The sequence below is a fragment of the Cibotium barometz genome, chromosome 36, assembly GCF_041138505.1.
Source record: "Cibotium barometz isolate CiBa-2024 chromosome 36, ASM4113850v1, whole genome shotgun sequence".
Classification (NCBI taxonomy): domain Eukaryota; kingdom Viridiplantae; phylum Streptophyta; class Polypodiopsida; order Cyatheales; family Cibotiaceae; genus Cibotium; species Cibotium barometz.
Window position 1 is genome coordinate 39,141,182 of NC_141081.1, and position 144,179 is coordinate 39,285,360.

The 144,179-nt window shown below is 44.0% G+C and overlaps 1 protein-coding gene across 9 annotated transcripts; it reads left to right on the plus strand.

The window, feature by feature from the left end:
* The first annotated feature begins 20,327 nt into the window (after positions 1-20,327).
* On the plus strand, positions 20,328-121,447 carry LOC147617880 (intermediate cleaving peptidase 55, mitochondrial-like). Of its 9 annotated transcripts, none has more exons than XM_086776139.1 (16): positions 20,328-20,565; positions 52,535-52,639; positions 52,743-52,926; positions 53,026-53,746; positions 53,852-53,944; positions 54,321-54,530; positions 54,695-54,798; positions 76,149-76,215; positions 77,328-77,435; positions 84,750-84,842; positions 85,240-85,324; positions 85,571-85,641; positions 113,093-113,148; positions 115,790-115,850; positions 120,694-120,751; positions 120,894-121,447. In XM_086776139.1, coding segments are annotated over exons 4-16 (1,290 nt in total). In that variant the 5' UTR covers positions 20,328-20,565; positions 52,535-52,639; positions 52,743-52,926; positions 53,026-53,464; the 3' UTR covers positions 120,896-121,447. The 9 variants fall into 9 exon arrangements, 5 of the variants coding, with proteins under 5 accessions (XP_086632265.1, XP_086632267.1, XP_086632263.1 ...); XM_086776141.1 differs by having other exon boundaries at positions 20,351-20,565; positions 52,734-52,926; XR_015262269.1 differs by lacking the exon at positions 52,743-52,926 and having other exon boundaries at positions 20,356-20,565; positions 53,483-53,746; positions 120,894-120,973; positions 121,058-121,447.
* The last annotated feature ends 22,732 nt before the right edge of the window (positions 121,448-144,179 follow it).

Consider the following 144,179-nt stretch of genomic DNA (forward strand, 5'->3'; position numbering starts at 1 on the left):
ATAGTAAGAGAGCTCCACTAATCAGAGGTTAATTGGGCCTAATCTTTGCATCTCTCTGCAATTGAATGTTCATTCATGCTATTGGGAAGGTGTTACAAAGCTCAATCAACTCACGTTGTGGTTGCCTAATTAGTTTTGGAAGCTCATTGATCATTAGAAGTTTATTACTCATTAGTAGTGGAAGCTACTTTGTGATGATTCTCTCTCACAAAAGGTGGGGGAAGAAGAGAAAGCAAATACAAGCAAAAAACCTACAAGCAATTTTATCTAGCAAAACACGTAAAATTTTAGCGCAAAAGCAAGTAAGTGTAGAGGAGGGGAGCTCACACGTATTCTATTATAAGGGAATGATTGTGTATTTCTTGGTGTCAAAAAATGACTTATATTCAAGTGACTAGTTTTCACACTAGGCTCACCAAACTTAAATATGGTTTGGCCTCTATTACTAGTCTTAAGCATGTTAGGTATTTCGGAGACTCTGTGTGTGTACCATGTTTGTGTACCTGCTTATGTTTGTGTGTGAACACTCACTTATGTGAGTGAGTGAGTTAGCACATGTGAACCACCTCTTAAGTGTTTGTGTGTATAAGTAGTGATGTCATTAGGTATAGCCAAGTGTCACTGACCTAGTGAGTAAAGTATTGAGACAGATATGGCCTTTCACATATAAAAGCTTTGTACCTTGTGAACTTCACATCAATCAAGATAAGCATTACATTATACGTGCAAATACAGTCTCTCAAGCTTTGTTCTCTTATCTCTCTCTACCCTTCTCTCTTTACTACATACATTACCATGTATTAGTTTGAACCTCAATTGCCTCTGCTTGTCTGATATCCCTAATATTTCCTTCAGTGCTAGAATTTCCAGCCTAGTTAGGGTTCATTTTTCTTCTGCTGGCTCTCAATTCTGATGTAATTCATCACCCAGTTGGACACCATCTTTGCTACGCTGCTGTCTGCCCGCCTCCACCATCACACTTGTAGCCAACCCCACTGAACTACAATAACTTGGCATGGCCTATAGTAGAATTGTTGTCTTCAATTGCTGTAAATTATTGCTACTTGTCAAACCTATCATAGCAGCAACTACTACTGCACATTTGCTCTATTACCTTCAATTGTCATCCACATTGTCAACTTGAAGCAGCAGCAACTCACCCACCTACCACATGTAAAGTTGCTTCTTCGTGCATGTTGTGATTACTTGTTTGCACCCCCACCTTACTCCTATCTAGCCTCACATGATGCTGTGAGATAGGAGGCCACCAGCTGCCACTTCTATAGCACACTACCTTCTAGCCACCTCTCCGTGCCCATTAGCGCCTTCATATGCTTTGCGAGAGCTATCATCTCCATACCCATTGAAGCTCATGCCACATGAATCAGCATCAAAAGTGGTGAATATCATTTAATTCAAGTATATTTACTCCAATTAAATTTAGGATTTTTTTATAAATGTGTTGAAAATCAATAAATTAAACCTCAATACTTTACAAAATTTGGGGATTTCTAAAAAATTAGAGAAATTGACCCAAATTGAAGCTCTTCCATCAATTAAAATTGGGGTTTTTTTAAAAAATTTGGGAAAATCTTCATAGTAAAGCCTATGTATGTGAAATTGGGGATTTCTTAAAAAATTTGAGAAATTGACCCAAATTGAAGCTCTTCTGATGGCACTTCTACAACAGTACCTTCTAGCCACCTCTCTGCCCAACCATCAGCACCTTCATATGCTTTGCTAGAGCTATCATCTCCATACCCATTCAAGCTCAAGCCACTTGAATTAGCATCAAAAGTGGTGAATATCATTTAAATCAAGCATATATACTCAATTAAATTTAGGACTTTTTCATAAATGTGTTGAAAATCAATAAATTAAATCTCAATACTTTTCTAAAATTGGGGATTAAACCTCAATACTTTACAAAAATTGTGTTAAAAATCAATAAATTAAACCTCAATACTTTACAAAAATTGGGGATTTCTAAAAAATCACAGAAATTGACCCAAATTGAAGCTCTTCCATCAATTAAAATTGGGGTTTTTTTTTAAATTTTGGTAAAATCTTCATAAGTAAAGCCTATGTATGTGAAATTGGGGATTTTCTTGTCACTTCCAAACCCAAATCCTGTGCAGCTTCTTCTCTCATAACACAAACTTGAGCTCCACCATCTATATAGACCTTGCTTACTTTCCTACCCTGAATCCAGACATCTACAATGGGTAGAATGTCAGGTACTCTATTCAGTTGAACTAGATTAGCTTGAGGTGTTTTAACCCTGACTCTTCTAAAACTGGCCAGCTTATGCCATTGCATCTATATTATGCTTATGCCATTGCATCTATATTATGCTAGAGTTTAGTTGCAAAAGTTGACCATATGTAATGTCTACCTTCTTATGCTTCACATCTGACAAAAGTCTGTAAGGGGATTCTCCTTCTCCCAGCTGAAAGTCCTCCATACCAAGTTTCCTTCTCCTACCTCTAGCTCTTTTTTTCTTGCTCGACTCTGGCTTCTCCATGGTGGCTGACTTTCCTCTTTCTCTTCTCTTCTTGTTCGTTGTTTCTTTATCAGCTCCTTTCGACTCTGATCTCTGCATTCTGGTCCTTTGTTGGCCAACATGTCAACTTCATCCTTCTCTTATTCAATAGTTTCCAATACATGTACATTCCCCGAAGGTCCTTGAGGTTGTACCTACCCTTGCACTGATGCCTAGTTTCCATTGACCACCTCTCTATTCTCGACACCTCGGTTGCCTTCTGGTCTTGGCATAATCGGGTACATGCCTCTTGGCCCCCTTCTTGGTTGAGGACACTGCAGAGCTAAATGCCCTCTCTCCCCATAGTTATAGCACTGAAAATTCTCCATCTGGTTCCTCTGTTGTCTTTCCCCCTATGGTCTTCGGACCTGGTTTTGGATCACCTACACATAGCAAGATTTAAATTCCCAATCTACTTAGTCAACCTTTGAATCTCCTGCTGCAAACCATCCTAACCTCTTTCTACCTCAACAGGCCTTGGCATCTCAACGCGACAGTCCCTCTCTACATGAGCATCAATGGACAAAGGGTCATCCACATGTCCATAGATACCATGGTCAGATCTTGTTCACAAACCCATCTCCCTCTCTCTCCGGGCCAGCTATTGCTTCCACACCTTTTTCTTCCACTGCTCCGATACCAATCCTGACTGCCTTAACATAGGTATCAAGGTCTTTGAGTTCCACTTTCTCCTTAATAATCATATGTAATAACCCTATGAACCTATCTTTCTTCAAGAAATGTGGTGGTGTTTGATTTTCCCCTAATGCCCTCATGATTCTTCTCTAGACTCCTTCAAACCTATTTACCAAAACCATGACCTCTTCTTCTTTCCCCTGGTATAATCTACTTAGTTCCTTCTGAAGATCCTCTCGACTATCATTCCCTCCATACTTTCTTCTTAATGCATCTCTCAAGTGATCCCAATTACCCATCTGCTCCTCTGTCAACATGTCTTCATACCCTTCCCTGGCCGCTCCCTCCAGAAGTAACCCTATTATCCAAGCTTTATATGCATCATCATCTCTATTGTTCTTCAAAGATGCTAGCTCAACTCTCCTCAAGAACTAGGTGACATATTCTCCTTTCACCTATGAAAACATCATATGCAAAATCAGCCACCATTGGTCCTGAGTTGATCTACAAGTGGGTTCCAACTTGCCAAATCAAAGCCCGAAACACGAACCTTCTGATCCTCAGTGGGGGTACCAAAGCATGTGAGGTAGCTGGGTGATGGCCTCTATAACACCACCAGCAAAGACACAAAATGAAAATGTAAAAGAATCAGAATCAAGGGATACATAAACCCTAGCTCTAAGGGCATCAATCAGACTTGTTGTTGTCCCCAATCCTCTAGTTGACCCAATCCCCGACACCAAAACACTCTCAAATCCGACACCAAAACACTCTCAAATCTCTCAAATCTAATCCAGTTGATAACTCCAACTATCCTCCCAAATCAGCACCACCCTTTGACACTTCGGAACATCCTCCTATATGGCCCAACTGACCTCCTCTAACTACCAATTGACCAGTGACACTCTCAGCTAACACAAACAAATCAAATGTTAACTATATACCTACTTCCAAATGATGATGCCCACTTTCTTCCAAAAAAGTGTCATGCAGAATCCTCTACTATCCTCTAGCATCAGCTAGCCTAAAATCCACAATCCCAACACCTTCCTAACCATCTTGTCGACCCTCTGCTGACATTCAGTTTGACTGTATTGGCTGAGATGGACCCAGCTGTCTGAAACTGACCTGTCTAACCCAACTGTCTCAACTAAAACATAATTCTTCACTCAGGGGTCCTCTCACCTCCCTTGACTCTCAATCCGCTCCAATCTCGAAGAGATACCACATCAAAGACTCCACGCTGTGAGTACAAATGTCTATTCTGACCAAACTAATCCTATTGACCCAACTGGATCAAAATTCCACTCCTTTGTGTCCATTGATCGTCTTAAGCTCCCAAAACACTCAAACCCCACCAAGAATTAACCCCCCCTACTCATAGGTGACAACCTGTTGATGACAATCTTCTGACTCAGGAATACATCTCCCTTCAATACCATCTTACTAACAACTCACTATTAAACCTGACTCAAAACTTTCCTCTTCAATACAAAGGGACTAAGAACTCTCCTAAACACCTACGGTTGACTCCTATTGGGCCTCAACTGATCCAGTCCAACTCCCTTCTAACTTGTTACAGTCCTTAGCTCAACATTAGACTATTAACAATGCCAGACCTATCAGTCTGTGGTTCTAATTTTCAACCCAAACCTCACAACCATTCAACAAAATACAATCTACATTCCCTCAGCATCAACTGACCTACTCTGACTCATGTGGCTGACCTAGCTATTTCTATCAAAACTTGCTCTAATGCCTACACAAGCTAGTTGACACAGATGTAATTCAACACATGCCCGCTTTCCAATCACAGCTGGTTCTCTTCAGCAAACACTTTCCAAACAACACAGATAAAACCACATCCTAGGAACTCATAAACGCCACCAAATCAAATCATCTATGGATAGATAAAATTGAGCCAATTTCAACACCTCCAAAGATTTGTGGTTCTAATATAAAAGAAAGCAAGAACACCAAAAACCCCAAAAAAAAATCTCCACTTATATCCCAGCAATTCTTCAAGGACATCCAACTCAAATCAATCACCACTTATTACGAAAAGTTGAAAACTTCAACACAAAGAGGAATGATCAGGTAAAGCTTCAGAGATATCCAAGTTCTTATAGAGTCACAATCCATAGATCTTAGGACTCCATCTTCCTACAAGACTCTCTGTCACACCCTTGCTCTCTCTCCTCTTGCTTACCCAAGCTTTTCCAAATCAATCATGCGTCATCTCTCAAGCAAAACAAATCCCTAGCTAGCTTTCTTAGAATTGCTATACCACAATCAAAAGCCTACTGCTCTCCCAATGCTTTCTCCCTTTCCCTACTACCCCTATGCACCTCGTGCATCCCCGTTACCCTCCTATTCATGCCACAGTTCACTACTTACTTAACTAGCTGACAATAGTTGGTTCCCAAGTTAGGTGGCCATGCAATGATGTGCTCTTCCTTGAGGTTCCAATCTTATTCATCAAGTTTATTTAGTTCCAATCTTATTCATCAAGTTTATTTAGTTCCTTTTTATCAAATTTTGATAGGATTTTTGATTTCTCTCACAATGGCATTGCTACAAACTCATGGGTGGTTACACAATGCTAAGTGGTATAGCAAGGATTGAAAAAAGTGAATGCTTAGAAAAAAACCTTCTCTCAAATAAAATTTAATTTGATGCTTTTCTTGATCATCCTTACTCTTAAAGACTAAGAGATAATATGAAATTTATCGTCATGGAAACCTAAAATTATACATCATGTTTACATCCTCCTTTTTATTCCTCTTTAGCATTAAACACAAGGTGACATTTTAATTTTTTATTTGGCAATGAATTTGGCAAAATGGAGAGTTTTCTTAATGTGTAATCATCCAATCCAAAAGACATATTTGGTGGGTCGATAAACTTTTATGACTTCAAAAAAATATCCTAGGACACTTTTATGTCCCGTTTATCAAACTAGCACTAAACAAATCAAAATGTTTGCTTTTGGTGACATTTGAGATTAAATGTATGTTTTATTTGTGTGTGTGTGTGTATGCATTTATGTGTGTGTGTGTGTGTGTGTGTGTGTGTGTGTGTGTGTGTGTGTGTGTGTGTGTGTGTGTGTGTCAAATGCTAGATCCTAGTTATGTTTACATCTAGTTTAGGATATGGGGATGCACATCACCACGTTAGCATAATAGGCATAGTCGTACATGGATATGACACGCACCAAGAATACCGCACGTGTTACCATGCCTTCACACAAAACACAGTGCAAGGCACCCAACGACCACATACTGGCGACACCACAGAAGAGAGTGATCCCTTGGATTCTAGGACACGCCCAATGGGATCACCAGAGTAACCCTCCTCCCACAGCAACACCAATGCACACACATGCAGGCCCTTCTAGTGGGAGTAAGCGTGTGAAGAGAAGACCCTACAATGCAACCACCCCAGAGATAGAGACAGAGAGGCCGATAATGAGCAGTTCGACTGGGTTGGTGAAAACATTCCTACATTGCGCAGCACCACAGGTGGCAAGACCCTACTACCAGGATATGGTCCCCTACCTACCCGGGGAGGAACTTGAAACACAGGTACCACAACAGTAGTAGTAGCAGGAGGATTTAGACTATGACAGAGACCAAGGGGAGGTTCTTGCAAGTGCATGTAACCGTAGAAAGGTCAAGCTCTTCAAGCCAAGGAAGTCCCAACCTCGCCAATGCACCAACACAACACAGAGAGCTCCAAGGAGAAGGATGCGCCAAGGGCATAGGGCTCTACAAGAAATCAAGTTTTATCACAAGAACACTGAGTTGCTGATAAGAAGAGCCCCTCTCTCTCGCCACAGTGAAGGAGATTCTCCAACGATATAGAATAGAGCTCCGTGTGCAGGGGATTGCCCTTGAAGCATTGCAAGAAGCCGCCGAGGCTTACCTTATTGGGCTTTTTGAATACACACACCTCCTTGCAATACATGCAAAGAGGATTACCATTTTTGACAAGGATATGCAACTAGCTTGGCGTATTTGAGGCGCCGAGACATGATCTAGAGGTCTTAGATGTTAACTTGCTTTTTGAAGCAACTCTTTTGTTTCAAACCCCCCTTTGTAGCCTATTTGGCTTTTATTTGTAACCTTTTAATAATTTAAATTTTAAGTTTCTCTTACAATGTCTCGGTGTCATTATGTTTGTTTAACATGGAGTGTCTATCATGTGGTGCGAGTTTGTCACCTAAGGCATTAGAAATGCTCGTGGTGGGAGGACTGAGGAAGCTGTGCTAGAACAGTGCGAATTTGGCCTCTGCAACGGCGATGTAGGCTAAAAATTCACATTGTTCTGGCACTTCTCCCCTAGCCACTCAAGATCATTTCTAATGCATTTATAATGAAGTTGAGTACATTGATGCATTTATAATGAAGTTAAGTACACTAATTGTGTGAAATAGTAGTTTACAAGATAAAAACACCTTTAATCATGTGTAAAAATACATTGTCTGTCATCCAATGCATCAGAATTACTCCTGGAGGAGCTGGGAAGCTATGCCAAAACAGTGCGAATTTAGGCTCTGCAACGGCGGTACAGGCTCAAAATTCGCACTGTTCTGGCACTGCTCCCCCAGCCACTCAGGATTATTTCTGATTTATAATGAAGTTGAGTACATTGATTATGAAAAAACAGTAATTTACAAGATAAAAACACCTTTAATCATGTGTAAAAATACATTATTTGTCATCCAATGCATTAGAATTGCTCCTGAAGAGCTGGGGAAGCTGTGCCAAAACAATGCAAATTTGGGCTCTACAGCAGCGGTGCAGGCTCAAAATTCGCACTGTTCTCTAGCAGTGCTCCCCCCCAGGCCCCTAGGGTCATTTTTGATGCATTTACAAAAAAATTGATGGTTCAAACTAGAAAAAACAACGATATACTTGATGAAAATAAGTTTGCAAAAACTATATTTTTATATTCATAATAAGAAGTGATACATCATCTTTACAAAAGCTTTCTTACAATATTGAGCTTCCTTCTCTTGTTATTGGGCATAGTGTGCTCAAGGAGTGATTGGGCTATTTCTTGAGGATCCTCTGTGCCTATGCTTTTTGTTATACCTATACGAGCAAGAAGCTTACCCCTATATCCAAAACCAAAAACATCCAAAGGCAAGGGATTTTTTAATCAGAACTATACATTTGGTTCTCTGCGCCATAGAGGCTACACAGAGCACCTTAGAGAGGGCTTTCAAAAAGAAGAGAGTGAAGGCAGGGTGTAGTCCCTGTGGATAATGGTGATGCCATCCACAGGAAGCCAACCAAGATAGTGCGCCAACGCAACATCATGTCCATGGACCTTGGCCTGGTCTTTGCTGTCGCCGCCTCTCCCAGAGCAGATGCGTCAATTTCAACCACCCTCTGCAATCAAAGGAAAAATCAAGATATTTTCCTATACATAATTATAAATGTTTCTAAGTTTTAAAAGGTTGATTATTACCTCTTGCTCATGTCTTCTTTTGCCAAAGTACTGGTGGTGGGGACGAAGAGGTCAATCCAGGAATTAGCCTCATCCTTTTTAGGTGCTTTGGTCTCCTCCATCACTCTCCAGCAGCAAGGCTATCCTTTTCAGCCTCTAACTTGTCTTGTAAGGTTGTGAATTCCTTCTCTGGAACCAGGGCTTGCTCTGCGGTCTCAACCACAGTTTCCATGACCAAAGCAACTGTCTCTATGTGATAGATTCTCCAAGGGGTAATATGACACTATCTAGGTGAGGATGGACCGAGGTTGGACGTATCAAGGTCCACCTTACATCGCATGCATATAATGCCCAAGCATTCATCCATTCTCAAGCCAGCTGCCTTTTCAAGGTCATGAAGAAATAAGTATTCTTCACCTTTCACCACAATGCTGCTCAAGAGATTGATCTCAAGCTCTGGCAGCACCTTGCTCTCCTCGTGTGGGGAAGATGGCCCTGCATCTTCTACTACAGCGATCTGTTCAGCTGCAGATTGTGCATTCTCTGGAAAGTGCTCTGATGCAACCTGCTCTTCCACACCAGCACTCGTAACCTAGTGCCTTCACTTCCTTGTCATCTCTCAAATACCCTGCCAAAACTGCAATGCAGGCATCTCTACCTCCTCATCCGAATCCTCATCTCGCTGATGAAGAACGCAAAAGTGGCGAGCCACGAGAGAAACCTAGTTCCTAAATTACCCTTCCCCAACCTCTACCTCCTGCTTATTGAAGGTACAGTAAGCTCCTGTGTGGGGGATGCAGATGTCGATGAAGCATTCAAGGCGTTGGATGTAGGGGCGGGCATATTGTTGAATGTACTTAAGCAGCTCAACAAGCACCCATCGGTCATTGGGGCAATGGGGAAAGGAGATGGAGTGGGGAGCTAAGTATTGCTCCATGTATGCAATCTGCGTCTCATAATGTTAGGACGCAAGGGCGAGCGACTTTTCAAAGTCGACTTCACGAGCGAACATGGCAAAGAGCTCGCTCTTGCCCGCCCCCACCATGGGGTGGTGGTGGAGAGGAACTCATAGAAAATGTCAAAGTGGGTAGCCATGTGAATGCAAAGAGATAGTGTGAGCTCGTGCTTGGTTTCTATCGCGTGAAAATGAGAAAGAAGGCACCTTTGGCTATCTATAGTTAAAATTTCAAGTTTGGCCTTTTCACACTAGACTGTTAGACAAAAAAATCACAGTTTGCAAAAATATTAAGATTTCAATTAATTAAAGATTAGTTAAAAAAGAGCCTGCTACAAAACTACAAGCATGTCATCTAATCTAAAATTGTTATAATGTCTTCATTTTTTGCCTCTCTTGTGACATTTACTTCATGTTGATCTCCATCTCCTAGTTGACTTGAAAGCTCTTCATTACCTTCACCTCGATCCTTAAACTCTTGCCCCTCATGTGCATAAGAATAGAGGCTATTTTCCCATATACCCAGTTCATCTTCAAGCTCTTCCACATGCCTACTAAGTGTTGGTAGGGCTATGCACCTTGCTGCTGAAAATTCAAGGTCCCCCATTTGCCATGATTCTAAGACCATGGTTGTCCCCTCCTTATGCTTCCCAATCTGTAAAAATATAGAAAGTGGCACAATAACCAGAAAGTGTAAGGGTTAATTCTAGATATGTAGTGGAATCAAATATACCTTTCTTTTTTCAACTTGAAACTTGACTCTTCCACATTATCAAAGTCCATGATGCTAAAGTGTTGACGCAGGTCTGCTAGGCTCCAATGCTTGCTTGTTGCCACTCGCTCAATCCATCCATTTTGCATCATCACAGCTACCTCAATAGGCACAATTTCTTCTCCTGAGGCTTGAAGTGGGATCCATGTCCCGTGCTTTTGCATCCATCTTTGGTAGTGGAGATGCATGTACAAAATAGAGCATGCCTTCAAGAACCTGAAAGACACTGTAGAATCTACTACATTGCACTTGTACACATCACCTTGATGTGACCCCTCATTAACCTCCCAACCTCTCCTAGTAATCCTTGAATGAGGTCAGACCATACCTCCTTACAGATATACATGTTTTTGTTTCGTGCATTGGCATGGAATTGAACATGTGCACAAAAACATGCAAAACCAATTCAGCCCTACTGACCTAGATGCCTTTGAAAACTTGAGTGATGTCTTGATATCACTTACCATCTTAAACTTTAAGCATAAGATGGTCCAAGTATTAGGTTTGGGCCATTCAGGATTGTTAAGAGGGGGGTTGGGGATCTCTTCTAGCTTGCCAAATAAACCTGATTTTTTATCTACAAAATATGAGTGAGAAAAGAAAAAGATATTGTTCTGTACAAGATCACTTGGGCTTTAAGATACAAACATTGCCTCTCCAATGGATGCATGCATAGCATAGAAAACTCCAGTGAGGCTTTGGAGTGGTTGTTCCTCAACATAATTAGAGGGGAAAATATCTACAGATAGAGACATAAGAAAATGGAGAATCATAAGAAAATTTGAAACAAAAAATCCAATATTAGCATGTTAATAAAGCTGTGTTTATATTACACTGACGATTTGAAGGAAACCTTGGTCGTTGGCCTTGAATGTACAGGTCTCCAAGGGTATACACATGTTGCACTATGGAAACCAGTCCTTCCTTCTTAGTATGCTTGAAGCCTTATAGCCGTCCCTTCCAATAATGTAGCATATTCCCCAGTTGACGCACTCGATGTGGTCCCTTAGAGCTTGGCTGCATGTAGACCCAAGCCCCAACCCTAAATCTTGTTGGAGCCCAAACTCCATTCTCATCTCTTGTGTTATACAGCACAAGCTCTTCCACCTTCTCCCTAGTTTTTCTCACATTACTGGAAGAGGCCATGGTGGTAAGAAAAGAGAAGAAGGGAAAAGAAAAGCTTGTTTTACAACAAAGGAGTGGAGAGGAGAGAAAGTTCAAGGTTTTCAGTGCAGTAATGGAAAGCTTAAAAGAGGGTTAGAGTTCGAGAATAGGCTTCATGAACCTAGAGTAGACTAAAGAGGGATAGAGTTTCTACAGCAATGGAGAGGGAGGGAGCTTGAGAGAGAGAGAGGGAGGGAGATTGAGAGGGAGGGAGCTTGAGAAGGAGGGCGAGCTTGAGAGAGATGGAGTTACTGCAGCAATGGAGAGCTTAGAAAAGGAAGAAAGAGGTAGAGGGAGCTTGAGAGGTATGGAGTTTTTGCAGCAATTAAGAGCTTCGAAGAGGAAGAAAGAGGTTTAAAATGAGCTTTCTAAACCTAGAGTATGTTGGGGGGAAGTTTGAGAGAGAAAACACACTTTTGGGGGAAAAAAATAAAATTTTCAATTTTTAGGGTTTTTAATCTACGCGATTCTAGGTGGGGGGACCTCTAAGTTTGGGCCCAGGAGGTGGGGGGACAAGAGTAGTAATTAGGCCCCATTAGCAAACCAAAGCCTAGGCCCCTAGGGTCATAGAAATAAAAAATGTGCACCTAGCTCTCGTCCCATTGGTCCATTCCTAATCAAAAGTTAATCCAAGAGGCCCTCTTTGGGTCCAAAAAATTCCTAATGATGAGGCGGTATGTCCTTAGGAGTGTTCAAGGCAGTAATAATTGAACAATACAATATTAGGTATACCTACCTCCAGAATTACATCTGTAGGCTCACATCTCGTCCATACTCACATCTTTTCTTACGAGATTGTGGGCTTACATCCCCAACCCAAAGAGTTGATTTGGCTTGGTTTTTGAAGTTTTTAATATTTTTTGGACTTAATAGGAGAGGTGATTAAGGGTCCTACATCTAGCTAATAGTGGTAGTGTTTTTGTTGGAATCACATGCTTCTAAGTCACCGGATTCAAACAATGCATGAACACAATAAGCTATCCAACTCTAATCCACACCGAAGCTATTTCTTGGCTCAATGCAATGAAATCTAAGCCTTTCTGGGCTCCAAAATCATGCAAAACCATGGTTTCCCCAATCAAGATATGAAAATAGAATGCCCTTAATGCAAAAGCTTAAAATCAAAATAAAGAACAATAACCTAATCAAAAGCCCTAATGCAAAAGTTTCAAATCAAAATACAAAACAACAACATAATCACATCCAAGACGCTAAAACTATATGGTTTTCCAAATGTGATCTCCTAATCAACACTAATAATATTAGGTAATCCCAATAGCTTGAAGTGGATGAATGAACAAAGCTAAGCCCTAGGCTAGTCCCTAAGATAGCAGCGCCACAAACATGTTGAAGTTAAGAGCTTATCTTAGCCTTACCGAAGCATGTGTTATTGGGCCTTGCCTTAGAGCCATGATTATAACTTCCCAATGTGGGTATGCCAGCTCATCATCCGTTGCATCCTCGCTCTGTTTTGGCACACTGGAATGCTCCTTGCTAATGGTATGAAGGGAGAACTCTCTTTGCTTAGATGGGGGCCAATAGAGACAATACTTTGTGATGATTCTCTCTCACAAAAGGCGGGGGAAGAAGAGAAAGCAAATACAAGCAAAAAACCTACAAGAAATTTTATCTAGCAAAACACGTAAAATTTTAGAGCACAAGCAAGTAAGTGTAGAGGAGGGGAGCTCACAAGTATTCTATTATAAGGGAATGATTGTGTATTTCTTGGTGTCAAAAAATGACTTATATTCAAGTGACTAGTTTTCACACTAGGCTGACCAAACTTAAATATGGTTTGGCCTCTATTACTAGTCTTAAGCATGTTAGGTATTTCGGAGACTCTGTGTGTGTACCATGTTTGTGTACCTGCTTGTGCTTGTGTGTGAACACTCACTTATGTGAGTGAGTGAGTTAGCACATGTGAACCACCTCTTAAGTGTTTGTGTGTATAAGTAGTGATGTCATTAGTTATAGCCAAGTGTCACTGACCTAGAGAGTAAAGTATTGAGACAGATATGGCCTTTCACCTATAAAAGCATTGTACCTTGTGAACTTCACATCAATCAAGATAAGCATTAGATTATACGTGCAAATACAATCTCTCAAGCTTTGTTCTCTTATCTCTCTCTACCCTTCTCTCTTTCCTACGTACATCACCATGCATTAGTTTGAACCTCAATTGCCTCTGCTTGTCTGATATCCCTGATTATTGTTGTCTTTAATTGCTGTAAATTATTGCTACTTGTCAAACCTACTACTGCACATTTTCTCTATTGCCTTCAATTGTCATCCACATTGTCAACTTGAAGCAGCAGCAACTCACCCACCTACCACATGTAAAGTTGCTTCTTCGTGCATGTTGATTACTTGTTTGTGCCCCCACCTTACTCCTGTCTAGCCTCACATGCTGCTATGAGAGGAGGTCACCAACTGCCACTTCTACAGCACTACCTTCTAGCCACCTCTCCGCCCATTAGCACCTTCATATGCTTTGCCAGAGCTATCATCTCCATACCCATTGAAGCTCATGCCACGTGAATCAGCATCAAAAGTGGTGAATATCATTTAATTCAAGCATATATACTCAATTAAATTTAGGCTTTTTTCATAAATGTGTTGAAAATCAATAAATAAACCTCAATACTTTACAAAAATTGGGGATTTCTAAAAAATTAGAGAAATTGACCCAAATTGAAGCTCTTCCATTAATTAAAATTGGGTTTTTTTTTTAAATTTTAGTAAAATCTTCATAGTAAAGCCTATGTATGTGAAATTGGGGATTTCTAAAAAAGAGAGAGAGAAATTGACCCAAATTGAAGCTCTTCAGATGGCACTTCTATAGTCTAGCCACCTCTCCACCCACATCAGCGCCTTCATATGCTTTGCTAGAGCTATGATCTCCATACCCATTGAAGCTCAAGCCACTTGAATTAGCATCAAAAGTGGTGAATATCATTTAAATCAAGCATATAAACTTAATTAAATTTAGGACTTTTTCATAAATGTGTTGAAAATCAATAAATTAAATCTCAATACTTTTCTAAAATTGGGGATTAAACCTCAATACTTTACTAAAATTGTGTTGAAAATCAATAAATTAAACCTCAGTACTTTACAAAAATTGGGGATTTCTAAAAAATCACAGAAATTGACCCAAATTGAAGCTCTTCCATCAATTAAAATTGGGTTTTTTTAATTTTTTGGTAAAATCTTCATAGTAAAGCCTATGTATGTGAAATTGGGGATTTCTTAAAAAAACAGAGAAATTGACCCAAATTGAAGCTCTTCAGCTGTGTGGCACTTCTACAGCAGTACCTTCTAGCCACCTCTCCGCCCCCATCAGCGCCTTCATATGCTTTGCCAGAGCTATCATCTCCATACCCATTGAAGCTCAAGCCACTTGAATTAGCATCAAAAGTGCTGAATATCATTTAAATCAAGCATATATACTCAATTAAATTTATGACTTTTTCATAAATGTGTTGAAAATCAATAAATTAAATCTCAATACTTTTCTAAAATTGGGGATTAAACCTCAATACTTTACTAAAATTGTGTTAAAAATCAATAAATTAAACCTCAGTACTTTACTAAAATTATGGATTTTTAAAAAATCACAGAAATTGACCCAAATTGAAGCTCTTCCATCAATTAAAATTGGGCCTTTTTTTATTTTTTGGTAAAATCTTCATATTAAAGCCTATGTATGTGAAATTGGGGATTTCTAAAAAATCATAGAAATTGACCCAAATTGAAGTTGTGGCACTTCTACAGCACTACCTTCTAGCCACCTCTTTGCCCATCAACGCCTTTATATGCTTTGCCAGAGCTATCATCTCCATACCCATTGAAGCTCAAGCCACTTGAATCAGCATCAAAAGTGGTGAATATCATTTAAAGCAAGCATATATACTCAATTAAATTTAGGACTTTTTTCATAAATGTGTTGAAAATCAATAAATTAAACCTCAATACTTGACAAAAATTGTGTTGAAAATTAATAAATTAACCCCAATACTTTACTAAAATTGGGGATTCCTGAAAATCAGAGAAATTGACCCAAATTAAAGTTCTTCCATCAATTAAAATTGGGGATTTTTTGATTTTTTGGTAAAATCTTCATATTAAAGCCTATGTAAGTACAAAAATTTGGGGGTTTTACAAAAATTGAGCTCTTACATCACCATTGAAGCCACTACAACATTTACAACTTGGGATTTTTTCTCAAAAAATGGAGAAAAACACCAAATTGGAGCTCTTGCACGTGCAACATTTTGGAGCTTTTCCAAAATTAAGCCCTTTGAAGTTGCTATTACTTCGATAAAAACTTCGCATTTCTTGTGCACATCTTTTAATTTTGTACAATTTTGAGTTCCCTTCCTTGGTCTGGGAGCCTAATATGATGGCCCAACTCCACGAAATTCATCACCGACATTTGTTGAAGGGGGATCTAATCTCCCATAAAAATCTATGTGTGTGTGTCATGGGTCCTCTCCCTGGGTCATCCCCCAAAAAAATATTTTGGTCTAGGAGGGATTTATTTTTTAGTACACTGATGTAAGTGAACATTATGAGTGGTCAAGATCATTTGGCACATGTTTTCTATACCTTTGAGTCTATATGGATCCATGTTTATTAAGCCTTTGAGCCATGCTTATTGAGCCTTAAGCCTTTTTTGCCAAGCTCAATGGGCTTTGAACCACGCTTACTAGCCTTTGAGTCTATACCAGGGAACATGTCTTAGATGGTGCATTAGAGTGTAGAGTTGAGCCCAAATCACGATGGCTATTGAAGGTCTATCTCAGGAAATCTCCACCTTCGCTCTGAAGGTCTATTTATTGGGTATTTCCCATTATGTATGTGTGTATGTGTGTGAACAACCCTTGTTTAGGTGTGTAAACACTCACTTATGTGAGTAAGTGAGTTAGTACATGTGAAACACCTCCTATAGCCATTTAAGTGTTTGGGTGTGTAAGCAATGATGTCACCAGGTATAGCTAAGTATCATTACCCCAGTGAGTGGAGTGTTTGTAAGATTCCTCCCTCCGGCTTTTGAGGTGTGCAGGTGTAAGAACCTCCCCTTCTGATCTTATAATTATTCCCTTCTCTGAAATAAAAGAAAGATCCTGTTTTACTCTGTTTTGGCCTAGAGAGAGAGAAAATGTTTAGAGAGAGATAATTCAAAATTGAGATATTTTTGGATATAAAAATCCTCCTAGTATTTAAAATGGTTTCTCCTAAAACAGATATTCATAAAGAAATTTCCAATGTGCAATTGGAATAAATTGAAATCAGGTAAAAAGGACCTTAGCCTAAGGGTCCAGATTTTCTGAAATTTTTGAATTAAGGTTCCTATGGACCAATTAGATTAATCCAAATGTAGGGAGGAGATAAATGGAAGAATAAAAGAAAATCCCCCAAAAATGAGTAAATGCTCACATAAGATGAAGAGTTGACTAAGGACAAGGTTATTAGTTAAAAAAGAAGAGATATTTAGAAGAAATGATGCATTTTTGACACCTCAGTGTGGGGAATTCCCCTCATGAAGGAGGCACCTATTTCACATGTGTGGTTGAGTTTTAAACTCACAAATAATGAGATATTTTCATCTCTCCTCTCTCCTGCTTCAACTAGATCCAAAAAGTAAGCTAAACTGACCTAAAAATGGTTAAAAATTGACCAAACTGATCTGGAAAATTCTAGAATCAGTTTGCTTGGTTAGAGGCTCACTTTTTCCTATAAATGAAGTCTCCCCCTTTGTAAATGGTTAATAGTCTTTTATGCACTGTTACTCTACTCCTCCCCAGAGCCAAAAATAGTGAATTCATTGATAATTTATTTGTTTTTGACCATTTCCTCTTCAAAAGAATTGGTGGCCACTCTTGTTGCAAACAAGAGTAGATCCCTCAAACCATCAAGCCAAAGGAAAGCTCACAAAACTCCTAGTAAGTTAAGAATTCTACTTTTTCTTATTCTATTTTATGGTTTTCTGATTTTTGCTTTCTTTAAAATGAAAATGGATGTTATGCCTTGTTGGAAAGGCTTTCCCCCTTCTCTTCATTATTGAATTCAGCCTTTCTTTATCCTAGATGTGTAATCAAATTGATGGAATTAAACTTTTCATATTGTTTACTCTTAATAAAGTGAAAATTGATTAGATTAGAATGATTTAAATCATCTTGGATAATTTCTAGTAAATTTTAGAGTGAAAAAATTAAAAAATGGTCAGCCATACAAAGGAGGTTATGGCAAAATTTTCTTAAAATTGGTGAAATAAGTTTTATCTTTTTTTAATTCAAAAAGAGTAATTCCCACCGTTTGTGTATTCTAAAAGTGTTATTTTTATTCTATGCATAGAAAAATGCATATTAGAAATATTTTTATTATAAAAGTGTTATTTTCATTAGAAGTAATTTCTATGCATGGAAAGATGAATATTGGGAATATTTTGATTATAAAAGTGTTACTTTCATCAAAATTGATTTTTATGCATAAATAGATGCATAAAAGAATTTTTTTATTATAAAAGTGTTACTTTTATTAAAATTAAATTTATGCATAAATAGATGCAGAAAAGAATTTTTTTGAATTATAAAAGCGTTACTTTCATCAAATTTTGATTTTATGCATAGAATGATGCATAAAGAAATTTATTTTTATTTCAAAAGAGTTATTTTTATCAATTTTGATTTTATGCATAGAAAGATGCATAAAGTATTTATTTTTATTTAAAAAGAGTTACTCTCATCAATTTTGATTTTATGCATAGAAAGATGCATAAAGAAATTTATTTTTATTTCAAAAGAGTTACTCTCATCAATTTTGATTTTATGCATAGAAAGATGCATAAAGAAATTATTTTTATTTCAAAAGAGTTACTCTCATCAATTTTGATTTTATGCATAGAAAGATGCATAAAGAAATTATTTTTATTTCAAAAGAGTTATTCTCATTAATTTTTTATGCATAGAAAGATGCATAAAAGATTTATTTTTATTTCAAAAGAGTTATTCTCATTAAAATTGAATTTATGCATAGAAAGATGCATAAAAGATTTATTTTTATTTTGAAAATGTTATTCTCCTTAAAATTGAATTACACTGATGAATGAATGATTGGAAATAAGGATTCAACCAGAGATTTTGATGATTATGATCAGTGACACAATGGTTTCATTAAAAGATTGTTTTTAGAAGATGTTGATTCTGTGAAAAAGGCAATTTCATATTGGGTGTGTAAGTGGTGTGACTGGTTTTATGTTTGCATGAATTTCCGGCTAGGCGGACCTGGGAACTCTTTTCCCTGGTACCCGAGACAAAACCTAACCAAATTCCAAATTGGATCCCATCACTACAATGGTTGGGCGGTTGGCTAACCCATGGGACTGGATGGGGTTAGGCTGGAGTGATGGATCCCTAAAATGAGACTAAATTTCTGTTGGTACGATAGATGAAGTAAATCCCGGACAAAAATTGTTCTATGGAAAAGAATCAACGGCTGTGCCTCTCAATGAGGAAAAAAAGCGTTGGTCTCTATGATCCAAGTACAATCTTTTCCTTGATCTGACTATGGGACTTACGGGTTCGGTTAGATCAGTTCAGTTAGTTAAGGCTTTTGACTACGTTAGAGAAAAGTTATCCTGGAGGAATCGCCCGTGCTTTCCGGGCAAGGGAAGTTTTTTCGCGTTCGGTTTTGGAAGAACCGTTGGATTAGTCTCTTGTCCGAATATCCGTGGTGGGCGAGGCCCTGAGTGTGGGACCGTGCCCCGTGCAAGAAGTGCTACTTCCGCTGCTAGCACCCGTGAATCGTTGCGCGGTGGGGATAGGGACCTCACAGTGTTGAGAAAGATCTGGCATTTTGCCTATAAAAGCATTGTACCTTGTGAACTTCCAATCAATATATACAACCATTACATTGTACGTGCAAATACAATCTCTTGAGTTTTGTTCTCTTGTCTCTCTCTACCCTTCTCTCTTTACTACACATGTTACCATGTATCAGTTTGAGCCTCCATCTGCTAGCCCTAATATTTCCTTCAAAGCAAGTATGTACATGAAGTATCAGTTTGAGCCTCCATTTTCTAGCCCTAATATTTCCTTCAAAGCAAGTATGTACATGAAGTATCAGTTTGAGCCTCCATCTGCTAGCCCTAATATTTCCTTCAAAGCAAGTAGTATGTACACGAAGTCCTTAAATTTTTCCTATTTGACATTAAGCACCAGGTAAGGTCATTTGATATGTTCCAATGTCGTCTTGCAAAAGGTAAGTGTCCGTTCGAGCAAGTAAGATGGCAAAGCGCCTTACGGTAGGTCCGACGGGTGAAACCATGTTAACTAATGGAGTGGTTCTTAACACTCCCCATGAAATTAGGTAAGGGCTTTGGTTGCCTCTCTAGTTTGCTTGCAAGGGTGTCTTCACACTCTTTTGTAAACTGGTTAGGCACACAAACAGCTTGGCCTTCTTTGGCTTTAGCTTGCTTGACTTCATTTGGGAGTTGGTCATTGTGGGCTTCATGTGCTTGGGTTGCAACATTCGTGGATGCTTCTGATTCTTTGTATTATATAGCCAAAGGGCATCCATATCCTGCTTGTGAGTGTTGGTTAGCTCCTCCTAGGTGGCCTCTTCCAACAACGAGCTTGTTCTAAAGCCTACGGACTTCTCTCTTTGCTTTCTAGAGCTTGGCTTCTCGCTTGGAACTCTTCTCATTGAGGTTTGAAGTTGTTGGGAGTGGATGTTCAAATCTTAGTGTCTCGCTACCTCCCCACAGTAAAAACTTATAAAATCCACCACCCCATAGAGCAAATTGGGCAGTGCTAAGAGGCTAATCACTTTTAAATTCTTGTGTACGCCAAACGAGGTTTACTGGAATTACCCTAACACTTCTTGTTTACGAGGTTTACTGACAAAGCCATTTCGCCAGTCATCATGGCGTTGCGAGCCGTTGCACAGCGCCTTGGCTCTAAGCGCGCAGGACCATTCTCTCGCGGGGCAGTTCTCAGCGATGGCAGGGTTAAGCGTGCTGTAGAGAATATGCACATCAAGGTACGATCTCAAGTTCTCTGCTCTGGTATTTTGAAAGATAAGGAAAGAGTTGGTTTGTCTGTCGCCATAGATAATTTTTTTGTAGGAGCTTTCTCTTGATATTATGGCCTTACAAATGCCTAGGCTTTCCTATCTGCTTCTGGTTTCAATTTTTTTTCAGTATGTTGAGCTGAAATGGTCTTTGAAAGGGCCATTCTCGCTCGCCATGGAAGCTGGGAGCATCATGCCAGACTTCACTCGAGGAATGTCACAGACGCTGGGTCAGCGAGATCCGAGACCAGCCCGTCACTTGGTGCACTGACATCCTGCTTTTCCTGCTGCTGATATGTCAGAAGCTTGTACCATACAGCCGGAGTGTGCATATACAGCATGCTGATGTGTCATCTGCCCATTGCTCCTGATGCGGTTGGCTTGACTGGTGGGAATGCGACCATTCCCTACACCATCATCATTAGTTTTATCTCTTTAAGTGATTAAATCACTTAATCCACAGAACAAAGATCAACACAAGTGTCCATCTCTATGACAGCATTTGCACTTTGATAACATCAACTCTTTCGAGGTTCATCATGTAGATTTTCAAATATCAACTCTTTCGAGGTTCACTTTCCGACATGGAGCTTTGCCTTCACCATGCTTTGATCTCATAATTGCTTATTGCGCCACAAAATGTAGTGAATACGAGGCGTTGTGGTTAATGGAGTCTCTAAATCAGCTTAGCAGTCAAGAAATTTTGAGTTGCATCTTGCCAAACAGGGGTTAGTGATACCTGGAAGCTGTTTATTTAACAATGTAAATATGCATTGAATCAATAAAACAACAGAAAAGGAACACAATATATTTACCTGCACAAGACACTGTGTTGGGTCTCAATTGCTATATATCCCTCCCAACACCTGGCGAAGGAATCTTTGCTCTACTGATATAAGAATGGAATACAACAGCTGAAACATTGATACCTTGCTGTGTTCTCACAATTACCAAATTGGGGAGCTCTTTGAAGATTTCCTGCGGTTTGATTTGGCTACTTCCGTTGGCCTTCCATTTGTCTACTTCTGCTGGGCTCATCCATCTACACCAGAATTCTACTGATTTCTGTCTACTAGGCTGATCTGAGTGCTTTTTTGGGTGCGTTTTGCTTAAGAACCAAGGAGGTAAGAATGAGTCAAGGATTGGGGGGTAAACTTGCCTTTTTTGGCTGAATTCTGCCCCTCCTTTTTTGGTTGTCTAGTCGGCTTGCTGAATAAGGAAAAAGTACTCCATTATTTGACCCCTTACTAAGGGGCGTTCACCCCTCACCCGTCCGCCTTGTTGTTACAAGCAAGAGAGAGAGAGAGAGAGAGAGAGAGAGAGAGAGAGAGAGAGAGAGAGAGAGAGAGAGAGAGAGAGAGATATTTTAGTAACGTCTTCCAAAAGACCGAACTCGGCCTATGAGACAAATCGGTGTACCTGTATGGGGTATCCTTTGTCATCTCAACAAAATGAAAAAGTACTGAACTAAAAAGCTGAATGTGGGTGTGCAATAAGTACAATGAGTGGGGGAGGGGATGGAGCTCTACTACTAGGAGAATGCAAAGCTGTATGCATGAGAGAGAGAGAGAGAGAGAGAGAGAGAGAGAGAGAGAGATGGAGCATACATAGTACACCCAATGGGGTCCCAACTACCCACTTAAGCGCCTCCCTCCCCTCCCCTCTTCCTTCTGAACACAGTATTTACTTTGATTGTTGCAATTGAATGAGTACAAAGAATGGGCTGAATCTTCGAGTGGAGGGTAGTTCCGATAGTTCCACCTCCCACTGCTCTTAGTTATGCAGATTGTCTCATGGAAAATTTAGGGTTTGGGAGGACCGTAGTGCTTGTAGAGGCGGGATCCTCATAGAGGAGCTTCACAGTGCAGTAGTTAGTGGAGCTATTTACATTCTCTTCCTCGGGGAGCATCATCTATCCAAGGACTGTACCTATAGTTGCGGGAAGATTCTTGAGAGTAGGAGTCACTCCTTTTGGTCCCATGCTTTTGGCCCCTCCGGGATCCAAGGCGGGGTATGCATGTCCGTCAGCGAGCACCTCTTACTTGCAATGATTGATTCAGGCTCCATTGTCATTGGGAGATCTTAGTGGGTGATCATTAGGATTGGAGACAGAATGGGCTTCCTGAACCTCTCTGGACCGAACTCCGCAGCAGGCAGAGTCACTTTTTGGAGCACGGTCTGTTAGTCCCTCCCGCAAGCCGACTTTTAGTGCATGGGTGGTGTCACTTGAGGCTAGGCCGGTGTCTCATGTGAAGGGGCCAGTATTTTTGCATAACATGGACGGGAGCCAGAGTGGTGCCACCCGTGTGTTAGCAAGCAGGACGGTGTCGTATGGACGGGAGCCAGATTGGTGCCACCCGTGTATGACCTGGACTGTGTTCTATCCATGGGATTGTCACGCCATGGAAGAGCCAGTATTTGTGTCGTATCTTGCCTATGGGACTATCACTTCATAGGGAGGCTTGTGCCTGGATCTGTGTCTTACCTATGGGACTGTCACTCCATAGAAAGACTGGGATTTATGTTTTCTGTCGTGCCATCATTGTGCCCGACAGATGTTTAGTACTTGTTCCATGAACGGGAGATATGTCCATGATATTGTTTGCACATGCATTCATGTTTTGCATGTTTGGAACTGTTTTCGCATGACTTGTATTTTTGTGTTTGCCTGTTTGATGTGCCACTTACTAAGCGGGAACGCCTGCCAGTGAGTCGTGAAGTTTGCTGTCTTTTGACGAGTTTTGTTGCGTGTGAACAGGTGGTAAGTGTATTGCACTTGTTTATTTTATAGCATTCTTTTTAACCTTTGTTTTTATAAGGTTGCAGGTTCACACTCATTAATGAGTGGACACCCTTCCCAAATCTTACTTGGTGTCCTTGGTAGGGTGGGCACCCATTTTTGGGCACCCACGTTTGAGTCATGAAGGGTAAAGGGAACCCCTTATGTGTGGGGGTGGGTGCATGGCCACCTACCCATCCCCCACTTGGAACTGGCCGCCTCCATGCAAGCTAGGGGGGCCGGCCAACTGTTGGACGTATGCCCTCTCTAACACCTACATATGGGCGACCACCTCACCAGCTTGGAGATACGACCGTGCAGGCGATCATCTCTTCTCCGCCTCCCCCACAGGCGGCTGCGCCCTCCTCCACAAGTGGCTGCGCAGGCGGCTGCGCCCTCCACTCTGCAGGCGGCTGCGCTCCCCTCTGCGGGCGACTGTGCCTCCCCTCCTCTGCACTCTGTAGGCGGCTGCGCTTCCCTCTGCAGGCGGCTGCGCTCCCCTCTGCAGGCGGCTGCGCCCTCCTTTGTAGGCGACTGTGCCTCCCCTCCTAAGGCGGCTGCGCTCCCCTCTACAGGCGGCTGCGCCCTCCTCCTCAGGCGGCTGTGCTCCCCTCTACAGGCGGCTGCGCCCTCCTCCACAGGCGGCTGCGCCCCCAGACTTCCACAGGTGGCTGCGCCCAGGCCTTCTCTCCACTCTGCAGGCGGCTGCGCTCAAATCTCCAGGCGGTTGCATACTCTTCCCTCTTGCCAGTAGGCTGCTGCGCCCTGGTGTCCATCTCTAGTAGCTGCACTTAGACGCCTCGGGTATTTGTCTTCCACTAGCGAGCTACAAGTAAGTGGATTGAGATTTAAGTAAAGGACTTTGATGTAAATCTGATAAGGGATACTCTCTGTTGCTAACACCCGTTCGGTGCCACAGGTAGTCCAAGCTTCTGGAGAACCACGGTCCATGGGTGTCGAGATCGGGAGAGCCAGGCGTTAGTACGGGAGCGCCTGTTTGTGCGTGGTCCTGGAACACCAGTGGGGCGCTCTCCGCGGATTCCAGTGAAGGCACAGGACCGTAGAGACTAGACTACTCAAGTGGGTTGCTCTCCTTCGAACGTCTACTTTGAGTCTCTTGTTTGGTCTGGTTCATTGAACCCATGGAGCATTGTATCTTTTAAATACTCCCAATAATATATCATATATTGAGGGGGGGGGTCGGCCCGTTCCGGCCCCAGTGCTGGTGTCCATTGATCAACATTTTATTTCATTTCAGTTTTCAGTTGTTATTAAGTTGTCCATTTAAATTGTGATATTTAAGTTGTGCTATTACGCATGTGGGTGTCCAACGGAGTCTATTCCCACTTGACGGGATCGGTTTCATTGGTATCAGAGCACGGTTATTTTCCTCTTCTTAGTGGGGAAACGAACCTGCGTATTGGACACCCCGCTTCTAGCACACTTAACACAATGGACAGCCAAGGCAACCCTTTGGAAGTGCCTAATTTGAGGGGCCCATCTAGTGCCTCGCGTGGTTCTGATGCTGCCCCTTGAGAGGGTAAATGATAGTGATTCAAGGGGACAACTGTCTGGAGGAAAGACAGTCATACAAGAAGAGGAGCACACTTAACACAATGGACAGCCAAGGCAACCCTTTGGAAGTGCCTAATTTGAGGGGCCCATCTAGTGCCTCGCGTGGTTCTGATGCTGCCCCTTGAGAGGGTAAATGATAGTGATTCAAGGGGACAATTGTCTGGAGGAAAGACAGTCATGCAAGAAGAGGAGCGTGATGCAATGAGGGCTGAATTGGAGCATATGAGAATGCTTTTGCAGGCACAAGAGCAAGAGCTAAAATTTTTGCATGAAGATTCCCATGTGCAAAGTGCCATTGAAGCAAGGAAAGCCGATGCAATTGTAGACGTGACTTTTGAGTCCATGGCACGGGAAGTGGGCAAGAAGCCAAGGGAGTTGGCATTTTTAACCTTTGTTTTTATAAGGTTGCAGGTTCACACTCATTAATGAGTGGACACTCTTCCCAAATCTTACTTGGTGTCCTTGGTAGGGTGGGCACCCATTTTTGGGCACCCACGTTTGAGTCACGAAGGGTAAAGGGAACCCCTTATGTGTGGGGGTGGGTGCATGGCCACCTACCCACCCCCCACCTTGGAACTGGCCGCCTCCATGCAAGCTAGGAGGGCCGGCCAGCTGTTGGACGTATGCCCTCTCCAGCACCTACATATGGGCGACCACCTCACTAGCTTGGAGATACGACCGTGCAGGCGATCATCTCTTCTCCGTTTCCCCCACAGGCGGCTGCGCCCTTCTCCACAGGCGGTTGCGCCCTCCTCCACATGCGGCTGCACAGGCGACTGCGTCCTCCACTCTGCAGGCGGCTGCGCTCCCCTATGCAGGCGACTGTGCCTCCCCTCCTCTCCACTCTGCAGGTGGCTAAGCTCCCCTCTACAGGCGGCTACGCCCTCCTCCATAGGTGGCTGCACAGGCAGTTGCGCCCTCCTCCACAGGCGGCTGTGCCCTCCTCCTAAGGCAGCCTCTCTGTAGGCGACTGTGCCTCCCCTCCTCAGGCGGCTGCGCCCTCCTCCTCAGGCGGCTGTGCCCCCAGACTTCCACAGGCGGCTGCGCCCAGGCCTCCTCTCCACTCTGCAGGCGGCTGCGCTCAAATCTCCAGGCGGTTGCGTACTCTTCCCTCTTGCCAACATAAAACGCGAGGTCCAGTGTACTGTATAATGTGGGGCATTACCATGCCCGCACCACTCTCTCACTAGCCCTTCTCTGGCTGGGAGCACGTGAGAGATGCACCGCTACCAGAAGGGAGAATCATCCCCCACGGCCGCTGCATGCACCGTACGAGGATTGGAGTCGGAGTCGCACGAGGAATTGGAATCATCCTTACCCTTTTGAGAGGCCATAGCTTTTTGCTGCTTCTTGCAGTCCTTTTGGACCCGCCGTTTCTTCTTGTAGTGGTAGCAATGGACCTTCTTCTTCTTCTTTGGAGCCGAGACCAATGCTCCCGTTGCACTACCACCAATCGTCATAGACAACAGCTTGCCCTGCCTATAATATCGACTCCTCCTGAAGGAGCAAAGAGTTCAAGTCATCAAAGTCCAAAGCTCTTGACGACACTTGGCACCGCAATGCCTTAGCCACAATATCATAGTCTAGAGGAAGCTTCGTAAGCACAAGAGCACTCAACTGCACAGTAGACAAAGCAATAGACAAGGTAAGTAGCTGATCCTGGATGGATTCAACTCTCGAGAGGAACACTTGCATGGATTCTCCCCGAGTAAACTGGAGAGTGTAGAGCTGACCCTGAAGTGTGACAACCCTCATAGATGACTACCTCTCATAAAGCTCCTGCAGCTTCACCCATATGTAACACGCGGAAGCTCTGGGTAGTCTTCTTTCAGCCCTAAACACTCTTGAAGACCTTCTGATGCAAAAACGCAGGTAGAGAGAGAGTAGAGAGAGAGAGTGAGAAGTGCTGGAAATTCAGTATATACTATGTACAAAAAAGGTACAGATCTTTGCAGCCATGGGCTGCCTTCATAAAAAGGTTCCTAACCCTAAATTCTGTCCCCTATGGGACCTCTAATGATCCAATCCCCTAGTGGGAGAGAATCATTAAAACAAGGAGCAAGGAGTCCTTTTTATATGGGACTTTTGGCACTTTATGCTGGCCGACTGCTGGTCGGCCAGTTCCATGTCCCAATAATCCTTTTTTGCCCTGCCTGACTGCTGCTGCCCCTTGGCATTGATGCGCATGCTGCACACCCTTCTGCTGATGTAAGTCGACAGCTCCTCTGGCAGCCAGCCTCCACTGTCCTGCAGCCGACAGCCATCTGATCATGCTTTGCTCCATGTCCACCTCAGATGAGTCACCTGAAGCTCCTACCTTCTGGTTCTACTGGTTCATAATCTTTATCTGCTTGCCTCTTCTGGATCTAGCCCTAGAAATGTCCATGGCATCTGTGATGCACATGACATCCCCCTCTGCTAAACTTGATGACGGGAATCCAACCTGCTCTTGGATGACTGTCATCATCCCAATCCTGTTCCGAAGTCCCTCTGTCATCCTCCATCCCTGGCAAACCTTTTTTCTCTGAAAATCCGATCTGTTCTCCAAACCACTCTATCTCTGATGAAGGTCTATGCATCTGGTCTTCCTCTAGTCCACAATCCATTCCTGCCCTGGCTCTGAACACCGTCTTGGTCTTCGTTCTTGGAACTGAGTCTGGCACTCTCACATCACCCTTGGAGGATCAACCTCCCTTGGGACCGTTCCCTTAGAACCCATCTGGCTCACGGAACTGCCATCCCCATCTGGCACTGTGGAACACCACCAACAAACCTCCTGGGAGTTCTTCCCGATCTGTGTTCCCGCCTTGGGCTTCGAATCCGTGTACTTTCCTGTACCTTGGACCTGTACACCATCATCTGGGACTGAATCAGTGTTTAGCTTTGCTGAGCCTGATGCTCTGATACCAATGTAACACGCGGAAGCTCTGGGTAGTCTTCTTTCAGCCCTAAACACTCTTGAAGACCTTCTGATGCAAAAACGCAGGTAGAGAGAGAGAGTAGAGAGAGAGAGTGAGAAGTGCTGGAAATTCAGTATATACTATGTACAAAAAAGGTACAGATCTTTGCAGCCATGGGCTGCCTTCATAAAAAGGTTCCTAACCCTAAATTCTGTCCCCTATGGGACCTCTAATGATCCAATCCCCTAGTGGGAGAGAATCATTAAAACAAGGAGCAAGGAGTCCTTTTTATATGGGACTTTTGGCACTTTATGCTGGCCGACTGCTGGTCGGCCAGTTCCATGTCCCAATAATCCTTTTTTGCCCTGCCCGACTGCTGCTGCCCCTTGGCATTGATGCGCATGCTGCACACCCTTCTGCTGATGTAAGTCGACAGCTCCTCTGGCAGCCAGCCTCCACTGTCCTGCAGCCGACAGCCATCTGATCATGTTTTGCTCCATGTCCACCTCAGATGAGTCACCTGAAGCTCCTACCTTCTGGTTCTACTGGTTCATAATCTTTATCTGCTTGCCTCTTCTGGATCTAGCCCTAGAAATGTCCATGGCATCTGTGATGCACATGACACCATACCCCTGCAACCGTCTCACACGTCTGAATGGCCGGTGAGACCTCCTTTGCGATGGAACACACCAAAGCGGCAATGGCCTTAGCATCCTTCTCTTCCCAATCAAGTAGTGCCTCAAGAAGCATCCTCTTGCAACGAAGTCAATTCTAATTCTTTCTATTTGCTACTTCCCTTAGTGCTAGGCTTCATTATGGCTAAGTCTGCCTTGCATCTCCGGAGGTTTGACAGAAACTTAGTACGAAGGGCTTTGTGTGAATATATGCTCTCGTGTGTGCGCGCGTGTGTGTGGAGTGCGCGTGTGAGAGCATATCTTGATACAGAGTTCTACACTCACTATTGGGCACTGATGACGTTAGTGGGGATGTCGTAGTATGTAGTCCATACTATGCATAATGGAGTTGATAGTTATATAGTCTTGTGGGTTGACTACCATGAGTATATAACATGCACGTTCCTAAAAGCTGAATTTGGGCATGTTCTGGATTCATCTAGGTATATAGTTAGGTCCCTTAATGTAACACGCGGAAGCTCTGGGGGTCTTCTTTCAGCCCTAAACACTCCTGGAAACATGCTGATGCAAAACGCAGATATGGAGAGAGAGTAGAGAGAGAGAGGTGTGCTGGAAATTCAGTATATTATTATAGTACAAAAAGGTACTCTTCTACAGCCCTAGGTTGCCTTCATAAAAGGGGTGATAAACACCAAAATTTTGGTCCCTACTTGGACCCTAAGGATCCAATCCCTAAAGGACCGAATGATTAGAACTATGAGCACACTTTGCTATTTATAGTCTCTTAACTTTAATGGAGAGCTGGCCGACCTGATTGGACATAAAATCATATAAATGATGCGCATGTAGCTGCCCCTTTTCTGATTCAGCCGACAGCCCCTGGTCTCAGTCGACAGCTCTTCTTCTGTTTCTGGTACAGCCGACAGGGATCCAAGTCCATTCTCCAGTCCAACACTGCTCCTTGTGCTCCAAGTCCTAGTTCTATCTGGTTCATACTCTTTATCTGGCTGCCTCTTCTGGACCAGCACCTGCACCCGAGAATGTCCATGGCATCTTTCATGCACATGACATCCCTCTGCTAAACTTGATGATGGGATTCCAACCTGTTCTTGGATGACTCTCATCATCCCAATCTTTTCCTGAAGTCCCTCTGTCATCCATCCATCCTTGGCAACCCTTTTCTCTGAAAGCCCGGCTTGTTCTCCAAAACCACTCTGTCTCAAGATCTATGCATTTGTTCCATCTAGTCCACAATCCATTCCTGCCCTGACCCTGAACTCTGTCTTGGTCTTCATTCCTGAGAAATGAGTTTGGCACTCTCACATCACCCCTTGGAGGATAAACCTCCCTTGGGACCGTTGCCCGAGAACCTATCTGGCTCACAGGACTGCCATCCCCTCTGGCTCTGTGGAACACCACCAACAAACCTCCTGGGATCTCTTCACGATTCTGTGTTCCTTGCCTTGGGCTTCGTATCCGTGTACTTTCCTGTACCTTGGACATGTACACCATCATATGGGACTGAATCAGTGTTCAGCTTTGCTCAGCGTGATGCTCTGATACCAATGTAACACGCGAAAGCTCTCGGGGTCTTCTTTCAGCCCTAAACACTCCTGGAAACATGCTGATGCAAAACGCAGATATGGAGAGAGAGTAGAGAGAGAGAGAGATGTGCTGGAAATTCAGTATATTATTATAGTACAAAAAGGTACTCTTCTACAGCCCTAGGTTGCCTTCATAAAAGGGGTGATAAACACCAAAAATTCTGGTCCCGACTTGGACCCTAAGGATCCAATCCCTGAAGGACTGAATGATTAGAACCTCAAAGGATCTGATGTCAAACGTAGTCTGTGGTACTTCCCAATTGACAATCTCGGCCACCTTGGCCGGATCAAATCAGATGCCCTCGGCATTGATAATGTATCCAAGGTAGTAACTCTCGAACAAAAAAAATTTCGACTTCTTCTCATTGACGTAGAGCTCGTTGCTTTCCAACAACTTCAGGACCTTCTCCACATCAATGTCATGTTGCTCAACGGTAGCTGAAAATACTAGAATGTCGTCCAAAAAAATGAACACACCCTTTTCTATTAAGTCCCTAAACACACACATCATCATGCGGTTGAATGTGGCTGGGGAGTTCGTCAAGCCAAAAGACATGACAACAAACTCATAGTGGGCTCGTTGCGTACGGAAGGCTATCTTGGGATTGTCCCCTCAACAATCCTCGCCTAGTGGTACCCGCTCTTCAAGTCGAGTTTCAAGAACACCTTGGTCCCATTCAACCTCTCGAGAATGTAATCTATTAGAGGCATCGAGAACTTACTCTTGATAGTCGGATTATTGAGTGCACGATAATCCACACAATCGAGAAGACCCATCCTTCTTCTTGACAAACAAGATCGAAGCTGCAAATGGCGACACACTGAGATGTATGAAGCCAGATTGCAACAGTTCTTGGAGTTGGCGATCCAACTCCGATTCCATTGCCTTGGACAAGCAGTATGGAAACTTGCTCGGGGGATCCGAGCCTAGGAGGAGGTCTAGTCTGTGGTCATCCGGTTTGGATGGGGTGAGCTGGGGAGGGAGATTGTCCCGAAGAAAAATCTTCTAGAACTTGTCATGGAGAACCTAGTACTTCTCGGAAGCCCTGGCCACCGTATAGGCAGTCTGGATGTAAATCATTGCACACTGTGCGTCTTTCCTAATTTCTCTTTTAGCTTGTAAATGGCTTGTGAGAGGAAAGTTCGAGATTCCTGGCTCACTTAATGGTCATTGGGACTTTAGACACATTCTGATCAATCACAAAAGTGTGCTTGTCCCACTTGATATTTGGTTGGAACTTGTGAAAGCACCGAATGCCCAAAATTATGTCTACTCCTACTAGAGGGCAACCATAAAATCGCGCACAAACTCTACGCCCTAAATGACTAACTAGCACACTTAAGCTTCAAACTTGATGCTCGTTGTTATTTGTTGTCCACTGAAGTCAAGACGAAACGGGCTCGCCGAGTGGCCTGTTTTGTGACCACATCCTCCGTGCTACCGCTGTCAAACAAGACAACGACTCTTTGACCACCCATGTAGCCAAAGGTCTTGAGCAATCCATTGCACTCATACTCCTAGTCATGAGCACCCTTTTGCTTATCTTCGAACCGAAGCACTGGGATCCGACGAACTAGCGGCAGTCGTGGGGGTCTACGTGGGAGCTGGGCTCACCACTAAAGCCGTGGAGGGTGGGGTGGTTGTCTGTGGAGTGGTAGTCTTCTTAGGCCCTAGGGCACTACCTAGAAGTGTGTCCTTATGTATGACAAAAAAAGAACCTACGTTCCTTCCTTGTACTGAGTTGTCTCCTCAACACTCAATTTACCATCTGTCTTGCCTACCTGAGCTTTCTAGTCTAGAGTAAGCTTGGGTGCATTGGTCAAGGTCTTGGAGCCAGAGGCTCCCATGCTCCGTCTTGGGAAAGACCCCGTCTGGTTCCGGCCTTTTTCCCTCGAAGGCATTAGCCTTGGGAGTAGCAAGCTGGGAAGTCTTGGGCTTTCCACCATTGTGCTTCATTTCAGCACTCTGCACAAGCGAGAGTGCGTCTTTGAAGGTGGCTGGCCTAAACATACACACCTCCCAGTGGATTTGCGTATCCAGGTCATAAAGGAATTGCTCTTTCTTGTCCTTGTCAGATAAGCCCAACTGCAAACATAAGTTTGAAATTTTATTGGCAAATTGAAGAACTGGTAGCACGTTTTGACGCGCTTCCCTAAACTCGTCTTCGACTCGCTCAAGGTAATGGGGCGGTAGAAACCGTCGCTTAAGGTCGAGGACAAACTTGTCCCAAACATAAGCTGCTATAACTTGGTTGAACACAATGCTAATCAATACACTTGAATACACCAAGATTTAATGGACAACATGCTGAATACAAGAAGTAATTTGCTGAATTGACAAGAGACGTACAATGAGCCGAAACGGCCGGCCCCTCCCTCAAATAAAGTATATTGATCTTGGGAGAATCAAGTACATAGTGTCATGGGCATTTCTGACTAGATTTCCATGCCAATGCATATGAATACAATATTGCAAACGTGGTTGTCGGTGTAGACTTGCAACTCACACTACTTCCTTAAGTACCCATGTTCTCTACAGTTTGCTCTCTATTGTTCCACCAACACATGGTAGCAACAATCTGCAAGAGAGCACGTAAGACAAGAGAACACTACACAGGGTATGTGATCTTGTAATCCGATTCCTCCCTCCTGCCACTTGCTTCGATATTTAAGCATAAAAGCTTACCAATTGCAAGTAAAGTCGATGACAGCGGAATTGGTAAGCATAAAAGCTTACCAATTGCAAGTAAAGTCGATGACAGCGGAAGTCTTCGCGATGGAAGTGCTTCAAGTGTTGAAATCTTCCTTTTGTCGCAATCCTTCGGGACAAAAGTCTTCAAGAGGATGAAGGGAACCATAGGAAAGCTTTCCCTATGGTTCAACTTGAGAAAGGAAGATTGAAATTAGGGTTTTCAGCAAAAAAACAGAAATTACAGCAAGAAAGAGAGTTGTTTTGTTGAATGTAATCATTGGGAGTGTGTAGGAGAGTGAATGGCACCTGGAAACACTCTTGGAAGCTTGGGAAACACCCTAGCAAGCTTGGATATGGAGTTGGGTAGGAGAAAGTGCAAAAAATACAGCCCAAGAGGCCTCATGAAGGAGGCGCCTACTTCTAGAGAGAGGAAAGAGTGAGGGGGTGAGTTGTCCACTCTAGGTGTCATGTAGATGCTATGTGGTGCAAGCTAGAATAGACACATGGCTGGTTACTCCATTTGTACAAAGGGGATAAAGTCTGAGCGGCGGACATTGGGTTTTGTCCACCTCGGGACATCAATGTGTGTGAACACTGGGCTTGTCAAATCCCCACGGATCTCCTCGTGATCGTTCTTGGTACGAGACTCGAAACCTGCAAACAAACGAACAAACAAACAAACAAGGGGGTGCAGGCCTGACTCACCTCCTAACCATGACAGCCGTGGGCAAGCCCACAGTCTTGGCTGTCCCCACCGAGCCACGAGCTGAGCTAACTAGGTTGACGTACCGACCAATCTCCTCCTCGCGACGTCCCATACCGCCACGAAGCTACCCTCGCGGGTCTCGAGATTGCTGCCAGCCTCGACTGCGTAAAGCAAGTGCACGTCTGCACTAGATCCAGGCTCCAAGACCATAGAGCTCTCACAAACTCGTGAGACTCTCTATATCCCAATAACTAACCTTGGCCACCCTTTTATAGGCTCTTCGCCGGTCATCGGGCGTCCACACTTGGGTGCCCGTCCGTCCATACTTGGGTGCCCGCCCGTTAGTCTTTCCCTAACTCAGCTCGTCAATTAGCCTGCCTAGCTCCAAGCTTTCCCAAGCCTCGAAACTCGTCTTGCGTGCGTGTAGCACACTATAGATACACACTGTGCACATGACATACTTCCCTTCCTCTAAGAGCTCACTCCTGAGCTCACTAAAAAGCCAGGGTAATCTCTCTGAAGAGTAGACAATGTCTCCCATGTAGCGTCCTCCTCAACACGATCCTTCCACTTGATCTTGTATTCCGTGATAAGCGTATTACGCAATCTTCTTTCACGAAATCCAAGAATCTTTTTAGGTTCGTGCCGGAACAAATGTCATGTCCTCGACATCTATGATTTCTTGAGGAGTAACTAACTGATCTGCTCCACCCAGTACTTCCTTAAGTCTACTGACATGAAATATTTATATGCAACTGAACCAATCCGTCGTGTAACACGAAATGGTCCACAGTATCTAGGGGATAATTTCGGAGATCTACCTGCCCGTAAAGTCTCGGAATCTTTCGGAACTCGCAAATACACCATCGTTACTTCAGAGAACTCTCTAGGTGAACGATGTCTATTAGAATAAAACCTATCTCGGTCTTGAGCACTTCTAACAGATTCTTTCGCAACTTGTAACATTTCTTGCATATCTTGCAAAAAATTACGTGCTGCATCATGCTGAAGTCCTGAGAATCCTACTGTAACAGGTGATCTAGGTTGAAAACCATACATAAGCATGAAAGGACTAAAACCTGTACTCGTATGCTTAGTACTGTTACATGCAAATTCTAACATAGGAAGATAATCCTTCCATGAACTCTGTCTTTTGGATACATATGCTGGAAGCATATCCTTCTCAAAAACAAGTTTCCAAAAATCACTCGTAAACTTAGAGTCCCTATCACCGACTATGTCCTGTCGTAACCCGTACAGTCTAAACAATTGCTCGATAAAATGCCGAGCTAATTGCGTAGCTGTAATAGTCTTCCGGGTCAGTAAAAATCTAGCCATTTTTGTCAAGCGATCTACCACAACCCAAATAGAATCGTGGCCTTGATGTGTTCTTGGCAATTCGGTAATAAAATCCATGGAAATCCTTTCCCATTTATTACCTGGGATTTGCAAAGGATGCAACAACCCAGCCTGTCTAAAGCGTTCAGCTTTATTTGCTTGACAAATTTGACACTTGAGAACATAATCTTCTACATACCCTTTCATCTTTGGCCAATAAAAAGTGTGTTTCACTAACGATACCGTCCTGTGTACCCCAGGGTGTCCAGCAGAAGGGGCGTCGTGACACTCCTTAAGAATCTTGGACCTAAATTCCGGGATCTGTGGTACACAAATTTTGTCATTACGGAATAGTAAACCATTCCGAATCATCCACTGGCCTCCTGCAGCCTGAATGGTAGACTGCTCAGTCATCGAGTCTTGGTCAATCAATGAGCTTCCGTCCTGGATCTTCTGCTAAAATGGACCAAAATAACTATCAGTCCTGCAAAGCCCTCTCAATGACTGAAATAAGTCAGTAGAAATCTCGGTGTGAACGACAAAGAATTCACCTCTCTAATTTGACTAAGCGCATCTGCAATACTATTCATGGACCCTTTCCGATAACGGATCTCAAAATCAAAGTCTTGCATTAACTCCGCCCAACGAGCTTTCCTTCCTCTCAAATCATCCGCATCACACACATACTTGATTGACTGATGATCAGTCAATACCACAAACTTAGAGCCATATAAATAATGTCTCCAAACCTTGAGAGCATGAATCACAGCAGAAAGCTCTTTCTCAAGGGTTGGCCAACGAGATTGAGTGTCGTCTAGCTTTGTACTTTCAAAGCCAACCGGTCTTTCAAGAACATAAGGCCGACTAGGATCAGGCAATACTAAGATAGGTGCTTCCTTGACTTTACCTTTCAAAAGTCTGAAGGCCATATCCAAATCGTTATTCCAAGTGATAGGCTGATTTGACTTACGTCCACGACCTTTCAATAAGTCGGTCCTCGGGCGTCCACACTTGGGCGCCCGCTCGTTCATACTTGGGTGCCCGTCCGTTAGTCTTTCCCTAACTCAGCTCGTCAATCAGCCTGCCTAGCTCCAAGCTCCCCCAAGCCTCGAAACTAGTCTTGCGTGCGTGTAGCACACGGTAGATACACACTGTGCACATGACATACTCCCCTTCCTCTAAGAGCTCTCTCCTGAGCTCACTAAAAAGCCAGTGTAATCTCTCTGAAGAGTAGTCAATGCCTCCCATGTAGCGTCGTCCTCAACACGATAACTCACATTTACTTAACTTAGCATATAGTCGAAAATGTCTTAAAATAGATAAGACAATCGTGAGGTGTCTGACATGATCCTCAAGAGTACGACTATATATCAAACTATCATCCAGGAACACCACCACAAATTTTTCCAAATGTTCACGAAAAAGATCGTTCATCATTTGCTGGAAAGTGGTTGGAGTATTGGTTAACCCAAAAGGTAATACGAGAAACTCGTAATGGCCATACCTAGTCCGAAAGGCGGTTCTTTCGACATGCCTTTCTTGAATACGTATCTGGTGATAGCCAGTACGTAAATCTATCTTCGTGAAATATTTCGCTCCTGCTAACCGGTCAATCAGGTAATCTGATCTAGGGAGAGGATAACGGTTCTTAATGGTCAGCTTGTTCAATCTCTTGTAATCTATACACATTCTCCAGGTGTTGTCCTTCTTTCTCCTAAGCAACACAGGTGCACCCCAAGGTGATTTACTTGGACGGATATGGCCCATCCTCAAATAATCTTCGAGTTGTTTAGCCAACTCATCTTCGTCAGCTTGGCTCATCCTGTAAGGTGGAATACTGACAGGATGAGCACCAGGGATCAAGTCAATACGATGATCTACTGCCCGTTCAGGTGGTAAACCCGATGGCAATTCCTTAGAAAATACGTCTTGAAACGAATCAAGTATCTTCTGTAATTCTTTGCTTTCAAACACACCTATTTATTTACATCCAAGGAAGGGATGAGAAAAGAAGAAAGTGGAATCAATACACAATGGAAAGCGGTATACAAAGAAGAATCCATTATATTTCCAAAATCAAGTGTATTTACAAGAGATTCCTGAGAGGGATGAATACAATCACCTAAAATACTATACTTGGTGTCCCTATGCTGAAAGGAAAAAATATGACTAGACCAATCTATCTGGACTTCAAGAGTCTTAAACCACTCAATCCCTAATAACAAGTCTACATTTTCTAGATGCATTACATAGCATTCTAGAGTGTCTTTGTAGTCTTGAATTTGGATTGGAAGCATCTCCATCTTTCGATCCCATACTTGCCTTCCCGCAGGTAGGCGTACCTCATAGGTATGATCGCTGGGTGTCGTATCAAGACTCAATTTCTGCACAAGTTTGTAGTTAACAAAGTTGTGTGAGCTACCAGGGTCTAGAAGAATGTGAATCTTATGGCCATTCACTTCTCCATAAACTAGGAGAAGATCATGCAAGCCAAATACTTTAGAATTAAACAGACAATCAAAACAAGTACTAGGGCAAGAAAGTACAGTAATTGACGTACCTGTCAAAGACAACTGGTTAGTTGCTTTTGGCTTGGGTCCTGCGTTTGTCTTGGTACCCTTTTGCTTCGGGCACTCGTTACGCATGTGTCCTTTTTCTTCGCAGATAAAACAACGGCCTTCCTTCTGAGCTTTAAAGCCCTAAGGAGTCGTTTCTTCTTCGTTGGTGTCAAACTTGAATTCTTCGAAGGTTGGTCCGAAGACTTTCCTTCTGTCGTGTTAGCCATAGGTTCGGAGAACTTTCGTTTATGCTTGTTTTCCTGCCCGGTAATGGGTTTCGACTTGAAAGAGACCATTGTATCGTCATAGATACGAGCTGAATGAATGGCCTCGTCCAATGTTTTACATTTGTTATTTTTAACCTGTAAACGGTATGAGTCTGGTAAACCAGCTACGAAGAACCCCAAAAGAGTAGTGGGATCCATCTTTGTAGCTTTCATCTGCAAGTCCCTAAACTTGTGGAGGTAGACCTCATAAGTGAGGTGCTGCGAAGTCATGGTCAAAGCTGAAAATCGGGCAACAACATCATAATCATCCTCTTTCTTGAGGAATTCTTTTTTGAAGACGTCTTCGAATTGTGCCCAAGTCAATGGCTTAGGGTTGAGTTCCTTCCAACAAAGCAAAGCTTTGCCGGACAAGAAACCTGTTGCTAACTGGATCTTTTTTCCATCATCATATGGATGAAACTGAAAGTGAACTTGCCACTTATGTAGCCAAGTGTCCACGATTCCTTTGGTGCGCTGCTTTTGCTCGCCCCCAAACGGTTTCGGAGTAATGTTGGGGCCTAAAGCAGAGGCCAAGGTATCCATACCCGAGAAAGTAGAGAGGGTAGTGGTCAAGAGAGCGATGGAGTTCTGCAAAGCTTGCATCTGGGTTGCGATTTGTGCCTGACGTTCCGTTGAAGAAGCTTCGAGAGCTACTTTAAACTCTTGAAAATTTGATTTTGACACAAAATCGTCAAAAAGAATGGCATCGGTACCTTCCGTAAGCTTAGCGTTCCACAAGGGGCTCCAACTCTAATTCTTGGGTCGACATTGTGAAGAGAGGAAGTGGAGAGAAAATTTGATCTTTGCACCACAAAAGTGCAAGTGAACTGGAGAGCTTGAGAGCTTGAAAACTTGAGAGATGTGTGGCAAGAAGCCCACTTAAGGGGGTTTATAAAGGTTTCCAAAAAAACTAAAAGCCCCCAAAAGCTATCTTTGGCTTTTGCTTTTGTGTTTATATATATATATATATATATATATATATATATATATATATATATATGGATATATATGTTATAGTTTCTAAAAAAAAATAAAACACCTTGAAACCTTAGAGGAGGGGTTTTTAAACTTTAAAAAAAATTTAAACTAAAAAAAAACGAAAGCCCCCAAAAAAACATGTGCTTTCCTTGTTTTTTTTTTCCTCTTTCCTCCTGGATTAGAGTCGTCGGCGTGCTGCTGTCTCTGACGTCCACCTGCGCTGCCGTCATCGACTGCTTCCGGTGTCTTCACGGCAGGTTGCGCCTGCGCCAGCCTGTGTAAGCGTGGCCATAAGGCCACGTGGGCCTGGGCGCCGGCCTGGCCCGGCCTGGGCACTTGCCCGCCTGGCTACGCAGGCTTGGCCGCCTGGCTACGCACCTGCCTACACGGCCTTGGGCGCCCGGCGGCAGGGCCTCTTTCACACTCTTGGGCGGTTGTCAACCTTGCCCAGTTCGACCAGTATGCACACTTGCCAGCATGTTCACCATCTCACACGCATGCTCTCTCTCTCAATCGTTCAACGAAAAGCAACCATGCTTTTTTTCTGATTCCTCTCCCTACGTTCATGCGACTGCACAAACGAGTCTCTCCTCTTCTTTGCAAAGCAAACGACCCTACTATCTACCATCCCCATCAACATGGGTTTCTTTGATGAAGAAAAACACATACTGAATCTGAAAACAACAGTATGCATAGAAAAAACAGCAAGCTTTTTAACACATACCTTTCTTCGACCTCATCTTCTCTACCTACCGACTTGCTCGTTCACGAGGTATGCTCTGATACCACTATCAAATCCCCACGGATCTCCTCGTGATCGTTCTTGGTACGAGACTCGAAACCTGCAAACAAATGAACAAACAAACAAACAAGGGGGTGCAGGCCTGAGGAAGCATGAAAACAGCATGCAATTTTAATTGCAAGCAAGCACATAAAGATGCTATGCAATGCAGCATTGGTATGGACAATCATCGTTCATGAGAATATACTAATATAGACGTGCTCCAGGCAAGTACACAATGTACCAGACCCAATGGAACATCGATCCACCAGGCATTTCCGAGCATGTACACAGAGGCAGGAGTCCAACTGAAAGCCAATTCCACAGTATCACATAAGTGGCATCAATCCCCGGCATATACAATTGCCATGGACACCAATCCAATGTACATACATGATGAGAAAGCACGGGTAGACCAATTGGGTGGCGAAATGGTGATCGCTGCCATACCTAATCTGGTGTGGGCATGAGCCCACTAGGTCCACCAAGGAATGGCCTCACCTTCCAAATACCAACTAGCCAAGATCATTCTGTGAGTATCACTTTTTCTAATTGTGGCAAAATAAGCTTCAAACTGATACAACCACGAATACAAAGCTGTGGGATCGAGTTTACCATTATACTTATTGAAGTTTATTTTCTCGAGAAAATGACTAGAGGAAGCCGTTGGTGTCATTCTTGTGTCCAAAGCCGCAAGGTATCTTTCATGCTCCACGCGTCGCCTGGCGTCATCTTGTGCAGCAGCACGGGTTATTGCCGCACGGTCTTCCATATGTCGAATGTCCAATGCATGCATCTGTGCCTTGAGCATAGAACTCGGCTGTGGTCGTGACCCCGAAAAAGATCATTTTGTAGAGGATCTGGAATTTGGGAAACGGAAGGAGAGAGAGGAGACGAAAAACGAGGAGCTGGAGAACGGGTGCGCTCTTCTAGGACGAAGATTTGTGCCTTCTGCTCTTCCAATTTGGTACCCTGTTCTATGATTGCTCGCATCATCTCTCGGAACATCTCTGATACACTCATGCCTAAAGCCCTAGGGTGCACTTTGGTCCCAAGGTTGTCGTTCTCTGTCTTCGTCATAGCTGATACAAGCCCTGTGCAACCCTATATGCTATGCAACAATGGAGATGGATGGGTTACTGATGCATGCCTAAGGAGAAAACCCTAAGGAGGATGGCCTCCAAGATCTTGAGAACTGGATTTAATTGAGCGGAAGCGACTAACATGCTGACTTATTGAATGATTTATGGAAGGAACATGAACTAAGGTTGGTTACCCTACAACGCTCTGACACCAATGTGACCTGTGGGGGATTGACCATCGTAACCTTAGGCTAATACTAAACTTCACTTAAGGATGCTTAAGAGATAGACAATGGTGTCAATGCAATGCAGTGCCACTATGTTAAATGCAATGGTTACAATTGAGATCTATGAATAGATCTATGCTGAATATCCTTCTCATAGTGAGAGAGAGATGCTGAATGCTGATGGTGAATGACTGTTCCTTTCTCCACTGTTGAGGTCCACCCTTGGATGCCAGCTTTCCTCTATGTTGGAGGTACGAAGATGAACTAAATGCTGAATATGCTGAGTATGCTGACTATTCTGCTGATCTGCTGTCTCCCTTGCTTCCTAGATAGGAACCGCTAAGAAGAAATGCTGAAATGATGCGCTGCTTATATATGCTGTTCTACTGCAAGTTGGCCAGATATGCTGCTGTCGGCCAGATGTGTAGACCTTCACGACTGCCATAAATGCTCATTTAATGCTGTCAGCTAGTCCTAACAAGCCTCGACCTGATGCTATTAAATGCCCTAAATGCTTATGATGCCTCATGTGCTGAAGATGGGGCTGAAAGAGTCCCATACATGCTGTGATAAATGCTTTGAACGCCTGAATAAATGGATAAATGCCTGCTAGATGGTTATGAATGCTCTAGCCTCTGATATGCCAAGAAGTACACCTTCTGGGTGTGCACGTGACATTCCCCTCTGCTGAACTGTTGCTCGGTGGTACACCTGGCAACCTTTCGACTCCTCTATTGATCCTCCTCCACTGAAACCACTGCCCCTTCTTTTGTCGGGACTGAGGTCGACTGTAGGAGTTGAAACCTTTGAGCCAAAGACTTCTTCACTGTGGGAGCTACATGGCAAACGCTGCTAAATATACTTGGAAATACCTGAGTCACCACTGACATGTCTGTGGAATCCTTTCACACACCTCCGTTGTTCCTGAACGTGTGAACCTCCTGAGGTGATGTTGGAGCACACTTCCGTCTTCTTATGTGGAAGAGAACCCCCTGCTATCAGTTGAAGCCCAAAACTCCAATTACTCCGTTGATGTACATTAAACTGATGAATAAATTGATTGACAACTAAATTATTACACTTACCTTCACACTTATTAAAGTTTGGTTGAGTCCATATGATGGTCGTTGATGTTGCGGGAGGTTGGTTGGTGGCACCGATGGGTGGAGAGAATGAGAGAGGGTAGGTTGGAACTGTAGATGCATGGCCTCTCTTTCCCGCTTGTGTTTGAGTAACATTCACTCATGATCGAACTCTCGTTGGTGCTCCCGAGCTGCGAGGTCAGCTTGACGCCGGTCTTCTTCAAGCCTGCGATGGGCTTCCTCATATTCCTGTCTTTTTGCTTTTTCTTGTTGCTTTCTTGCTTCTGCTTCAGCTTTCTCTTCCCGTTGTCTACCCTCATCTTCTCGTCTTTGTTGTTCCATCTGAAAGAAAAGAGAGATGAAGTCGGGGGTAGCTGGTGGAGTGGGTTTGCTATGGTGGCCTCCAAGAGTTGGAGACGCTCCATGAGAAGTTGGTTCTGAGCTCTGAGTAGAGCTATGGTATCTTTTGGTGGTGGGAGAGGACATCTCCTTCGTGGGAGATGTCTTCCTGAGGTAGTGGTATCTCTTAGTGGACTTCTTCACGATGGTGTGTACTCTTCTCTGTAGACATGTTGATGAAGTCGGTGGTCGTGTCCGAGTGAAGTTGGACTATCCAAGGATGCTCTCATGCTAGGATGCGGTGGGTGTGGACAAGCTGAATCTGATACCAATGTAACATGCAGTGGAATTATGTGTAGATGAAAGGACTTGTCACACAAAGTCTCACACCGCCTTCTATATCCTGAGTTTCGTGAGTCTTTACCAATCCACTTTATCACTTCAAACTTTAATAGGAGGGGGTCCCAATTACCCACTGAAGGGCCCCCTCCTATTGCTAGGAGTATTTGTTTAATTTCTTTGAAGAGAATGAATGCGGGATTGACTTTGACGTGAGGATGAACCCGAACGCAAGACCTTCGGAAGACCAAATGATGGGCTGACTGCACAGAGGGATGAAGCTGCGTTTTTTGCAAGAGAGGAGCAGAGAAGTATGCATTTGAGCTTGGGAGAAGATCGCTTGATTATGATTATTATGATTGACTGGTTGCTGAATGAGAGAAGTGCTAGGTATATATATGCATAAGAGGGCTGGTCGGTTTGCTCAAGAGCAAGTCGGCTGGCTCCTAATGCTACACGACTTGATAAATAGGCTTATAATGCTGATTATAATGCTTTAAGGCTGCCAACTGAACCATTAGGCTGCCGATTGGGTCATATGCTTATGCAAAGGATAGAAAGGCTAAGCAAAGGGTCACATGCACATGAAGTGAATACTATGCAATGCAGACCATGATCTAAATGCAAACCCTATGGATTCTACTGACTGCTACATGCATGAATGATTCTTTTCAAGTGGGTTAAGGGACTGGACTGACTGACTGACCTTCTATGGCTGAGGAAAGACCTACGTAGTTCATGCCTGACATGTCCTGGATCATATCCTAAAACGGTTCCTCCTGATATACATGTTAGAAGTCATCTTCTGTCTATATTTATACACCAGGGCCTCTGTTGTGGGTGTGCCCGCCCTGTATAAGGTGTTTTATCATTTTTCCTCACTCCCCGTATTTTTTCCTATTTTTTTTCCATTTTTTCTAGTGGTGGGGAGGGATGCCAGAGGTTGGCAGGAGCACTTCAGGGCTGGCCAACTGTCCCAACTGCAGTCCTGTGGCTGGCCGACTGCTCACAGATCAGTTGTGGGCTACTGGACTGCTGACCGACTGGGTACATGTAGTCGTGGACATTTTCTATGCTGGTCGACTGCACATGCAGTCGTGGAGGCCTTTAGTGCTGGCCGACTGCTCTCATAGGGGCATATAAATAGGCCCCTTGCCCCCACCACTTCCTCATTCAGTTTTCTGCGGGATCTTGTGTATAGAGAAGAGTTTACACACCTATCTCTCTGTGTTTCTTGTGCTGTCTATTTTCTGCATTCTACTTGTTCTTGTCTACCCAAGTTTGGTTATCATTTCCGCTGCATATTCTGACATGGTATCAGAGCCCTAGGCTCGAGATAGATCTTGGGAGTTTTTCTGAGCAAGAGGGGGAGCGTTAGGCTGCTGATTGGTGGACTGTTTTGGGCTGTACGGGAAGAGAAGGTGCAAGAGGAAGGCGGGCTAAGGTGCTGGACAGCCACTTGCAGGTTTACAAAGCAGAGGAAGGGGAGTTACTGTCGACGAGGAAGGACCGAGAGGCACAGGCACACATGTGGGATTGTGTCAACGCCAGGGTCCGGTCGTTTATTTTCCTCAACTGCACACCACAAGTGATCAATCATGTAAAGCACATGACGCTGGCGAGAGGCATATGGGAGCACTTGGCTTCTTTGTATAACAGGGTATCACCCATGAAAGGGATCTCCTTGGAAGTGGAGATGCGGGTTATGAACCCTGCAAAGTCTTCGACGATGCGGGAACACATTAACAAGCTGCAGGCCCTTCAGCAGGAAGTCCTACAAGCTTGGAAAGAGATATCATCTGAAGACATGGCCATCACTTTGCTTTCCCACTTGCCTGCTCAGTATTCTGCTTTCTATTCCTCGTTGATTATGAGTGGCAGGCTCAGCACCATAACCTGGGAGGAGCTTGTGCCAATGGTCTTGGACTAGGAGAAACGTTTCACGAACCCTCCTCACAGCGGAGGTTCGGAGGCCTTAACTGGCCAACGGTCGAAAGGCCGGAATAACAACAAGGGCAAAGGGGAGGCTTCACCGGAGAAGTCTTCTGAGAAGAAGCCTGATTCAGAACGAGAGAAGCTGAAGGCCGAAAGATCTTGTAATGATTGTGGCGAGAAAGGCCACTACTGGAGGAAGTGCCCTAAGCGGACATGGAAGAGTGTTGATTCCTCAGCCTCAGCTGCAAAGACTCCGGCATTTGTGCACTTAGAGATGGTGGACTCCGATGCTTCATCATCTTCGAGCGAGGAGGCAGTTGGCTTCACCGCGAAGGATACTCTGGAATGGATTCTCGACAGTGGTGCTTCCAGGCACATGACTCCATCCCGTGACTTCTTTCTGGATCTGAAACGGCAGTCAGGTCGCATCTTTATTGGCGATAACTCCACTATTCCGATACATAGTGAGGGCTTGATGGAGATTATTCCCAACGGCAAGGGGGGCAAGCATGCTTCCTGTGTTCTTTATGTCCTTGCTCTGGGTTTTCATCTTCTGTCAGTGCATGAAGTATGCAAGATTGGCTTTCGGGTGGAATTTGAGGAGCATTCAGTTGCTCTAAGGGACCATGAGACTGGCCAAGTTGTTTGGGAAGGCGGTGTGGAGAATGGTATCTACAAGCTCTCTGCACTCTCCTCATTGACAGGTACTCAGGTTGGAGATTTGTGGCACTTTCGTTTTGGCCACTTAAATGTGGATGCATTGAGGCGAGCTTTCCGGGACCAGATGGTGGTTGGCTTGCCAGATATTGGTAGTAGGCAAGGGCGCTGCAGTTCTTGCATACGTGGTAAGCAGCACAGGGAATCCTTTCCGAAGCAGGCTTCCAGGCGGGCTTCGAAACCATTGGAGTTGATTCACACTGACTTGTGTGGACCTCAGCAGACACCATCTTTGGGAGAATCTCTCTACTTTATGCTGCTTGTTGATGATTGTACCAGATTCACGTGGGTCTACTTTCTTTCCCAGAAGGACCAGGCTTTTGCTCAGTTCAAGGATTGGCACGTGATGGTGGAGAAAGAGTTTGGATTTCAGGTCAAGACTCTTAGGGCTGATAAAGGAGGTGAATTCTCCTCGACTGTATTTCTCAGATTTTGTGCAGATCATGGCATCAAAAGGGAATTGGCCAATACTGGATCGCCTTCGGAGAATGGAGTTGTTGAATGCAAGAATAGGACTGTGTTGGAGATGGCGAGGACCATGATGGAGCATCGTGATCTTCCTCGTCCACTTTGGGGTGAGGCTGTGGCAACGGCTGTCCATACCATCAACCGATCTTTGACGACTTCAGTACCCCATATGACTCCATTTGAGGCATCCTTTGGCAGGAAACCTGATGTCTCGCACTTCCGTGTCTTTGGGAGTGACGCGTATGTACATATTCCGAAGAAGCAGAGGGGGAATCTTGAGTCCAAGTTCCGCAAGCTGGTATTTGTGGGGTATAAGTCTCTTTCCAAGGGATACAGGTTGTATGATCTAGACAGGAACGAGATTGTTGTCAGCTGGGATGTGGTCTTTGACGAGCATGTTCCAGTATCCACTATCGAGGAGCTGCCACTTCTTGGAGATCCAGAGGAGTCTGATGATGATTCCGAGACCATCATTCCAGTTGATCAACCTCAGTCATCACAGGAGGTTGAGCCCGCAGCTAGAGTAGAGCCCCCGCGACCATAGGAGGCTCCACAATCTGTTCGAGTACCTAGGTGGTTGTTAGACACCCTTCAGGAGTCAGGTGTCATGGAGCTACCCTTCGAGTGGACCACAGAGGACAGCCCTCGAAGATCACACAGAGTTCGAGATAAAAGCAACACAGCGAAGCTTCTTCAGGTGAACTATGCTTTGATGTCTCGTATCATGTGGGACAAAGAGCCCACTTCTATCAAGGAAGCCCTTTAACAGGATACTTGGAGGAAAGCCATGCAGGTGGAACTTGATGCCATCGAGAAGAACCACACTTGGGAGTTGGTACCGAGGCCGTCGAAGCGGTGAGTCATTGGTGTCAAATGGGTCTTTAAGACCAAATGCGCGTCTGATGGGTCGGTGGACAAACACAAAGCCAGACTTGTGGCTAAAGGTTATGCTCAGCGGCCAGGCATCGACTACGAGGATACCTTTGCACCGACAGCGCGGATGTCCACGATTCGGACCGTTCTTGCCCTTGCATCTTCTCATAGGTGGCCCGTGTATCAAATGGATGTAAAATCTGCGTTCCTTAATGGTGACCTGTAGGAGGAGGTGTACGTTGAGCAGCCTCCAGGCTTTATTGTTCCAGGATCTGAAGGGATGGTTTACAGGTTACGTAAGGCCTGTTAGAAGTCATCTTCTGTCTAGTTTTATACACCAGGGCCTTTGTTGTGGGTGTGCCCGCCCTTATGAGGTGTTTTTCCATTTTTCCCCACTCTCAGTATTTTTTCCCCTATTTTTTCCCATTTTTCTGAGGCTTGGGAGGGCTGCCAGAGGGTGCCAAGAGCAGTACAGTGCTGGCCGACTGGATGTTTATCAATCGTGGGCACTCTTGCTGCTGGCTGACTGTTTTTGATCAGTTTTGGGCACCAGATTGCTGGCCGACTGCATTTATGCAGTCGTGGACCTTTTTATCAGTCGTGGGCTTTTCCTTATGCTGGCCGATTGCCCTCTAGGGAGGTATATATAGGTCCTCAGCCCCCATACCTCATTTGTATCATTTCTCGGGATCTTCTTGTGTATATAGAGCAGAGTTACACGCCTATATCTCTCTCTCTCTTGTGTTGTTTTTCTGCCTGCGTTTTTGCTTTTGCTCTTGTGTTCCCAGATTTGGTCATCATCTCCGCTGCATATTCTGACATGGTATCAGAGCCTAGGCTCTAGATAGGTCTTGGGATTTGTGTGAGCAAGAGGGGGCTGTTTTGTGGCTGATTGGTGGACTGTTTTGGACTGTTCGGGAAGAGGAGAAGCAAGAGCAAGGCGGGCTGATTTGCTGGACAGCCACTTGCAGGTATCAGTTCTTCTTTGTTCCAACCCACCCACCCTTTTCAGAGTGCATCCCCGCAATGGCAGATCTGTTTGAGATGGCCGATACGCAATGGCAGATCTGTTTGAGATGGCCGAGAGACATGTGAAGATCCCGACACTCCCCACGTTCCCGGTGGACCGTCAGTTGGACGGGAGCAACTACGGCATATGGAAGGTGATGATGGAATCCGTTCTGGAGTCTTACGACCTCGCCGATTTTGTCGTTGTTGGTGTTCCACAGCCGGAAGTAGAGGAAGGGGAGTTACCGTCAACCCGAAAGGACCGAGAGGCCCAGACACAGATGTGGGATCGTGTCAACGCCAGGGTCCGTTCGTTTATTTTCCTCAACTGCACACCACAGGTAATCAATCATGTCAAGCACATGACGGTGGCCAGAGATATATGGCAGCATTTGGCCTCACTTTACAACAGGGTATCGCCCATGAAGAGGATTTCCTTGGAAGTACAGATGCGGGTTATGAGCCTTGCAAAGTCGTCGACGATGCGGGAGCATATTAACAAGCTGCAGGCTCTTCAGCAGGAAGTTCTTCAGGCTGGGAAGGAGATATTGTCAGAGGACATGGCCATCACGTTGCTGTCACATTTGCCCTCTTCGTACTCAGCATTCTACTCCTCTTTGATTACCAGTGGCAGGCTCAGCACCATCACGTGGGAGGAGCTTGTGCCCATGGTCCTGGACCAGGAGGAACGATTCACGAACCCTCCTCAGGGTGGAGGTTCGGAGGCCTTTACTGGCCAACGGTCGAAAGGCCGTAACACGGGCAAGGGGAAGGCTTGGTCGGAGAAGTCTTCTGAGAAGATGTCCGTTAGTGACAGCGAGAAACTAAAGGCAGAGAGGACCTGTAATGATTGTGGCGAGAAAGGCCACTACTGGAGGCAGTGTCCCAAGCGGAAGACCGAGAAGGGTGAAGACTCCTCAGCAGCAATCATGAAGACTCCGGCTTTTGTGCACCTGGAGGTGATGGACACCGATGCTTCATTTTCTTCAGGCAGGGAGGAGATTGGAGGACTCTCCGCAACGGATACTCGGGAGTGGATTCTCGATAGTGGTGCTTCCAGGCACATGACTCCTTCTTGTTCCGGTTTACAGGATCTCTGCAGGCTTTCTGGTCATATTCTTACTGGGGATACGTCCACTATCCCAGTTCACAGTGAGGGCAGGATGGAGATAGTTCCCGATGGCAGAGGGGGGAAGCATTCCTCCCAGGTGTTGTATGTTCCGGCACTTGGTTTTCATCTGTTGTCAGTGCATCAGGTTTGCAAGACTGGCGTACGGGTGGAGTTTGATGAGCATTTTGTTGCTCTCCGGGACAAAGCAACAGGCCAAGTGGTTTGGGAAGGTGGAGTGGAGAATAGAGTTTACAGGCTTTCAGCACTCTCTCTCCCAGGTCCTCAGGATTGTGATGAGTGGCAGTCTGGTAATGGCTACTCAAGTGTGGATACGCTGCAGGTGCGGGCTTTCCGAGACCAGGTGGTGGATAGCTTGCCAGTAGTAGATGGCAGCAGTTGGCAGGAACTTTTCAGTACTGAGGTTGGTAGTTCTTGTGTTCGTGAGTCAGAGGAAGCTGAACAGGTCACTTATGCTCTGATGTCTCGTCGTGTTCGGGACATAGAACTTCCAATAGTTGAGGATATTCTTTCCACGGGGACCTTTCGGAAAGCCAGGCAGGTGACAGGTGCTTACTTGCAGAAGGAGGTGGTTTCTCCAAGCTTTGTGGTTCCGGATTCAGAGGGGGTGGTTGACAGGTTTCAGGAGGCCTTGCGTGGTCTTCAGAAGGTTTCCAGGACTTGCTTGTGCACCGTAACAGGTGTTGATCCTTGTGAGCAGTGTGATGTCTCTGTGACTCAGAAGCTGTATGGTTCATTGATCTGGTTGATGGACACCAAATTGGACGGGAGCTTCGTGATGAGGCGGTTGAGCTCATGGTTGCAGATGTCTCTTTGGGGGGCAGGATTGCGTTTCCTGTGGTTTCTGCGGCATACGAAGGATCATGGACTCTTGTACACAGGAGGGGGATTGTTGGATGGAGTCCGACTCCGCGGTTGGAGTGACTCAGTTTGGGGAGGAGATTCGGACACGAGGAGATCTACTTATGGCCCAGGAGCAGTTTTATGGAGCAGGAGGAGATCTACATTGCAGGTTTGGGCTTCCATTGGAGGAACCCATGGTCATCCAGAGGCACCTTGTTCGTGAACAGATCGTTGCTGATGACATCTTGCTGGAGTTCTGTTCGACAGAGGACAGTACGGTGGACCTCTTCACGAAGTCGCTCTCAGGATTTGCTCAGGCGGCACCCCAGCTCCCAGTGGTTGGTTACACAGCCAGGAACTGAGAGGGGGTGTTAGAAGTCATCTCCTGTCTAGTTTTATACACCAAGGCCTTTGTTGTGGGTGTGCCCGCCCTTATGAGGTGTTTTCCCATTTTCCCCACTCTCCGTATTTTTTCCCCTATTTTTTCCCATTTTTCTGAGGTTTGGGAGGGCTGCCAGAGAGTGCCAAGAGCAGTACAGTGCTGGCCGACTGGATGTTTATCAGTCGTGGACACTCTTGCTGCTGGCCGACTGTTTTTGATCAGTTTTGGGCACCAGATTGCTGGCCGATATGCAGTCGTGGGTTTTTCCTTATGCTGGCCGACTGTTTTTGATCAGTTTTGGGCACCAGATTGCTGGCCGATATGCAGTCGTGGGCTTTTCCTTATGCTGGCCGACTGCCCTCTAGGGGGGTATATATAGGTCCTCAGCCCCCATACCTCATTTGTATCATTTCTCGGGATCTTCTTGTGTATATAGAGCAGAGTTACACGCCTACATCTCTCTCTCTCTTGTGCTGTTTTTCTGCCTGCGTTTTTGCTTTTGCTCTTGTGTTCCCAGATTTGGTCATCATCTCCGTTGCATATTCTGACAAGGCCTTGTATGGTCTTAAGCAGGCTCCCAGGGCTTGGAATCAGAAGATTGATTCCTTCTTTATTCGGACTAGATTTCAGAGATCGGTTGCAGATCCGAACCTGTATCTCTTTCGGGAACGCGGCATGGTCACGCTTATCATCCTTTATGTGGATGATCTCATTCTCACCGGCAGTCATGTGGAGCACATTGGAGTGACGAAGGCTGCCTTGTCAAAGGAGTTTGAGATGACCGATTTAGGCTTACTCCACTTGGTTTTTCGTCTCTCAGTAGCGGTATGTTCATGAGTTGCTTGAGGCCTTTGGGATGGAGAACTGCAAGCCTATTACTTCGCCGATGGACCCAAACACAAAGTTAACCGTTAGTGATCCTTGTGAGCCAGTTGATGCCTCGCAGTACCGGAAGTTGGTTGGTTCATTGATCTGGTTGTTGAACACCAGATTGGACTTGAGCTTCTCCGTGGGGCTGTTGAGATCTTTTATGCAGACGCCATTGAAGTCTCATTGGGATGCAGGATTGGGGATCTTGCATTATCTGTAGAGTACGAAGGATCTGGGACTCTTTTACACAGGAGGGAATGCAGTCAGGCTCCAAGGTTGGAGTGACTCAGATTGGGGAGGAGATCCAGACACGAGGAGATCTACTTCAGGATACAGTTTACCCTCGGCTCAGGAGCAGTTTCTTGGAGCAGCAAGAGGCAGCCAACTATTGCCCTTTCTTCGACAGAGGCAGAGTATCGGGTTGCTTGTGGTGCTGCTTGTGAGGTTGTATGGCTGCGGAGGCTGCTAGGCGAGATTGGGTTTCCACAGAGGGAGCCCACAGTCATCCAGTGCGATAACCAGAGTTGTATAGCTATTGCTCGGAACCCGGTTTTCCATGCCTGGACCAAGCATATAGAGATACAGTATCACTTTGTACGTGAGAAGATCTTGGCTGGTGACATCTTGCTACTTTATTGGTCGACGGAGGACAATGCGGCGGACCTCTTGAGTCTTCACGAAGTCTCTACCTCAGGCTACGCTCAGGCGGCACTCCAGCTATCTTGGGTTGGTTTCACAGCCAGGAGCTGAGAGGGGGTGTTAGAAGTCATCTCCCGTCTATATTTATACACCAGGGCCTCTGTTGTGGGTGTGCCCGCCCTGTATAAGGTGTTTTATCATTTTTCCTCACTCCCCGTATTTTTCCCTATTTTTTCCCATTTTTTCTAGTGGTGGGGAGGGATGCCAGAGGTTGGCAGGAGCACTTCAGGGCTGGCCGACTGTCCCAACTGCAGTCCTGTGGCTGGCCGACTGCTCACAGATCAGTCGTGGGCTACTGGACTGCTGGCCGACTGGGTACATGCAGTTGTGGACATTTTCTATGCTGGCCGACTGCACATGCAATCGTGGAGGCCTTCAGTGCTGGCCGACTGCTCTCATAGGGGCATATAAATAGGCCCCTTGCCCCCACCACTTCCTCATTCAGTTTTTTGCAGGATCTTGTGTATAGAGAAGAGTTTACACACCTATCTCTCTGTGTTTCTTGTGCTGTCTATTTTCTGCATTCTACTTGCTCTTGTCTACCCAAGTTTGGTTATCATTTCCGCTGCATATTCTGACAATACAAGATGCATTGATGATGAGCCGGCTTGTCACCATGCACTACATCGCAGAGTGCATGTGACATATATAATGACTAACACGGCTATGAATAACAATCTAGCTATAAATAGCCAGTAACCATGGATTATCAATAATAATGAACCCTAGCTACTTGTAACTTGCTTATGGCCTTCCCCCTAATCTCAAGGTTCTCCAACCTTGTCCAAACTAGGACCTAATTATGAGGATTTATTAAAGGTACATACCCTCCCCCCCTCCCCCCCCCCAAAAAAAACCTTTTCTTTTCTCTTAATAATGACCCCAAGCCCCATCAGCCATGGGTTCAGGGAAAGGCCAGCCAGTTTGCGGTTCAGTTATTAAAAGGGGCGCTGTTGCGGCTCCCTGTTTTCAAAGCTGGAACGGCCTCTTGATGACCATTCCCTTTTTCATACAGGTTTCCTGTTGCTTCAAATGTTCATTCTTTCACAGGATGGAGCAAGCACTGATGGCTCTATTGCAGATTTTAAATATTTTAATGGAAACATTTATTGAAACTTGTTGTATCATGTGTAGGTGGACAATGGGTTGCTGAAGGATAGACTTCTTTCAAAGGCGTTTTCTAATGTAGCAGTAGTGAACCTGGATGCTGGGCAACCAATTTCAGAGACACATCCGGAGGTAAAATGGTTGCAATTTGAATCTGTGGACCCTTTTTTTTTTTTGAGAATGAGATTTATGGCATCACCTAGCACTGATTTTATCATTTCTAAAGCCAACACAGACAGGTTTCAGATATCCCCAACCACCTCATGTTGACGACCATTGGTGCAACATCTTACCACTTAAATGGCGATAAGGGGGCACAACAAAAGTGAAAGCAAAGACCAGGATGGAGTTCAATTGGACTTGTTTCCTCATGGCTGCACCATACTTGCCACCCATCCTGAGGATGCTCTTCACTGAGGGTGTGTGAAGGCTTACCCAAATTTTGGTCAGAGTTACAATTATTCCCTTTCAAAATCTACAAACTCATGGGTGCAACCCCTGCTATGTCTCATCTTCAGGATGTGAAACCTTACCTTCAAGACTCCAGACAACTGGGCGACTTCTCCAGCAACTTTCCGCACCTACATTTCCTTCTTTGCTATTGAGACTTCATTTGAAAAGAGGCAACATGAAACAATTACAGTAACATACGAAAGTAGTTCATACTGATGTCTCGAAACCTTTTCCCATGTAGCATGTACACTCTATATAAATATGAAGCTTGCTTTAGTATAGACTCTTTCAATCTAGTCTTTCTTTTGAGCTACTCAACCTTCTGGATACCCCTTCCTTGGTGCACAATTTGCAGAAATCTTTGCATATACTTTTTTGTTCTAGAAGAAGGCAGAGTACCTGACATACTTATCCTGTTTAGTACTTTGCGTACTCCTATTGTACGTGCACAACTTGTACTGCACCTGAAGTTACTACTCTCCTTGTCCTGTTGGACAACTTACAATGTTTATTTTGCTGCAGGTTTTGCGACCAGGTGAAATTATGCCTGGAGTGACATTTGATGAAGTGGCATCCAGGAGAAAGAAACTGATGTCTGCGCTGCCAAGTGGAAGCGTGGTTGTATTAAATTCTGCTCCTGTGAAACAGATGACAGATTTGGTGCCATATCCATATCGCCAGAGTGCTGATTATCTATACTATACTGGCTGCCAACAGTCAGGGGGCATAGCTTTGATTTATAGTGCAGGCGAGTTATGCATGTTTATGCCAGATCCCTGTATAGAGGTAACAAAGAGAAGTAGCATTCTGATTTGCACCCAATTTTTGCAATTGAAAAGCTTAAAAAGGATGCCAAATTTATTTGAATTCATGTATTATGTTGCTTTGAAGGGTGCTTTTTGGGAAGGGCGCATGGCGCATGCTCCCGAGGCCTTGAGTGTTTTAAAAGCAGATCGTGCCTACAATATAAGTGATTTATCCAAGGTAAATCAGCTCAGGAAATGAAACTAATATGATTTTTTTAAATGGAAGTTATAAAGTTTGTTTTATAACGAGTGACAAAGAAAGAAAAGGGGAAAAAAAAAACAATAAAAGACCAAAAGGATCTTTGATACAATGGTGATGCATCGACATACAGTGTGGTATGTAACCATCTGTACCAGTCCATCGAAACCTGCATTGCTGTATACAAATAGGCCTCACAATGGACAGCACACTGTTAAAACCTAACCTTTCCTGTCATAGTTCCTCAATGGTCATGGCACATGCACACTTGTATTGGAGATGATGTTGATGGCTATTTTCCTGCTTAACTTGAGTGTTATAGAACATAAAGTTCCCTATGCTCTTGGTTTTGCAGACTCTACCTCGTTTATTGAAACAAGCCAAGGGAGTTTATGTTGATCATGAAGTCCCACCAGGCTGTGAGCTTGGCCAGCTAACAGACTTTAAAGAGGCAATGCAACAAAAAAAAGTTCATAGTGTACAAAAATACACACATGAGGCTCGCTGGGTGAAGTCCCCTTCTGAATTAAACCTGATGAGACATTCAGCAGGAATCGCTTGTCAGGTTAGAATATCTCTTGTATATACATTTTTTGAGTCAAACGCGCATTCGTGTGAGCACACTTGGTAGGTTTGAATGCATGCCCTTCTTGGGCAACATGGTATGATAGAGCCACTTGGGCAAGGGCTGTAGTCTATAAGCAGCTCTTGTTGTAAATGGTTTTGTAGGCCTTCCTACAAACAATGAAGGTTTCTCAAACGAGGCTGCATGAGCAACAGTTAGCAGCCACCATAGAGTATGAGTGCAAGATCAAAGGAGCTCAACGCATGGCGTAAGTATTTGAACCCTTTGTTATATAATTTGAATTTCTCACCTTGTATGGAAGATTGGAGAAAACAGTTTATTAGTCTTCTTTTTGAACCAAAAGTGTTTATGCCCAGTCGTTGCATCTAGCCTCGGTTTTAGCCAGGATAGATGATCTTGTTAGTGCTGGCCGTTTTCTTGAGGGTAATAGGGTGAAGGACTTGCGATGCACTACCATAAACTCCTTTAGGAAACTCACTTCACTGATGAAGTATTCGTCTGTTGCTAACTAGTTCAAGTGGGCACTCTAGCGATTATGTTTTCGTATAGGAATTTGGTTGTAGATCTTGCATCAACCTTCCTGGTCACACGAGCTTCAACCCAGTTGGTACAATAGTCTGTGGCTGCTATGATGTAGCGGGCCCCTATGCTTCGTGCCTGTGAGACTAATGGGTTCAAAAAAATTGATGCCCCAATTTTCAAAAGGTTGTCTACACTATGGGGTAGAGAGGCATCCTATCTTTGTCATGTGTGTGAAATTGAAGTCCCTTCTTTGTACTTAGCCGCCACCATGCATGGAGCACTTTTCTTCTAGGCAGTTGACCCATCAGTAGATTGCGAGTGTATAGAGGTGATGCCACGTGCACCCAGGAAAAACCAAGATTATGCTCTTCAACACCTGTTAGGTTGCACTGAGACATTCTTTCACTTTCAAAGGTGATGAGATTGAGTAGGTCAGGCTATATGTATAACCTGGGAATCACTTTTACCAGCCCAATCTTTACTTTGCAACCAACCTCCAAGGCATGGCTGGCAAGATGATATTTTTAGGCTCACTTCCAGGAACCTAGTACCAAATGTTGGCTATCTGATACTTTGGTTCATCAAATGCTGAGGTATGGGGCTTCTTTTTGGGGGCTAGACCTAGGAGAAGAGGATAGGAGGAGAGCAGATTATGACGCTTTCAAGCATGATCAAGAGTAAGCCCTCAATGCCACATGCTATGGTCAAGTTCGGATCAGCCCCTCTGGTCATTGACACCATGTTCTAGACCATCATGTCCATACACAACAGGCCTACACATTGGGCATAGATTGCCTCCCACAGCTGGCTATGGACCTCTAGATTGGGGCCATAGCAATTGTTGGTATGCATGCATCACCAGTTGGTATGAGTTACATGGCCGTCAGATGGATCATCTCCCTCTTGGATTTCTTACAGTAGGAGATCATCCGCATCCTCTGCATGGTTTGACCGGGCCTCACACAGATTGAACATGGATATACTTGATGGAGTGTTTCTGGAAGCTCCAGTTCTACACACAGGATTTTTTGAGGTTCATTACGGATGGATTCATTGAGAAGTTCAACTATCTCCACATACACCTGTCCCACTCCATGAGGATTGCCATTGGCCAGCTGAGGGTGTGGTCACATCGCCTTTGCATTGAGACAATGAGAGCAAAGGGCCTCCCACAGGACGGACATACATACAGACTACGCTGAAATGGAGAGAGAGTCATTTTACCCCGCAACCTCATCCTCAACAAACCAACAAAATGTCAAAGAAAAGCCACAATAAAGACAAAACAACCAACCCCCATTGCTTTAACAGTAGTGCTTGCCCAAACACCTTTTAGAAGCTCAAGGCTTCACCACTATCACCTACACACTCCAAGGCATCCTGTCCCTCCTTGCAACTGGGCAAGACACAAGAACTTTCTTGCAAGGTGAATGACAATAGCAAGCAAAAGATAGATTGCCTGTGACTCCTGAAAAAATCTCTCCTTGCAACTGGGGAAGACACAAGAACCTTCTTGCAAGGTGAATGACAATAGCAAGCAAAAGATAGATTGCCTGTGACTCCTGAAAATACCTCTCCTTGCAACTGGGGAAGACACAAGAGCCTGCTTGTTGCAAGGTGAATGACAATACTTGTGATCTGAGAAGATCCTATCTTAGAAGAGAAATCAGAACTAGGCTCAGACCCATTGTGTCACGTGCACGCCTGTGCCATGGCCTAAACCTCAGCATGAACAGAATATTCCCTGCTTAGGACAGTATTTAGGACAGCATAATCATCTTGGAGAGCATGGGTATCCAATCGGCAGCTGCCAGCCATATAGGCTCTCAGATAGCATTCGGCAGCCAGCAGAGTACCCAAGTTGGCAGGTGGCCAGCTTCATTTAGTCGGCCAGCAGATGGGGCAGATCTGGGAATAAGTGCAGCATTTACTGTAGCATTTTTTAGCCAATATTCCTTGTCCACATTTTTAGCCAGCATCATTCAGTCAGCCAGCAGATGGGGCAGATCTGGGAATAAGCACATCATTTAATGTAGCATTTTTAGCCAATATTCCTTGTCCACAGCAGGCCAACAGCAGCAGCAATGGACCGACCAGCATCTCTAGCGTATATATAAGCATAAGTTATCATTTGCATAGATCATTCACTTTTTGAAGAAGTCTAGCAGTTAGTAGTAGCGTGTAGAAGGCCAGAGGTCACCCCTACGGGGTAGAACAAGGGTCTTGAAGATGTATAGACATTTATGTCACCTTTTTGTTCCATAAAACAAAGAAAACCCTGACACCAACTCTCTTTCTCTTCTCTAATCTGTCTTAATCATGTTTATTCAGCATCTTGTTCTTAATCAGGCTTAGGGTTGTGGATTAAGCTGGCCTTGATGTGTTCTTGGCAATTCGGTAATAAAATCCATGGAAATCCTTTCCCATTTATTACATGGGATTTGCAAAGGATGCAACAACCCAGCCTGTCTAAAGCGTTCAGCTTTATTTGCCTGACAAATTTGACACTTGAGAACATAATCTTCTACATACCCTTTTATCTTTGGCCAATAAAAAGTGTGTTTCACTAATGATAACGTCCTGTGTACCCGAGGGTGTCCAGGAGAAGAGGTGTCGTGACACTCCTTAAGAATCTTGGACCTGATGTCCGGGATCTGTGGTACACAAATTTTGTCATTACGGAATAGTAAACCATTCCGAATCATCCACTGACCTCCTGCAGCCTGAATGGTAGACTGCGCAGTCACCGAGTCTTGGTCAATCAATGAGCTCCCGTCCTGGATCTTCTGCCAAAATGGACCAAAATAATTATCAGTCCTGCAAAGCCCTCTCAATGACTGAAATAAGTCAGTAGAAATCTCGGTGAACGACAAAGTATTCACCTCTCTAATCCGACTAAGCGCATCTGCAATATTATTCATGGACCCTTTCCGATACGGATCTCAAAATCAAAATCTTGCATTAACTTAGCCCAACGAGCTTTCCTTCCTCTCAAATTATCCGCATCACACACATACTTGATTGACTGATGATCAGTGAATACCACAAACTTGGAGCCATATAAATAATGTCTCCAAACCTTGAGAGCATGAATCATAGCATAAAGCTCCTTCTCAAGGGTTGGCCAACGAGATTGAGTGTCGTCTAGCTTTTTACTTTCAAAAGCAACCGGTCTACCATCTTGAAATAGAGCAGCTCCAATAGCATAGTCACTGGCATCAGTTTCAAGAACATAAGGCCGACTAGGATCGGGTAATGCTAAGATAGCTGCTTCCTTGACTTTATCTTTCAAAAGTCTGAAGGCCATATCCAAATCGTTATTCCAAGTGATAGGCTGATTTGACTTACGTCCACGACCTTTCAATAAGTCGGTCATCGGTAGCGTGTGTTGGGTTTTATGCTGTGTATGCACCCAGAGGAGTGCTAGTGATCATCAGTAGATTACTGGGGCACTTTTTACTTCAGTTAGTGGAGGCTTTTTCCCCCAGTTTAGCCTAGTTTCACTTATATTCAGTTTATAGGTGTTTTGGTCCACCCGGCACATTTTATGGCCGGACATGTGAACACTTATCTTTAGGGTCACTATTATGTGGCTATTGTACTTCACTTTTTCATCAAGCATATATTGAAGTCGTGTTCTCTCTCTCTGTTGGTTTTCCACGCCTGCTTGAAGCTTCTGTAAACCCTAACCCTAACACTTCATTGCCTTCATTTGGTATCAGAGCCTTGAAGGCTTGCCTTGCCCTGCCCGTACACTGCTAGGTTACTATTGCTGCTGCCCGTACAACTCCGTACGTTTTTGTTGCTGCCCGTACACCTGTGCGCCGCCTGCAAATCGTACAGCTACCGACTGCACTTGTTCGCCTACAGCCTGCCGTAACTGTTCGCAGCTGTCAGCATCTGTACCTGGTCGCCTCAACGCTGGACGTCTTGCTCTTGTCAACGCTGGTTGCTGTCGACTGTACTCAGTCGACTGCTGCAGCTCGTATACAGTACTTGGTCGCCTCAACGTTGCAGCACCCTACTGTACCTGTCAGCCTGTTTACAATACCTGGTCGCCTTGCTCAACTCTGTGCAGCTCGACACCGTGCAGCTTCCGTACCTGTCAGAGTCGACCACAGTACCTGCACAGTACCTTCAGTACCTCCACAGAATCTGCCTGCAGCCTCCATCAGTCCTGTGTAGTACAAGTCGACTGTACCTACACAGTACAGTCAACTGTACTTGCTCTTTGGTGGATTGTACCTGCAGAAGTACCACAAGCTACTCAGTCAATCTATGGTAAGCATTAAAAATTCTGTTTTTGGGCAATATTATTTTCTCTATGAAAATATACAGGCACAACAGGCAGACTTTCTAGCAAAGAACTATACAGGTTTTTTTGCATAGTTTGGGTGCAGCAAATTTGGGCATTTTTGGGGCATTTTGGCATTGTGTACGCCATTTGCTGCTCTACTCAGTCATTGGTGCATTGAGCTGCACATTCAGAGGATTGAGAGTGCAGGCATATTTGGGTGAACTGTATTCAGTGGAGTACAGTTATTTTCAGGGTTTTTGCTATTGGGTTTTTTGATAAACAGGTACAACATTGTGCGTAAGCATAATGGCAAATCAACAGCAAAGTGATGTATTCACGTATTTGTCTAAGGAAGATAAATTGGATGGCACGAACTACTCCTTGTGGAGTTTTATGCTGAAAAATGTGCTTGTGGCAAAAGGTCTTTGGGATTTTGTTAGTGGTGATGAACCACGTCCAGGTCCATTGGCTCCAGAGACTCCTCCCCAAGGGGGTGCTCGTGGACGAGGACAATAGGTACAGGCTCCAGGACAGCCATTGCCTGTTCAAAGAACAAATGCTCAAAAGACATGGGATGCCAGGGATGCACAAGCTTTGTCACTCATTGCATTGTCAGTACAGAGGTCCATTATACCTCATATTCGTTCAGCTGGCTCTTCACAGAATGCATGGGTGACTTTGGAGCAGATGTATGCTGCTCGTAATGAGGCTAGGATCTCATTTTTGAAAAGAGAGCTGGAAAATCAGAAAATGAATGAAGGAGATGATATGTCTAGCCACTTAAACAAGCTGCAGGATTTGAGAGAGCAACTCATCAATGTGGATGAGATTATTCCTGAGACACAGCTTGTGTCCACCATCTTGCACTCTTTGCCAAGATCTTACTTGGCTTTTCATACCTCTTTGAACCTCAGCATGAGGAATACTGTTGAACCCCTCGAGTATCAGGAACTTGTTGCTCTCTTACTACAAGAGGAGCAAATGAGGAAGAATATGAATATGAACACAAATGCTGAACAAGCATTTACTACAGGTCAAAAGGGGAAAGGAAAAACTCAGCCAAAGAGTTCAAATCAAAATTCAGGTGATGGTGGTTCTTCACAGGATACCAAGAAAGGTGATGGACAGCCCAAGAAGAAGGGCAAATGTCATTACAGTAAGAAGCCAGGTCACTACATCACGGAATGTAGGAAGAGGATTGCCAAAGAGAAGGCAAAGGAAGCTAGGATGTCTGTTAATGATGCTTCTAAAGCTCCTCCAGAGACTGCTTCTTTTGTTTAGGACAGGGATTACTGTTTTTATACATGCAGCTATGATGCCTCTTGGTCTTCACAGGCACTTAGTTTGACAGAGCATGCATGTACTTGGTATTTTGATAGTGGTGCCTCAAAGCATATCACATCTCGCAGGGATTTGTTTAGTCATGTTGGCCCTGCCCCTGTTGGCGAAACTGTTCAGTGTGCCAACAATGCTTCATATCCAGTTCGTGGCATTGGGGAGATTCAGCTCACAGCCATTGATGGCTCCATTCTCCGCCTTACAGATGCCTTATATGTACCAGGGATAAAGAAGAATTTGTTGTCCATTTCTTCTTTAGCACATTGTGGTATGCAAGTCCACTTTGATGATGATAAATGCATGGTCAGAGACAAAGCTAATGCCTTGACCTTGATGCTTACTGGTACATTATGTCATGGACTTTATCAGTTGGATGCATTTCAGCCAGTGGATCAGTCTGCTTATCATGCATTCACTCTTACTCCAGCTATGGTTGATGCGGAGTTATGGCATGCTCGCATGGGGCATGTAAATTTTGGTAGTCTTATGCTTATGCAGCGACATAACATGTTTACAGATCTACCTCTCATGGAGAAGCCTCCAGATCACATTTGTGAAGGATGTATTTTGGGAAAAATGCATAGGTTTTCCTTCCCACGTGATCAGGCTCTAAGAGCAACTGCAAAGTTGCAGCTTATACACAGTGATCTTTGTGGTCCCATGCAAACGAAGTCATTAGGTGGTTGCTTCTATTTTGCAACATTTATTGATGACTTCTCTCGTATATGCTGGGTCTATCCTTTGACACAGAAATCACAGGTATATGATGCATTTTTGGCCTTTGTAGCACTTGCTAAGACAGAGTCAGGATGCAAGGTCAAGACTCTCCGTTCTGACCGAGGGGAGGAATATATGTCACATATGCTGAATTCCTTTCTTGGGAGTAGAGGTATAAAACATCAGTATACTACTCCTTACACTCCACAGCAGAATGGGGTTGCAGAAAGGAAGAATCGGTCACTCATGGAGATGGCCGGATGTATGCTAAAGGCAAAAAGGCTACCACATATCTTTTGGGTGGAAGCAGTCATGTGTGCTTGTCATATTTTGAATCGATGTCCCACAAAGGCATTGGTTTCTATTACTCCTTTTGAGGCTTGGCATGGCCGCAAGCCTTCTGTATCGCATTTTCGTATCTTTGGGTGTCTTGCATATGCACACATACCCAAAGAGTTGAGGAGGAAGTTGGATGATAAAGCCACAAAATGCATTTTTGTTGGGTATAGCCGTGAGAGCAAGGGCTACAGGTTATATGACCCACTATCTAGGAAGATATTCACTAGTCGGGATGTGATTTTTGATGAAAAATCAGAAATATCCATGGCTGGTTATGAGGCAAATCAGGCTGAAAATGATGTGTTTGAAGGTCTACTACCTATGGAATTTCATTCCACAGTTGGTGATCCAACTCATGAGGGTACAGGACAGCTAGAAAATGATGTAGGTGGTGCAGAAATTCAGCAGCAAAATGAGCCAGAAGCTGAACCAAATATGGGGCAGCAGGCACCACAGGTCAGACACATACCTAGATGGTATTTGAGGACATTACAGGACAGCCATTTAGAGGGTCCTCTTGCTGGTCGTACTCGTAGGGAGACAAGGACCAATGAGCATGCACACATCATGGATTTGAATTTGGTTATGGCAGCCAGTTTACAGGATGATGATGAGCCTGATTCATTTGTGGATGCACGAGATAATGTGCATTGGAAGAAAGCCATGCAGGATGAGCTTGATTCTATTAAAAGGAATCAAACATGAGATTTGGTTGATCTGCCCAAAGGCAAGAAAGCAATTGGTACTAAATGGGTCTATAAGTTGAAAAGACATGCAGATGGATCCATTGACAGGTACAAAGCCCGTCTAGTTGCAAAGGGCTATGCACAGAAGAAGGGCATTGATTATGAGGAGACATTTGCTCCTACATCCCGTATGTCGACACTTAGGTGTGTCATTGCATTGGCTGCACATCGTGGTTGGGTTGTTCACCAGTTGGACATAAAGACTGCATTCCTACATGGGGACCTCGAGGAGGAAGTTTATGTATTTCAGCCCATGGGATTTGCAGAACATGGTCATGAGGGGAAAGTCTGCAGGCTGAAAAAGGCCTTGTATGGTTTGAAACAAGCTCCAAGAGCTTGGTATGCAAAAATAGATGCTTTCCTACTCACTCAGGGATTTGTGAACAGTCCATCAGAAGCCACTTTGTATGTAAAGAAAGAAGAGAGAGATCTGCTGGTCATCACTCTTTATGTGGATGATCTCTTGCTCATGGGATCAAATGATGACAAAATTGCAGCTTTTAAGGAGATACTGCAACAGACATTTGACATGTCTGACTTGGGGCTTGTACATTACTATTTGGGCATACAGTTTGTGCAGGATAACAGAGGCATTGGGTTGTTGCAATCACGTTATGTTACTAAACTTCTGGAGAAGTTTAAATTTCAGGATTGCAAGCCTATTAGTACTTCTATGGAGCCTGGGATGAAACTCACTACAAGATGACAGTATTTCCTTTGATGCCACTACATATGCTCAGGCTGTTGGGTGCCTCATTTATTTGTGTAATACAAGGCCAGATATTCAGTATGCAGTCTCTCAGTTGAGCAGATTTATGCACAGCCGGCGGTTATCACATTGGCAAGCTGTGAAGCGTGTATTCCGTTATTTGCAGGGTACCTTGTCTCTTGGATTGCTTTATCCTGAGGGGGGTGACATGCAGTTATACGCTTACAGTGATTCAGATTGGGCTGGTGATTTTGATACCAGACATTCCACTAGTGGAAATTGTTTCTTTCTTGGCTCTTCATGCATTTCTTGGCTAAGCAAGAAACGGACCACAGTGGCCACTTCGTCTTGTGAGGCAGAGTACAGAGCAGCCTACACTACTACTGTTGAGTGTGTTTGGCTGCGTCGTCTCACTGGAGGAGCCTACACCTATCTATACTGATAGTCAGAGTGCCATTGCTGTGGCTAGGAATCCTGTGTTTCATGCTCGCACGAAACACATTAAGATTCACTATCATTTTGTTCGGGAGAGACTCCAGGCAGGAGATATCAGTCTGATCTACTGTCCTACAGATCAGAATGTGGCAGACATCTTCACCAAGGCATTACCACGTCCGAAATTTGAAGCATTCCGTAGTGCTTTGAATTTGTTTCCTTTTGGTGGATGATGTACAGTGATCACATATCACTCCAGGGGGGTTTGTTGGGTTTTATGCTGTGTATGCACCCGGAGGAGTGCTAGTGATATCAGTAGATTACTGGGGCACTTTTTACTTCAGTTAGTGGAGGTTTTTTCCCCCAGTTTAGCCTAGTTTCACTTATATTCAGTTTATAGGTGTTTTGGTCCACCCGGCACATTTTATGGCCGGACATGTGAACACTTATCTTTAGGGTCACTATTATGTGGCTATTGTACTTCACTTTTTCATCAAGCATATATTGAAGTCGTGTTCTCTCTCTCTGTTGGTTTTCCACGCCTGCTTGAAGCTTCTGTAAACCCTAACCCTAACACTTCATTGCCTTCAGCGTGAGCTGAGAGTACTCCCCCACAGATTTCCGAAGAAAAACTACAAAACCGAGAAAAGAACGAAGTTGTTTCACTGTTCGCAGTATAGGCCAATCCAGAACCTTCTAAACTCGGTCATAGTCAATGCTCAATCCATCTCTAGTGATCTTGTGTCCCAAGTAAATGATTTCGGTCATAAAGAACTTACATTTACTTAACTTAGCATATAGTCGATTCTGTCTTAAAATAGATAAGACAATTGTGAGGTGTCTGACATGATCCTCAAGAGTACGACTATATATCAAAATATCATCCAGGAACACCACCACAAATTTTTCCAAATGTTCACGAAAAAGATTGTTGATCATTTGCTGGAAAGTGGCTGGAGCATTGGTTAACCCAAAAGGTAATACGAGAAACTCGTAATGGCCATACCTAGTTTGAAAGGCGGTTCTTTCGACACGGCTTTCATGAATACGTATCTGGTGATAGCCAGTACGTAAATCTATTTTCGTGGAATATTTTGTTCCTGCTAACGGGTCAATCAGGTCATCTGATCTAGGGAGAGGATAACGGTTCTTAATGGTCAGCTTGTTCAATCTCTTGTAATCTATACACATTCTCCAGGTGTTGTCCTTCTTTCTCCTAAGCAACACAGGTGCACCCCAAGGTGATTTACTTGGACGGATTTGGCCCATTCTTAAATAATCTTCGAGTTGTTTAGCCAACTCATCTTCGTCAGCTTGGCTCATCCTGTAAGGTGGAATACTGACAGGATGAGCACCAAGGATCAAATCAATACGATGATCTACTGCCCGTTCAGGTGGTAAACCTGATGGCAATTCCTTAGGAAATACGTCTTGAAATGAATCAAGTATCTTCTGTAATTCTTTGCTTTCAAACACACTTAATTCATTTACATCCAAAGAAGGGATGAGAAAGGAAGAAAGTGGAATCAATACACAATGGAAAGCGGTATACAAAGAAGAATCCATTATATTTCCAAAATCAAGTGTATTTACAAGAGGTCCCTGAGAGGGATGTATACAATCACCTAAAATTCTATACTTGGTGTCTCTATGCTGAAAAGAAAAAATATGAATAGACCAATCTATCTGGACTTCAAGAGTCTCAAACCACTCAATTCCTAATAACACGTCTACATTTTCTAGATGCATTCCAGAGTATCTTTGTAGTCCTGAATCTGGATTGGAAGCATCTCCACCTTGCGATCCCAAACTTGCCTTCTAGCAGGTAGACGTACCTCATAGGTATGGTCGCTAAGTGTCGTATCAAGACTCAATTTCTGCACAAGTTTGTAGTTAACAAAGCTATGCGAACTGCCAGGGTCTAAAAGAATGTGAATTTTATGGCCATTCACTTCTCCATAAACTCGGAGAAGATCATGCATGCCAAAAACTTTAGAATTGAACAGACAATCAGAACAAGTACTAGGGCGAGAAAGTACAGTAATGGACGTACCTGTCAAAGACAACTGGTTAGCTGCCTTTGGCTTGGGTCCTGCATTTGTCTTGGTACCCTTTTGCTTCAGGCACTCGTTACGCATGTGTCCTTTTTCTTCGCAGATAAAACAACGGCCTTCCTTCTTGAGCTTTAAAGCCCTAAGGAGTCGTTTCTTCTTCGTTGGTGTCAAACTTGAATTCTTCGAAGGTTGGTCCGAAGACTTTCCTTCTGTCGTGTTAGCCATAGGTGCGGAGAACTTTCGTTTATGCTTGTTTCCCTGCTCGGTAATGGGTTTCGACTTGGAAGAGACCATTGTATCATCATAGATACGAGCTGAATGAATGGCCTCGTCCAATGTTTTACATTTGTTATTTTTAACCTGTAAACGGTATGAGTCTGGTAAACCAGCTACGAAGAACCCCAAAAGAGTAGTGGGATCCATCTTTGTAGCTTTCATCTGCAAGTCTCTAAACTTCTGGAGGTAGACCTCATAAGTGAGGTGCTGCGAAGTCATGGTCAAAGCTGAAAACAGGGCAACAAGATCATAATCATCCTCTTTCTTGAGGAATTCTTTCTTGAAGACGTCTTCGAATTGTGCCCAAGTCATTGGCTTAGGGTTGAGTTCCTTCCACCAAAGCAAAGCTTTGCCGGACAAGAAACCTGCTGCTAAAACAGGATCTTCTTCCCATCATCATATGGATGAAACTGAAAGTGAACTTGCCACTTATGTAGCCAAGTGTTCACGATCTTCTTGGTGCGCTGCTTTTGCTCCCCCCCGAACGGTTCCGGAGTAATGTTGGGGCCTAAAGCAGAGGCCAAGGTATCCATACCCGAGAAATTAGAGAGGGTAGTGGTCAAGAGAGCGATGAAGTTCTGCAAAGCTTGCATTTGGGCTGCGATTTGTGCATGACGTTCCTTTGAAGAAGCTTCGAGAGCTACTTTGAACTCTTGGGAATCTAATTTTGACACAAAATCGTCAAAAAGATCGGCATCGGTACCTTCCGTAGCCGGCAAGCCTTCACATTCCACAAGGGGCTCCAACTCCGATTCTTGGGTCGACATCGTGAAGAGGGTAAGGGGAGAGAAAATTCGATCTTTGCACAATAAAAGTGCAAGTGAACTTGAGAGCTTGAGAGCTTGAAAACTTGAGAGATGTGTGGCAAGAAGCCCACTTAAGGGGTTTATAAAGGTTTCCACAAAAACTAAAAGGCCCCAAAAGCTATCTTTGGCTTTTTGCTTTTGTGTTAAATATATATATATATATTCTGTTTTCTTAAAAAAAATAAAACACCTTTAAACCTTGGAGGAGGGGGTTTTTAAACTTTTTAAAAAAAATTTAAGCTAAAAGAAAACGAAAGCCCAAAAAAGGGCGTGTTCTTTGCTTGTTTTTTTTTCTCTTTCCTCCTGGATTAGAGCCGCCGGCGTGGTGCGTTGCTGACATCAATACTGCCGGCGCCTGCTCGCTTGCCGTCGGCTGTTGTCGTCAGCTGTGTGTCTGCCAGTACAGCCTGCGCCTGCCCCAGCCCTTGTAGGCGTGGCCACAAGGCCACGTGGGCTTGGGCGCCTGCCTGGCTGAGCTTGGCCTGGGCGCCTGCGCTAGGCTGCGTAGGCCTGGCTACGTAAGCCTAGGCGCCCGCCAGCCTGTTGGCCGCCTGGCGAGACACGAATGTCCAACGCCTTGTCCAACGTACGGCTCTTTACGACCAGCAGCACTTCACGATCAGCACTGCAGCGTGCGCCTGGCTCGTTTTCTCTCGCTCTCTCTCTCGTTCGGGCCAAAAGCAACGAAGATACTTTTTTTGTTTTCTCTCTCTATGTTCATGCGACTGCACAAACGAATCTTTACCTCTTCTTTGCTAAGCAAACAACCCTTCTAAGACTACCATCTCCCGTCAACATGGGTTTCTTTGATGAAGAAAAACACATACTGAATCTGAAAACAGCAGTATGCACAGAAAAAACAGCAAGCTTTTTTAACACATACCTTTCTTCGACCTCATCTTCCCTACCTACCGACTTGCTTGTTCACGAGGTATGCTCTGATACCACTGTCAAATCCCCACGGATCTCCCTGTGATCGTTCCTAGTACGATACTCGATTCCTGCAAACAAACAAACAAACAACAAGGGGGTGCAGGCCTGACTCACCTCCCAACCATGACAGCCGTGGGCGAGCCCACAGTCTTGACTGTCCCCACCGAGCCACGAGCTGAGCTAACTAGGTTGACGTACCAACCAATCTCCTCCTCGCGACGTCCCATACCGCCACGAACCTACCCTCGTGGGCCTCGAGATTGCTGCCGGCCTCGGCTGCATAAAGCAAGTGCACGTCTGTACTAGATCCAGGCTCCAAGACCATAGAGCTCTCACAAACTCGCGAGACTCTCTATATCCCAATAACTAACCTTGGCCACCCTTTTATATGCTCTTGGCTGGTTGTTTTACAAGATTCGCTTATGTGTACTCAAAGAAAAGCGCCAAGTACTTCTCCATGATGCCATGATTCTCTTGTCAGAGGTCATAGAGGTATCAACAGTACATTGGAGAAGTAAGAGCAGCCATTTTATTGGCCCAAAATGTGGCGGGATGTCTACCAACACGTCCAAACATGCCAGATATATCAAAAAGTGAAAGTTCCACATATGAATTAGGTAGGGTTACTTCAGCCTTTGTTTATTCCAGAGGGACCTTTTCATGACATCAGTATTGACTTAGTAGGCCCTCTTCCCGCATGGATCTCAAAACACACAGTGCATGACTATTGTGGACATTTTCAGTGAGTTCTGAATGCTTATTCCACGCAAGGAGCAGCCACAACCAAGCACATAGCTCGCTTGTTCATTCGGTTTTGGTATCCCATTGGTTTGCCACGGACAATCACATCAGACAGAGATCCGAAGTTCACGTTCTATTTTTGGAGAGCATTGTTTGGCAACTTTGGGACTAAGTTGTAGCTGTCCAGTGCATTCCATCCATAGACAGATGGCCAAACAGAGTTATATAATCAATTGGCCTGTGATGTTCTCAAATCATACTGCCATGACTAGCAGTCCAAATGGGAGTAGTATCTTCCGTTGGTACATGCAATCTTGAACGATACTCACTCATCTAGTATTGATGAGGTAACATTTGGTCCGGTTCTCATCTCTTTTGATGAGACAAATATCACCATCCCTAGAGGTCAATAAGACTACCGAAACATTTTCGAAAATCATTGAGTCAGTTAAGGAGCGCCTTTCCAAAGCTCAGGAAGCTTATACTCGACAGGAGAGATGTCAATTTTAAGGAAGGGGATTGGGTATATCTCCGGATCATGAAGCAACGGTTAAAGCAAGTGGGCAAGCGTTGTCCCAAGCTTTCATTCCGTAGTTTTGGTCCTTTTCTAGTCGTTTAGGAGTTGAGTGATGTTTCTTTGAAGTGAAAGATGCCGGAAAGTTGGACTATGCACACTGTCTTTCATGTTTCTTGGTTGAAGCCATATGTAGGTCTAGCATTGCAGGATGTATGAGAAGAACAACCACATTGATTTGCATTAATCATCATTAAGAACGCATCCGCATAGTAGTCCAAGAAGGAAGGATGACAGAGTGTCTACCCTATCATCAAGTTTAGGAGGGATGTCACGTGCATGCTTGTACCATGGCCTAAACCTCATCGTGAACAGAATATTCGCTCGCTGCATGGTACGGGATTTAGGACAACATAATCATCCTGGAGAGCATGGGTATCCAGTCGGCAGTCATATAGGCTTTGAGAGCCAACAGAGTACCCAAGCACCTGGTAGGCGGCGAGCATAAAATATTGACAATATCATTTTATGTTACAGAAAGGGAAGCGCTAGCATTTAATGCTAATGTTAGCATTTTATTGTCCATATAAACAAGCTCACATGGCTTATATTGGCCGACCAACAGCCGAGTGCCTATAAAAGCATTCGCCTAGTATTCAACATCAATAAATAATCATTATTCAGTCAATAAAGCAGAATTTAGTCTTCATCCTCTCCAAGCAAACATTGAAGCCCCTCTTCAACATTCAGCCAGCATACATGCAGTCCTACAACTATCGTGGACTTGCATAAGTGTTGCATGCGCGGAAGTCTTTGCTGTACTGATCCACAGCCCTAAGCTTGATTAAGAACAAGATGCTAAAATAAACATGATTAAGAAAGAAGAGAGAGATTGGTGGCAGGGTTTTCTGTATTTCATATGGTACAAAAAGGTAACTTTAATGCTTGTACATGGCTTGGGCCCTTGGTCAGCTCCAAAGGGGTTGACCTCTGGGCCATACATATGCTCTACTGACTTATGAGAGTGATGGACTGATGAATGACTGCTTTAGATGATTGAATTATGATTTTAGGTATTTACTATTTATATATGCTTGGAGTGCTGGTCAGCCAACAGTAGGTGCTGGCTAGGTTTGGACATGCCTTATTTTGTTTTTAATGCATAAAATGCTACGCATACTGTATTGCTTGCCCACCTTGGTTGGCCTTCACACCGGGTGCTACCCTGCTCGCTGCTAGGGTCCTGGATGGCTGCCGACAGCTTGTACAGTTAGCCAGTAGAGGTCCCATGTCTCCATGGTGATGATGACGATGTTGATGCACTTCATGAATGATGTCCGGTTCTTTTTAATAAAGGTGTGGCCCCACTTATAAATACATGTGAACACTTATGGCTTTAAGGCATATGATCACATCTAAGCATGCAAAGTTCATTAAAGTCTCCCATTGACGTTAGATTAATGCAGCACTCCCATCCTTGGGCTTTCTCTAGCATCCCCAACCCTCTGACACACACTTGCCATAAAACCACGTGCACGCAGGCATTAAAAACATGTGCACTCAAATAAAAGAAATTGAACCAAGCATGAAGGCATGTTCAAATTAAAAATCATCTATTCCGATTTCATGTACTCGGGATTTAAATGTGCAAGCGGTAGCTAAAGCCTGCACTTGTCATCTCGCTCAATAACCATGATCCATTTGATGAGTTCCGTGCACACAAAATAACAGCTCAGAAGATGTTTTATCCATTCTAAACCTAAGCAAGAAGGCTTCTATGAGGTCAACATATGTGGCAATGCGATGATCATATTGTGATAGCCAAACAGTGGCCTTCTTACCCAAAGTTCTACCAAACGTTGATTTTTTTTCCGTCTGAAATGTGGGCCTCATCCCATTTGCCGACCATATGTTTTCAAACTGTGCCACGTTGTCGTGCCATGGCACGTCTATGGTGTGAAACCATGCATATGAGACTATCAAATGCAAATCTAGATGCATGGGATTAAGTGCTATGACGAGTCATTATATGAGGCCCATGTACATATGTTCATATTGTAAATGAGGTTCAATAAAACGAGCTGAAACTGAGTCAGGTCTCAAAGCCTGTGTACATAATGGGTGTAGTAGGTGTTTTAACACTTGGATAGTGTGATGTTTTTAGTGGAGGAAAAGGGCAGTCTTTTGCTGTGCAGATGCATGCTTGAAGGCCAGGCAAACAGTGGAGAAATGTGTGAGTTTTTGTGAAGTGCACAGGCTGATAAGGAGCCATTTTAGAGGGCAGATAGCAGGAGCTGGGAGTGCCTGATGGGTATGTGATGAACTGAAGAGTTGTGGTCAGACATGCTATGAACAACTTCCTAGAAGGAAATTTTTGCAGAGAAGCTACAGTTTGAGATCTTTTTAGCACCCAAGGTGGGTACTTTTCATTCGGAATAGCTACAGATGATAGATGGCTAGTTTAAAGCGGCCAAGGTTGCAGCAGCATTAACTGGGAAAAATCTTGAAGTGAAGGAAATGCTCCTCGCAAAATCTGAGAATAATCTACCGCCTAGCCTCAAAAATTCAGAGAGAGATAACAAAGTGAGCTACAGTTCTGAAGCTTCTGAAGAAGAAAAGCAGAGAAGCATTGACATTGTCATTTGACAACATATTGTCTGTAGGAAAGTCGAGCAGTAGCATTACTGCTTGACAAGGCCTCGAAGTATAAGTTACTTGGTTGCTATGTGAGGTTCTTGACAAAGATATATCATCCAAACATTGACAAGCTGGGCCGCATTTGCTTAGACATTCTGAAAGACAAATGGAGTCCTGCTTTGCAGATTTGAACTGTTCTTTTGAGCATCCAGGCTCTTTTGAGCGCCCCTAACCCAGATGACCCACTTTCGGAGAACATAGCTAAGCACTGGAAGACCAATGAAACCGAGGCTGTTGAAACAGCCAAGGAATGGACTCGATTATATGTAACTGGAGCTGACAAGGCTCAAGAAGGTGACGCAAGGTGCCAGCTTGCGTGGCATGCGCAAGTTTTTTTTTTAAAAAAAGGGGGAATTTCCGAATATTATGCAGAAATAAAGGTGGCGCAGTATTTTCAAACTGGAAAATGGCGATTTATGGGCTGCAAAAGGTGAGGCGCCCGAATTCCTTGCGGGGAAAGAAAAAGAAAAACCAGGAGAGAAGCGCATTTTTGCAGTATGTGCAGAAATGAAGAACCAGGGGTCGTCATCTACCAGAGGATTTTAAATCAAAACAATATCTACTGTTTACAGCTTGTTGGAGTTAGACTTGAAGAGCAATTTGAGTATTATCTAATGATATGATTTTCATATTATACATGTACTCATCCTTGCGCAGTCTGCAGCGAAGCGACCATAGAGGGAATAGGAAAAAATCAAAGAAAATTTCACTTTGCTCTACTTACAGTTAAGTGGTTTTTTTATTTTGATTACTATAACCAACGATTTGGAAAATCGTATGTTTTATAAACCTTTTAAGGTTTTGGAGAATGAGAAAAATTGGGATTTGAAGAGTCGTGAAATCAAAGCATCAAAAATACAGTAAGGATTCTGGAAATTTGATTTTGTTTTCTACTCAAATGGATTTGGAATGCAAGTCATGGAGTTTCTTAGAATCACATGAGCATGTTATAGATATGCCATATGTCATCTTTTGTTTGTGAGTTGTTGGAATTTAAAAAGCAGGTTTTCAGGAGATAAAGAGACACTTTGAAATGATGGAATTGGTGTCACTTGATGTATGGAATGTAAATGGTCACATGTATGTGGGAAATATTTGAAGATTATGTTATGCCTACATGTGATTGGTTTGAGGGATTTGGAAAAAGGAGCCAGTAAATCTATGCTTGGAAAGGGACAAGTACTTGATACACAATTTATGTGCCATCATCAGGCTGAATTCAGGGATGTATTGAGGTGAATTTGCACATGTTTATGATATCAAAAATGGAGATGGCTTATGCTCCTTGGAGAGTTATGTGTGTGAGTTTCCTTGTGTGGAATAGATGCTACTCTCACAGCTAGAAGTCCCGCGCTTTCCCAGCGACACCGACCACGTCACGACAACGTGTGTTTGGATCTTCCCCTTTCTTCCCATTAAATTTTGGGTACTTCATGTTGATATTCTATTGTTGCGCCATGTTGTGTGGTGGAAGAGGTAGCAACAGATGGTGGGGGACACGTGGAGGAATTGGTGGAGCATGGTTCTCTTGGTTCCCGTGGTTCAAAATGGTATGCCAAATGAGACTCGTTACCAAGAACTTCCATTCTGAGTGCTTAAAAACGATTGCAGCGTTGTTGACGACTTGCAAATTCTGCCATGCACTAGCCATGTTGTGGCTGCTCTTGATCATATCCCCTTTCATCCCAAAGAGTTTTGAGGTTGTCAAGTTCTACTTTGGTTTCAAGGTCAAAACTCTCAGGCATTCCACTCATACACCCGATCTTACATGAGATATTGGCCAGCCCACTTTCTTGCCCTATAACTTGCTAGTCACTAGCACCTAGTAGACCGCATTAAATTTAAAACTATCTTTTTCCCAAACCTCCTATGCCATTTATCTTGCTTCCACATACCACGTAGCATATTCACTTTGATCACTTTAGATTATTTATCTTTTTGCTGAGCAAGACTTCTTTCTATATGTGCAAGTGGACTTTTTGATTGGGAGATGTTTCTTTGGGCAAGAAGTACTAGTTCGAGAAGTTGCTCCTCACAGCCATCTCAAGTAATGACTGATTGGTTTTGCTTCTCAAGCACGTCCCACCAAAAAGAGGCGTCATCTTCTAGACCAAGAACAACAAGTTTCAGTTTCTGAACATCGGTGAAAGAGCTACCTTTGAAAATGGCAATGAAGGGTCCCAAACACGAAAAAGGCAATGAAAAGCCAAAGAATTTGTTCAACTTTGACTCCTTTATCAAGCAGCCTAGTGGCTTCCAATGGGCCATTTCGAGACTGAAAGGGAGCCGAAGGAGAAGAGGAGAGAGGACGAAGGGCTGGTTCTTCTACTGGTAGAGTATGAAAAGATGTTGGATATGCACAAGTGCCTGAATGACTTCTCCTATGTGATGTCTCTTTTGATCTCAACTGAGTTTTAAGCTTAGAAAGAGAGGTGGCTTGGCTAGAAGCTCATGAGGCCTTTGCCATAATGATATGAATTTGACGTTGCTGCCTCTTAACCCCCTCTTCTTGAAGAAGACATTTTGGTTGATCAAATTTAATAATTTGATTGCAAGTCGATGTTGCAATTGTATACACAGCATTTTCTTTTCAGCTTAATCATCAACTTTAGCAAGAGGGGATGTGTCACGTGCACACCCGTGCCATAACATAATCCTGAGCAAGAACATCATAATCCTTGATTAGGACAGTAGTTAGGACAGCATTTAGAGAAGTAGTAGCACCAATAGGATCAGCATCAACAGTACCATCATCTAAGTGGGGCCACACTTTATTAAAAAAGGAGCGGACTAAGGGACCAACCTTTATTAAAAAGAGCCGGACATCATTCATGAAGTGAGTGGAAGGGAAAGCAGGATATTAAAAACTTATAAAAGTTTTTATCAAAACGCACATTAAAGAAAAGCAACCAGATGTAAATAAGTGGTATGGGTTATTGTGGAATCATCAAGAGCAAGGCGCCTTCTCTCTCTCTCTCTCTCTCTCTCTATCTCATCACTATATGGACTGCATCAACGCCATCAGCCTGATTTGCGGGGATTGTACGGCTGCTATCGCCATCATGTGTACAACCATCTGCGCCATTGCTGTTTGGACACTGTCCGTGTAACATCGTCACTATATTGTATGGCCGCTCTGCGTCATGCCGCCGTATGATTGCAGGGCTGCTGTACTATATTAAAGCTCCTTGATCTACCTGGACTAGAACTGAGGCAACTCACACCCTTCATCGTGCAAGGATGCTCCCTTTGCTACCTACTCGAACACATGAGTGTTTATTATCAGTGACACATAGTTCCTGGTGAACAGTTGTTTGGACGGGATCCCTGATGATAGTCCTTCGGGTGAGTCAAGGTAGGCAAGAGACCCTTGTGTTGAGCCAAGTGTTTTTGAATCCTGCCACGAGACCATCGGCATTGACGACCTCTTCGGAAAGCCCTAGGGGAAATTGGAATCTTGTACTTGGAAGGAATCGCTCCTCCTAGATTTTATTTGGTATTTATAAATCCTTGGGGTGGGGTTGTTTTTGTTGGGGGGGGGATATGGGTTGGCCAAGAGCATTATTCTGGCCCCTAGTGTTGTGTCTTGTCTCTTTGTGTTGCTATTTGTATGTTAATTCATGTGTTGTTAAGCGAATTCCATTGTATACACGCCTCCTGCTGGTACACAGATGCCCTTGATCTGTGAAGCTGCCTCCTCCACCCGGCAGCTCCACATCCAAGGTATCCTTTTACGACATGACGAGCTTCCATCATAGAGGGGAGATGCTATGGCTGCCTTATGTTCTGTTTAAGAGGAGGATGGTATCCACACATTGTCATCATGTAGCATCACAACGATACTTTAGCTTATATAGCTAGTTTTCTACAGTTTTTTCTTTTCCATGATCCGTTATTCATTATGGATACCTTGTGTAGCCTTTTCGGTCTCATAGACCCCTTGGGTCTTTTGAAGACGTTAATATATCTTTGTTTCTTTGTTTCTTTCTTCTCTTTAGTTAAGGCACCAAAGTAGTTATCTGTATGCCTTGACATTAGTATGAGAACTTTTGCATGTGACAGGTTATGATGATTCTGGGTCTCAACTGCAGGGTATCCTCTATCCTGCACCTCATTAATCTAGCAATGTGGCAGCCTGCCTGCTCCACCCAGACATTTTTCCTGTGCCCTATTTTTACGTAATTTGTATGTTCTTTAGACGATCACACGTGCATGCTGACACTCCCAAAGCTTGTGTGGTCATGTTCTTTTGACCTCATGTGCTTACCTAATTACTAGTGAACCTTTTTTTTTATAGTGACGTTTTCATTTTCCAAGCATTTTTTCTATTATAACCTTTAGCATATGAGTTTTCCTTAGCATATTTAGCCTTTTAACCATCTTTACGCAATTTTCTTCGGTTTTTCAGTGATCCTTTGGTTTTTTTTTTTAAATGTAACCTAATGTTATACTATTTGTTTTGTGCTGCAACAGTTTTCCTCCAGTTGTAGCAGGGGGAGCGAATGCAACAGTCATTCATTATTCTCGAAATGATCAACCGGTAGGAAGACGTGATAGAGATACACTAGTAGTAACTAGTATACTCCTTTGTCTGTATGCCTTTAGCTGTGTGTGATCAGTAGGGACATGTTACACACTTCAACTATGGCATTTGGTATCTTTTACTGCCCCACTGCCTTATTCAATCCTTAATGTGCTTGAATGCTTGCCACCTGTTTCCAACCATACCATTGTCCTCTAGACCCACCACATAGAGACTAGACCACTTCTGATTTAGTTCAGAAATGCAAAAAAAGTAGAGAAACTTGCTTGCATTCTTGCTCCCTCCCCAGCTGCTTGCCTTGTGTGCACTAAATGGGCAATCTTATCAACAACCTTTCTCTTAGAAAGTGCCAATGCATGGCATGCGTTGCCTTTGATAGAATGCCTTCTACCTCAAAAGTCCTTCGCTACTTTTTTTCTAATAGAGACTAATTTAGCTTGGATTTTAATGTTGTGTACTTATGTATAATGGCCGCACATTTCTCCATAATTTCTAAAGAGGCATCATATACCCATGGTGGTATTTCAAGCATCATTTATCACAAAAATATTTCCCAGCTGGATCACAACGGTATTAGGTATTCCAAGTTGCCTTTTGTCCATGTGTGATCTGGGAGTGCTTCGACCAGTTGAGTTGTCATTCCTTTAATGACCAGAACATCACATCACAGCCCAAGAAGCTTACTTGGCAGGTTTCTTTCCCACTTGGAGCCCGTGACAGTCAGGAAAGGCCATTGGTTGGCCTTTCCCTTGGAAAAGGGCTTGCAGCTGCGGTCGCACATCCTTTCCTTACAAGAAAGGTGGGTGGTTTACGTTTACCTAATCTAATATGGCTGCTACAGTAAAATAAGAGATGTACCGCATATCTGCTTCCACTTCCGAGTGCATATCTTTCACTTGCTGGAGTGTTCCATAAGGTGGAGTATTGCCTAGGGTACACCAAAGAAATTTTGTAGTCCACACGTGGGTTGTGTGAACATTGGCATGGCTTGTTTGTATCATTCTGCTTTGTCAGTAGTACACACATGTAGCCTTTCTACTTATCTATTTATTTTAACTTGTTGGTAGGGGTATAACAGACATTGACTTCCCATTCTTGTCAAATAACAGGTTGGAGAAGGAGAAATGTTGCTTCTGGATGCAGGATGTGAATACTATGGCTATGTCAGTGACATAACTCGTACTTGGTCCCCTTCAGGCATTATTTCCAATGCACAGGTGAGGATCTAAGTCAGGCATGCTATATACTAATGACATTGTGATGCCTTTTTTGCACTTGCCTCTGAAGAATGTGGACCTTATGTAATGCTACCCTTGTGAAGCAACATTGGGACCAAGAACTTACTATGCTAAAAGAGGTACAAAGGCTTTTGGAATGTCTTTAATTTTTTCAAATACTAACCTGGGACTGCTTTTGGGGTGTGGATAATGTAAAAACATGTCATCGCATCTAGTTTTGTTATTTTTAAAGAACTGGATCCATCGTTGTCTGCGAAACTCGTCCCACTCATGAGGTACATAAAATATGGTACGGTGCAAAACTATGCAAGCGAAACTAATGCAAAACTGTTTTTTTTAAAAATGGCTGTTTTTTTTTGGTAACTTTTTTGATGCCCGTTTTTTTTTATGCTTGTTTTGTTTGACTGTTTTAAATGGCTGTTTGGGCAATGGGAGCTTTCTACCTTGCCTCCTCCTCTCAACTTTGTGTCTCTAAATGTGTACAAATATCTATTTTTCAAGTGTTTTTTAAAGTGGACCGTACCTCTATCAAACTTATTTTTCCAAAATAAAAAATCTCGAAGGTGAGGGAGGGGGGGCTGAAGGAAATTACCAGACTGGAAGGGGTAGGGCCAAATGATGCCACCCTTGCCCCTGGACAAGTAGGGGCTGAGTTTCATTGCGAAGTGCATGGTCCTGTGTCATAGCATGTAGTTCATGTCATACCTAATGGAATCTTTGTTTTGATATGTAATCCTTAGGTTTTTAGAGGGTTAAGCTGGTGGTGATATTTAATCCTTAGTCTCGTTCAAATTGAAAAATGTAGACAGTTTACTGTCCCTAATGTTGCTAAGATTGAGACAAAATCTGGTGTATTTTTTCTGTCGGAGCTACGCTCTGCTGGAGGAAGATGAATGTGAATTGGTCAATGACGGGGGTGTAAAGTCCTCACTAGACCATGTGTCAGACGTTTTTCTGAAAGATGTTTTGGGCTTGTGTACATACGTGTGCATAGCAGGTGTGAAGAATTTTGCTTTTGAGGGCGTTGCCAGGCGTACAGGGTGGAACGGTTTGGCAACAGGCTTGTACAGCTCTGTCGGGAATGTGGTTGGCTGGAATGTGTACGCGTCCCCAAGGATAAGTGGATTGTGTTGAAGGTATGGAAGCATGGGCAATTTAGAGGTGAAGGGGCCAAGGTAGCAAAGAACATTGGTGTGAAAGCATTATGTGGCCATCTTTAGGCCTTGGAAAAAATAATGAAATGATAAATAACGTGGCCAGCTGGTAAGGTATGCGTGGAGGCTTGAGCTGCTGCCAGCGAAGGAGTCCAGAAGATACGTGAAGTGGAAAGCTGGCGAGTGATGCGCAGCTGCAGATAAAGGTGAAGTCGCCTTGTGATATTAGTGGGGGTCTCGTTGAGCGTGTAGGTGCAAGGCGTTGTGGCGAAGGGTGCATGCCCTGGGTACGAGAAGCAGAGGCTGGACACGCCTTGTGAAGTGTAAGGACCGCCAGAGTTGCAGGTTTAGGTTGACGACAAGAGGTGACGGGCTGGCGTTACAGTGGCGTGGGGGCTCTTGGGCGCAACAGCAGGTATTGCAGAAGTGAAGCGCAGCTGGGGTGCGGTCGCACACGACTGAGGGCCCGGGTCAGTCTGCAGAAAGAGACGCCTTTGGGTGTGTGGCCATCGCGTAGAGGCTGGGGCCTCCCTTGTGAAGTGCAGCCACAGACACGTAAGAAGAGAAGTGGGTTTGTGGTGAAGCTAAGGGTCGACGAACTGGTGGTTGGCGTGGCTGCCAGCATAAGGTGTGAGCTGAAAGAGGGAAGCGTGGACGAGAACGTCCTTGGTGACTGAGTGGCGGCTACTGGTGGTGACTGAAGAAGCCGACGGGCTGGCGAAGAGCAAAGGAAGCATGGGTGAGTGTCTTTGAGATGTTGGCACAACAGAGATGCAGTTGAATGGAAGCAAAGGGGACAGGCAAAGGGTGACTGGTGTGGGCCGCTAGGTGAAGCCGGAAGAAAGCAGATGGGTGCTGAAGACAGGGTTCAAAAGACAGTGTGGCTGCTTGGCTGGTGGGGCCGGTAGCATTGCAGAGGAAGTGGTTGGCAGAGGATTAGCACAGAGAGTGAGAGAGAGGTGTTTGGGTAGCTGTTGCTGGCGACACATGCAGAAGTGATGGGCTACAGAGAGTTGAGGGTTAGCTGGTGGGGCGCCCTCTGAAGAGTGAGAGTGGCCGGGTTCTTTCTGGTGTGGTTGGCACAGCAGGCAGGCGAGAGGTTCGCGGTGATTGGGGATGTGGTGTATCCTCGGCAGTGATAGGCCTGAGTGTTTTGTAAGTTGTGTGAGTAAGGCTTCTGTGTCGGGAGAAGCTTGTATACAGTGTTGACTGGGAATATATTGCTGGGTGTCTATCTTGGTCTATGGTGCCCCTGTTTTGTGCTGTCTTTCTGGCGTGGGTTGGGTGGTGAAGAGTGAAAGTGTTCCAGCCGGTGGCTGGTGGTGCCTCCGTCGTGTTTGTGTTTCCAAGTTTGGGAGGTGAAGGGCTATAGAGGCAGTGTTCTTTCTTCTTTTTTTTCACCTCACACCATGCCCATGGAATATCTGACATAGAATCAAGATAGAGGACATACTTGAGAAACCCTAGCAAGGTTTCCATATCCTTGACGTCGAACTCATAGTGTGACCACGATAGATTGTGGCTAGTGACTCACCACCCAACCATAGGTTCAATACCTCAATCCACACCCGAGCTTGAAGTCAGATTGCCGCAAGCCTGCTAGTCATTGATGACCCCTACCTGGCATCCCATACTACCAGACCGAATCACCCGTTGACAACTCCTTGGCCGAAAATTTCCCTTGGACGCCAGGGTCAAACCTTAGGTCAACCTGAGGGTCAATCTAATCCATGCAAATTCAAGGATAAAAGATACCACCACACTCATGGGCTTCGGTAGTCAGCACAACTGGCTGTCTATAAGCCTTTTGGAAACCTTGGCCCAGGCCTCTCTGAGTATGACCAACTTGTCATGTGCATCCGTTAATCCTGGTGCTCATAGACATGTATATTCTCATTAGCAAATATATGGGCAGATTTAGATCAGATTTTGTAGCCCTGCAGGCTCCCGGAAGTGCCCAAGACATAGCCCAATGGTTGGGACACCTTTTGGGCATAGTTTGGACACATTCAAAGATCAAGAGGATCCATTTGTCAGAGTCTGCAAGGCAACAAGGACACAGTGGTGGATCAACAAGAGCTTCTCTTGTCTGGTTGCAAGTACAGGGCTGGAGGGATTTTTGGTATGCATCATGAAGCCGTGTCATGTGAATCATCAAGATCATTTATACGAAGCTGTGAATTAGCAAGATCATTGTATATATAGCATGTTTTGGCAATATACAATAGATTAGGTCTATCTCTCCTTCTCTTCTCTGTCTTTGCTAAACATAGGATTAGCGTTAATCTTCTTTGCTTAGCATTAATCATGAACATGCTTCCGCAACCTATGCTACATTGGTATCAGAGCTTAGGCTAGTTCGACATGAGTCCTAGATAGAACCTATGCATGCTGAAAATTAGGGTTTCAAATATGAGGGTTTACATTTTAGGGTTTGTGTTTTTGCGTTAAATCTGTGTTTTTGCTCATTTTCAGCATAGTATAGTGCTAGAAAGTCTAGATTTCAGCCTAGCATGATCCTAGGGAGTTTAGAAAGCATGCATAACTCTAGGGTTAGGGGCTTTGGGCTGATTACAACAGAAAAAACAGCAAAACAATATCATGAGTTTAGAGGCAATGGATGCCGACTTTCTTAAGACTTTATCCATCGAAGAGTTGTGGAAATTTAAGAAGTAGGCAGTTTGAGTCATCTTGCTTTTAGCAAAGGGTGGAGCAAAGTCCGATGATTCTAAAAGGTAGGAGGCAAAGAGACACTTGGCAGCAGTTTGCCTTGAGATCCAAACCCGACGGGCAGCAAGGATGGTAGCACAAGAAAATTTACCAATGGTTGACACTCAGTAGGAGGAAGTTTCCAAGAATACCGGAGAGCTTCCAGGATTGGAAGTGGATCAGGAGAGACTTTCCTCGAGTAAGGAGTGTGGACCGATGAAGGATACTCAGGAGATGACAATGCCCATGGTGGATGAGTCAGAGCCAGCGTAGGAATCACCAAGCGTTGTGGAGCAGCCCAAGATCAAGAGCATTAGTCCAAGTGAAGGAGACCTTCCAAGGGAAGAGGGTTTCACGATGATGCTGTCACAAATGGGGAGATTCAAGTACAGGACCAGCCATCGTTTAAGATGTCATTGCCCGAGGCCGAACTGATTGATGAGTTACAAGCGCCAGTGCCCGAGGATCTCATCAAATCCAATATAGCAGAGGATGACGAGACTAGTGCCACAAGAATTTCCAAGGGAGTAGAGGATTTTGTTGTGTTGGAAGAGCATCCATTGGCAAAGGAATCTGAACCAGAACCACAACTTGAACCCAAGCCCGGACTTGAACCCAAAGAGCAGATTCTAGAGTAGGTAGATCTTTCTGAATCCTATGTGGAGGAGGATGAGGTCAACTCGACAGTGTCTAGGAGTTTTTAGCCAGTCTTTTCAAATCCTATAAAGAGTAAAGAGGAGGATGAGATTACATGTGAGTCGGAAGATTTGAAGACCAAGTCAGAGAGCTTGGAAATCGAGCTGGTGGATATGAAGTGGATTCTTCAATTGGACCGGAATGGAATTGGAGCAAAGGTGTATGGATTACCCCAGTTCTCCAAGATTAGCATGAGGGGATGTCATGTGCATTCGTTAATCTCGATGCTCAAAGACATGTATATTCTCATTAGCAAATATATGGGCAGATTTAGAGCAGATTTTGTAGCCCTACAGGCTCTTGGAAGTGCCCAAGACATAGCCCAATGGTTGGGATAACTTTTGGGCATAGTTTGGACACAAAAATATGACTTTTTGGACAATGTTTTGTGGAAAAATAGGCAAAACTGACTTGATTAAGAATTCATACCTTTTTCCTATAAATAGGATCATTAGGCATTCATTAGGATCATCATTCAAAGATCAAGAGGATCCATTTATCAGAGTTTGCAAGGCAACAAGGACACAATGGTGTATGAGGAAGAGTTTCTCTTGTCCGATTGCAAGTAGAGGGCTACATGGATCTTTGGTATGCATCATGAAGCTGTGAATCAGCAAGATCATTGTATATATAGTATGTTTTGACAATATACAATAGATTACGTCTATCTCTCCTTCTCTTTTGTTTCTTTGCTAAACTAAAAATATATTAAGTAGGGGTTTTACAAAAGTACCAAAAATACAAGTATCACAACTTAGGGTTTGGGAAGTCACAATTATTCAGCCACTTTGGACCCACCAAAAAGTATGTGGATTCTAACACGAATCCCATGTAGCAATAGCCTTGTGACACCACTGGATAACCCTGTGTCATCTGTTGGTGAAAGTTTGGAGCACTCATCAACTTGTGGTTCGATACTATCCTCCCACGCAGGACACTGGATAATGCACTCCTCACTGGTGATCTCACTATCATCATATCATATGGGACCCTTGACAAGACTTTCGTAATCACTCTCCATCATATCTACTGGTGGAGGATACGGTCCAATGGCTTTATGTGCTCAAAGTCCATTGACTTCATGGAATTATTGCCCACTTACTCCATATATCTCTCCCGCACACGAAACGTGCATGCAAACTTGGAGAAAATAAAGAGCGGTGGAAAGGTTACAGGAAAGAAGTAAAAGGTTTAAAAAAAACTTGTAAGGGTGGACGAGAGAGCGTCGATGAGGTTTTCAGCCGTGCGAGAGTAGAGGTGTTAGTGGTGTTCTCCAAGCCCGAAGGAACCCTGCAAGTATATGAGCCAATAAAGAGGGCTATGTGGGTTATGTTGAATTTGTAAGGGCAAGTGAGTTTTCGTCAAAAAGCTAGCGTTAATTTTGTGTTTTCTTAAAAAGCTACAGATTTAAAGATATACCCCCCCCCCCCCCCCTTTTGCTTTTTACACAAGAAAAAAGCTCTCTTGCTTTTTTGTTTGTTTGTTTGTTTGTTTGTTTGTTTGAAAACTCCACTTCCCTTTTATATCCAATAGAAGTATCTCCGTCTCTATATTCGGCCATATCTACTTTGGGCATGAGCTTTTTACCATGTGCCACCCCTTTGGATGCACCCATCTTAGATCAGTCTCAACCCGGCTTCTGCTCCTCCTGCGCCGCACTAGCTCAACCTAGGGCTCAGCACTATTGTCGCCGTTTTGACCGCTGCCGCTCAGCCATTAGTTGTGCCGAGAGCCACTCAATGGCAGTGGAAGCCAACTAGGCTCGGACGACTCTAGTGCCTAGCCATGGGCGGAGCTGAGAGACGGTGGTGATTTCTGGCGTTACCAATGCAAAGTCCTCACGAGATCATGCCTTTGGACTATTTGACATAGAACCACTGTGGATCAAGATAGAGGACATACGTGAGAAACCCTAGCATGGTTTCCATAGACCCGACGTTGAACTCATCGTGTGACCGTGATAGATTGTGGCTATCAACTCACCACCCAATTGTAGGTTCTGTACCTTGAACCACCCCTGAGCCCGAGGTCAGATTGGCACAAGCTGGCCAGTCACTGATGACCCCAACTTGGCGTCCCATTCCACCAAGCCGAATCACCGCTGACAGCTCCATGGCTGAGAGATCCTGCATGCTCCTTGGTAACACTAGGCTACCGTGTGGCTACTTGATCTCTTGTGTCTAATAAGTGACCCCAAATCACTTATAGAGTAATAACCGTGCTATAAGTGGCCTGCTTTTAGAAATACCATCAGCAGGTGCTAGAGAAGGAAAATGTACAAGGAACTAAAGGCTGACTTGAGGATATGAACCAAATGGTTTAAGTTTGCTTGAGTTAGCATAAGAAGGGCTCAAGATAGAGCAAGAAGTTATGTGAATTGTTTGGCTATGTGCATTTTGTTGTTTATACTTTGTAAAAGTAGATCTTTTGTCGACTGTTTGGCTATGTGCATTTTGTTGTTTATACTTTGTAGTAAAAGTAGATCTTTTCTCGACATCTTTTGGTTGCGGCTCACTTCTTATAATGATTTTGGTAGAAGCTTCTGTGTTTGCTTAAATGTTAAGAGCCTTGAGTTAAATAATGTGTTGTATTTCCAGCATTCAAATAAGAGAAGGGAAAAGCTACAAGAAAAATTATCCACCATGTTTTGAGATGTGGTGCTACATTAATTGCCATGGTCCTATATGTTTTTTTTTGGTTGTTTTAAAAGTTGATTGCCGTCTTTTCCATGCAGAGAGACATATATGAAGCTGTGTTGTCAGTTTTTAAAGAATGTTTAAAGCTTTACAAGCCAGATGCCACTCTTCAAGAGATCCATCGTGCTGCAGTATGATTCTCTGCTCTGAACTTGAAAGTTTTTCCCAGCGTATATCCACATTTTTTTATATGCATGTTGCTTAATTGCTTTGGATATTAATCTGTGCATCTATTTGCACAAATTTATTTGTTCTTTTTTGGCATGTATATGGAACTTATTTTGCATGAGACCCTGATTTTGATTGTTTGCTGTAGTTATGATTGTCTCTAGATGTGTGCTTTACAACTGCCAATCTGTGCACACAACAAAATATGCACATCAGGAAACTGGTGTGCTATGCTGTCAGATTGTAGAAACATAGAGAAAGCTACAACTCTCAAAATTTAGTCTCTAAGATTGAAATCTATTAAAAAATAACATGCAGAACTTACATGCCATTATGATATTTGTTTATTTTGTTTTCCAGACGGACAAGCTAGCGAGGGCTGCAAGAGAACTTGGTATAATAAAAAGTCAGGATGACTACCCCAAGATCAACCCGACTAGCGTAGGTGGATGAATTTTCCTCCTCCATGATTTCAAGCATTTCTCATGAATGCAAAAATTCACTCTCACATGCAACACGCATGCATGCACACACATCCACACCACACCCACCCACATTCCTATCTTCACACACCTTTCAAAAGTTGCACATTGTAGCTGCTGGGGACATCAAAATCTGACCATTTGTCAGTCAACTTCCTCTGGAAAGTATTGTTTCAAAATCTTGAATGGTATACTTGTACTTTTTCCAGGACACTACCTTGGCATGGATGTTCACGATTGCAAAGCTATACGTGAGGATCGCAGACTAGTACCGGGAGTGGTAGAAGTTCTTTCATTCATCTTTTTTGATTTAGATACAAATGTACATGTATGTCTTAGAAAGAGTTAGAAAGGTTACAAGGAATGAATGTGTGTGGCTCTGATAAGGTGGAAGGTGAAAACATCCACATTGAACTCACCATAGCCACATGGAACAGAAACAAACATAAAACAGCTGCGATAAGCAAAGAGGAAACAGACTGAAAGTAGGCAATGGAAACGGATAGGAAATGGCTTATTGGCTACACATAGATGTACATGTTTAATGGGCAATGCATTGTTTCTGTTTAGAGAGAGCGTCTTGTTCTAGGTGGACATCACGATATCACTAGAGGCCCAAGGCCCAATCTGGGCCCCAACCCCATCCTTAACGGCACTATCTAGTGTTACATGCTAAGAGATTTGATGCATGGGCTCCAGTGACTAAGAGTCGGTTTGAATAAGGGTGTCTCAATCACCCCATACTAAAGGTGTTGATCCCCTTTATCTCAGTGCTAGCTGCTGTATTTTTTTCAAACTCTCAGCCCAATACTTAAAGGTATGTGGCCCATTCAATGCTAAAATCAGCGACGAGTAATCAACTTGTTGTTTCAGTTGGGATCATTCATGTTTTATTGGAATAGGTGAAATTCTTGGATTCATGAAAGAAACCTGCCAGCGTGGCAGAATACAATCCTTGCAGTACTGCAGTCAAAATGTACAAAACATGGGGGAGGCTTCCTCAATGGTTGGCTGCTCTCAGAGGGAAGCTACATTTGGGGGGACGGGAAAAAACCACACTAGGGGCCTGTAATACCAAAGTAACGCCCCCACCCTCACGTGAAAGAAAGAGGCGTGGGCTCTAGATGTGGAAGAAAGCCTCCTGCTGCCATTGCGTACGCTTTGAATCTCGATTCTCTGGTTAGTCTCTCCATGCACTTGTGGAGTGTGTGGATGATATTGTCATGGGCACCCATGCACTGTGGTACATGGTGACAAATTGGCTCATCACCAGTGCAAGAATCATGTATAGAAGTAGTACCTTCTAGGATATTTTGTTGTATGCCGTGATCCCTTGGTGAGCCCCAGTCCGGGACATGTTGGGCATGAGCTACGTAGGTTAGTCTCCCAACCATGGAGGTCAGTGTCAAGTCAGTCCTCTTAACCCACTTTGGAGAATTCAACAAGTGTTCATCATATAGGTGCATGCAGATGTCAGCTATAGGAGTAGTATGCATTATAGGCATATCAGTTGCATTCATGTAGTAGGGGCCAGCCCCAAAGAGTGGGCAGCCTTGCAAGGGGTAGATAATACCCTTAGCCATCCTCTAAGCATAAGACGGCAGCCTTTTTGGCTTAGGCATGCAGTCGGCCAGGACTTAGATGGCCTGGACAGCAGTCCGACCAGCCACGCAGCAAAGGTAGCATTAAATGCTATTAATCCTGGTTGTGGCATTTCTCAGCAGGCTGATAGCACCTTTTGGCAGCTGACCAGCCCTTAGACCCATATAAAAAGGCAAGCTATCATCAGTCCCAAAAATCATCAAAAGTTATCAAGCAATTCAATCAAGCATGTGTGCATAGGCTTCAGCCTTTGCATACTTACAGCCACTCTTGTGCTTTCAGCCCAAGGCAAAAGAAGCTCAGCCTCTTCAAGAGTATTCAGCACACCAACCCGCAGTCTCAGGCTGGTGTAACCTCTTGGAAGATAGCTTTATAGTCGCCTCCATGTTATGCACAATTTTGCCGAGCGTTTGGTCACTTTGTCCTTGCGTCTGGTGGTCAGTCAGTCAGTTTGTCGGCCCAGTCTTGTGGACACAGTTCAGCTTGTATTTAGTTCTCCAGAAGAAATAAAGCAAGTACTCCTGCTTGCGGGTGGGGGTTTTTTTTTTTGGGGGGGGGGGCACTTTCAGTGAGTAATTTGGGACCCCATCTAGTGTCGACTACATCTTTTAGATTCATGTATGCTATTTTAAAGGATTGCTAAAGACTCACTAAACTTAGGTTTAAAGAAGGCCTCGTTGTTTCACACGGTCCTAGCTTGGGGCATGTTACATTGGTATCAGATCTTGGGACGTGATTCAACCAAGCAACCTAGGGTGAGAGCATCTTGTGGATGGTAAAGTTGAGATCATGAAAAACCACTCGCCCATCCACTATGGCATCAAGCTCCGAAGACATCACTAAAGAAGAAGAACCATTCAAAGAAACGCTTTTGCAAAAAGAAGACGAAGACAACCAGAAGTTAAAGGAGCAGATAAGGCAACTCCGGATTCAACTCGAAAGAGTCCAAATGGAAAAAGAAACTGGTAGTATTACAGGCAACATTGGCCTAGCAGGAGACACCCAAAGAAGAAAGTTCCTCAATGGAACAATGGTGCATGGATGACTGAAAAAGAAGAGCGAGACTAGCCGAACAGCTGGTAGAGAAAGCCAAACACAAGGCCAAAGAGGAGCGACTGCGGGAAGAGCTCGAAGCAAAGGCGAACCACAAGCAACAGACCCGAGAAGACTTGAGGAACGAGTTCCATCAGACACTCCGGAATATGGTAACTTCTTTCCACCCTTCTTAACCCTCCACAACCCTAGCCATAGCCTCAACAACAGTTATCCGTGCCTCACCGAACTTCACCAAGTACGATGGCAAATGCGACCATTCGGTTGTGACCCAGTTTGTTTATTCGCCAGTTTGTTGCCCACTTTCCACTCTCCAAGATCACAAATACCCAAGACAAAGTCCATCTGGCGGCTTCACACCTCACAAGTAATGTAGTCACTGGGTGGCAACATTGGTCCCGTTTGCACAACAGCCTTCCTCTCTGATGGATACCTCTCAGCAACATCCCTCTCTAGCCTCTCCGCCTTCCCGCTCCCCCTTGCCTCCTCCCCCTCACCCACCCTGGCCTCCGACTCTACCCGTAGTCGCTCCATTTTATACCCCCCCCCTCCCCCCTTCTGGGGCCCCTTTCTGCCTCTCTAGAGCATTCCTGTCGGCCACCTACAGCCCCTGATCCGGAGAGGAGATAGCCGGCGAGTACCATTCGTGGTCTGATTCATTGTTTCTCAGAGCTGATGGAGATGACCATTGCGGCCTCACCAGTGAGGGCTCTCCCACTAGAGTCTCTAGGCGGGCCCCCCAGGATATCGGGGAAGTACCTCTCCCCCCTTCTTGCAGATACCTCCATTGTGATCGATGGAGCACGGAGTATGCATACCCTCGTGCTCGGGCAGAGTGGGAATACATGGAGGGCAAGATCCAGGCCCACTTGGCACGACTCCGCACCATGACAGATTGTGACTATTCCGTGTCGAAGCTCGCGCCCAAGACTCTTCGAGTTGTCGGGACCATCACCAACTTTCCCAAGGGGGTGAGCTCGTGGTTGTCCTGAGGAACATCGCTGCTGTAAATTTCAGCAAGATGTTTGATCAAGAGGAAGAGTATGATTATGATGAAGAGCAAGAGGAGTCGTCCACCCCTGAGAGGACTGAATTTGAGGGTACACATGCAGAAGAACAGGCTGCAGCAGATGCACATTATGAGGTTGTAACGCAGCCAGAAGAGATGCCAAGTCAATAGGAAGAGGATGCCCAATTTAAAGCCTGATTGGCAAGTGTAGTGGATGTGCTCATGCAGCTCATGCAGAGTGAGAAGTTTGCTGAATTTATGAGGGCCCCTTCTGAGCCTAAGAAGAAGAAGAAGAAGAAGAAGGTGTGTTCTAGGAACCCACCTCAGGTCAACAATAGTGCTATCCCAAAGGATCCTGCTTATGGACAGTTTTCCAACGTGTAGAACACTTAAGGTGCTAACCCGCAGAATTCCTTTTTCGGGCAGCCACCTATTCCGCAACAAACTTTGCATCCAGGCTATTTTGGCGGAGGTTCCGTGTGCCAATCTATGACTGGGGGTTATCCTCAAGGAGGCATGGGAACGCAAGGGAATTTTGGTGCTAGTTTTCAGCCTGGAATGCAAGGCAGCATGTATGGTGGTACGCAGCCCGGAATGCAAGGAAACATGTATGGGGGCATGCAACCCGGAATGCATAGTGGCATGTTTGGAAACATGGGTGGATTAGCAGGACTGCATGGTATGTAGGGTGTGGGAACTGGCAATGTTGACCCTAGTATGGGTATGAATGCAGGGGGTAGCAATCTTGTAAAGCCACTTCCTTACGATAATCTAATGCCTTTGGGTAAGGCGAAGGATTATAAGGAAGGCGGAGCTGCAGTGAAATTTGACACATTCAGTGGGGCAACAGACAAGCTCAAGGCTCTTACCTTTTTACAGCAGTTTGATGTTGCTTTTTTTGGTGGAAATTACACCGAGTCCTCGAAAGTGAGAAAAGCTGCGACTTTTCTCAAGGGCAATGCATTGTAGTGGTGGTCCACTCTTCTCTTGCAGGGCATAGCACCATCTACTTGGGTACATTTTAAACAGGTGTTCTCTTCTGTGTGGCTCACATCTACATTTGAGGTGCATGTAATGATAGCATGGCATAAGTTGGATGCATCAAAGTGTGAGAATCTGGAGGATTATAACAAGAAGTTTTGGGAAGCTTTACTCCCGGTTACTTCTTATCGTGCAGTGCCAGTGTCTGAGTAGGTTGAGAAGTATTGTTGTGGATTGCCCAAGGAAGTGCGTGACTTGCATTAAGACCCGAGTAACAAATATGTCATAGATGATAGAGAATGCTGTGATAGTAAATGCGTTACTCATTTGGGTTTCAATAGGGTTTAAGGGCAGCAAAAGCACCGGCAAGAAACTGAGAAGTTAGGGCATGCACCTCAAGATGCAACAGTGGTTGCGGAGAAGCGGCGTAAAATGTTACCAATGCCTAAGAGAACTTTTGAGGAGAAGCAAGCTTTATTGGATGCCAAGAAATGTTTTTTCTGTACCGAAGAGGGACATATGTCTTTCAATTGTCCTAAGCGTAAGTTCAACAAGGACTTTGACACTAAAGGGGAGCCCAAGCCTAAGAAACCGAAGCCTTCTGCAGGATTAGTTCCTGATCTTGTTGGGGAACAGCCAGGTGGTGAGGAGACAGAGTTGTGTAGAGCATGGGCAGAGATCAGAATGCCTTGATTTTCTGACACAGGTACTAGAGCCAACTTTATCTCACCAGATTTGGCTGGCAAATTCGGGTTCCGTACAGAGGAGATGGGGCCTATGCATGAGGCAAATATGGCTTGTCTTGGGTGTGCAGAACCTGTTACTCCTATCAGTCTAATTTGTCAATGTTAGATAAAGACAAGACCGATTTCCTACGTCAGTACCAAGATTGCTATGCCGAGTCATTGCTAGAAGAGCTTCCTTCGGAAAGGCCAGAAGATCATGCTATTGATCTTATTCCGGGGAGTATCCCACCAAATAGACTGCCATACCGCGTTAGTGCAGCCCAACAAGAAGAAATTATGAGCCAGGTATAGCAGTTGTTGAAAAAGGAGCTGATTCAGCCAAGCTTCTCGCCTTTCTACTCACATGTGGTCATAGTGCAAAAGAAAGATGGTTCTTGGCACATGTGCATAGATTACAGGGTGCTAAACAAGAATACCATCAAGAATCGATTCCCTATTCCGAGGATGGATGGCATCATTTTGGAGTGCTTACCGGGTTCTACAGTCTTTAGTCGGATAGACTTGAAGAGCAGGTATCACCAGATCTGCATTAGACCCGAGGATGTGCATAAGACAACATTTCGGACCACCTTTGGGCTATATGAGTTCTTGATCATGCCCTTTGGCTTGACAAATGCTCCCGCCACCGTTAATAGGATGATGGACATGATTTTCCGGCCTCATCGAGTGTTTGTGGGCACATTCTATGATGATATGATTGTGCATTCACGCTCAGAGGAGGAGCATAGGGAACATTTGGCCATAGTATTTGAGGAACTCGGAAAGCTTAGGTTGGTCATAAATGGCAAGAAGAGTGAATTCTTCTTGGAAGAAATACACTTTTTGGGGCACATCGTGTCTAAAGATGAAGTTCGTATGGATCCTTCGAAAGTAGAAGCAATTCTTAATTGGCCAGATTTGAGGACCATACATGATGTACGTAGCTTCCTTCTCTAGGCGGTACATACGATATTTTGTTGAGATTGCTTCACACCTCCATGCTTTGACAAAGAAGGGAATTGTGTTTTGATGGGCTAATCGAGAAATTGCAGGCTTTAAGAAGCTTAAGGAAAAGCTTCCCGTATTGGTGCTACTGGATCTCCGAAAGGCTTTTGTTGTTCAATGTGATGCATGTGGGAATAACATTGGGACAGTTCTCATGCAGGAAGGACATGTGATAGCTTATGAGAGTCGCATATTGCAGAATGCCGAGAAACATCTATAAGTTTATGAGAAAGAGATGTTGGCTGTAATTCATGCTCTTTCTACATGGAAACACTATTTGCTTGGGGCTGATTTCACGGTGCAGACATATCATCAGACCTTGTGATATTTTCTCATGCAGACTAAGCTTTACGAGGAGCATATGAGATGGGCTAACTTTTTGTCTATGTTCCACTTTCAGATTGTGCATGTGGAAGACAAAAAGAATGTTGTGGCAGATGCTTTGTCACACAAGCCACAGGTTTGAGCAGTTTCACTTGCTTATCATCATGAGCTTGATGAGATGAAAGAGCAATATGTCCAGGATGAAGATTTTGGGAGGGTCTATGTCAAATCGCCACCGGATCTCCTCATGATCGTTCCTGGTTCGAGACTCGAATCCTGCAAACAAACAAACAAACAAGAAGGGGGTCTAGGCCTGACTCATCTCCCAACCATGACAGCTGTGGGCAAGCCCATAGTCTTGGCTGTCCCCACCGAGCCACGAGCTGAGCTAACTAGGTTGATGTACCGACCAGCCTCTACCACGTGACGTCCCATACCGCCACGAAGCTACTCTCGCGGGCCCGAGACTGCTGCCGGCCTCGGCTGCATAAAGTAGGTGCACGTCTGCACTAGATCCAGGCTCCAAGACCATAGAGCTCTCACAAATCTCGCGAGACTCTATATGACTAATGACTAACCTTGGCTACCCTTTTATAGGCTCTTGGCCGGTCATCGGGCGTACACACTTGGGCGCCCGCCCGTCCATACTTGGGTGCCCGTCCGTTAGTCTATCCCTAACTCAGCTCGTCAATCAGCCTGCCTAGCTCCAAGCTTCCCTAAACCTCGAAGCTAGTCTTGTGTGCGTGTAATCTCTCTGAAGAGTAGTTAATGTCTCCCATGTAGCGTCCTCCTCAACACGATCCTTCCACTTGATCTTGTATTCCGTGATAAGCGTATTACGCAATCTTCTTTCACGAAATCCAAGAATCTTTTTAGGTTCGTGCGGAACAAATGTCATGTCCTCGACATCTATAATTTCTTGAGGAGTAACTAACTGATCTGCTCCACTGAGTACTTCCTTAAGTCTACTGACATGAAACACAGGATGTACTTTTACATGAGAAGGCAAATCCAATTCATCTGCAACTGAACCAATCCGTGAAGTAATACGAAATGGTTCACAGTATCTAGGGGATAATTTCGGAGATCGACCTGTCCGTAAAGTCTCGGAATCTTTCGGAACTCGCAAATACACCATCGTTCCTTCAGAGAACTCTCTGGGTGAACGATGTCTATTAGAATAAAACCTGTCTCGGTCTTGAGCACTTCTAATAGATTCTTTCGCAACTTGTAACATTTCCTGCATATCTTGCAAAAAATTACGTGTTGCATCATGCTGAAGTCCTGAGAATCCTACTGTAACAGGTGATCTAGGTTGAAAACCATACATAAGCATGAAAGGACTAAAACCTGTACTCGTTTGCTTAGTATTGTTATATGCAAATTCTAACATCGGAAGATAATCCTCCCATGAACTCTGTCTTTTGGATACATATGCTCGAAGCATATCCTCCAAAATCTAATTCACTCTTTCAGTCTGGCCATTAGATTGAGAATGATCAGAGGAACTCAAATTCAAAGTTGTTTCCAACTTCTCAAAAATAAGTTTCCAAAAATCACTCGTAAACGTAGTCCCTATCACTGACCATGTCCTGCAGTAACCCGTACAGTCTAAACAATTGCTCAATAAACTGCCGTGCTAATTGCGTAGCTGTAATAGTCTTCCGGGTTGGTAAAAATCTAGCCATTTTTGTCAAGCGATCTACCACAACCCAAACAGAATCGTGGCCTTGATGTGTTCTTGGCATTCCGGTAATAAAATCCATGGAAATACTTTCCCATTTATTACATGGGATTTGCAAAGGATGCAACAACCGAGCCTGTCTAATTCTTTGCTTTCAAACACATTTAATTCATTGACATCCATGGAAGGTATGAGAAATGAAGAAAGTGGAATCAATACACAATGAAAAGCGGTATACAAGAAAGAATCCATTATATTTCCAAAATCAATTGTATTTACAAGAGGTCCCTGAGAGGGATGAATACAATCACCTAAAATATTATACTGGATGTCCCAATGCTGAAAAGAAAAAATATGACTAGACCAATCTATTTGGACTTGAAGAGTCTTAAACCACTCAATCCCTAATAACAAGTCAACATTTTCTAGGTGCATAACATAGCATTCTAGAGTATCTTTGTAGTCCTGAATCTGGATTGGAACCATCTCCACCTTTCGATCCCATACTTGTCTTTCCGTAGGTAGGCGTACCTCATAGGTATGATCGCTGGGTGTCGTATCAAGACTCAATTTTTGATCAAGTTTATAGTTAACAAAGTTGTGTGAGCTGCCAGGGTCTAGAAGAATGTGAATCTTATGGCCAGTCACTTCTCCATAAACGCGGAGAAGATCATGCAAGCCAAATACTTTAGAGTTGAACAGACAATCAAAATAAGTACTAGGGTAAGAAAGTACAGTAATTGACGTACCTGTCAAAGACAACTGGTTAGCTGCCTTTGGCTTTGGTCCTGCGTTGGTCTTCCCACCCTTTTGCTTTGCGCACTCGTTACGCATGTGTCCTTTTTCTTCGCAGATAAAACAACGTCCTTCCTTCTTGAGATTTAAAGCCCTAAGGAGTCGTTTCTTCTTCGTTGGAGTCGAACTTGAATTCTTTGAAGGTTGGTCCGAAAACTTTCCTTCAGTCGTGTTAGCCATAGGTGCAAAGACCTTTCGTTTATGCTTGTTGCCCTGCTCGGTAACGGGTTTCGACTTGGAAGAGACCATTGTATCATCATAGATACGAGCTAAATGAATGGCTTCGTCCAATGTTTTGCATTTGTTATTTTTAACCTGTAAACGGTATGAGTCTGGTAAACCAGCTTCGAAGAACCCCAAAAGAGTAGTGGGATCCATCTTTGTAGCTTTCATCTGGAAGTCCCTGAACTTCTGGAGGTAGACCTCATAAGTGAGGTGCTACGAGGTCATGGTCAAAGCTGAAAACCGGGCAACAAGATCATAATCATCCTCTTTCTTGAGGAATTCCTTCTTGAAGACGTCTTCGAATTGTGCCCAAGTTGTTGGCTTAGGGTTGAGTTCCTTCCACCAAAGCAAAGCTTTGCCTGAGAGGAAACCTGCTGCTAACTGGATCTTTTTTCCATCATCATATGGATGAAACTGAAAGTGAACTTGCCTCTTATGTAGCCAAGTGTCCACGATCTCCTTGGTACGCTACTTTTGCTCGCTCCCGAACGGTTCCACAGTAATGTTGGGGCCTAAAGCAGAGGCCATGGTATCCATACCCGATAGAGTAGAAAGGGTAGTGGTCAAGAGAGCGATGGAGTTATGCGAAGCTTGCATCTAGGCTGCGATTTGTGCCCGACGTTCCGACGAAGAAGCTTCGAGAGCTACTTTGAACTCTTGGAAATCTGATTTTGACACATAATCGTCAAAAAGATCGGCATCGGTATCTTCCGTAGAGCTGGCAAGCCTTCGCGTTCGACAAGGGGCTCCAACTCCGATTCTTGGGTCGACATCGTGAAGAGGACAAGTAGAGAGAAAATTCGATCTTTGCATAATAAAAGTGCAAGGGAACTTGAGAGCTTGAGAGCTTGAAAACTTGAGAGATGTGTGGCAAGAAGCCCACTTAAGGGTAGTTTATATAGCTTGCCCTAAAAGCTACTTGAGCTTTTGCTTTTGTTATATATATATATATATATATTTTGCTTTCTTAAAAAAAAATAAAACACCTTTAAACCTTGGAGGGGACCTTTAAACTTTTTTTTAAATTTAATAAAGCCAAAAGCGCCTCAAATCGGCGAAGGCTTTCTTGGGTTTTTTTTTCTTTTCCGTCCTGGATTTAGCGCCGCTGGCGTGCTGCTTTCGCCACTTGCGCTACTGCCATCAGGCTAGAGGCGCCTGCTTTTGCTGCGGTCGGCCACCTCGCTTATCTCGCGGACCTGCTGGTGCCGCCTATGTTCAGGCGTCCAGGGCGGCCTGCGCTGGCTTGCGCCCAGGCTTGGCCACCTGCACAGGCCTAGCCGCCTGGCTGCATAAGCCCAGGCCTCTGGCTGCCTGGCTACGCAGGCCTGGCCACCTGGCTACGTAGGCCTAGGCGTCTGCCTACACAGCCCTAGGTGCCCGCCAGCAGGGCCGCCTTCGTACACCTGGCCAGTCTGCCCGGTTCGACCAGCCTGCCACAACCACCTCTCTCTCTCTCTCTCTCTCTCTCTCTCTCTCTCTCTCTCTCTCTCTCGCGTTCAACAAAAAAACGAATATGCTTTTTTTTTCTGTTTTCTCCCAACGGTTCATGCGACTGCACAATTGAATCTTCAGCCTACTCCTTGCAAAGCAAATCGACCCTTCTTAGACCACCATCTCCATCATCATGGGTTTCTTCGATGAAAAAAGCACATACTAAATCTAAAAACAGCAGTATGCACAGAAAAAACAGCAAGATTTTTTGAACACATACCTTTCTTCGACCTCATCTTCTCTACCTACCGACTTGCTCGTTCACGAGGCATGCTCTGATACCACTGTCAAATCCCCACCGGATCGCCACGAAGCTACCCTCGCGGGCCTCGAGACTGCTGCCGGCCTCGGCTGCATAAAGCAGATGCACGTCTGCACTAGATCTAGGCTCCAAGACCATAGAGCTCTCACAAATCTTGCGAGACTCTATATGACTAATGACTAACCTTGGCCACCCTTTTATAGGCTTTTGGCGGGTCATCGAGCGTCCACACTTGGGCGCCCGTTCGTCCATACTTGGGTGCCCGTCCGTTAGTCTATCCCTAACTCAGCTCGCCAATCAGCCTGCCTAGCTCCAAGCTTCCCCAAACCTCGAAGCTAGTCTTGTGTGCATGTAGCACACGGTAGATACACACTGTGCACATGACAGTCTATGATCAGGTGTTTGAGGGTCAGTGGCCTGATCATTATACTCTCAGGGATGGCTTTTTGTTCATGCATGGTAGACTTTGTGTTACCAAGCTGTTACGGTTGAAGGTTATGATTGAAAGTTATGCTCCACCGTATGCGGGTCATAGGGGCATTGAGGCCACGGTAAAGGTAGTTGAGGCTTTCTTTTATTGGCTGACCTTGAAAAGGGATGTTGATGCTTTTGTTAGAGCGTGCATCATATGCCAGAAGGTGAAGTTTGATCATCAAAAGACACCAGGGTTACTTCAGCCTTTACCTATTCCAAATAGACCATGGATTTTATTTTTGATCTTTTGAGGACAAAAATGGGGAATGATGGCATTTGGACTATCATATGCAGGTTCAATAAGCAGGCTCATTTCATTCCTGTGCGTAAGAAGATCAAAGTAGATCACATGGTGAAGTTGTTCATGGCGAACATCTTCAAGTATCATGGTATGCCTTTGTCTATCATCAATGATTGTGATCCACAGATGACGAGTAGAGGGTTGTTTGACAACATGGGTACAATTCTCAAGTTTTCATCATCGTTTCATCCACAGACAGATGGACAATCGGAAGAGGCTAATTCCATAGTGTTAGATCTTCTCAAGTGCTTTATGTCAGAGCACAAGCAACAGTGTGAAAAGTATGTTCTTTTGGTGGAGTTCGCTTATAACAACACCGTCCATACCTCAACGGGCAAGGCGCCGTTTGAGATTGTGGAAAGAGGGAAGAAGGTACCACCCATTTTGCACACAAACGACAAGATCTTTCAGGCTGACCAGTATGTGGAGAGTATGGATGAAGCTTACAAGAGAGTTAAGTTGGCACTCCAAAAAACTCAACAAACGCAAAAGAAAGCAGCATACCATCACAGGCATGTATTAGAGTTTGCAGTGGGTGACTGGGTTCTTTTGCGTTTTGAGAAAGCCAGGCTCAAGAAGATGAAGGGTAAAGAGTGCTTATTCCCTAAGTTGAGCACGTGCTACTATGGACCTTTTCAGGTATTGGAAAAGATTGGTGAGGTGGCCTATCGTTTGAAGCTACCAGATCACTGGAGGATTCACAATGCATTCATGTGAGTCTTCTTAGACCTTTCCGAGGGGACGTGCTTGAGGATGTATCAGATGAGGCTCAGTCGGAAGTGGAGGAACTTGATGAGGTTCTTATTCCCGAGGAGATAATGTCACACAAGGAAAGAAAGGTACGAGGTAAAGTTTCTCGTCGCTATCTTATGAAGTTCAAGAACTATTCACCGATGGATGCGAAGTAGATGGAGGAGGGTGACTTAGCAGATTCAACTCAGGTATTGCAGCTTTATTTTGATGCCTTTGAGTTGGAGCTGACACTTTGCTACGGCGCATTCAGGTTGAGCAGAGCATAGGTCTAGAGCATTGCCTGATGCTCAAGAGGGGGGTTGCACCTCCTCTCCCTTGCTACATCTGGTTATGGGACTTCTATGATATATGTGTACTAGTCACATTGGATGCTGTGGTTATGTATGGTTCATAGTGGTATACAACTTGGACTATTACTACACCATTGGTTTGCAGTATGTTGCAACTTACGTATGGCTTAGAGAGATTGTCTTGCCATATTGTTCTTTTCACTTTCTTTTGGATCACATGGCTGATATCTTGCTGTATGGGCAGCCTTCGTTATAAGTGTAATTCCGCTTTGGATGTCTTGCTGTATCACCAGGATGCAATCGAGGACGCTTGCCATTTTTCAAGAGGGGGGTATGTCACGACCCGATGTATTTGTACAACGTATCCGAACATTGGGCATGGCCGTCAGTGTGCAGGACACAAGTGTGCAGAACATTTATTAAATGTGCACACTTGGGGGTCAAGAGGTGACACTAGGAATTATTAATGTCCCTTCTCATAACCCCATGTGGGGTGGGGGGCGGACAAAGGTTTAAAAGCCATAAAAATAAAAGAACCCCTTTTGGGGAGAATTGTGGCTCTTTGGGGAGTCACGCTATTATTGGAGGAGAGGCTTCTTTTGGGGGGGTCGGGCTGCACGTGGGCTCTCTCTCTCTCTCGTTAGAGTTGGCTCCAGCTACACGCACATGAGCTTTTTCTCTTGGAAAGGCTGGCGGCTGGGCTGCAGGAAACGGAGGGCTGAGCAAGTTCACCCACGCGCCCTCACTCTCTCTCCATCTGTGCAACAGGCCGGTGGGCAGGACTGCAGGCGGGCAGGACTCTCTCTCTCTCTCTCTCTCGCAAACATGCGGGCTGGACTGCCCCACTCTCTCTTCCAAACCGGCAGGTGGGACTGCATGGGTCTCTCTCTTTCTCTTGTGAAAAGCTACGCAGGTCTGCAGGGGCAAGCCGGCGGCTGCAGGACAGGAGGTGCACAGGACTGAGCAGGTTTTCTCTCTCTCGTGGAAGGTGGCAGATTGCAGAAGAAACAGGGGGGGCACTGCTGGACAGAGACAGCCGACCACTATTTAATCTTTCTCTCTTCTCGCAGGCTGGTGGGCGGTGTCAGATGCACACCTTGTGACTATGAGGAGCACTACTCTTGGTGAGGGATTTGCAGCCTAAGAGGGCAGAAACAAGAGCAATTCTAGCATGTGTTTGAAAAAGTTTGTGGGCTGTTTTATGGCAATGTGCATGGGACAGTTGGCTGCATTTTCAGGGCCTCGTGGATGTACCTTCTTGGCAGATTAGAGGTGAAGAAAAGTGTGGTGTTTTGAGCATAGGGCTGTGTGAAGCCTCTATGCTGAGAGGACCAGAGGACTGGTAGTTTGGACATGCATATGTATAAGCCATGTTGTACTCAGTTGAACTCTTCTTTGAATGTGAATAAAGAAATACCGAAAGGGGTGGCAAGCTTTGGGGCCAGCAGGTGTTGTTTCCTTGTAGGAGCGCTGGGTGACAATTTGTCCACTGCACTTTGGTTTCTACTAAAGGCCGGTTTCAAGGGCAGTTTTGGTAGTTCCGCCTCACACAGAGATTGATATGAGGATTGTCTCATGGAACATTTAGGGCTTAGGGGGGCCTCAGTGCTTTCAGAGATGAGGAGAGTTGCATCGATCTATGGTGGGGGGACCTATCAACATTCTTTTCCTCTAGGAGCACCATCTTATCGAGGGGTGTACCTGCCGGCGTGGAGATTCTACGAGGCAAGAGTCATATTTTTTGGTCTCCATCCTTCGGCCCTTGAGGGATGCAGGGAGGAGTCTCTCTCTCTCTCTCTCTCTCTCTCAGTGTGAGCAGCTTCTACCGTCTGTGACAGGATCACGAGTCATAGTTCCAGGACGTGCTTAGTGGGTTACCATTCTGATTGGAGAGGATAGCATTGGCTTCCTCAACATTTATGCCCCGAATGCGGCTATAGGTAGAGCTATCTTTTTGGAGCATTGTCTGACGGGCCCTACCCCAGGCTGTTTTTTGGTGCATGGGTGGTGACTTCAACATGATAGAGGCAATAGAGGATAGACTTAGAGGTGGCATGGCCATAGTCTCAGGAGTGGAGTACTCTGCATATGGGAGGAGATGATACTGATTCTTAGGAGACAGGACTCTTGGCATCTTCCAGAGTTTGGGCGTAGCTTTGGGAGTCTTAGTTTCTCTTGATCGGATAGGCAGAGCATTGGCCCCAACCTTGGACAGGTTTATGTTGATCAACTGGCACAAGTCGTATGGTTTTTAGGTAGGCTCAGCACCCACCCCAACTTGGCGACCAGTTGAGGCTTTCCAGTGGAACTCGAAGGGCACTCCAGTCCGATACCTCGGTTGCCAGGTTGGCATTGATATTTCTCCCGAGCAACAGCCGCTCCGCTTCTTCTAAGTATGCGGAAGAAGATTCTATACTCGAGCTCGGCGAGGCTATCCCTAGCAGGCAGAGTGGTGGTGGTGAACCAGGTACTTCTTGCCACCATGTGGTATATCACCTCGTGTTGGGCCTTGTGTTGGCCACGTACAACGTTTGATCCGGAACCTCTTGTGGGCCGGAAGTGATGGGAGGCCAGCCAGGGCCAAGGTGGCATGTAGAGTGAATTTTCAGCCACGTAGCAGAGGGGGGCTTGGCCTCATTGATCTAGCTATACAGAGCCATGCCCTGTTGGGCAAGTTGATTGTTAGAGGACTCCTACCCGGTGGTGAGCCTTGGAAGGATTTCCTCTTGGCCCAGATTTCAGCCCGCACTCCGAGCCTTGGAGGCTCGTGGCTGCAGAGTACTAGATGGATCTTCACAGAGATCCGAGCCCGGGGTTTTAGTCCTGCCTTTGAGGACAGATTCACAGCCAGTATACTTTGTGCTTGGGAGCATCTCAGGCCACAGCCCTCAGACAGATTGTTCCAGTGGCCTGAGAGGAGCAGCTTCGATAGCCTTTGATCTGGAACCCCTTGATCCGTTTACCCAGTGGCCACATGCTAGGGGCCCGACCGCACATATCTTGGGGCACCTTGAGCATGGGACCAGCCAGGTCTCTTGGAGATTGGGTTGCACACAAGCAGTTACCTCAGGAGGAGTAGGAGAGAGGCCCTACAGGGATCCGGGGTAGAGACAGGCTCAATGTTGACATTGACTCAAGCTATTCCTCTGGAGTGGCTGACTCCTACTCCAAACCCGACACCCCCAGTGTGGCTAGGCGTGTTCACCAGACATGATTTCACATACGGGCACGTGTATACGTAACCAATCCACTACCAAAATAGCATACATACATCAACCTTTCCTGGCATATACATGATTACCATCATTGTGAAACATTACATGAACATATACATCCTGCAAACATAAACCAACTTGCACATGACAGAGCACTAGGGACTGAAGTTGGGCCAACCCCCCCCCCCCCCCCCCCCCCCCCCGAGGTATCTTTATTACCAACAGAAGTATTTATATGTACAAGATGCGGGTGCCCAGAGAGTACACACTCATCCAGCCGACACCAGATTTATCCAACTGTGGAAACATAGGTAAACACATTACCTGCAACTCCTCGGTCACGAACCAAGGTCGAGCGGTCACCAACCACTCTTGTTGCAACACCCTCGGTCACCAACCAAGGTTGAGTGATCACCAACCGCTCCTGTAGAACACCCTCGCCAACCAGGGTAGAGTGATCACCAACCACTCCTGTACTTTGATAGAGCGGTCACCAACCCTCTAACAAAGTGCTGTCCCAAACCTGCAAAACAGTAACCAGCCATCGTTTTGGCTCACTGGCCACCCATAGGTTCCACCAAATCACATCCCTAGGCTTGGTACTTGTCTAGGGACATGTTTGCTCAAGTTTCGTTGTGAGAAACCTCCTGCAAACCTGTAAAAACAGCCAATAATGGCACTTATAACAATCGGCCAGCTCCTGTAGAGGCTTTGCTCAGTCAGTCCAAGCCCTATTCTCAGCAAAGAAGCTCAAAAACAGTCCCAACAGCCATGCACAAGCTCCTGGAGCCAAATCGATCAGCCTGCAGCCCTGTAGATGAAGTCGACCTGCCCTGTAGAGAGAGAAATAACAGCCAGCCAGCCCTGGGACCCTTGTACTTTGCATGTATTCCACTTGTAGCTCATGCATATGAGTAAACTTGTTGTTTTGCCTGTCCACACAGCTCCTAACAGCCCACGATATCCAATTGAGTGCTCTACAAGTCAGGGCTTGCCCACTTTGGCCCTCCCACACCCAGAATAGCAACTCGTGGAGCTTTTTGGGAGTGCCCGGGTGCCCATCTCTCATATTTGGCCTTGGTTCATCAAAAAATAGTCCACCCTGAGGTGAACTCACTTATAAAATTATAAGTGTGTCCGCCCACACTTTAAGTGAATGTAAACCGTGCACCCAATAAACCTTAGTAACATGAAATAATGAATAAATTGGGTTAAGTGTTACCACATGCAAAACACAGAAGGAAACCATATGAGTCCCAAATAGGTGTGCACACGCGTATCCACGGGTTGTCCAGGCGTCCCCGATGCCCGTGGACATTCATAGGCAAAATACCAAGCAATGTCCAGGCATCAAAAACAAGTCATCCATGCATGTGCAACTCACATACATATGCTGGTGCACAAACATAGTGGATGAAATCTCCCAACTTACATCTTGTACATCCAACTAGCCCGTTCACAGGCTCCGTCCACGAAGGACCAAAAAGTACTCACAAGGGTAACCACCCTTCCATGAGTCCAGAGTCACTCACCAGGGTTACCACTCTTCCATGAGTTCATAAATCATGCCAGGAACCCACACCAAGATACCAATCCTTCCATGGAGCCCTTCCACATGTATTCAATCATGACATCATTTCAGACGTCTGCCAGAGAAGTGGTGACACACGATATCCTCGTGGCGGTCCATGGAGTAGATGAGGACAATGGTCTGCTCGCTTTTTCTATTGGATTACATGGCAGATTAGAGAGATCAGAGCACCCCTTGGAGGATTTCAGAGGCTGCACCTTGCAGAGGGTGAGGGTGATTGGTTTTTGGGCATGGGCATGGCACATGGATCTAGCACTTGCCAAGTTCATGGGGGCCTTGGAGAGTGGACTTGACATGATCCCATAGTTTGGATGGAGACTCTGGATGCCCCTTTCTTTGCATCTAGAGCACGGCTCGGCCGCATGATCGAGGTGTCGGAGTTAGATGGCACACTGGCAGCCGCAGCACACTGGCAGTCTCAGGGTCTATCACAACGCTTCCTTTCAAATTTCTGGAAGAGGCTTTGGGACAGCTTTTGGTTGAGGAAGATCACTCTCTTCCTTTGGCTGACGGCACATAGGAGTCTAGCGTTTGGACTGTTCAGCATCTTGTTCGAGGTGCGGCCACCTCCAAGAGTCTTAGCGACATTGCCTTTGGGATTGCCTGAAGGCTCAGCAGATCTGGCTGCGGATTCTCTGCATCTTCGCTATGGACAGGGCATTGACCCAAATCATCACTTGGGGTACTGTCGCTTGGGCCACCGAGGCTAGAGTGGTCAGGACTTACGAGGAGGATGGGGGAGGCCTTGCTCTTCAGGTCTCCCACCGTTGTATTGTAGTAGTACCAGTCACAGCCCCACCTGCAGGTGTCTAGTGACCAGGCTCATGCCATCGATGGGACATTTGCAGTAGCGTAGCAGCCTGGCACAACTGGTGTGCTAGATGTAGCGAGGCTATCGAGGTTCTTGTTTGGTTGTCCACCCCCCCCCCCCCCCCCTTTCACTCCCCTTGTATGAGATAGCCTTCTCCTCATAGAGCGCCCAGTCAGAGGAGAAGCATCTCTTTCCCTTATGATCACTTGTTTCCCGCCTTTCTATGAGGCAAGTTTGTATTTAGCCCTTTGTGGTTGTACTTAGCCCTTCATGGCTGTTTTTTCTTTAACTAATTGAAGGATCTCTTTCCCGGGAAAAAAAAAGTTGGTATGATCTTGTGGTCTGACATCGTTGAGCATGGCCCATTGGGGATGTTCACCACGATGACACTTGTAGGGGGTGTCCTAGTGGTAAATGAAAAATCTTCTGTGTGAGCATGGGTGAAAACTCCCTCCCATTGGTGGGAGAAACCCTGGGGAGGAGGAAATACGCTGTGAGCTACACCCTACATGTGAGAAGTCTGCATCAGTATCAGTGAGAGGGGCACAATGGTTGGGATGCTCCACGTCTATGGCAGGGCTCATGTGTGAAGAGTCTGCATCACGATCGGCGAGAGAGGCATGAGGGTTGGGATGCTCTATGTTTGGGGTAGGAAGTGGGGTTTTGGTATGCGTGCCATCCCTAACCATCACCCAATGCTGGGCTGCTGAGCAGCCCGTGCGTGGGGCGGAAGATGATGGCATATGCTGAGCACGTCCACCTCCTCTCCTAGCACGCCTCGTGTTTCTAGGCCAGTCCCTAGCAATGTGGCCGTGCTGTCAATAGAATCCCAGCCGGTATCTGTGACATGATGTGGTCATCTGAAATGGATGGATCGTTGACAAGGACAAAAACTCTGGGCATCCCGTTAGTGCTGGCAGTGACTGGTGTTCAAACTTCAGGTAGCTGAGGGTAGTCCTGGAGGGAATGGACTTCTAAAACCTGACCAAAAGCAGCAGCTATAGACCTCAACGACTTGCAATAGGCCTGCGGGAGGTCTGGAAACCTGAGTGAGATGGGGGTGAGTTGCTGGTCCTGGGCCAGATCAAAATCTGTGTGATATTTGAAGAGGTTGATTTTTTTTGGCTGAGGGGAAAAGGGCTGCAGGCTAGTGATATGGCTTCCGGAGAATGAAAGTCCTCTACCAAGTAGACATGTATCTTGGAAATGCTTTGTTAGCTTAGTGGGAAGAGCTGCCAGAAGCCAATCCCGTACCTGAGAGCGGGCAGGATGAGAGCCATAAATTCGTTTGCTGTGTTTCTTGTTCAATATCATGCTGGAGGACTTGGAGCTCGTTTTGGGAGAAATTGATAGTTCGGGCTGATGGGAATGAAGAGGGATTGGCTTTGGTGGAGGCCATAATGCCCAATCACAATAGAATGGCCGACTTGAACACTGTAAACAATATCCGTACAGTGATGCAGGCAAGGAAGTGAGAAGCAAGAGGATGGGTGAATGCCTAGCAGAGACAATGGCTTGTGGCGGAGGGAAAGGAGCGACGGGTGGCAGACAGGTAGGGGCGGCCTGGATGGCAGGTGGAGGCGGAGTTGGGCAGAGGCGATGGGACAGAGGGTAGGAGGGCGGAAAGGGGTCGAACAGAGCATGGACGGGAAGGGGGTTTGGAAGGAAGCCGGAAGGGGAAAAATGGGGGAACAGAGGAGGGCAGAAGATGCGAAAGGAAAGAGAGAAGAAAGAGGGGGGGGGGGGGGGTTTCGGTCGCTGCGGCTTGCAGGTACAGGGAGCTCCAGCCTTTTGCAGTTTTTAACGTTTTGCCACCGACTTGGCCCAAATTCATCATCTCACATTCTAAATGAGCTTGAAAATACATCAATTTATATGTCAAATCCCCACGGATCCCCTCGTGATCGATCTTTGTTCGAACTTGAATCCTGCAAACAAACGAACAACAAACAAGCAAGGGGGTGCAGGCCTGACTCACCTCCCAACCATGACAGCCGTGGGCAAGCCCACAGTCTTGGCTGTCCCCACCGAGCCACGAGCTGAGCTAACTAGGTTGACGTACCGACCAATCTCCTCCTCGCGACGTCCCATACCGCCACGAAGCTGCCCTCGCGGGCCTTGAGATTGCTGCCGGCCTCGGCTGCACAAAGCAGGTGCACGTCTGCACTAGATCCAGGCTCCAAGACCATAGAGCTCTCACAAACTCGCGAGACTCTCTATCATACAATAACTAACCTTGGCCACCCTTTTATAGGCTCTTGGCCGGTCATCGGGCGTCCACACTTGGGTGCCCGCCCGTCCATACTTGGGTGCCCGCCCGTTAGTATATCCCTAACTCAGCTCGTCAATCAGCCTGCCTAGTTCCAAGCTTCCCCAAGCCTCGAAACTAGTCTTGCATGCGTATAGCACACGGTAGATACCCACTGTGCACATGACATACTCCCCTTCCTCTAAGAGCTCACTCCTGAGCTCACTAAAAAGCCAAGGTAATCTCTCTGAAGAGAAGTCAATGTCTCCCATGTAGCGTCCTCCTCAACACGATCCTTCCACTTGATCTTGTATTCCGTGATAAGCGTATGACGCAATCTTCGTTCACGAAAGCCAAGGATCTTTTCAGGTTCGTGCGGAACAAATGTCATGTCCTGGACATCTATAATTTCTTGAGGAGTAACTAACTGATCTGCTCCACCCAGTACTTCCTTAAGTCTACTGACATGAAATACAGGATGAACTTTCACATGAGAAGGCAAATCCAATTCATATGCAACTGAACCAATCCGTTGTGTAACACGAAATGGTCCACAATATCTAGGGGATAATTTCGGAGATCTACCTGTCCGTAAAGTCTCGGAATCTTTCGGAACTCGCAAATACACCATCGTTCCTTCCTAGAACTCTCTAGGTGAATGATGTCTATTAGAATAAAACCTGTCTCGGTCTTGAGCACTTCTAATAGATTCCTTGGCAACTTGTAACATTTCCTGCATATCTTGCAAAAAATTACGTGCTGCATCATCCTGAAGTCCTGAGAATCCTACTGTAACAGGTGATCTAGGTTGAAAACCATAACATAAGCATGAAAGGACTAAACCCTGTACTCGTATGCTTAGTACTGTTATATGCGAATTCTAACATAGGAAGATAATCCTCCCATGAACTTTGTCTTTTGGATACATATGCTCGAAGCATATCCTCCAAAATCTGATTCACTCTTTCAGTCTGGCCATCAGATTGAGGATGATCTGAGGAACTCAAATTCAAAGTTGTTTCCAACTTCTCGAAAACAAGTTTCCAAAAGTCACTCGTAAACTTAGAGTCCCTGTCACTGACTATGTCTTGCGGTAACCCGTACAGTTTAAACAATTGCTCGATAAACTGCCGAGCTAATTGCGTAGCTGTAATAGTCTTCCGGGTCGGTAAAAATCTAGCCATCTTTGTCAAGCGATCTACCACAACCCAAATAGAATCGTGGCCTTGATGTGTTCTTGGCAATCCGGTAATAAAATCCATGGAAATACTTTCCCACTTATTACCTGGGATTTGCAAAGGATGCAACAACCCAGCCTGTCTAAAAGCGTTCAGCTTTATTTGCCTGACAAATCTGACACTTGAGAACATAATCTTCTACATACCCTTTCATCTTTGGCCAATAAAAAGTGTGTTTCACTAATGATAGTGTCCTGTGTACCCCAAGGTGTCCAGCAGAAGGTGCGTCGTGACACTCCTTCAGAATCTTGGACCTGATGTCCGGGATCTGTGGTACACAAATTTTGTCATTACGGAATAGTAAACCATTCCGAATCATCCACTGACCTCCTGCAGCCTGAATGGTAGACTGCGCAGTCACCGAGTCTTGGTCAATCAATGAGCTCCCGTCCTGGATCTTCTGCCAAAATGGACCAAAATAATTATCAGTCCCTGCAAAGCCCTCTCAATGACTGAAATAAGTCAGTAGAAATCTCGGTGAACGACAAAGTATTCACCTCTCTAATCCGACTAAGCGCATCTGCAATATTATTCATGGACCCTTTCCGATAACGGATCTCAAAATCAAAATCTTGCATTAACTCTGCCCAACGAGCTTTCCTGCCTCTCAAATCATCCGCATCACACACATACTTGATTGACTGATGATCAGTCAATACCACAAACTTGGAGCCATATAAATAATGTCTCCAAACCTTGAGAGCATGAATCACAGCATAAAGCTCCTTCTCAAGGGTTGGCCAACGAGATTGAGTGTCGTCTAGCTTTTTACTTTCAAAAGCAACCGGTCTACCATCTTGAAATAAAGCAGCCCCGATAGCATAGTCACTGGCATCAGTTTCAAGAACATAAGGCCGACTAGGATCAGGCAATGCTAAGATAGGTGCTTCCTTGACTTTATCTTTCAAAAGTCTGAAGGCCATATCCAAATCGTTATTCCAAGTGATAGGCTGATTGGACTTACGTCCATGACCTTTCAATAAGTCGGTCATCGGTAGTGTGAGCTGAGAGTACTCCGTACAGATTTCCTAAGAAAAACAACAAAACCGAGAAAAGAACGAAGTTGTTTCACTGTTCGCGGTATAGGCCAGTCCAAAACCTTCTGAACTCGGTCATAGTCAATGCTCAATCCATCTCGAGTGATTCTGTGTCCCAAGTAAATGATGTTGGTCATAAAGAACTCACATTTACTGAATTTAGCATATAGTCGATTCTGTCTTAAAATAGCTAAGACAATCATGAGGTGTCTGACATGATCCTCAAGAGTACGGCTATATATCAAAATATCATCCAGGAACACCACCACAAATTTTCCCAAATGTTCAGGAAAAAGATCGTTCATCATTTGCTGGAAAGTGGCTGGAGCATTGGTTAACCCAAAAGGTTATACGAGAAACTCGTAATGGCCATACCTAGTCCGAAAGGCGGTTCTTTCGACATGCCTTTCATGAATACGTATCTGGTGATAGCCAGTACGCAAATCTATCTTCGTGAAATATTTCGCTCCTGCTAACCGGTCAATTAGGTCATCTGATCTAGGGAGAGGATAACGGTTCTTAATAGTCAACTTGTTCAATCTTTTGTAATCTATACACATTCTCCAAGTATTGTCCTTCTTTCTCCTAAGCAACACAGGTGCACCCCAAGGTGATTTACTTGGACGGATCTGGCCCATCCTCAAATAATCTGCGAGTTGTTTAGCCAACTCATCTTCCTCAACTTGGCTCATCCTATAAGGTGGAATACATCTTGAAATGAATCAAGTATCTTCTGTAATTCTTTGCTTTCAAACACACTTAATTCATTCACATCCATGGAAGGGATGAGAAAAGAAGAAAGTGGAATCAAGACACAATGGAAAGCGGTGTACAAAGAAGAATTCATTATATTTCCAAAATCAATTGTATTTACAAGAGGTCCCTGAGAGGGATGAATACAATCACCTAAAATACTATACTTGGTGTCCCTATGCTGAAAAGAAAAAATATGACTAGACCAATCTATCTGGACATCAAGAGTCTTAAACCACTCAATCCCTAATAACAAGTCTACATTTTCCAGATACATAACATAGCATTCCAGAGTATCTTTGTAGTCCTGAATCTGGATTGGAAGCATCTCCACCTTGCGATCCCAAACTTGCCTTCTAGCAGGTAGACGTACCTCATAGGTATGGTCGCTAAGTGTCGTATCAAGACTCAATTTCTGCACAAGTTTGTAGTTAACAAAGCTATGCGAACTGCCAGGGTCTAAAAGAATGTGAATTTTATGGCCATTCACTTCTCCATAAACTCGGAGAAGATCATGCATGCCAAAAACTTTAGAATTGAACAGACAATCAGAACAAGTACTAGGGCGAGAAAGTACAGTAATGGACGTACCTGTCAAAGACAACTGGTTAGCTGCCTTTGGCTTGGGTCTTGCGTTTTTGACTTGGTACCCTTTTGCTTTGGGCACTCATTACGCATGTGTCCTTTTTCTTCGCAGATAAAACAACGTCCTTCCTTCTTGAGCTTCAAAGCCCTAAGGAGTCGTTTCTTCTTCGCGGGTGTCGAACTTGTATTCTTCGAAGGTTGGTCCGAAGACTTGCCTTTAGTCGTGTTAGCCATAGGTGCGGAGAACTTTCTTTTATGCTTGTTCCCATGCTCGGTAACGGGTTTTGACTTGGAAGAGACCATCGTATCATCATAGATACGAGCTGAATGAATGGCCTCGTCCAATGTTTTGCATTTGTTATTTTTAACCTGTAATTGGTACGAGTCTGGTAAACCAGCTACGAAAAATCCCAAAAGGGTAGTGGGATCCATCTTTGTAGCTTTCATCTGCAAGTCACGAAACTTCTGGAGGTAGACCTCATAAGTGAGGTGCTGCGAGGTCATGGCCAAAGCTGAAAACCGGGCAACAACATCGTAATCATCCTCTTTCTTGAGGAATTCTTTCTTGAAAATGTCTTCGAATTGTGTCCAAGTCATTGGCTTTGGGTTCAATTCCTTCCACCAAAGCAAAGCTTTGCCGGACAGGAAACGTGCTGCGAACTGTATCTTCTTTCCATCATCATATGGATGAAACTGAAAGTGAACTTGCCACTTATGTAGCCACGTGTCCACGATCTCCTTGGTTCTCTGCTTTTGCTCGCCCCCGAACGGTTCCGGAGTAATATTGGGGCCTAAAGCAGAAGCCAAGGTATCCATTCCCGAGAAAGTAGAGAGGGTAGTGGTCAAGAGAGCGATGGAGTTCTGCAAAGCCTGCATCTGGGCTGCGATTTGTGCCTGACGTTCCGTCGAAGAAGCTTCGAGAGCTACTTTGAACTCTTGGAAATCTGATTTTGACACAAACTCGTCAAAAAAGATCGGCATCAGTGCCTTCCGTATAGCTGGCAAGCCTTGGCGTTCCACGAGGGGCTCCAACTCTGATTCTTGGGTCGACATCGTGAAGAGGGTACGCGGAGAGAAAATTCGATCTTTGCACAATGAAAGTGCGAACGAACTCGAGAGCTTGAGAGCTTGAAAACTTGAGAACTTGAGAACTCGAGAACTCGAGAACTCGAGAGATGTGTGGCAAGAAGCCCACTAGAGGGGTTTTATAAAGGTTTCCCAAAAGCCAAAAAAACTCGAAAAGCTATGCTTAGCTTTTGCTTTAGCTTTTGTGTTTTTTGTTTTTTTTTTCTTGAATATATATATATATATATATATATATATATATATATATATATATTCTTTTTTCTTAAAAAAAATTAAACACCTTTAAACTTTGGAGGGTCTTTTAAACTTTTAAAAAAAATTTAAACTCTTAAAAAAAACGAAAGCTAAAAACGTAAACGTAAGCTTTCCTTGTTTTTTTTTCCTTCTCCTCCAGAATTAACCCGCCGGCTGGTTGCAGGCGACTGAAGCTGCTGGCGCACGCTTTCTTCCCGGCGGATGCTGACGTCACCTGAAGTGGCCGCCATCGCCAGCACCTTCGACAGATTGCGCACCAGCTTGTGCTTGTCAACTCGCACGTGGTCTGTGGCAGCGTAGCCTACCGTGCGTGGACTGGGTGGGCGCTCGCTTGGCCTAGGCGCCGCCTGGGCTGGCTGCACAGGCCTGGCCACACAGCCACGTGGTCTGGGCGTCGGCAGTACTAGGCCTGGGCTGGCTACGCAAACCTGGCCTGGCCTGGCCTGGCGTAGGCGTTGCCTGGCCGCTTGGTTACGCAACCGCCCGCCTGCAAGGTACCTCCCTGCCTGCCACGTCAACACAACTCGGCTAGCAACCCACTCGCCAGCACTTCTTTCGCTCTCTCTCTCTCATGCGTTCAACGAAAGTCAACGAAAAGCATCATGCTTTTTTTTCTTTCTGTTTTCTCTCCCTGTAGGTTATGCGACTGCACAACAAAACAGGCTCTTCTTTGCAAAAGCAATCAACCCTTACTAATCCTACCATCTCCCATCAACATGGGGTTCTTTGATGAAGAAAAAAACACACACAAAATCTGAAAACTGCAGTATGCACAGAAAAAACAGCAAGCTTTTTTAACACATACCGTTCTTTGACCTCTTCTTCTCTACCTACCGACTTGCTCGTTCACGAGGTATGCTTTGATACCACTGTCAAATCCCCACGGATCCCCTCGTGATCGATCTTGGTTCGAACTCGAATCCTGCAAACAAACGAACAACAAACAAGCAAGGGGGTGCAGGCCTGACTCACCTCCCAACCATGACAGCCGTGGGCAAGCCCACAGTCTTGGCTGTCCCCACCGAGCCACGAGCTGAGCTAACTAGGTTGACGTACCGACCAATCTCCTCCTTGCGACGTCCCATACCGCCACCAAGCTGCCCTCGCGGGCCTTGAGATTGCTGCCGGCCTCGGTTGCACAAAGCAGGTGCACGTCTGCACTAGATCCAGGCTCCAAGACCATAGAGCTCTCACAAACTCGCGAGACTCTCTATCATACAATAACTAACCTTGGCCACCCTTTTATAGGCTCTTGGCCGGTCATCGGGCGTCCACACTTGGCCGCCCGCCCGTCCATACTTGGGTGCCCGCCCGTTAGTATATCCCTAACTCAGCTCGTCAATGCCTGCCTAGTTCCAAGCTTCCCCAAGCCTCGAAACTAGTCTTGCATGCGTATAGCACACGGTAGATACCCACTGTGCACATGACATTATAGCTCTTCAAGTAGGCATCTAGATCCACCTTTTCACTGCATTAAATCTATGGTTATTTCCACCTCTTTTCCTTGATTCTCTCAATCACCCAAATTCCCTCAATCACATGATTTTCTCTACCTTTTCACGTTCATTAGAATCTTCATTATCTTTCACAAACCTACCATTAACCTTTAAACACACAACCTTCACTCAACACATCACAATTGCAAGCCGTTAGGACCTTCACACTCGTGTGCTTATTATAAGGCTTATGTGCTCCCCCTCTCATACACACCGTCCATCACTATAATCTCCAGCAGTGAATAACTCGAGCGGCCATTTTGATGTAAAACTTATTTTTTTTGCCATGTTTAGTTTTGCTGTACCAACATTAAATCTAGGCCTGATAATGATGTTTACAAGTTATGCTCATGTGTAAATGGCAAGGGCTAGGAGTACCTGGATTGAATCCTGATGAAGTACACATATTTATACAATTTTGGATCCTGGTGTCTTTGGATAGGTGCTCACAATCGAGCCTGGTCTCTATGTACCTGTATCAGATCGTTTTCCAAAATGGTAATTTTGCTAAAGTTGGAGATGCTAGTATTGTTTTGGCTCTGTTTTCATCGCTTACTGTTTACACTAGAAATAGGAGATGGTATGTTCCTTTTCATGGCTGTTTGGGTGTGTACAAATCTAAAGTAAGCTGTTTCTTTTTATAATTATTTGTGAAGTTTGGGAGAGTGAAATAACTGTGCTTCATAGACCATCAGAGGACATGACCTATGATTTTGCATATAGGGTATTACTCAGGACAATCTTCAAAGAAGCTACCATTTAGCCTTGGTTACTGGGCACATTCCAAAATCTTGTCGGAAGGACCATGGGAAGAGAGAAATGCCTCACAATGTTAACTTGCTTTCTTCGGTTGCACATGGAGGGCAACTTGTCCATCTGGGGCCTCTCCATCCATGTGTACATAATGCTACACATAGATCGATACTGTTCTGCATGACATCTAGAATTGCAGAGAAGCTTATCAAGGTTCGGCAGAGACTTTGCTTTCTTGGATGCTATGCTCAAGACTTAGATGCTTTGTGACTGACAGGCACACCACATAGCTTGTAGAACAAGAAACTCCAACAAGTTGTGAGGGAAGGAATTCCAAATGGAGTGAGATGAAGAGCCTAGACATCAAGACTATAGGAGAATAGAGGAGACGCTTGTGTGAGGATTAAATATGTCACATTCACACATGCACTGAGGTGCTATGTGACACACTGGCTCATCACCAGTGCTACATTTGTACATCAGGAGAACCTTTTTAGGGATTTTTGTTGTTGTATGCCGTGACCCCATTGTGAGCTCTAGTGCAGGGACTTGTCAGGCTCGAGCTACTAGGTCACATCTGAAGCCTTAGGTGTCGGTATGTGTCCCTTAACCCACTTGGAGAATAGAGCAATTAGGACATCCTGCATGTAGCAAGCATGTAGGTGCCATAGGCATTAAGGGCTCAGCGTTAGGTGGGCTCCCACAAGCTCCACCGAGGGCCATCAAGAGTCACAAAGGGGCAAGCCATGAGCCCTTCGCATAGTCAGCCCGCATGGCCAAACATGGGAGAAGCTAGTCGGCGACAGACAAAGCCCGCAACTACATGTGTGAAAAGGAATGGCATAAATGTCATTTTTCAGCAAGTTGTGGGCATTTTTCAACAGGATGACATTATGTAGGGAAGCCGACATAATGAAGGGGTGCATATATAAGTAGCCCTGAGACCCATTGATAAATCAGCTCATTCTTACATAAATCAGTAGTGAAACAAAACAGTTTCAATGTGTGCTTGAGCCTTCTGACTTGTGCATACATATCTTCAGCAGAGCACTTTCTTCAGTCCAAGGCAGCCAGAAGTCATCTTCGGCATTCAGCCATCAGTCCCGCATCCCTCAGCAATTCTGGGTGTGCATGTTGGCTTCTGAAGTGGCTTCTAAGTTGTCTACAGACCGCTTGATGGTTCAGCCGGTGTTTGGTCTACCTCGTCCTTGCGTTTGGTATTCCACCATCACTGTCGTCTGTAAGTTCTTGGTAAAGTCTGCACTGAAAAGAAGTTCTCCAAAGTAATGAAAGCAAACTCCAGCTTGTGGGAGGGGGCCCTTAAGTGGCAGTTGGGACCCAATCTGACGTCGACTCTCCATCTTCTCTCTCTACAGCTTTATCGCCTTGATTGAAGAATTAAAGTGGATTGCCTAAACTCACTCAAACGTAAAGGTATAAAGGCCTTGCTGCGTGTTACACAATCATACTAGTTGCATGCTACAATATCCCCAAATTAGGGAGTTGTGCTTAGCAAGAATGTTTCTCAAGGTATGTTTAGAAGCTTTGCCAAAGACAAAAGGTCTCTTATGTATCTTCAGATAAACTTTAATTTTTTACTAGGAATTATTTCTTTTGTAACTAAACTGAGACGAGATTCTGAAGGGTTTGCTTATCTAAGGGACCCCTATTGTAGCAAAGAGGGTATGAAAATACCCATTGAGCGTTTTTCCATTTTTTTGGAGACTGATTAATTGTGAGAATTGAGGACAGATTCCACTGGGATCCTAGGGGCGGTGTGATTGGTAAATTATGAAGTTTAGACTCTCTGGCAGTCATTGGGGCTTCTTGATACATCTAATCCGAAAGCATGGATACATATTTATGCAACATCGTGGGTAGTGTACGACTCAGACGCTCCTTGATTGTTTCCTTCCAGGGATTGATCCATAGAGAAATGCAGTAGAGATGCCATTGAGCCATAGCATCTTTTAGTCAAACCTGACAACTGAGACCCACGCACTAGGATCAACCTTGATATATTGTTGACACTCGAAGCATCATAGGCACAAAGTCACACTGAGCACCCTAGCAGATTACCAGGAACCCTGAAAGTGTGGGGACTCGAGAACCATAACAGACAAGGCCACACTCGTAGAAGAGTTGCGATGTTGACCCCGAAAGACGATATTTTCATTCGTGTAACCTCATTGCTTGAACAAAAAGTGAGCATGTACCCCTAATATACTAGTGCTTTGGCACTCTCTTTTTGTATCTTTAAAATTAAAATTATGTGCTGAAATGTTCCAGGAATCTCTTATAATAGTTTCGTACAAAAAACACACATGGTAAAATATCAGGCAACACTCTGACCCATTCCATTTCTGTTCTGTTCCATTCTACACAGGTGTCAAGGAATTGGAGTTAGGATCGAAGATGAGGTTTTGATCACAGAGTCTGGCTACGAGGTTAGGCAGACTGTTTGTCTCAAGCGAAACTGCTTGATGCTACTTTGTTTGAGCTTTTTAGTTTTTGTTCAGCTTGAAATGAGAAGAGGTTTTGATCACAGGTTCTGGCTATGAGGTTAGGCAGACTGTTTGTCCTTTGTGAAGCTGCTTAATGCTACTTTGCTTGTTGAATGACTTGAGAGGAAATGCTTGAGCTTTTCAGTTTTTTGTTCAGCTTAAAATCAATGCTTAAAGTCAATGATTTTTTTTTCTTGCATAAGGGTTCTTTGTTGGTGGGTCCTTGCCATAAATGCCTCTGGTGTTGTGCTTCCTGGCAGGAGGAACAAGTTCAAAATCTTACCACCGAAATATAAAATACAATTCTCAACAGGATACAAGCTCTTTGTTGTTTCCAGTCCCCACAAGTATCTCTTAATCACTAAGAGACTCTTGTGAGCCCAGCATACGCTAGGGCACGACTTTGAGCTCATAATTCTCCTCCTCAAATGTGTCATAAGCAAGGTTTTTACAAGCTAAGGTTTTTGACCTTAGCTTGTAAAACTTGGGGCAACCAAAAGTGTGGAGATAGTAAAAACGCAAGGAGAAAAGCATGAAGGAAAATAAAACACAAAAGCTTTGCGCGTGTATATTCGATGGTCGTTATGGTGTGCGCAAGGAAGCACCTGGACATTAGTGCCGACTCTCTCTTTCTATCGTGCTGCTTACCATACACTTTGCACAGTCTTGTACTGTACTTGCCAATACCAAATATTTATTCTGATGTAGCATCCGTATTGCTGGACAAAACATGTACTTTGTCGTATTGCAAACGTGGATTTCTGTAGTATATTGTTTTGTACGTGTTGATGTGACAACCGCCTCCATGAATGGGCCAAGGATCAAAGAACAAAATAAGGGGAAAGGATGCCCTTCTCCTATGGCTGGCGCTCTCTAAGGAGAAGGCTATCTCATGCAAGGGTGGGGAGAGAATAACCACACAGGTGGTTTGTAGTGCCAAGTGGGCTCACCACCACAATCTGTGAGAAAAGGACCAGGCCGCGAGAGCCTGAGGAAGGCTTCCCGACGCTTCCGCATACGGTCAGAACCGCTTTCTAGCTTCCCCCACTTTCCACGGAGGGTATGAGTAATGTCGAGCCAGATGCTCGCGATGGACTCCGTAGGTGGAGTTCGATGGCTTCGCTACATCAAGCTCTCTAGATGTGCCGTGCGGCAATGCTGCTGTAAATCTCCAATCTCTGGCTTGAACCAGGAATCTAGGGACTAGTAGATGGGGCTGGGACTGGCACCATTGAGATGCGAAGGTGAGAGACCTGAACGGCTCTCTCTCTCTCCCCCCCCCCCCCTCTCTACCTTCCTCATAATCCATGACCACATCGGCCTCTGTGGCCCAAGTGACAGTACCCCATGTCATAGTACAGAGAGAGGTCTTGTCCATAGTGAAGATGTGGAGAATCTGCTACCAAACCTGTCGAGCCTTTGGGCAATCCGAAAGACAATGTCGCTGAGACTCTTGGGGATGGCCACATCTTGGACATGCTGCTGGTCGACCACCAATGGCCAACCATGTGCCAACTGCTAAACTCCGATGGGCTAGCAACCACAAAAAGAGGGTGATCTTGCGAGGTCAAAAATTGTCCCAGAGCCTTTTCCAGAAATTTGAGAGAAAGCTCGGTAAGAGGCCTTGAGACTGCCAGTGTCTTGCCACTGTCGGGGTGCCCTCGACGGCCTAGCTGTGTGGTGTATGTGAAAAGTTGGGTACCTGGAGTCTCCTCCCTTTCTGCAGGATCACACCAAGTCCACTCCCCTGGGTCCCACTAGAGGCGCACGATGGGCCGGTTCTTCCAAATCCATAAACGCCAAAGTCTCTCCATGGCCACCTTTGCTGGAGGTGCGTCTATGTGCCACTCATGTGCATGGAATCCGATCATCCTCACCGTGTGTAATGTGCATCCCCTGAAGTCCTTCAAGAGGGACTCTGATCTCACTAATCTACCATGAGGTCCGATCAAAAAAGTGAGCAATGCTTGGTAAACACTCGAAGCCACTGCGGGGGGAGAGGGTCTGGGGTCGGGGTCAACTAGTCTGAAGGAATGGCAGAGTCAATGTCAAGTCTTAGTCTGTCTCTACCCCGGATTCCAGTCAAGCCTCTATCCTGAGCCACAAGGGGAAGCTGTCTTAATGCAATCCAATCTCCAAGAGACCTAGCAGGTCCCGTGCTCAAAGCTCCCCATGATACATGAGGCCGAGCGCCTAGCATGTGACCTCTAGGTAAACGGATCAGGGGGCTCCAAATTAGGGGTTATCGAAGACGCTCCTCATAGGCTATCGGAACTGATTGTTGGAGGGCAGGCCTGACGTGATCCCAAGCTCATAAAAGGCTGGCTGCAAATCTGTCCTCAAAAGATGAGCTGAAGCCGTCGGCCTGCATCTTTGTGAAGATCCATCTAGTGCTCTGCGGCCAAGAGCTCCCCATGCTCGGGGTATGGGCTGAGATCCTGGCCAGGAGGAAATCCTTCCATGGCTTGCCATTTGGAAGACGTCCTCTAACAATCAACTTGCCCAATAGGGCATGGCTCTGAATGGCGAGGTCGATGATGCCCAAGGCCCCTCTGTTGCGTGGCTGTATGATCACTCTCCAGGCTGCCTTGGCCCGGGTAGGCTTCCCATCATTGCTAGCTCATAGAAAATTGTGGATCAATTGCTTAATGTGCCGGATGTAGGCTAGGAGAAGGCCCACAACAATAAGTAATATACCACATGGTGGCAAGAAGATTTTAATTCCCCACCACCACTCATCCGGCTAATGAAAGCCTTGTTAGAAGCTTCTTCCGAATGCTCAGAAGAAGAGGGGCTAACTATTTCTTTGGGGAGATATTGATGCCCACCTAGTATCCAAGATAACGGACTGGAGTGCCTCTCAAGATCCTTTGGAAAGCCTCAACTAGACACCAAGTCGGGGCGGGTGGAGAGCCAACCCAAAATCCACACGACTTGTGCCAGTTGTTCTGTGCTCCCAATGTGCGACAAAAGATCTCTATCGCCTGTGTAAATCTATGAAGATTCCCCACATCTCCAGATAAGTATTCTGCTGTGTCATTTGCCTAGCAACTCCTCTTGAGTACGGATGGGGAGACGCAATCCCTGGAGCCCTGTCTCCTGAGCTAAGAGAAAACTACTCATGGCCTCGGCGACAAATAGAAAGAGATAAGGTGCTAGAGGGAGGCCTTGTTGGACCGAGCGAGAAAGGGGAAATCTGTCACCTCTAGCTCCCGGGATGAAACTCAATTGTGAAAGGCCAAATAAAGTTTGGAAACACCACAAATCCTCTCCTCCGGACACCCATCCGGTACATCGTGTCCTCCAGAAGCCCCAGTCAACTCTATCAATGAGATCTTGCTACCGCATCTTGGCCGAAGCTGTCGCCTCCCAAAAAGTGAAGATGTTGTCCAGAATGCTCAGATCCTAAACAAAAATCTGTCCGAGTATCACGAATCAAGTCAAGGAGGAAGGGCTGGAGTCTCCGGCTGATGGCCTTGGCCAAAAGCTTGTAGGCGGTCTCGAGGAGGGTGATGGGTCTCCATTGCCGAATCTCTGATTTGTCTTCACCCTCTGGAATCAAGTGAATCAAACCCTCTGAAAGCCTCTTTGGCATGGCACCTGTGGTCATAATCTCGTTTAAGGCTCTAAAGTAAGAAAAAAATAAGAGAGGCTTTAATAGGTTCCCATGCTTCTTTTTTTAACCATTTGAAAAATAAGATCATGGACTCATGAAGAGTCTTTCCTATGAAGATTTTATCCACATTTTGTAGGATAAACCATAGTGCACGTTCAAACCATAATATAGTGTTGTTGTGGCATTCTTTCTTATGACCCCTTGCTTCACATGCACATTTGATGTATGGGAGTAAATAGTTGAAAACACCATAAAGACATTTGGAGTATCTTTTGCTATTAGGATTGCCAAGCCATTTTGCAGTAACACAAATTCCATAACAGGGAGGGCATCTTTTCTAGCCTTTAACCATACATCGTGCCATCTTCGTAAGAGATTTATTCTTTCTTTCGATACACCATTCCGTTGAGGTGTATATTGCATGGTGCATTGGTGTTGAATGCCCCCCCTCAGATAAGTATGCATTAAATTCTTTGGATATGTACTCCCCTCTATTTGTATGAAGAGTCTGCACTTTGCACCTTGACATACTCTCAGCCATGTTTTGAAAGTCCCTGAAACACACCAACGCCTCTAGCGTTTGCTTCATAGCATAGGCCCAACTGAATATCTGGAAAGGTCATCAATGAATGAACAAAATAGAGACATCCTCCAATAGATGGTGTCCTCATCGGACCACACATATCACTATGCAGAAGCTGTAATTTCTGGACAGCCCTCATTGATCCTTCTTTGGGGAATGGTGTCCGATGCATTTTGCCCAATATGCAACCCTCACATACATGTTTGGCGGGTGCTACAAGCGGAGGCAAAGTGGAAAACCATATTATGCCTTTGAAGGTGAAGCAGACTATACCAAAGCTCAAATGTCCAAACCAACCATGCCATAGCTGAGTATTTGTCTTGCTAGATGTGGTAGCAACTGCAAGTGCCTCATGTGGAGCTCTGTCATACACATCAAGCTCGTACAGACCATGACATAAAGTACATGAGGCAACAATAAGATCTCCATCACTGCAATCATGTATAGTGCATCTGTCGTGAAGAAAGCGGACAACTAGGCCTCGTGATGTTGGGCTGTGAGGTATCTAGGGTCTGAGAGAGAGAGAGAGAGAGAGAGAGAGAGAGAGAGAGAAAGATGAAAGAACTTTTTTCTTTAACTTTTTGCAGGTTCTCACAGCTTCCATTCCCAAGGAACTAAATGAAATCGAGTCATGGTTGCAATGCTGTAAGATGTTTTCTAGACCTGAGTCTTGCTAAGATAAGTTTTTGTTTTCTTCCCACAGTTAGAAGATTTACTCTTTTTATCTAGTAGAAAAGAAGCTAAATACTGAGTGAGTTGTGCTTCATTCAATTTTGTGATTATGCAGGATCAACAGTATGGTTTTAAATCAGAGCTCCACCCCCTTTTTTGGTTATGGAGGATGGACCATAAGCTAATTTACATGAGGTAACATTGTCAGTCAGAGCTGCTTTGAGCCTAGTGATTTTTTGGGGGATGAGAATAGAAAAAATTTATTTGGATGTTTGCAAGGTTGGCCTTTAATCCATGGTCACTGCTGTTGGGAAAGGGTTATATAGAGTTGTTTGTACTACAATTGCAAACAGTTGCCAAGCTATTATTCATGATCGAACTTGTTAAGCATGTATGATAGACCGATAATGCATTTCGATCAATAGTCTCGGATACAATAACTATAGTTGTATGAAGATTGATTTCCTCAGTAAAATATGGATATGCATTTAGAAGAAAGCTTAGGTGGGTAAGGTATATCCTTAGAAATCAATCATCATGTGTTACTACTAAATTAGTAGAAATGGAGGAGTCTAACCACTTATTGTATATAATTCAGTTGCAGGCATTACTGTTTTTGTATTGTGCAGATTGATTTTTTTGCTCATCTTACGTGGTCGATTTGTGGCGTAATCTTTCATTAGAAATGTTTCTGTATTGTTACATTGGGCATGATGTGGGCTTATCGTTTCTCTTTGAATGAAATGTTCATGTACACTCTAGCCTACAGAATGTGATCGAAAATGTACTCTGGGTCAAATGAGAGTTGTGAGTATGCTTAGTTGTCCCATTGAGAGAAACAAGAGAGAATTTTTGTCAATGTTTACTAAAGAGCCAATGGCTTATGAGACCAAAAAGTGCTACAATAGTCTGATTTATGTATTGGAGACCATAAACATGGAGATAATAAGTGCCCGAGGAAAATAGACCAGTGTATTAGGGGGCTCTACGTGTACAATGAAAAGGAACCCATATGTCTGGTGATGCTCATGTCGTGTCATCCTCCTCTTCGACAATATACATGGAGGCATTGTCCACTGCTCACGGCGGAGCTGCTTTTCAACGATACACATGGAGGTATTGTCACACTACTCATGGTGGAGTTGCTCTATGTTGAGATGTCTTAAATTTGGAGTCGGTAGGAAGAGGGCTATGATCTTATGGATGGGGATGTTTGGCTCTCTAAAGGGTGTGTGATTGATCTTGGATAACTCCATGCGTGCCAGATGCCAGCAGGTTGCAGCTTAAAAGCGTGTCTCCAAATCTCCGTGAATGACGATCGTCCATCAAATTCAGTTGATGAGCTCCAAAGAAGTTAGTGATGGATGGTGGAGTGACATCTTGTTGAGCATGGTGCTTTGGTAAGGCAATGATGAGCTTTAGTAAGCATTTTTGGTCTCTGTAGTGTACCACTTGCGTGAGGGGGCCAAACTTGTCCTTGAAGAGGGAGTGAAACCTCCCTTGTATCGCATATATACATGAGACTGGGCATCTAAGCAAATAGCGCTCCTCTGTCCCGACCTCCTGATTCAAGTTTGCAAAGTCGTGCCTCTCAAGTTGTCCTCTCTACTCTCCTAGCCTCTATGTGAAGGTGGTAGGAAGATACCCTCATGGCATTAGACGTGTATAGATATATCCTAACTTCTCAATGAAACCATCCTTTGTGACTCTTAAGAAGTGGTTTTTGTGGATTTGAAGCTCTATGGGGGCAACCATGTTTTACTTGTTTGGAGGCAAGCTAGGTTGAGATGGATAATGCAATTGATCTGTTGTCAAGAGAGATCCAAATTGGGTGCATCTAGGCTGTACTTGAATTAAGGGAGGCAATCCATTTGGAGACCATGTACATCAAATCACTTGGCGCTATGTCCTTCTTGCACCATGGATGGCTCAAGTGCCATCATTGGGGGATGGTCTGTGTTTAGAGTGTATACATGTAGATGTAGGTGACAGTCTAGAAGAGGACATCAAGGATCAAAGGGCTTATCCCAAACTTAGCAAGCACAATCTCATGGTAGATGTATGTAGAAGAGGACATGAAGAGGGCCTATCCCAAACTCAGCTAGTGTAATCTCATGTGCCGATAGTTCGGAAGAGGGCATCAAGGATCAAAGGGTTCATCCTAAACTTAGTAAGCACACTCTCATGTAGGTGACAACCTAGAAGAGGTCATCAAGCATCAAACGGCATGTCCCAAACTTAGCAACCATAATCTCATGTGGTACCGATGGTTTACACAGATCATGCAAGAGTACATCATGACTTGCACTCTCTTTCTATCTTTTGCCGATCTTTTGATAATCGACCTCTCTGAAGTTTGGTCCCTAGCACGAGGCACCGTACATCTTGGTCAGTCTCCAGCCAAAAGCTCTCGTTAAAATCAGCACCAAAGCCTTGTCTCTTTATCTTGGCTAGGGTGGCAAAGGGTATCGTCTCTACCATCTTGTCTCACAACGGATTATGGTCAGTAGAGATGTGGTTTTTGAGGAGAATTCTTCTCCGCCCTTGCGTGAGTGCAAAAAATAGCCACATGTAGACTCACAGGATCTCTTTGATACTCTTCTTTTGTATGGGACATCCTTCCGTGTTGTTGGGCATTTGGATTCTCATGCCATAGTTGGAAATCAGCCCACACACGCTGAAAATGAGTAGCCAAACATGCTTGATGTTGAGCCCATTGGTCAAGTAGATGTTGATGATGCAGTGGCAGAAGAAAGGACATCCATGCATGAAGCTAAAGCCGTACCTTGGTGGTTGTTATAAACCTTACAGGACAGCCATGTTCAGCAGATGGTAGCGTAGACCGTTGTAGGTAAAAGGCTTGTTGCCGAGGTTTATGCTCAACAAAAGGGCATTGATTTTATGATGTGAGTTTTGCACCTATCGTATGACCACCATTCGGTCCATCATTGCATTGGCAGAACATCATTGATATGTACATTAGTTGGACATCAAAACTGCTTTCTTAAATGGTACTTGCATGAGAGGTATATGTATATGTATCTTAGTCTCGTGGCTTTGTAGAAAAGGGACATAAAAGCAAAGTATGCAGGTTGAGGAAAGTCTTATATGGCCTTAAGCAAGCTCTCAGCGCATGGTACGAAAAGATACATGCATACTTTGTTGCACATGGTTTTTGCAGTAGTCCTATTGAGAGTACCCTCTATGTACAAAGGAGTCACGATAGTTTGTTGTCATCATCGTCTTATACGTTGATGACATGTTGCTCTCAGAGGCCTTCATGATGAATAAATTTCAGCTTTTAAAATTGAAATACATTCTTCATTTGAGATGTCAGATGTGGTTGCATTTTTATTTGGGCATTTAGCTCTTACAGCGTGTAGATGGCATAGTCATGACGCAATCAAAATACATACACACTGGCTAAAAGGTCTAATCTTGAGGATTGTAAGCTTGTGTCTACACATGTTGAGACAGGTGTGAGGCTTAGTATTTAGGATTTTGGAGAGCCTTTTGTCGGCCATTATATCACCAGGATGTTGGTTACTTGATCTACTTATGCAACACGAGGCCATACATTTAGTTTGAGGTCTCTTGGTTGAGTAGATTTATGCATAGACCAAGCGCCAAGCATTGGCAAGCTGCCTTGCAAGTTTTTCGCTACTTACAAGGCACCCAAATTGTTCACAACTGCATGCATTTACAGATTCAGATTGGATGTTGCGATAGTGAGTGTCCACTAGTGGTATTTTCTTTTGTCTTAGTGTTTCATGTATATCATGGCTTAGCAAGAAGCAGCCAACAGTGGCCAATTGTAGCTACGAAGCTGAGTACAAGGTAACTTTTACAGCTATAGTTGAGCGTGTTTGGCTGAGACGCCTTATGGCTAATTTGGGTGTTGGTCAATCGTCCTCCACTACCATTTTCACTAACAACTAGAGCGCATTGGCAGTTGCGCGCAAAGTATGCTTTAGATACTTTGGTATGATTGTATGGGAGTTATATGGAAATTAAAGTGGCCTTGATGTCTACATGGATCACCCATGTATTTTTATAATGTCATTTATCATTAGGTAGCATGTGTGGAGGGCATGTGGAAGCGTGTGTAAGCACATGGAGAAGTGCATAATTGTGAACATATTTTTACCATGCATACGTGGATGAGGAGAATTTTGACAATTTTAAAGTGGAATCACCACATAAGTGCCTACATGGCTTGACTCTTGTCCCATGCTTAAAGAATCTCCAAATAAATAATTAGCGCAAAAACTTAGACAAAGGAGACAATTGATGCGGACATCCATCATTATGTCATGGGAAATAATAATTTCTACATTTGATTATATGTAACAAAGAGAGTGAGGGTGACTTTCACTGTAAAAGGAGCTCCCTTCTTCTCAACATCATAAGATTTGCTCTAGTTTTCCACTAGGTTGCCATTAGCAAGCAAAATTAGCCTTTCATGGCTTTACTATTTCTTTCTAATGCCCAATTTGCCATCTAGCAAATGTGATTTAACCTTCTTATGTGTGAAATAGCATCTTCAAGCTTTTCCATCGTGTGCTTCCTTCATTTAGTCTTCATTGAGAGCTTCAATTCACTCCAATTGTAACTTGGAGACTAATTGGTTGTAAGTCCATCTTATTTCATGTGATTTTGATTAATATCAATGCCAACATGGGTTATGCTTAATTCTCTTCATTTTTCTTTATGCTTTTTCTTGTCTCTCTAGACATGGATCCCAATCACTCGACATCATCAAATACATCGGGGAAGTACACATTAGTTTGCTTTAAATTCTTTTGAGATTAAATAAATAAATCGATAAGCGCGTACTGAGAGAATTTGAGTTGTGTATAGTACACTTAACAATGAGTAATTCTTGACTTTCTTAATTATACGTGATTGCCTTAGACTGTGCGACGTATAGAATAAACACTTTTGGTGGTAAAGAATTAGAAAATAGAATATTTGACTAGTTTTACTAGATTTTAGGTATAACCTTTATGAGGGGCTATTTTACGAAGTGTTTATTGTTTTGTGTGTTAGAATCTGATTTTGACTAAAACACAAAAGTTTTAGACAACGGGAAACTCTACAAAAGAGTGTACGAGACTTTTGAAATTCAAATCCTTTTTATTTTTGAGTTATTTGAGTGCAAAGTGGAGCACTTGGCCGTTTTTGACAGTTTTATGCTGATGAAAACACAATTTTAGTTATTTTGAACGCTCTCAAAAAGATCTTAGAACTCTTTTTTAAAGAGTTTAAAGATCTTAGAACTCTTTTTTAAAGAACTATCACAGAGAGATGTTTTATAGAGTATCAAAATTTTTTAAAACTTTGTAGTTTTCTCTAATTCCAAATAGATTGGAAGATATTTTTTTTTTCAAAAAGACTAATTGCCAGACTTTACCTTAGAAATTGCTATCAAGATTGACTATCTTATTTATATAGATCGGATAGACTAATGTATAAGCATAATTATGACTTAGCTATAGCGACTAGAGATGATCTCGCTGGTTTTCATTAGAAGTTGCTTCTACATGGTCACAACTTTAGTCCCATGCCCATGCACAACACTTGTAATATATACATGATGGGATTTATATGTAGTAGACACTTTTCCTAGGAATTAGGCACCACTAGTTCAAGCACTTGCATTAAGCCTCGTCGTCGATAACCATCTAGTATATTTCTAGATGTGGGGACCAATAGTAGGGCACAAGCTTGGAATATAGTAAGACCCATTTTCTAGACCTTTCTCAAATCAACAAAAGCACTTTTTGTGGTCATGGTATGACTCATCGCCTAGGCCTTCCTCAAATCAGCAAGAACTTTTTGTGGCTTCTTTGACCACACCAATTATTTCTCCAAATAGCCTATATCCCTAGTACTCAATAATGCCAAATCCCTTAAGCAAGAGAGGCCACCTAGCTCAATTGTAGTTATGGACAAAAAGTTTACTGCCACATGTCATCTCATGTTCTTGACTCCCCAAGAAAAGGGATGTCAAGTAAATGTGGAAGAAATCATTAAAGAGATTCAAAGAAAGCAGTTTTGAGTTGGCATAATCTTCAAGTTTGGAGGAGTAACACATAAGGAACACCTTTCGTCTATTGCCCATGCACATCATCACCTGCATATTTCATTATGGGCATCACATTATTTTTCACATCTTGCACCTTAAAGTAGCCATGGACACATGCACTTTTTGCAACTAACCTTTTCAATGCCAACCCTCCAGGTATATCTCTAGATGGGTGACCATGGCGGGCGTAAGTATGGACCCATGGTATAGAGAACCATTGACTGTGTAGGTACCTCCAAAGGGCTTCAATGCATATGACCTTTTCTTTGAATCTAATTTAAGAAAACCCAATCTACCTTGGTTGGTAAACCATAAAGATGCCACTCTGTAAATAAGCATCATATTGTGAGGTCTAGGCATAATATTATGATGCGCTCAGGGCCTCTTTTACTAACCACATGAATTTTGAGGGTGCAAGAAATTTCCACAATAGAACTATTCCTTGCACGAAGAACTTTGACATTGCGCATTCCTTTCATGTAGTCTCGACTAGCTACCTATCACTAGGGTTTCTTAAAACCCTAATGGTAGGTAGCCGTGCTACCTATCACATTGGGGCTTCCTAAAGCCAATCACCAATAGGCCATGCATTAAGTTGTGGATTGGTCCCGAATCATGCATCATTGTTTCTTGACTTTCTTGGGGAGTCAAGTTCATGAGATGCTATGTGGCAGTGGACTTTTTGTTCATAGCTGCAATAGAGTTGGGTGGCCTCTCTTAATTCCAACCTATTAGGATCACCCAATATTTTTGAGTGTTGATTAGGAGGTCACACTATGAAGAACATATTATTTTGGAGCTTCGGATGTCTTTTCTTTCTTTTTGTATTTGGAGATGGCTCCATTGTAGAGGTAGAGGTTTTTCTTCTCTTAGACTTAAATTGAGTTAAATTTCATTTGTACTTTGAGTGAACATTTTCTAAATATATTCAAGCACAACACTAGCCTTTATATAAAATGATGTTGCATGTCTTTATCGTATGCACATGCCTAAAATCATAGAAAAAAGGGCAAGCCTGCTATGATATTGCAAGTCTTTCCTGTGTACACATGCCTAAAATCATATAAAAAAGAGGAAACCGTTATGAATCCTTATCCCCTAGTCCTCTCCCGCCCCTACCCATGACCCCACTCTACGGCTTGATCTAGAGAATTTTGACAACTCATTATATGAGGTGTATAAATTCCATTCTTGTGCTACTTGGCAACTAGGAGCATTCCAACAATTACTAGAATAGCCCTGGTCATGAAGTGGGTTGGGGGGGGGGGACGAGGAGGAGGAGGGAGAGAGGGATCTAGGAGCATTTAGACAGTTAGTGTTAGAATACTCCTAGTCATGAGGTGGTTGGTGGGGTGTTGGGGGTGGATTTTTTACTTTTGTGGGCCCAAGTAGCATAAGAATGACCTTTATACTTATATAATACTATTTTATGCCACCCTATGCACACATTTTTGAGCAAGAATATAGAGTGTTTTTTTTAAAAAAGTAGATTATTATGGACTAAAGACGTGTAGTGCACTTGTAGACATGCATTTCTTAATGAAATTCCTACATCTATGCACATAATATACCAGATTGAGTGTTGAAAAAAATCACAAAGCTCTCCTACAACAGCCCTAATGCTCTAGCTGCTTACTCTTGGCTTATGTGACGGTTATAAACTTTGGTCTATATCCTTGGGCATTCTCTAGAGTTATCCCGACCACCTTACATTACAACTACCCATTTTCTTGAAGCTCCAAGCTAAAAATATTTTTTCTTCATGCTATTGGGCCTAATCCTTGGCTCTATTTCTCTAGGTGGTGTTCTCCAGGAGGTGATTGCCCTACATGGTTTTGGCAAGGTTGCTTGCATTACATTGTTTTGGTTGGATTTGCTTGCACTCCATTTCTCCTCGTGGTGGTGCTTTCCTTTCATCGGTTTGTCTAGTTTTCTGTTGTGCCTCACTTCTCCAAGTGGGGTGCCTTGGTGGATATTAGACCTTTGCTCTTCTTAAAGTGGAGTGATTGTGTGTGGGAAGCTTCTCTCTTAGACCTTGAGAGTAGGAATATCTATATCCTTGGGAAAACTCTGGAGCCTTACATTATAACTACCCATTTTCTTGAAGCTCCAAGCTAAGAATGTCTTTTCTTCATGCTATTGGCCCTTATCCTTTGTTGTATTCTCTAGGTGGTGTTCTAGGAGGGGAGATGATTTTCCTACATGGTTTTGGCAAGGTTGCTTGCCTTTTTACATTACTTTTGTTGGATTGCTTACCCTCCATTTCTCCTCGTGGTGGTGCTTGCCTCACATGGTTTTGTCTAGCTCTCTCTTATGCCTCACTTCTCCAACTAGGGTGCCTTGTTGGATGCCAAATATTTCCCCTCTGCTTTCAAGTGGAGTGATTGTGTGTGGGCAACACCTCTTGAGCTCCAATCTTAGGTCCTAAGACGATTTCCACACATCCCTATGCGATTTATTTTCTTGAGGTTACGACTTGGTAACCTTGTAAACATGATCGTATATTTAATATAGATATTATTTACAAAAGAAGAAGGATAAAAGACAAGGAGAAACAAGGAAAATGAGGAGGATATTTCTTTTCCTCCTCCTCCACCTCTTCTTCTTCATCTTATTTTCCTTAATAATAATGATAAGGATAATAAGATAAGCAATTAATTAAGTAATACATATTATAATAATAACACTACTTTTTTAATAAGATTAAAACCTATTTAGGAAACAAATGTAGGCTTGTAATGCAACAGATTCACATGCCTTGTAAAGGTGGTCAAGCCTTGTAAATAGGGGCCAAGGCGGTTGGGGGTGGGGGGGCAAGAGAATAAGTGAGTGTGAAAGGAGAAAGAGTATATAAGACAATTATAAGCCCTTATAATAAGTGATAATCAATAATCATCTTACTAATCACCTTCTTGCTCAAGCAAGCTTTCATGGTGGCGACCTTCTCTCTCATGAGGTGGTGCATATGTGTACTGTAGGTGATGAGCGCAACCATGAATAGTCTGGTTTGATGCTTTGTATGTTCCTTTCTTGCCTTAATTAGCAAGGTTGATCATATGTTGCAAGCATTTGACACGTGGAAGGCTATTTGATGGATTTGAAAGCATTTGAATATATTGGGAAGAATCTTGTGCATTTATTTACCTTTCCAAGAAATTATACATGCTGTGTGGTAAGGGCACATCTCTTGGTTGACATGTTTTGCAATGGTGGTGGTTATTGGATTAAAGAGCCATGCATATGGAATATGAAAATTGTGATATATATATATATCCCGCTGTCTTCCTTGTCTCTCCCTCTCCCATCCTCTTCCAAAGTACCTTTCTTTCCCTCTCTCTCTCCCATCCTCCTTATGCATAATCTCTCCTTCCTTCCCTCTCACTCTTTCTCCCTTTCCCACCCACCCTTCCTCTCACTCTCTCTCCTTCCCTCTCTCTCTCTCTCTCTCTCTCTCTCGTCCCACCCTCTTCCCTCTCTTTGTCTCTCCCCCTCTCCCTCCTTCTTCCCTTTGTCCCTCCCTCCCTCCCTCCCTCGCTCTCTCTCTCTCTATCTCTCTCTCTCTCTCTCCCACCCTCTTCTCTCTGTCCTTCCTTTCCCTCTCCCTCTTCCACCTTCCCTATGCATAACCTCTCCTTCCCTCTCTCTCACTCTTTCTTCCTTTCCCACCCTCTCCCACCCTCTTCCATTCTCTCTCTCTCTCTCCCCCACTCCCTTCCCTCACTCTGTCCTCCCTCTCCCACCCTCTTCCCTCACTCCTTCCTTGCTCTCTCCCTCTCCCACCCTCCCTATGCATAATCTCTCCTTTTCTATCTCTCACTCTTTATCCCCCCTCCCTCTCACTCTCTCTCCTTCCCTCTCTCTGCTTATCTCTCCCTCTTTACATTTCCTTCATTTGTATGCTTAATGAACGAATTAGGGTTTTGTACCTCATATATATATATATATATATATATATATATATATATATATATATATATATATATATATATATAGATAGATAGATAGATAGATAGATAGATAGATAGATAGATAGATAGAGAGAGAGAGAGAGAGAGAGAGAAGGGGGGAGCTAAGTTGGGCGCTGGAGGAGAGCATTCCAAAATTTACTAAAATAGTCTTGGTCATGAAGTGGGTTTTGGGGGGGGGGGGAGAGAGAGAGAGAGAGAGAGAGAGAGAGAGAGGAGCATTCCGACATTTTTTGTTAGAATACTCCTAGTCACGAGGTGGTTGGTGGGGTGTTGGGGGGGATTTTTTGCTTTTGTGGGCCCAAGTAGCATAATAATGACCTTTATACTCATATAATGCCATAGTATGCCACCCTTCCTATGCACACTTTTTCTTAGCAAGAATATATAGTGATTTTTTTAAAATAAGTAGATCATTATGGACTGAAGACGTGTAGTGCTCTTGTAGACGTGTAGTGCTCTTGTAGACATGCATTTCTTGATCAAATTCCTACATCTATGCACATTATATACCAAATCGAGTGCTGAAAAAAATCATAAAGCTCTCCCACAATAGCCCTAATGCCCTATCTCCTTATTCTCTTTGCTTATGACAATTAGAAACTTTGGTCTATATCCTTGGGCATACTTTAGAGCTATCCTGAGTACCTTACTTTAAAACTACCTTACTCTAGAGTATGCCCTATCTTCTTATTCTCTTTGCTTATGACAATTAGAAACTTTGGTCTATATCCTTGGGCATACTCTAGAGCTATCTTGAGTACCTTACTTTAAAACTACCCATTTTCTTGAAGCTCCAAGCCAAGAATGTATTTTCTTCATGCTATTGGGCCTAATCCTTGGCTCTATTTCTCCAGGTGGTGTTCTCCAGGAGGTGATTGCCCTACATGGTTTTGGGAAGGTTGCTTGCCTTACATTGTTTTGGTTGGATTGCTTGCACTCATTTCTCCTCATGGTGGTGCTTGCCTTTCATGGTTTTGTCCAGCTCTCTCTTGTGCCTCACTTCTCCAAGCGGGGTGCCTTGATGGATGTTAGACCTTTCCTCTTCTTAAAGTGGAGTGATTGTGTGTGGCAACTCCTCTCTTAGTCCTTGACAGTAGGAATATCTATATTCTTGGGAATACTTTGGAGCCATCCTTAGCACCGTACATTACAACTACCCATTTTCTTGAAGCTCCAAGCTAATAATGTCTTTTCTTCATGCTATTGGGCCCAATCCTTGGCTCTGTTTCTCTAGGTGGTGTTCTCTAGGAGGTGATTTCCCTACATGGTTTTGACAAGGTTGATTGCTTTACACTACTTTGGTTGGATTACTTTCCCTCCATTTCTCCTTGTGGTGGTGCTTACCTCGAATGGTTTTGTTTAGCTCTCTCTTATGCCTCACTTCTCCAACTAGGGTGCCTTGCTGGATGCCATACCTTTCCCATCTTCTTAAAGTGGAGTGATTCTGTGTGGGCAGCTCCTCTCTTGAGCTCCTCTTGCAGACCCTGAGAGAATTTGCACACACATCTCTATGCGGTTTTTTTTCTTGAGATTATTTCTTGGTAACCTTGTAAACATGATCTTATATTTAATATAAATATTATTTAAAAAATAAGGACAAAAGTACAAGGAGAAACAAGGAGGATGAGGAGGAGATTTCTTTTCCTCCTCCTCTTCTTCATCTTCTTTTTCTTAATAATAATGATAAGGATAATAAGATAACCATTTAATTCAGTAATACATGTTATTATAATAACACATAAGAAGGAAGAATTAGCCTCATCATTAACATCAAACTCCAAACTTTATCCTCATCACATACTTGGTTCACAGGGCAATGTATTGATGCTCATGAACAAAGACAAAGATGGGCATTAAAGAGGTCACATGCATGGGAGGTTGACATGTTGGTTGGACACATGTAATATAACATTATAGAAAGGTTGACACATTGGTTGTGGAAGACACGTGTATGCAATATAACACCATGGGAAGCCTTCTTATGCATTGGATGATATTGTGGAGAACATCATTTGGCCTATATCGACACATTTCAATTGTGTCGGTTGTAAAAGGATCCGTGTTGTGTCGGTTATAAAAGGACTCCTATGTTAGTAATTTTGAGCGCTTATAATTGAGGTACAAAACCCTAATTCAGTCATGGTGGATGCTTTGGGCTGTTATGGAATAAATATGATGGTACTATCAATGAGCTACAAGATGGAATTCTAGGTCAATGGGAGATAGTTAGCTGGACATAAACGCTAATTTAGTCATAATCTGTGCGGATTGAAGTTGATGGACTGAAATTGAATGGTTTACATGGTCTAAAAGCCTCATCAAATGTCCATATACTTCCCGATTTAGATGTCATTTTATTTGTCGACTTGAATGGTTGACTTTTCCTAAAAGTTAAAATAGAGGCGTATAGGCCATTGGTTGAAGCAAAAAGGAGAACATATTTGGAAAATAGGTACTGGAAGCTTTCCAATAAGCCTTATATCTCTAAATTCCGACGACTTTACATTGGTCATCCAGGAGATACAAATTTGCAGCCATGATGTAGACCTCGCAAAGAATCCAGACATATTTCAAGAGATCATGGATCATGACAATGTAGAGTATGTGTATGATGTTGAGGTTATTAAATATGTTGAAAATGATGGTGAGAATATATGCATATATGTTAAGCATGCCAATGAAGGTAATGCACATGCCAATGTGGGTACTGTTAGTCATACAAATGAAGGCAAGAGAGGGAAGGAGAGAGAGTGATAAGGGTATGAAAGGGATAAAGATTGATAAGGGTATGCTCATGTTAGAGATAAGGTGTGTATGTGTGTAGCAAACCATCTCATGTTAGAGATGAGGTTTGTGTGTATCAACTCTCTCTCAATATTGTGAGAGAGGAGGAAGTAAACCTTGGTTTTAGCTAAAGCAATGCAATAATCTTTTTGCTAACCTTATCATGATCTTGCTTCTATTGCGCTAACATGGTATCACAGCCAGTTTGCATCAGAGGGTCTCTCTTCGTTCTCAGCGGCTTCCACTGCTAGTAGGTAACTCACTCACAGCCATTCTGCCCATTGGTGTCGTCTCACCGACTATGTTTGCTAAGCGGCCCAGGTGTGGTGACGCTCTCTACATGCGAGGCCAGGAGTTTTCTAGCAGGCTGCAGCACAGGTCGTTGCATATGTGAGAGGGGGAAAAAGAACAAGCTTAATAATTCCAAAATAATTACTTAGGGCAAAGCAAAATAGAGAGTTGCATATGTGAATATGGGACACCCGGTTTATAAAGGAGCTAGACACTCCTCTTGATATTCTATAAGAAGGCAAGTAGTAAGACCTTTTCTACCTCCCCATCATCATCATGGGATTTCACACTTGACACGTTCGATGGAGAAGGGTTTCACACTTGGCAGGCCAAGTGCGGTATGCTCTCATGGGCAAGGGTTTGTGGCCTTTTGCTAAAGGCCACGAAGGTGATGGATTTTGATGATTCGGAAGTTGTGGAAGATGATGGACGAGCTCAGTCCATTATAGCTCTAAATATGGACAAAAGGCTCATCTATCATGTGACCAACATGAAGACTGTGAAGGCAATGTGGGATGAGATGGCAAAGTTGTATGGAGCAAAGGGTAAACACTCCCGCATCTCTCTCCAAGATGAATTTTTTTGGCCTTGAAATGCAGAGTGAAAAATCCCTTAGAGGCTTCATAAGCAACATGAAGAGCATAATAGGACAACTTGCAAGCATCGATGCAAGAATTAATGCTTGCAAGAATCGAAGAGGAGGACTCCGTGGTGGCAGTTCTTCTCAAGGCGATGTCTGATGAGTTCTCCGACCTCATCCCCACCCTAAAGCACCTTCCCAACTCTACCTTCGAAGGCATAAAGGTGGCTCTCCTTGAAGAAGATCAATGACACTACGGGTAAAGAATGGAGGATCTACATCGACTTCTCCTACTACATCAAGTGAGACTTTTGTCATGAAGCATAACATTAAATGCTCTTATTGTAACAAAAAAGAGCATACAACCGATCAATTTTTCAAAAGGTACCCCCATAAGCCCAAATGTAGTAAGTGTGGAGAGCAAGGGCACACTACTTCAAAGTATCCACAACATGCTTCTAAACAAGAGGCGGGGAACTTTGTATCTAATACCTCTACTCCTAATGATAGACTCCTATGATAAAGGAGTGTTGTAACAAGCACACGTTGTAACAAGCACACGTTGTAACTCACAGGCCAATTCTTGTAAGCACACATTGTAACTTACACATGATGGACTCATAAGCACACATTGTAATTCACAAGCCAATTCTTGTACAAGCATATGTTATAAAGGCTTTTTCCCTGGTGTAAAAGTATGTTTAATGTCTTCACATGTCCCATGGTTAGCATTGAGGGGGGTGTTGAAATTGTATGCTCATGTTAGAGATAAGGTGTGAGTGTGTAGAAAACCATCTCATGTTAGAGATAAGGTTTGTGTGTATCAAACCCTAGCCTAGAAGCTATAAAGGGATCAACTCTCTCTTAATATTGTGTGAGAGAAGTAAGGTGTTCTTATAAACCTTGGTTTTAGATAAAGCAATGCAATAAGCTATTTGCTACATTGTATTCTCTCTCCACCTTATCCTTATCTTGCTTTCGTTGCGCTCATCCACTTCTCCTAATAACAGGTGGGAGAGGGAGAGAGAGAGGGGAAGAAAGGTACTCTGGAAGAGGATGGGAAAGGGAGAGAGAGGAAAGAGGGTGATATGGATATATATATATATGAGAGAGAGAGAGAGAGAGAGAGAGAGAGAGAGAGAGAGAGAGAAGGGGGGAGCTAAGTTGGGTTGGAGAGGGGGTTGGGCTGAGAGGTGGTGGTGAAGGTAGTAGGAGGAGATGGGAGGAGGTAGTCGTGGAGGGACTAGAGAGAGAATGTCTACATTTTTAGAGAGAAGAGTTGCCAACAAAATATCTCTCCACCATGTTTCCTAAAAAATCACACTCTATTATTATTTTTATTAAGATGTTGATGAATTTCTTGGACAAGATAGTGCAAACCGAGGAGGAAGAATTGGCAAGGACTATGGGCTTGGTCATTATATTGGTAAAATGAACAAATAAGTTCTTGCTGATTTTTCATTGTAAATACTCCAAGGAGGAAGAAATACTCCAAGGACTCTAGGCTTGGTCATTATGTTTGTAAAATGAACAAAGAAGTTCTTGCCATTTTTCATTGTAAATAGTTCGATAGCCTTGAGGTTACACTAGCACTTAAGGCAGTTACGAGGTATCTAGGTTGGTCTATTTGTTGAGATGTCAAGCTCAACATGAGCTGACACTCACGAGGCGCCTATATGATCGTTCGACATTTACATCACTGGTGGGTTTGGTAGCTAGCATTGACCTATCTTCACCAGAGATTCTACAGTTGGACTACACCAACTAGTCAACACCACTCCACTTAGCGTGTTCACATTATGGACTACTTGTATACACTCTATTATGTGTGTTATTCACTCTATCTTCTTTGTAGACCTCTTTTATTGTGTGAAGAAGAAGAAGAATTTTCAGCCTCTCACCTTGTGTGTTCTCTTCTAGGGTTTGTGTGAGTGTGTGTGTGCTTGCAAGAGCTTAAACTCTCTTTTCCCCTACATCTTTTTATGGTATTAGAGCCTGGTTCATGCTAAGGCAAGGGAAGCAAGGGAAGCATAGGAAGCGGTACGAGAGGGTAAGAGCTTCATCTACTCTTTCCTCTTTGTGTTGGCTACTACACCCTTGTCGGAAGCTCCTTGGGAGGCACTGACAAACGAACTCTGATTGAGAAGCTTTCTTTGCAAGAGCAGAGTTATAGGGCAACTATATTATTTGTTGGACTTCATTTTCCAGGCCGAAAACGCATTTCGGGCATGTTTGAACCCTCGTTTTTCAGTTCGCAGGCGTTCACGGGCATTGCGGGTAAGTTTCGATTCTCTGCAGAACTCTGTTTTGGAACTATATTGTTTATTGCACTTCATTTTTCAGGTCGAAAACACATTTCGGACGCGTCTAGACCTCCGTTTTTCAGTTTAGGCACTGTGGGTAAGTTTCGATTCTCTGCAGAACTCTGTTTTTGGAACTATAGGAAGAGTGATTGGTTGTGCAGACACTGTGTGTAGTACTACAAAGAGGTCTTAAAGTTTCCATTGGGTATATGTATGCAAATTGAGATCGCTGGTTGTTACAGTTTGGATATAGTATGTACCGTTTGCAGATAATACATCAGTTTGTGTAGGTCAAATAAGAGTGTTGTTTTTGGTAAATTTGTGTTGCAGACAAGATGTCGAATGATGGAATAAACCAGATTGTTTGCAGAGAAGCTTGACAAAAATAACTTCCATGCTTGGAGATTTAGATTGACAAATTTCTTGATGGGAAAAGGTTAATCAGACTACATTGAAGGTGAACATGAGGAGGCACCAGAGAGATATCAGAGATTAATCCAACTGCTGTAGATATAAAAGAATTCAAGGATTGGAATCAAGGAGCAAGGAAAGTCATATATTGGCTTTCTATCAGCTTATAGGACACTATGATTGGGCATATACAGGATGCCAAGCCACCTAAGGAGGCATGGGACACCTTGGTGAAGCTGTAGGAAACTAACACTAAGGCACGAAAGATTTAGTTGAAGAATGAGGTTCATAATGTGGAGAAGAAAAATATATTATGCCTTGAAGATCAAGGATATTTGTGAAAGCCCTTGCATGAATTGGTGTTTCTGTTGTTGATGATGATAAGATGGAAGTGTGTCTATGTGGTCTTGGCCACAATACAAGGCATTCAAGACATCTATTCAGACTCATGAGAACATTCCCAACTTCACAAATTTGGTGTCAATGCTGATCATGGAAGAGAAGAATTCGGGTGAAAATCAATAATTTTCACAAAACAAAAACAGTTCAGAGCAACATGCATTCTACACAAGTGCAGGTAGAGGATGAGGTAGAGGTCATGGTGGATGTGGCCAAGGTGGTGGCCAAGCAGGTAATCAGAATTATGGTCAGTAGTAGCAGCAACAGTCCTAGGATTCACAACACATAGGTGGAAGAGGCCAGTTTAGAGGCAGTGGGAGTCAATGAGGTCGTGGTAATTGGTAAAGGCAACATAATGATACACGAGGCTATTTTTACTGTGGCAAGCCTGGACATGTGCAAGCAGATTGCTATAAGAAATTGAGTGACATGCAAAATGAAAAAGTGCAGCAAAACAACTATGTGTTCTCTAGTAGAAATAATGAGGATAATGAGAGGTTTTTTGTTATGCAATATTTAGTTAATGCTGTGTCTGAAAATGATGTAGTAGCATGTAAGCATGATGTATGGTATGTTGATTCAGGTGCTTCGAACCACATGACAAGTCATGGTGAGTGGTTCAAGGAAATGAAAAGTCTTGAAAGACCATGTTTTATTGAAATAGGAGATGACACTGCTCATCTGATTTTCCATATTGGAGCTGTGCCATTGTCTATGCAAGATGGTAAGGTGAAGTACCTTGCAGATGTACTTCATGTTTCAAACATTACAAAGAATCTGGTTTCTATTGGCTAGATAATTGAGTAGGGTTTGTAGGTCTGGTTTAACCCTGATAGGCTGTTATGTAGAAGACTGTAAAGATAAGTGCAGGTTGGTTGTAAAAGGTAACAGAGCGGGCATAATGTTTACATGTGAATGTAAATATGCCTGAAATGAGTGCTGCAATGTTTGCAAATGGTTTAGGAGTTGTTACAGATACAGACATTTGGCATAAGAGAATTGGGCATGTAAATGTGCAAAGAATGAAGTCTATGCAGACTAAAGAAATTGTGACAAGGCTGCGTAAGTTTAAGGTTGAAGGTATGCAGAAAGTATGTGAAGCATGTCAATTTGGAAAGCAAACAAAGCATGTATTTTTACATGACAGAAATGTGAGCAAGAATGTACTAGATGTTGTGCATTCAGATGTATGGGGTCCTGCGAAGACTCTGTCTATGGGTGGCTAAAAGTACTACGTAACATTCATTAAAAGTGTGGGTGTATTTCATGAAGGAGAAAAGTGAAGTGTTCACTCATTTTCAAAATTTTAGAGTGATGGTTGAAAAACAGACAGCAAAGCATGTGAAGTGCCTAAGGTCAAATGGAGGGGGAGAATACTTCTCCAATGAGTTCTCTGAATTCTTGCAAAAGAATGGCATTCAGAGACAATTTACATGTAGATACACTCCGCAAAAAAATGGAGTTAAGCAAAAAAGTAGGCACATTGCAAAGATAGCATGAGCATTGATGGTGGTAGAGAAGAATATGCCACATAGCTATTGGGCTGAGGGGCTGTGTCTATACAACAGTTTATATCATGATTAAGACTCCTACTGTAGCCATACATGATGTAATGCTAGAGGAGAAGTTTACTAGCAAGAAACCTGATTTGTCTCACTTAAAAGTTTTTGGATGTATTGCATATGTACATGTGCCAGATGAGTTACGTACTAAGCTGGATCCAAAAGCAAAAAAATATGTTTTGATGAGATGAGTAGCTAGTATGCTGTTGTGGTTAATGTAAGTGGAATGGTTGCACAGAATGCAAGTCAGCAATCACAGTCATTGAGTGGACTAGGAGAGTCCTCATCCAACGGTTCTGTTAATAGACCATGGAGTGGCAAGCTGCGTATCATAATACCAATCCCGGAAATGTAGTTGGTACATCACATAAAGGTAAAGAGAAAATGGTTGAGCCCCTTGGTATGCCTGATATTTCTGCAAGGCACTCTTCTTGATGGAGAGTCTAGTGGCTCGGAGATGAGCCTTGAGAGATGAGGAGCTTGAGATTCCAGTAATGAAGACACTTGGTGTGAAGAAGGCTATGGAAGCCATGAATGGAAAGTTACAAAGATCTGGAAGAGTCAAAAACGTTGTGCAGAGATTGACTTATGATGGTTATGTGGCACATCATTATGCTTGTATGGCAAAAGTTGTGTAGGTTGTAGAATCCACATGTTTTGATGAGGCTATTGGAAATATGTGTTGGGAGAAAGCTATGGATGAGGAGATGGATGAATTGTATGAAAATGAGACTTGGGATTTGGTGCCATTGCATGAAGGCAAGAAAGCTATTGGTTGTAAGTGGGTGTATAAGGTGAAACATAACAGTGATGCTAGCATAAGCAGGTACAAGGCTAGATTGGTAGCCAAAGGATATGCGCAGACACATGGGATTGATTATGAGGAGACATTTGCCTTGGTTATAAAGATGATAACTGTGAGAGCTGTGATTGCGGTGGCTGCAGCTAAAGGCTAGTTTTTACATCAGATGGATGTAAAAAATGCGTTCTTGCATGGTGACTTGCAAGAATGGATCAACCACTTGGTTTTGAGGATACAGGTCACCGGAGTATGTATGTAAGCTTCGTAAGGCTTTGTATGGGATGAAGAAATCTCCATGAGCATGGCATGACAAGATTATTGAGTATCTTATCACTAATGGTTTTCATATGGCAGATGTAGATCACTCTTTGTATGTGCGCAAGAGTGATAAGGGTATTGTGATCATCACCATCTATGTAGATGATCTTATTGTTGGGGGCGACAACTTGGATGAGATTAAGCATGTGAAGTCTTCTCAAAAGGAAGTTCAAGATAAAGGATTTGGGAGATCTGCGCTAGTTTTTGGGAATTGAGGTCATTTGCACACCTTATGGTATTTGGCTCACAGAGACAGTATGTATTGGACATGTTGTCCAAGTATGGGATGGCTGATTGTAAAGAAATATCGATGCCATTAGATCAAAATGGCAAGCTTAGTGTGCAGATACAGGTTATGTGTTGGAGGATCCCACTATATACAGGAAGATTGTGGGGAGTTTAATCTATGTCAAGATCAGCAAGCTAGATTTGAGTTACACTGTTGGCTTAGAGAGCTAGTTTATGGAGGTTCCGTGCAAACCACATCTTGACAATGTGCGATGCACACTTTGGTATTTGAGGACCATTGTTGATTATGCATTGTTTTATGCAGCCGATGTACTACATTGGAGCTATATGGGTACATAGATGCAGATTGGACAAGTAGCATCTCAGACATGAGATCTACCAGTGGATTTATGTTTTCATTAGGGAGTGCTGCTGTGACATGGAGGAGCAAGAAGAAGCCCACAGTTGCCTTGTCAAGTATAGAGAAGTTGCGGTGGCAGCGTGTGAGGCAGCTTAGTTACGCAAGCTACTTTTGTTGATTTGGGGTTGCTTGTGGAGAGAAAGGTTGTCATATATTGTGACAATCTTAGCAGTATACAGTTGGCTACTAGGAACCTAGTTTTCCATGCGCGGACGAAACACATTGAGGTACATTACCACTTCATCAGGGAGAGAGTCTTGGCAGGTGACATCGACTTGGCCTACGTCAGCACATAGGAGCAGGTCGCTGACATCTTCACGAAGGCCTTGGGAGTTGAGAAGCTCCATAGATTTTGAGATATGCTTAGAGTTCATGAGTTGGAGTTGAGCTTGAGGGGGAGTGTTGAGATGTCAAGCTCAACATGAGCTGACACTCGCTAGGCGCTTGCATGATCGTTTGACATTTACATCACTGGCGGGTTTAGTAGCTGGCACTGACATATCTTTGCTAGAGATTCTACAACTGGACTACACCGACTAGTCCACACCTACCCACTCCACTTAGCGTGTTCACATTATGGCCGCTTGTATATACTCTATTATATGTGTTAGTCACTTTATCTTCTTTGTAGACCTCTTTTGTTGTGTGAAGAAGAAGAATTTTCAACCTCTCACCTTGTGTGTTCTCTTCTAGGGTTTGTGTGAGTGTGTGTGTGCTTGCAAGATCTCAAGCTCTCTTCTAGGGTTTGTGTGAGTGTGTGTGTGCTTTCAAGATCTCAAGCTCTCTTCTCCCCTACATCTTTTCACTATTGTCTCCTCAAATAATGATAGAGTTATACTTGTAGAGAAATTCGAAGCCATTAGGATTTTTGGGTATGTACGTGGGGTTTCGGCTATAAGATCATCCTATTTTTTAAATTACATCACACATGCTTTAGATAGAAGCTAATAAGATGGATGTAAATCTCTTAGAGATATGTACAAAATAGAAATTTTTGAGATTTAGAGGTGAGATTGAGTTTACATCTACCGAAGAACCGTCAACATCCTTAAGCAATATCAAAGAAAAAAGAAGCTACCGAAAGAGGAAATCATCTTCTACCACTAGTGTGTAAACTTTATGTAATTGCCTTAAGATGTATAATTTTCATAAGACTAAGCTTTTATGATGCTACTTGAGTTCCAAATTTTTCACTTGATTTATAAATGGTGATCATTAACAACATATGTTGGATCTTCATGTGATTCATCAGAAGTAGACTTTAACACCCTCTTCTCATACCTAATGTCTATTCTTTTGTACCACCACACTGAACAAGTTTCCTCATTGGATTAACATCATGTATTCCACCTCCAAGTGATGTTCCCTTTTTAAAACCACATCGAGCTTGCCAATGAGATCGTTCCATGCCTTGAGTAGACCATATGGCTAAGCCTTCCTCTTCGGCAAAGTAAGGTCCATGAGCCTCCAAAATGCGCTGCAAAGTAAGGTCCATATTATAAGTACTTTAAAACTTAAAAAAATTAAAAACACTTTTAGATATAGTTTTATACAATTTGAAGAACTCTTACCATGTAGTTGGTGATACTACTATCATCCCAAGCTTCTACCATTAAAAGCTTCTAACAACGTTCTTGAAATTTAGTGCATCATCCATTGTAAATGTCATCTTTTGCAAACGAATTACTAGGTGGTCAAGTGCAACCCATACGTTTGCCTTTGCCAATTGAGTCTTTCCTCCATTGCTCCTGCTAGGAACAACCATATGCAACTTTTTCCATGCATTGCTGCTTCACGAGTAAATCTCCCTTTTCATTACGTGGTGGGGAAATAAATTTTCTCGCCTTTGCTCCACTAAATCATGGCTTGCAAGGTGAGTTTCCACGTATCCTTGACATCTTTTCATCCTTTTTAATCTCCACTTGACCTCTGTGTAACCCAATGTTTGACAAAACCTCTTCTACACTCTTGCATGTCTCTTGAGGATAACTCTATGGTTGCATTCTATAGGCAAAGCACACGTACTCATATACCAACTTTTCAAGAATCCTTACCATGGCATGTAAAGTGCAAAAGTGAACCCTTGTTAAGGGTATCTTTAGAATAAGATCCCACTTTGGATCCAATTAGGATGTTTCCCCTCACGTATTATAAGATGGTCACGAGTTGAGGCACCCTCCTTTCCTATCTTTGCAATTTCCATCCTTCCACTTTTTTATAGATTTCATGTAATATAGGTGTGGAAATTCTACATTGGATCCACACGACACACCAAACATGCATTTTAAAGTTTTTAAATCTCCTGCAAGATGCCACTATACATTGTATTCACCAAATTCATCTACTTTTAGGACTTCTCCCCTTGTCTAATGTTCAACCATATTTGGTATTATACTTGTCAAGTTTAAAAAAAACCTTTAATATTTCATGGTCTTCTTTTGGAACTTCAAAAGCAACAAGCCACCATATGTCATTTTTTTATTGAACTTTTGATTGAATATTGAAATAATCTGAATGCTCTTTTGTGATGTCTAGACTCAGGGCTCTATTCATTAGGGTCAAGCTTACTCTCTCTAACTTTTGTCCTTGGACAATCTCACATTCGTTGAGTTTTAATACAAACTTTAGTGTACCACCACATTCTTGAACTGTCATGTTATAGAACTTGACCATTGCATTTTGCACCTTACATACATCTAGCACAAAATTGTTGAATTTCATCATCTTAAATATAACCTGTCTCTTACATTTATGTGTACGGCATAGATGCATAGGTTCACCCCAATGAGTTCCATGTTGCCATATACATAGGCAGTGATGTGTGTGAACACACTTAGGACCGCCGGGGCACTTTTTCCCTCTTTAGGAGGTTTTTTCCCCCGGCTTGTATATACGCCCATCCTTCTAGGGCTAACTTATCTTTTGTACATTGATACAATCTAATACTTTTTGTGTTGTGTGCATTCTTGCTTCTTCTTCTCCAAGCTTTGTGTGCTTTCCTGCAACCCTAATTCCAACAATTGGTATCAGAGCAGGCATCGACTCCCAGGGTTACGCCGCCAGCACCCTTCGACTCACGTTCTCCGATTGAGGTGAGCTTTCACGAGCGCTTGCAAGTCTCTATACTCTGCAAATATGCCCGTAGGGCTTTGCGTTCTCAGAAAGCGCATCTGAGGTCGTTTCGGGCTCCGTTTTTGCATTTTAAGTTCTGCACAGGTGTTTTCGTCATTTTCTGCAGAAATTTCG

Coding starts and splice junctions, on each gene's coding strand:
- LOC147617880 (XM_086776137.1), top strand. CDS start 20,449: ATGGCGTTGCGAGCCGTTGCACAGCGCCTTGGCTCTAAGCGCGCAGGA. Junction 53,945..54,320: donor ATATAAGTGATTTATCCAAG/GTAAATCAGCTC, acceptor TTGGTTTTGCAG/ACTCTACCTCGTTTATTGAA. Junction 54,531..54,694: donor CAGCAGGAATCGCTTGTCAG/GTTAGAATATCT, acceptor ATGGTTTTGTAG/GCCTTCCTACAAACAATGAA.